General features: G+C 43.4%; 1 protein-coding gene across 1 annotated transcript; it reads left to right on the top strand.

Annotated features, from left to right (window-relative positions):
* The first annotated feature begins 137,859 nt into the window (after positions 1-137,859).
* LOC138672245 (uncharacterized) lies at positions 137,860-140,235 on the top strand. The gene is made up of 2 exons (XM_069760221.1): positions 137,860-138,825; positions 139,309-140,235. Exons 1-2 carry the CDS (start codon positions 138,382-138,384, stop codon positions 140,107-140,109), a joined length of 1,245 nt encoding a protein of 414 aa, XP_069616322.1. The 5' UTR covers positions 137,860-138,381; the 3' UTR covers positions 140,110-140,235.
* The last annotated feature ends 3,944 nt before the right edge of the window (positions 140,236-144,179 follow it).

Consider the following 144,179-nt stretch of genomic DNA (forward strand, 5'->3'; position numbering starts at 1 on the left):
GAATGTAATAAAAAAAAATAGGTAGAAGATGAAGAAGATGAATAAGGTGAAGAAGTTGATGTCAAAGATGCTGATGATGAAGAAGATGAAAGTGTGGGAAAAGTAAAAAAAAAGAAGGGGAAGGGCGTGGAATAGTGAAACATCAATATGTGACAAAATAAAAATAAAAATTACATAGTCAATATCTTTGTCACTCCGAACGTCTTTAAAAAAAAAAAATTATGCTATTCTATTTGATTGGGCTAAACCTCTATGACTTTAATGTCTCCGCCACCTCCCCAAATACATCCTGCATTATTCTTAGTTGTTTTCCTTCATGTAGAATGAACCTACAAGGAAAGAAAGGGTTTATTTTTATTCCGATATTTTGGTACCATTGACTTGCATTGGGATCGGGTATCGGTATCGGCGATATTTGATATTTTTTTAATATCGGCCGATCCAATCCGATTCCGATACTTTCCGATATCGGAAGGTATCGCTCAACACTACTGATGACTGCATGCTGGCACCCCCACCCACCCAGGTACTATCTTATACAGGCTCCAAGCCCAGCACCTAGTGCATGACCAGACACATTTAAAGTGACTGGTGTCACTCCTATTATCACACTGAATGCGATTAATCATTATACTGCAGTCCTTTACTGATGAAGGCCAGTGAGGCCGAAACGTCTATTATTTTCTGGCTGCATTAAAAAATCCCAAAATATTCTAAAAGCTGAGTGCCAAGTTTTCTTTATTATACAGGTATATTACTCACTTTCATTTGGGTTTTGAAAGTCTGGTAATTTAATGGAGATCAAATTGGGTGTCAAACTGTGATCAAACCATTCAACGGAAGCGCTTCTGGAATTCAACGGAAGCGCTTCTGGAATTCTTATGCATATACATAGTAACATAGTAACGTAGTTTTTAAGGTTGAAGGAAGACTTTAAGTCCATCTAGTTCAACCCATAGCCTAACCTAACTTGCCCTAACATGTTGATCCAGAGGAAGGCAAAAAAAACCCATGTGGCAAAGAGTAAGCTCCACATTGGGGAAAAAAATTCCTTCCCAACTCCACATACGGCAATCAGACTAGTTCCCTGGATCAACACCCTAACAAGGAATCTAATATCTATAAAATGTAACATTATACTTTTCCAGAAAGGTATCCAGTCCCCTCTTAAATTTTAGTAATGAATCACTCATTACAACATCATACTGCAGAGAGTTCCATAGTCTCACTGCTCTTACAGTAAAGAATCCGTGTCTGTTATTATGTCTAAACCTTCTTTCCTCCAGATGTAGAGGATGCCCCTTTGTCCCTGTCTCAGGTCTATGATTAAAAAGATCATCAGAGAGGTCTTTATACTACCACTTGGTCCCGTGGCAATGCCAGGATGACCACAGCTCCACACATTATGGATGGGCAGCACACTGCAGTGGAGGATCCCAATCACATGCTAAATACAATTTAATGCTGTCCAAAAGAAAAAAACGGTTTGGACTCACCAAGCCTGATAAAACATACTTGTCTATATTAGGACATGTGCGATACAGACAGGGAGATCATGAGAACCAAAGGATGACAGCTGTTTCGCGCACGCCGCGCTTCCACAGATCCCGATGCCAAAAGGGAAATGAGGTAACTATTTAAACATGTACAACCCCTCCCATCCAATGACATCCTACAGGACAACTCCCCTTACACAAAAAGTGAATAAAACATATATCAAAAACAAAACACAAAACACTAAAGCAAATCTTATAAAATCAACACAGGATAGATCGAAAGGAGGCAAAAATATATCATAACATTTGTGACAAGAAAACTCATAGGAAAACCGACATGTCAATTTTCTCATTAAGACCCATTGGTCCCGTTGCGCTTGTGCACAGTATCCATATCGCCTCTCTCCTCAAAAGGAACCTGTTCAGATCGCTGCCTCGCTGCGGTAAAGATACACTTTCCAAACCCACAAATGAGAGTAACCTTGTATCACTGTTATGAACATGTCTAACATGATTAATAAGGCGGAGAACACCCATCCCAGTGCGGACCGAATTGAAATGTTCCCTTACACGTACAAAAAGAGGAGAAAGGTTTTACCTATATAATAGAAGCCACAAGGGCACATTATGGCGTACACCACATGTGTGGTTTTACAGGAAATAAAGTTACGCACTAAGTGATCAATGGGGCCAATTTTAAAAATTTTTCCAGTCAGATTAAAAGAACAGAAATTGCACTGCCCGCACCTAAAATTGCCTTTAGGAACCCCCTCCGTTAACCAATTATTTCATTTACATCATACACGGTTATGCACCAATAAATCTTTTATATTTTTACCGCGACGGCTAGCAAAAAGGGGAACATTACTAGCCCTGTCCGCTAGATCAGAGGTCCCCAACTCCAGTCCTCAAGGCCCACCAACATGTCATGTTTTCAGGATTTCCTTAGTCTTGCCCAGGTAATAATTGCATCACCTGTGCAATGCAAAGGAAATCCTGAAAACATGACCTGTTGGTGGGCCTTGAGGACTGGAGTTTGGGACCTCTGCGCTAGATCACTGTCCCTACTCAAAATATCCCATTTTTTTCTAATCACTGACCTAATGCAGTCATCCATGGGGCCAAATTTAAAGGAAAAAATAAAACGTTTGTCATCCTCCGTTTTTTTCTCTTTCTTGTATGCAGTACTAGAAGAAGGGTTATTAACACTGTTCTCTGCCCTCTCCAAAGCCGCATTTAAAACAGGAAGTGGATAACCCCGATCTTGAAACCACTTGTACAGTTCTAAAGACAATTTAAAGACAATTTAATGCTGTGCCTACTGCAGTACACTTCCAGGTGAGCACATATATATCACCCACATATCTATCTTTACACATTTTTTATTGTGCTGAGATAGCGCTCCTGTATTTTCTATCTCCAACAGATTCCTGCAAAGAAAAATCCATATCTTTTATTTCTAGCAATGTAATACAAATGACATGTGTCTTGTCATTTCAAATGTGCTATTATAAATTTGTATCCTTCTGTGGTACTGAGTCTGTACAACTCCTTTGTATAGCTTGCTGTGCTGCTTCTTCTAAGAAAGATGCTAGCAGCACAGAGTGTTAGGGCTAGCGGAACGCACCAAAAAATAAGATAGATTAAGGTGCGTTCGCAACCCGGGGTCCACTGTGCAGAGATGGAACCTGCTGCCAAGTAATGACGGACTATATGGCGGTACAATGTGAATACACACACGGGTTACCTTCACCCTGTGTGAAGGAAGCGAACCCTGTTAAGTCACAGGGCCGCGGTACCGCACACAAGAGCGCAAGCAAGGAGTCACCAAGCTCAGTCCCAAGACTTGGGATCCGGGTCCGACTAGACTACTTGCGCTCGACACCGCTAAGAGGGTGTCAGCATAACCTAAGTAATAATAACTGATGCATGAGAGTGCATGCGGTGCCGCACTGGCGGACACCACTAACCACCCAGGCTTGGGTCAGAAAAGCGCTGTGAAAGTGCACGGCGCCGCACTGGCGGTCACAGCAATTAGGCGCTGCATGGAGTAACGTGCTGGTAGCTAAGTCGGGCGCTAGATAGCAATCACCCACCTTCCGCGAACAGTCATACAATAGGGAGGGGATTTTAATGAACGACTTTCACTCACAACACACACACGTTTCCAAATGTACACTAGCGCATGGCCATGTGGTCATGCGCAGCTTATATAGCTGCAGCACATTCAGGACCTTCCAATAAAGGACCAATGGGAACCGCTGCAGCATCTGAGCATGTGACCCTCGATCTCCAATGGGAGATCTCACCCTGGGCATGCTCAGAAGGGAAAAAGCAGGACTTAGATCGCAAAAGCGTCTGCTCGCCGCTGCCCAGCACTGGCTTCAATGGCAGAAGCAGGCAAAGCAGCAGTAGTCCTATGCACAGAGTGAGACTGAGCAAGATGCTGGGAACGATGTCTCCGCTTAGCAGACTCCACTGCGGCTGGAGAAGAATGGGAGACCGCAGCAGAGATGGTTCGAGATTCCCCCTGTGCAGAGGCGGGAACTCGACACCTAACACAGAGTTCCTAAACTAGGAGCAAAGCCACAAAAGAAGACTAAAAATCCTTCAAAAATTAAAAAAACACAGCTGAAAAAGGGGCAGAACCGCTTACCTACCCAGGTCCCTGAAAAAATGCACTACAGGATGCAGCCAGCTCATGTAGCAAAGTGGCAACCCAGGTGCAAACTACCAAATAGACAGCCACTTACAGCCTACCAATTAATGGAGGGGGTGAATGCTTAGTATACGTTAGCACAATTAAGGCCTGTATAGAGCCCTATACAGGCCTTTATTGTGCAAATGTATGCTAAGAAAAAAACACAAAAATTGAGCTTGACTTAAGTTGGCATACATGCAGCACATAAATGCATGTTCACATTGGCCATAAAACATATAAAACCTACAAGAGAAAAAATTAGCAAAAACCCTGTTGTAAATAAATAAAAAGCAAAACGTGCATCTAAATAACACAGAGTTTTTAGTAATACTGCTTTTGATCAAATATAGCATAAAAGATATCCCACCATCACAAGGTAACGCTAATCAGGACAGTCCTACACTGCCTAATATTAAAAACCTTACCATGTGTCAATGTTGTGAAAACATGACAAGATCCAGAATGGAATGAAAGAAACATATTTAGAAAGTACTCTCCATGCAACACTATGAGAGATTGAATGCCTAATTAATAAGTCAAATTCAAAAATTACCATACAAATAAATTACATCACACACAATAGTAATAATGGTTTAAAACCAGAGAATCACAGTGCAACCATGTTGCAACCACACAGGCAAAAGGTAATAATTAGAGGAGGAATAAAAACCATCAAAGTAGCATAATAGCCATATTATATGTCCTGAACTAGAGACCTACGGGAAATGGAGGAGCCAAACAGGGACATACTAATGGATCTGAGCGGCGTAATGTGAAAACTCGTCTCATAACACCACATATCACCAAACGGCTACATGTAAAAGGGTCCCTTAATGCTACCATAAATACAAATTGCAAGACCTCTTACCCATGGTTCAACAATATAGATGCCTGTGCGTCACGCCAAGGCCCTGTCGCACGTTTCGCTGTTGCTTCCTCGGGGGGCTGTCAATGTGTCAATGTTGACCTCAGTCTGAATAAAGGCAGACCACAGGACTGGGCCCAACCAGTAGAACACCGGCCTGGGGTAGGTTTTTAATATTAGACACTGTAGGACAGTCCCGATTAGAGTTACCTTGTCGTGGTGGGAAGGCTTTTATGCCATTTTTGATCAAAAACATCATTACTAAAAACTCTGTTATTTAGATGCACTTTTTACTTATTTACAGCAGGGTTTTTGCTCATTTTTTCTCTTGTAGGCTTTATATGTTTTATGGCCAATATTATTATTATTATTATTTATTATTATAGCGCCATTTATTCCATGGCGCTTTACATGTGAGGAGGGGTATACATAATAAAACAAGTACAATAATCTTGAACAATACAAGTCACAACTGGTACAGGAGGAGAGAGGACCCTGCTCGCGAGGGCTCACAATCTACAAGGGATGGGTGAGGATACAGTAGGTAGGGTAGAGCTGGCCGTGCAGCGGTTTGGTCAATCGGTGGTTACTGCAGGTTGTAGGCTTGTCGGAAGAGGTGGGTCTTCAGGTTCTTTTTGAAGGTTTCGATGGTAGGCGAGAGTCTGATATGTTGTGGTAGAGAATTCCAGAGTAGGGGGGATGCACGAGAGAAATCTTGTATGCAATTGTGGGAAGAGGAGATAATAGGGGAGTAGAGAAGGAGATCTTGTGAGGATCGGAGGTTGCGTGCAGGAGAGTAACCGGGAGACGAAATCGCAGATGTATGGAGGAGACAGGTTGTGGATGGCTTTGTATGTCATGGTTAGGCTTTTGTATTGGAGTCTCTGGGTGATGGGGAGCCAGTGCAGGGATTGACAGAGGGGAGAGGCCAGGGAATAGCGGGGGGACAGGTGGATTAGTCGGGCAGCAGAGTTTAGAATAGATTGGAGGGGTGCAAGAGTGTTAGAAAGGAGGCCACAGAGCAGGAGGTTACAGTAGTCAAGGCGGGAGATGATGAGGACATGGACTAGGGTCTTTGCAGATTCTTGGTTTAGGAATGTGCGGATCCGTGAAATATTTTTGAGTTGGATGCGGCAGGAAGTGGAAAGGGTTTGGATATGTGGTTTAAAAGAGAGATCACTGTCAAGGATTACCCCAAGACAGCGGGCTTGTGGGACTGGGGAGAGAGGGCAGCCGTTTACTGTAATGGATAGGTTCGTTGGGGAGGTCGTGTGAGATGGGGGAAAGATGATGAATTCTGTTTTGTCCAAGTTAAGTTTTAGAAATCTAGTGGAGAAGAAGGATGAAATAGCAGACAGACATTGAGGGATTCTGGTTAGTAGGGTGGTAATATCTGGTCCAGAGATGTAGATCTGTGTCAGCATAGAGATGATACTGAAAGCCGTGAGATTCTATGAGCTGTCCCAGGCCAAAGGTGTAAATGGAGAAGAGCAGGGGTCCTAGAACTGAACCTTGCGGGACTCTGACAGATAGGGGGCGAGGTGAGGAGGTGGTGTGTGAGTGGGAGACGCTGAATGTACGGTCAGTTAGTTATGACAAGATCCAGGATAGGGCCAGGTCTGTGAGAGGGTCTGCAGCAGCAGGGAATGGTCCACTGTGTCAAAGGCAGAGGACAGGTCCAGGAGGAGGAGGATAGAGTAGTGTTGCTTGCTCTTGGCGGTTAATAGGTCATTGGTGACCTTAGTTAGGGCAGTTTCCGTGGAGTGGTGTGACCAGAAGCCTGATTGAAAGCGGTCGAAGAAGGAGCAGGAAGATAGATGAAGATATGAACATTCATATATGTGCTGCATGTGTACCAACTTAAAGTCAAGGTAAATTTTTGTGTTTTTTCTTTGTATTATTGCATTATGTGCAAGCCGGGGTGTGGCCATCCTTTTCTGAGCTGGAGATAGAATATAAAGATCCCCCAGGATGGTATTCTACTGGTTGGGCCCAGTCCTGTTTCTGCCCTTATTCACACTGAGGTCAACATTGACACATGGTAAGATTTTTAATATTAGACAGTGTGGGACTGTCCTGATCAGAGCTACCTTGTCATGGTGGGATGGCTTTTATGCTACTTTTGATCAAAAACAGTATTACTAAAATTGTGTTATTTAGATGCACTTTTAGCTTTTTGCTTATTTACAGCAGGGTTTTTGCTCATTTTTTCTCTTGTAGGTTTAATATGTTTTATGGCCAATGTGAACATGCATTTATGTGCTGCATGTATACCAACTTAAGTCAAGCTCAATTTTTGTGTTTTTTTCTTAGCATACGTTTGCACAATACTCTATACAGGCCTTAATTGTGCTAACGCATACTAAGCATTCACCCCCTCCATTAATTGGTAGGCTGTAAGTGGCTGTCTATTTGGTATTATACACCTGTGTTGCCATCTTTGCTATATGGGCTGGCTGCATCTTTTAGTGCATTTGTTCAGAGACCTGGGAAGGTAAGTAGCACAGAGTTTCTGGTTACGATCAGCTCAGGGCAGACATTGTTTGTCTGGTTTACTAGAAACCTGCCTTCACTAACCTTTTTCTCAGAATAGCAATGTTAGATATCCGAGTAGAGATTATGAGAATCATGTAAAGGTAGGTAGAGATCTGTCTTGTCCTATCAGGGAATGCCCACAAAACATCCTAGAAATACTTAATTGAAAAGTTGCAAGAGCTCTATTCATTTTGTGGTGCAATAAGTGGGACAATAGATTCTAAAACAATTGGGTGATATGCTCATATCCTGCATTACAGTATATACAAAATGAAAATAAAAAAATCACATTGTGGTCGGCAAGAATATAGGGAAATAAGACTGTCTGTTTAACCCCTTTCTGCCATCAGATGTACTATTCCATCCATGTGACCTGGGACTTAGTTCCCATGGATGGAATAGTACGTCCAATGCGATCGGGGGACCGCGTCTGATCACGGCTGGGTGTCAGCTGATTGTCACAGCTGACACCCTGTAATAAGTGCCAGGAGTGTGCATCATAGAAAAATTAGTTGGCGCACCACAATGATATCAAATAAATAAATATATATTGGGGGTGCAAAACAATGGCTAATACACAGAGCAGATAATAAACAAGAAAAGAACAAGAAAAGAAAAGCCACTATAATGTATGCACACCACCAAAAGTTATAATAAGTCAAACAATCTTTATTGGTAACATATAAAAACAATTAAAACCATACACACAAAACTCCCTCCATATACGTGTGCCCAACACTGCCCAATACACAATACTTCCATATAGTAGTGGAAAACATGCATCAAATATGGCAGATAATCAAATAGTATACACATAAACAATTACTGGCAAAGCCACCCTGTCCTGATCAGCAAAAGATATATCTGTCAATAGCAAAACCCTGTCAGGCTGCAGCTTACCCACAGCAAATAGTCCTCCTGGTATGTAATGAGTAGGGCACATGCAAATACGGCCAAATAATTACCCCAAATAGGAAAAAGGAGCACGGCTGTCACCCGTCCTGAGCAAAAGAGGGGAACATGCTGCGGCAGCTAGAAGGTGATCCAGACAGAAGGCTCACAAAATATAGAGACAATATAGCAAGGACTGGGCAGCCAGCAAGTGAAGGGCAACGGAGGGAGAGCCCAACGCGTATTGCTGTTCAAGACAGCTTCGTCAGGGGAAGTTCCCAGCCAATCTCAATTCCAGCCAATTTTGCATTGAAAATTCAAATGGTGCTCCTTCCCTTCCAGTCTCTGCCATGCCCCCTAACAGTGGTTTACCCCCACATATGGGGTATCAACATACTCAGGACAAACTGAACAACTTTTGGGGTCTAATTTCTCCTGCTACCCTTGGGAAAATAAAAGAATTGGGGGAAAAAGATCATTTTTGTGAAAAAAATATCTTTTTTTAATCTTACGGCTCTATATTAAAAACTTCTGTGAAGCACTTGGTGGTTCAAAATGCTCAACACACAACTAGATAAGTTCCTTAGAGGGTCTACTTTCCAAAATGGTGTCAAATGAGGGGGTTTCCACTTTTTAGGCACATCAGGGGCTCTCCAAATGCGACATGGCGTCCGATCTCAATTCCAGCCAATTTTGCATTGAAAAATCAAACGGCGCTCTTTTCCTTCCGAGCTCTGCCATGCACCTAAACAGTAGTTTACCCCCACATATAGGGTATCAGCATACTCAGGACAAATTGTACAACAACTTTTGTGGTCCAAATTCTCCTGTTACCCTTGGTAAAAAAAAGCAAATTGGATCTGAAAAGATTTTTTGTGAAAAAAAGTTAAATGTTAATTTTTTTTAAACATTCCAAAAATTCCTGTGAAGCACCTGAAGGGTTAATAAACTTCTTGAATGCGGTTTTGAGCACCTTGGGGGTGCACTTTTTAGAGTGGTGTAACTTTTTTGGATTTTCTATAATATAGACCCCTCAAAGTGACTTTTAATGTGATGTGGTCCCTAAATAAAATGGTGTTGTAAATATGAGAAATTGCTAGTCAAATTTTAACTCTTATAACTCTTTAACAAAAAAAATTTGGTTCCAAAATTATGGTGATGTAAAGTAGACATGTGGGAAATGTTAATTGTTAAGTATTTTGCGTGACATACAGTATCTGTGTGATTTAAGGACATGAAAATTCAATGTTGGAAAATTGTAAAATTTTCAAAAGTTTTCCCAAATTTCCATTTTTTTCACAAATAAACTCAAGTCATATCAAAGAAATTTTACCACTACCTTGAAGAACAATATGTCACAAGAAAAAATTGTCAGAATCACTGGGATCCATTGAAGGTTCTATAGTTATAACCTCATAAAGGGACAGTGGTCAGAATTTTTAAAAAATGGCCTTGTCATTAACATGCAAACCACCCTTTGGGGTAAAGGGGTTAAGTATTCAAGAAAAAAATCTCAATGCAAATTCTGAGGGGCTGGGGGAATGAAGATAAAACAAGCAGACATTAGGGAAAAAAGATCACACAAGAGATGCCTTCAAGGAAAGCGGTAAAAACAAAGTGTGCTAGTCCTTGATAGATACATAGATGAGAAATTAGCATTCTGGATGTACCGAATACACAGCATTTTTTCGTGGAAGACATACATAAGCCAAGCTCAAAGCTAGAGGCAGGTTGTCAACTGAGTATAACAGGGCTTAACCTCTTATTGACCACTAATACGTCTTTTTACTGACCTGTGTTATACGAGACTATCATTCCCCGATGGTTGACAATCCTGTAGCTGTCAGCTGTACACTATAGCTGACAACTTGCTGCATCTGGGAAGATTTGTGTTGGTACCGACTATAGTTGTTTAACCCCTTAAATGCTGGTGTCAGTAATGATCACAGCATCTAGATAGTTAACAGAGTGTGGGGGCTCCCTCTTCAACCTTATCAGCACCCAGAGATCACGATGGTGTGGCCCTAATGTTTTCCATAGCAATTCATGGACAAATAATGACCTTAAAATCTTCCAGCTATAACAGCCTGTTTAGAAGTCATCAATATTTAGGTGGTAAAAATAATCATTTTCTTCATTCCTGCTTTGACACTTTGCATTAATTCCTGAAAAGCACCTGAAGGGTTAATAAACTACACCTGAAAGCAATTTTGAATATGTTGAGGGTTCCATTTTTAAACTGGTATTACTTTTGGGGGTTTACAACATATATGACCCCCAAGGTCACTTCAAAACTTAAAGGTCCCTAAAAAATAAGTTTTGTACAGTATCTTGAAAAAATGAAAAATTTCTGCTACATTTTTAAACCTTCTAAAACACGAACAAAATAAAACAACACTTTACAAATGATGCTGATATAAAGCAGGCATGAGGTAAATGTTATTTATTAATGTTTTTGTGTAGTATGACTATCTGGATTAAAGGGATAATCACTCAAAGTTTGAAAATTGCTAATGTTTTTAAATTTTTGTAAAGTTTTTGATATTTGTAAACTGTAAATATGCAGAGAAAATATCAACATCAATTTACCATTATCATAAAGTACAATATGTTGTGAAAAAAAGCTCAAAATCAATTAGATATGTTTAAGCATTCCAGAGTTATTACCACTTAAAGTGACACTGTTCAGATTTCAAAAATTTTGCTCGGTCACTAAGCGATTAAAGTGAATGAAGTAATGAAAATTGTATCAGTGTTTTAGACTCAAGATAACAATTAAAGAGGTTGCCCACTACTTTAACCCCTTCATGACCTTGGGATTTTCCATTTTTCCGTGTTCGTTTTTTGCTCCCCTCCTTCCCAGAGCCATAACTTTTTTATTTTTCCGTCAATTTGGCCATGTGAGGGCTTATTCTTTGCAGGACGAGTTGTACTTTTGAACAACATCATTGGTTTTAGCATGTCGTGTACTAGAAAACGGGAAAAAAAATTCCAAGTGCAGTGAAATTGCAAAAAAAATTTCACACTTGTTTTTGTTTGGCTTTTTTGCTAGGTTCACTAAATGCTAAAACTGACCTGACATTATGATTCTCTAGGTCAGTACGAGTTCATAGACACCTAACATGACTAGGTTATTTTTTACATAAGTGGTGAAAAAAAATTCCAAACTTTGCTAAAAAAAATAAATAAATTGCGCCATTTTCCAATACTTGTAGCGTCTCCATTTTTCATGATCTGGGGTCGGTTGAGGGCTTATTTTTTGCGTGCCGAGCTGGCGTTTTTAATGATTCTAATTCGGTGCAGATGCGTTCATTTGATCGCCTGTTATTGCATTTTAATGCAATGTCGCGGCAACAAAAAAAAACATAATTCTGGCGTTTCGATTTTTTTCTCATTACGCCGTTTAGTGATCAGGTTAATGCTTTTTTTATTGATAGATCGGGCAATTCTGAACGCGGAGATACCAAATATGTGTAGGTTTGATTTTTTTATTGATTTATTTTGATTGGGGCGAAAGGGGGGGTGATTTAAACTTTTATATATTTTTTATTTTTTTCACATTTTTTTTTACTTTTTTTTTTACTTTTGCCATGCTTCAATAGCCTCCATGGGAGGCTAGAAGCAGGCACAGCACGATCGCCTCTGCTACATAGCAGCGATCTGATGTTCGCTGCTATGTAGTAGAAAATCAGGTGTGCTGTGAGCGCCGACCACAGGGTGGTGCTCACAGCTACCAGTGATCAGTAACCATAGAGGTCTCAAGGACCTCTATGGTTACAATGGAGAAGCATCGCCGACCTCCGATCATGTGACGGGGGTCAACGATGCGCTCATATCCGGCCGCCCGGCCGGATGCGGTAGTTAAATGCTGCTGTCTGCGTTTGACAGCGGCATTTAGCTAGTTAATAGCGGCGGGTGAATCGTGATTTCACCCGCCGCTATTGCGGGCACATGTCAGCTGTTCAAAACAGCTGACATGTCCCGGCTTTGATGCAGGCTCACCGCGAAGCCCTGCATCAAAGCAGGGGAGCTGACCTTGGACATACTATCCCATCCGAGGTCAGTAAGGGGTTAACATTGATGTCCTATCCGCATGAATGTCTGATCTTTTGAGGTCCAACACCCGGCACCTCATCTAACAGCTCATGTCGGTGATGGCAACAGCCGTTGACTGTAATTGCTCAATTGCGTAGCTACCCCATCTTCTGATAGTGGCCACGATTGATTTGAATCAGGCGGATGTGCAGTAAGTACCCTGCCACAGCCACTATCAGAAGGTAGAGCAGCTCCACAATTGAGAAATTACAGCCGACAGCCACTGCCACCATCAGGAGAAGATGATCCTCGGGGTGCCTTTTGTCAGACCCCGACTGATCAGTTATTGATAGGTTATCAATGAAAAAGTCATGGGCAACTTCGTTAATATGGCAGCTTATTACTTTAATTTCCAAAGTGTCCATAGCCTTTAAAAAAAACCTCAGAATTACTGGATGTGTCTATTCTTCTAGTCTTTAGGTTTTTTCTAGGTTGAGTACATTCTATAAATTCTGGAACAATTTTTTTACATCCCAATGGAAGTAAATCCTAAATTATAAAAAGTTTTGAGACTAATGCGATATTGTGCTAATCATAATTTAATTATATTTTTGTTATCAATCTTAAAGGAAAGCTGACAGCTGATACATGTTGCACAAACCACAGGTAGTATGTATCAGACATTGACTGCATGATATCAGCTAGGTATGTCTGGCTCTAAAACAATCCAGTGTTTCAGAGAAAAATACACACTTTAAAAGTCACATGGGACAGAACTACAGAGAAGATTGTTCGGACAATCTGGTATTCAGCTGTCTCTTCTCACTGGAGACCAGCCTGTCCAACTAGTCTACCATTAGGCTTGGTCTGAGGAGGCTTTTAATATAAAATAAATAAATGAAAGCTTATCTTGTAATTACTCAAAAGTATTTATCTGCATTGTTCAGTTTTTTTTTGTTATGACTGTTGTCATTATCTTTTTGCATGTTTTTTTTTTTTTTTTTTAGATTTAACCCGAATACATACTTTTGGGGGAAAATGTATAACATTTTCTTGCTATTTAATTTATCAGTTTTTTGTTGGAGTATAATATATTAGAATAAAATTGTGAGCGTTATAAATTTGGTGAGTAAAGAGTAATATGCATATGTTTCAATTAGTTTATGATAATGAAGGTAAATTGTTTTTTACTCAGCAGTTTTCATTACTACATATGGGATACCACTGGTACACTTTAACCTCACAGTATGTTCCAATTGCATCAGTTAAACTAGAACATATAAATTAATAGTAAATTATACCCATCTCACTGGAGTTCAGTAGGGGATTTCTTCAGAGAGCCTGGTGCATTCAAGTATATAATGCCTGTTAACATCTCATCTTAGAGAACCTGACCTTAGTTTAGTTCAAATATTCAAGAGAGGTATTAATGTCTTCTCTATTTCAAAGATGTTTATCTGGCTTACAAATTCATTGCTTTACATTGGAACCTTTACATGTCTGGATAAATTCTGTTCCAATTGTTGTTTTGGCCACAAGTCAAAGCTAGCAGCTGTACACTTGTGGGTTCACTGAACTTTACGTGCTTGTTGGCTGCCTCACTGACTATAGGGATTAACCAATAATTAGAACATTTCAGGTCATCTTGAGAAGAACAGAGTTTTCTCATATTTGCAAAGGTCAGATAACCCTTCTTTTCCCAAATGTGAAGTCGTCAAGCAGAGAGCATTGTGCTGCATAAACAAACTAGGAAGCAGAGCAGTGCAATCAGCATAAGAAGCATGATTTAAAGATAGAGGTATTAGAAAAAATAGCATTTCTGTATATTATTTGAAAAAGTCTGAATTGATTTCAAAGATCAGTTTAAGTCAATTTATTTATTAACATGCCTTTTTATCTCTTAGTAATGCACTGTAGAATGGTAGGAATTATTTTTTTTTTAGTTTTGCTAATTGCAACTGGAAAGTGAGAAAACATTCTTGAGGTTAAGTATGTGGCACACACCTTCTTTCTTTGTGCTTTCTCATATGTGATTTTCAGGGGCAATATAAAATGATTTTACCCTTGGGTTGATTGCTTAGGATAATCAATTTTTGTCAGACTGACTATGATAGGATCAGTTGGCGACCCAATACTTGGATTCTCAACAATCTGCTGCAATTTGTTTTAGAATCCATTAGAAAATATTCAGTTTTCTCAGTATCTTTAATGTTTTTTCATTAGGTTTCTAAAGAGGATCTTCCCTAGAAATGGAACCTGCTATAGTTACTGAAGTGAACATCCTTATGTTTGTTTCGATTTAGTTAAAAATTCCAATTTCTCACAAAAAAAAAGAATATACTAACTCAATATGCAAGCAAAAATTTTGACAGATTGTGATCCATTTAACATTCACCAGACAGCACATATAGATATAGCATTTGATCTCAAGACAATCCCAAAATCATGCTTCTTTTCAAAGCTGGAGTGGTCATCTCACGTCATTCATCTCAGGATATGTTGAGTCAAATGTCATCGTGAGGAAGGACACATTGATATTGCAACTTTTGTCAAAGAGATTATATGGAAACCAGGAGCAAAAATTGTCCTTTCAATTGAATGTAAATTGAAAAGACCCCCATTTGCCCCTGTTCCTGACCAGGCAAATTTTTTTTAACATTCTTTTTTTTGTCTTGTTTGACTTTTATAATCTTGAAGGTCCACTAGAAAATATTTTTAAGTTTATTCCCCTTTCTTGTTTTTATTCCCCTTTCAATTGTTTTTATATATATCTAATGTTTTTTGGATTATAAAATTAAATGTATTTATTTGTGTCTGCCATATGTATTTATTTATTTTATTAATATTGATATAATTATAATAATTATTAATATAATAGTAATTAATATTTGTTTTTTTCCCATATTATGCCCCATAATGTGTTAAAAGACCTATTAGTGGAATTTCAACATTTAAATTATGGTTTTTATCTTTTCTTCTGTAAATAAGGTTAGTGTAGTAGACCCAGTTTCAGTGGATATGCAGCATACTGGCTATATAACAGAGCGGACTGGATGTCCCAGGATCCAGGATCTCCCGTTCTTTACCTAGATCAAGTAATCACATGATTGATTCATCAGGATATGTAAGCAATTTCTGCAGTTAGGTCAATAAATATTTGGACAGTATCGCAAGTTTTGAAATTTTCAAACATTTTCAAGATACAGTAATATAATCAATATAGACTTAAGGTGCAGACTATCAGCTTTAATCTGAATTTATTCAGATTCTAACTGGAGTAAAGGTTTAGGAATTATAGCTGTTTAATATGAAGCTGCGTCTTTGTAAAAAGGGACCTGCAATAATTGGACATGTATCTCAAAAGCTCTTTAATGAGCTGTATGGGCTATTCCCTCATTAATCCATTATCACAGGTAAAAGGTCTGGTGCTGATTCCATGTGTGGCATTTACAATTTGAGAGCTCAATGGAAGAGAAACCGACCATCATTAGGCTGAAAAAAAAATGTAAGAGATAGCAGAAATGTTATGATTGGCCAAGTCAACAGTTTGGTACATTTTGCAAAAAAAGAGCAAACTGGTGAGCTTGGGGACTTAAAAAGGCCTGTAAGACAACATGGGTGGATGATCACAGAGTCACTCTCATGATGATGAAAAAACACTTCACAACATCCACTCAAATGAAGAGCACTTTCTAGAAGTAAGAGTTTCAGTATCCAAGTCTACAACAAAGAGAAGACTCCATGAGAGAAAATGCAGAGGGTTCACCACAAGGCCGCAAGTATTACATACACGGACATGGATATTTCCAGTACCAGTTTTTCAGGCACCAGAAATATCAGGAAGTGTGAAAGAGGCCTAGCACGTAGCAATGCACGAGCATTGCTATGCTTTATAAACTGTCAGTTCTGTACTGACATACAAGCTTGTTACAACTCTGTTGACTCAAATGTTGCCATCATGACAACATCAGGTTATCATGGGAATGATCGGCCCCTCGCGATGATGTCGCACATGTACTGATTGGAGGGCAGAGGGAGCCCTCTCCCTCTGCCTGCCTTATAAATTCTGTGATCAATATTGATGGTGCGGTGAGTGCCATCAGTCAACTGTTATATCATGTTCTAACAGCTCCTGTGCTAGAAAAATCGCCAGCACGTACCCATACATCTAAGGTTTTGAAGGGTTTAATATCACATTATTTTCTCTTATCAGACACAGTGCAAATTGTAGCATCTTTCCAGTCAGGTGTTACATTTCTAACCATAACTGCTACAGTGATATCTGCTTTTGTATCAAGGCACTACAGAATTTATCTTCCGAAGGCGACGCTGGTGAGTTGCCATGAATTGCTTGGATTTATCCTTATTATATGATGCTGCTTCCCATTGTATAAACTCTGATATTGACCTTTCCTCTACCTTAACTATGTTTGTCACTGCTATCCTTCCTGATTTTGACCCCGGCTTGAGAGATTCTCATTATTGCCAGTACTGCCTGTGTGAACTTGGGCAAAAATGTCTGGTCACCACAAAAACATAGCTGACTTCTTTTTTCTCACAATCGCAAAATGCTTCTGTGTCCTAATCTTCAAGTGACATGTGTCACTTGAAGATTATGCGTAACCTAGGTTATGTGTAACCTATATTTTAGTCTTTTTATAGAGAAGACAAAAGAAAAAAAGCATGAGAAAGCAGAGAAAGTGGAAGCATGCTGCTCCCGCATCTAAAGTGCTACTATTCAGGAGATTTATCCCTGCCTGTCTGCAGCTTTACTATCTAGCATAGTCATACTGGCCTGTTCTCTGATTGGAGTGAAAATGATCAAGTCAGAGCAAAGACCAGTGTGATAGTTAGAGACAGAGAAGTTTCAGTTAGGCAGAGACAACTGTAATAACATACCGCTGGTAGAGTGGTGGTGATTAGTCTTGTAATAAAGTGGAGATATGTCCTCAGGAGGCACCCAAATGGTTTCTCTTTCCTTGCTAAAAAATGAATTCTCGCAAGTTATCATTGAATCTCACTGCTTAGTGAGGAGGCAGACCAGGAGATGTTCCCATATTTGTGGCTCCTGGGGCCCATAGCGTGCTTCCACTCTCTCTGCTAATGTTAATGTTGTGCATACATTGAAAAGTAGGTATATAAAACAAGGCTTTTTAGATAAATACTTTCAAAACAGCCAGTATTTATCTAAAATAAATATTCATATGTAAGAAGAACCAGGCCATAGGTATCTGTCCTATGCCAGGTCCGGAACTGTCAGGGCTGTCTTCTCTGTTATCTGGGGGAAGGAGTAAGAGACCAGAGAGACCTTTGCACTCAGAAATAGGGATGTGGCTAAGAGGCAAGAGTCACAGCACGCACGGAAGCCGTTAGTCTTGGCGGTAACAGGCAGCATGCAGCACAGAGAGAGAAGTGCTCTAGCCCTTGAGCACCGAGGCTGCGCAGGCCCACGTTCGTGTACTCCCGCCGTGACCAGAGGGTATTGCAGAGAGAAGTGCAGCATGCCCGGTAACTGGTAGTGAGCAAGGTGCCGTGCACTCTGTGACCATGAGTACAGCACCCGTGCCACAAAGAGAGAACCGACTATTGAACAGACATTTGCTGCCCACCTTAGCATCAGTTGCCTTCCAGCTTACAGAGGGCCTTGATCATGCTGCAGCCTTGTTTGCTATGGTCGCCTATGATCATGGACTAGGAGCTCAGCGGAAGGTACCGGAGACTGACAACTGCCACCAGAAGATGGAACGCCATTACCAGCTGAATCTCCTTGGACCAACACTGCACCATCGGTGCTACCAACCAAAATCCAAATGGAACCTGCATTCTGAAGAACTTCTGACACGATAAGTGCACCACAGAACTACTGTCACTTTGTTCATTTAACCCGCATATTTTCCGCAATTTGACTGCTATTCCCCTGTTTAACCCTTCATGTCCCTGCAAGAAGTAAACCCCCTGTTAAAATTAAAACTGTTAAACTTGTTAACCCTTGGTCTGACTTCTTTCTATCACTGCATCCCACAACCTACTTACACATACACATAATGTGTTAGTATAATGTGACGGTGCACTAACTCAAGTGACTATTGCTATGAAGCATTTTTTTCGAACTAATACATGTTTGAAACAAAGCTGTACATATTTTTATGCAATGAATAATATCAATGTTAGGGCTAGCGGAGCGCACCAAGTAATTAGAGAAAAGGAATAAGATGCATTCGCAGCCCGGGGTCCACCATGCAGAGATAGAACCTGCTGCTAAGCAATGACAGACAATATGGTGGTATAATGAGGATGCACACACTGGTTAGCTTCACCCTGTGTGAAAGAAGCAAACCTATTTGCATCACAGGGCCGCAGTACCGCACGTAACAGAAAAAATAATTAAGTAGCACGAGAGTACATGCGGTGCCGCACTGGCGGACGCCACTAACCACCCAGACTTGGGTTTGGAAAGCGCGGTGATAGCGCATGGCACTGCACTGGCAGTCACAGTAATAGACGCTGTTTGTGTACCAGTGTTGGTAACAAGTCGGGAGCTAGATTACAATCATCCTCCTTACGTGAGCATTCAAACACAAGGGAGGGGATGATTAAAAAGCGACTTTCACTCACAGCATACACACATAAACAAGTGTATACTACCGCATGGCCGTGTTGCCATGTGAACCTTTCATTGCTGCAGCAAGTTCAGGACCTTCCTAGGGGACCAATGAGAACTGCTACAGTAACTGAGCAACTTCAGGACCTTCCTAGGGGACCAATAGGAGCCACTGCAGTACATGAGCATGTGACCCCAGACCTCCACTGAGAGGTCTTCCTTTGGGCATGCTCAGAAGGGGAAAAGCAGGACTTAGTCTCAGAGACATTTGCTCACCGCTGATCAGTACAGGCTACAATCGCAGAGCCTGGAAAGGCAGCACTAACCCTTTGCACAGAATCAGACTGTACAAGATGCTGGGACCGACATCTCCGCCGAGCAGGCTCCACTGCAGCTGGTGCAGAATGAGAGACCGCAGCAGACATGGTTTGAGTTTCTCCCTGTGCAGCGGCGGGAACTCGACTCCTAACAATCTGCAACATAAAATTTACCACTAAAGCTAGACCCATTTTTTTAAAATAATAATTCTGTACAATCATTTTAGTTAATATGGCTGAGCTGATTACAGCCCATGGACAAACGTGGTGAAGTTGTTAGGAATATATTAACATGTATTAATAACATAAAATGTGTATCCAGTGAAATGCAAATAATGGTATAAATTTTTTTCTACATTAAACAATAAGAAAGAGTAAAAGTATCAAGTGTTTTATGCCAAATTGCAGAGAACAAGAAATAGCACCACTGCAAAATGTCTTTCTGATTGTCTGTTCCAGTGCTTTAACTGTCAGACTATAAGGATGTAATTTCCTTACAAAAGGAAATCAAAGCAAGTCTCAGAGAAAAGTGTAGGAAATGAAAACACCTTATCTACTCACACAGTGTGATAAGCATTTAGACAAGGTGCTGTAAAATAATAACATTACGTCACTCAAAATAATACTTGTTTTACACAATAAGTTAATCAATCACTCTCCAAAGACTGCAGGGATCTTATTGTAAAACTTAGAGAGTTTACTTTACCGTAGGTATTGCAGCATTCACTGTGAGTTTAATTTAATAATGTATCTTATATTGGCAAAACATCTCCCAGTGTGTGGCACTAAATGCTTATTCTCAGAAATTTAAATGGCGTTGCAAAGAAAATACACTTTTTAAAGAACAGACGAGTCTCTCGATACTGCTGTAAATGATTGACAGGTTTTTCCCCTTAGCAACAGACCTACCAATCACCTAGAGTGGTAATGGGAAAAGGCAGTCCATAGCAATGGTGGAGTAGTCTCATCTCCATCTATGATCTCCGTCAGGATCTTGAAGGTATATTCCTATACTTTCCCATATACCTCTATACAACTGTCTCTCATTTTCATTTTTTCTCCCCTTTTATGAAGATCCAGAACTTTTTTATTTTACTGTCAAAATAGACATATGATGGTTTGATTTTTTTGCTTTAATAATGAGCTTTAGCTTTGAAAAATAAATCTTCATTTCACCCTCTATTATACAGGAAAATTGTAAAAAAATCAAAGTCTGGTAAAGTGGTGATAAAAACACAATTCTGTCATTTTTTGAGGGGATTTCATTTTTACAACGTAAGTCCGGCGTCACACTAGACGTAAGTAAATATGGTCCATTTTTTACGGCCGTAATACGCAGTAATTGTCCCAAAACACTGTTCCATATTCAATGCGAGGATGCAATTTTTACGCATCCGTATGGCTTCCGTACGGCGATTTTTCTCGCAGGCTTGCAAAATGGACATATCATGGATCCATCGGCTCAAATATTCTTAAAAACATATATACAGTCTATATATATATATTCACATATATATATATATATATATATATAGATGTATATATATATATATATGTCAGTGAGACACGTGGGAAAATATTATGAAAAGTTCCCAGGCTCGAGTTCATATGAGTTCATCCAGCAGAGGGCGCATCACCGCCACTCGAGGTAACTACAGTACATTCCCCTGCATTCCATTCATTCAAGTTTACAGGCAGGGGCGGCTGCATTAGCTGGCTCCTGGGTGTAAAATGATTTAACCACTTCAAATGGATTTACAGAGTGGGGCAAGACTGTAACGACGGAAGGTATGGAATATTGTTGTTTGTTTTTTTTAACTTTGTTTCAGGTGACAAGGGTCTTCAGGTGGATTAAGAGTATAATAATATTAAAACACCCTGTGTCTTTATTTCATTAAAATACTTTTTAATAATGTGTGTGTGTGTTTTATTAACATTTCGTACTATTGGATTAATAATGGATAGGTGTCATAATTGACGCCTCTCCATTATTAACCTGGTTTAATGTCACCTTACAATAGCAAGGTGACATTAACCCTTCATTACCCCATATCCCACTGCTACAGGGGAGTGGGAAGAGAGATGCTAAGTGCCAGAATAGGCGCATCTTACAGATGTGCCTTTTCTTGGGTGGCTGGGGCAGATGTTTTTAGCTAGGGGGGTCCAATATCCATGGTCCCTCTCTAGGCTATTAATTTCTGCCCTCAGTCACTGGCTTTCCCTACCTGGCGGAGGAAATTGCGCTGGAGCCCATGCCAATTTTTCCGTGATTTAACCCTTTAATTTAATAGCTAGAGACCCCAAATTTGACACAAAGACACTTCTTACATTACTAAAGAGGAATATGTAATAAAAGAAGGGATATGAGATGGTTTACTGTATGTAAACCATGTCTCATATCCTGTTGGGTTTGTGAAGGAGATAGGAAAAGCCGGCAATTGAATTACCGGATTTTCTGCCATCTAGCGCTGAATTAAATATATATATATATAGAGAGAGAAAAAATTAGAACAGCATCATATTACCAAACTTGCAGTGCAAAGCTCTCCAAACCAATATTCAAATGGCTCTAATAATATAAGAAAAAAAGGAAAACAGCACACAAAAAAATAATAGAAAAAAGTGGGCTTTAATGCCTGGACAGTGTGGCAACGTTTCGGATTTCCAATCCTTTTTCAAGCCTTTTTAAAAGGAACTTAGCCGTATCATATTTACATAATGGTCCGGACATAAGTCCACAAAGGGTCTAAATAGCTCTCCCCAACTAAGTGGGTATTATGAATCAGGACTGAGATACAAAGAGATAGAAAGTCTCCATAGTCCCCGTATGCCCTTAATTAATAAGACCATATTAGGCTTCCATCATGATACTGTAAGACAAATAAACTATAAAGACAAGTGAGTGCCATCCATGTTTTTTTTCTTGAAACATTTAGCAGAGTATTTATTTTGAGACAGAAAAAATGCAGAAGGACATCATTTTCCATGCAAGGTGTATCTTTCCCTTCATAGATTGGGACATCTGAAAGAAATATGTAAAAAATTAAAAACAATTTCCCACATATATATGAAAAGAGAAAATTTACCAAATTCTATAAGACTTGATTAGTTTTGAAATCCACATTCAATCCATATGGTTTTAATGTATTAAGTTTCCCAATCCATTCTAGTTCCCTCCTTTTAAGTAGTCGCACGCGATCTCCCCCTCTTCTCTGAGGAGGAATCATGTCAATGATACGAAATCGTAGTTGATTTTCTGTATGCGATTTCTCTACAAAGTGGTTGGAAACAGGCAAATCCATACGTCCCTTCCTTATGGTATGTCGGTGTTGATTAATACGAGTTTTAAAATCACAAGTTGTTTCACCGACATACCATAAGGAACAAGGGCACTGTAATAGGTACACAACAAATTCAGAATTGCAAGTCAAAAAATGCTGTATTTTAAATTTTTCTTGAGTAATGGGATGAAAAAAACTTGATCCCTTAAGCATCATGGAACAGTTATTATTATTATTATTATTATTATTATTATTATTATTTATTTATATAGCACCATTGATTCCATGGTGCTGTACATGAGAAGGGGTTACATACAAGTTACAAATATCACATACAGTAAACAAACTAACAATGACGGACTGATACAGAGGGGCGAGGACCCTGCCCTTGCGGGCTTACATTCTACAGGATTATGGGGAAGGAGACAGTAGGTTGAGGGTTGCAGGAGCTCCGGTGTTGGTGAGGCGGTAGCTCCGGTGTTGGTGAGGCGGTAGCTTTGATAGTGATGAGGCAGCAGCGGTGTCAGTGCAGGCTGTAGGCTTTCCTGAAGAGATGAGTTTTCAGGTTCCGTCTGAAGGATCCGACTGTGGTTGATAGTCGGACGTGTTGGGACAGAGAGTTCCAGAGGATAGGGGATATTCGGGAGAAGTCTTGGAGGCGATTGGATGAGGAGCGAATAAGTGTGGAGGAGAGAAGGAGGTCTTGGGAGGACCGGAGATCATGTGAGGGAAGATATCGAGAGATTAGTTCAGAGATATATGGAGGAGACAGGTTGTGGATGGCTTTGTAGGTCAGTATTAGTAATTTGAACTGGATACGCTGAGGGAATGGGAGCCAGTGAAGAGATTTGCAGAGGGGGGAAGCAGAGGAGTAGCGAGGAGAGAGATGGATTAGTCGGGCAGCAGAGTTAAGGATGGACTGGAGAGGTGCAAGGGTGTTAGCAGGGAGGCCACAGAAAAGGATGTTGCAGTAGTCAAGGCGGGAAATGATGAGGGCGTGCACAAGCATTTTAGTAGATTGGGGGTTGAGGAAGGGACGGATCCTGGAGATATTTTTGAGCTGGAGGCGACAGGAGGTGGAAAGAGCTTGGATGTGTGGTTTGAAGGACAGGGCAGAGTCGAAGGTTACTCCGAGGCAGCGGACTTCGGGTACAGGGGAAAGCATGATGTCATTGACTGCGATAGATAGGTCAGGTAAGGAAGATTTGTGGGATGGAGGAAAGATGATGAGTTCAGATTTGTCCACATTGAGTTTGAGGAAGTGAGAAGAAGGAGGAGATGGCTGATAGGAACTCTGGGATTCTGGACAGCAGAGTGGTGACGTCTGGGCCAGAGAGGTAGATCTGAGTGTCGTCAGCATAGAGGTGGTACTGGAATCCATGGGACTTTATGAGTTGTCCCAAGTTGACGCATTTGACGCATGATAGACACGGGAAGCATCCCTTTCTATCTTGACCAGATATAGTTGTTTGACTGGACCTTTTAAGGGGTCCAATGTCAGATTTGACCATAGTGGAACCAATAGTGCGGTTACGTTTGTAGGAGAATATTGGAGGATTGGAGAATTCTGTCACATGTGGTAAACATTTGGACAACATTCCCCAATGTTTATATATAATTTTTGAAATTTTGCTACTCTCTTCGCAAAAAGACGTCACAAAAGGTATGCTGTTCAATTCTTTTCTGTAGGGCTTTTTTTTGAAGAAGATCATCTCTTTTCAATAAATCCACTTTACTTTTTTGTGTTCTTAAGAGATTTTTTGGATAACCTCTATCTGAAAATTTTCTTAGGGTATTTTCCATAGATTCTTTTAAAGAATCTTCCCTACTCTCAATTCTTTTGACCCTGATTAGCTGGCTAAAGGGGATCGATTCTTTTGTTTTTTTCGGATGTTGACTATTAAAGAGAAGTAGGTCATTTTTGTCAGTCATTTTAGAATACAGTTGAGTCGTCAATCTATTATTGTCAATTTTCACATTCACATCCAAAAATTGAATATCTGTATTTGAATGTACCAAGGTGAATTTGATTGTGTCGTCAACTGTATTCAAGTAATTATGGAACTCAATCAGTATATCCTCTGGGCCAGTCCAAATCAAAAAGATATCGTCCATGTATCTCCACCATGCAGCAACATAGCTGAAGTGGGGAGATACATAGACAAAATCTTCCTCGAGGGTGCTCATGACAATATTAGCATAAGCTGGCACCATGTTAGCGCCCATGGCGACTCCTCGCAATTGAAAATAATAAACATCTCCAAACAAAAAATAGTTTTTGGTCAATATTAGTTCAAGCAGTTGTAAAATAAACGTTTTAGTACCCTCAGAATATTGGGTGTTCTGCAGCTTCCTACTGACTGCCTCCAAGCCTTTATGTTTTCAATCGACGTATATAAAGATATTACGTCGAATGAAGCCAGTATTACTTCACCCGTCATTTCGATCCCACCAATCTTTTCAAGGAAATCTGTGGTATCCCTCACAAAAGACTCTGTATGATTAGCGATTGGATTCAAGATCCTATCCAAAAAGATCCCAATGTGGGAAAGAATGGAATCGCAGCCTGAAACAATAGGCCTGCCTGGAGGATGTACGAGAGACTTATGTATCTTTGGTAGTATGTACATCACAGGAGTGATGGGAAATGTAACTGTCAAAAAATCAAATACATCTTGGTCAATAATTTGCATGTCCAGGGCACCATCCAAAATGGATTTAATGTCCCTCGCAATGTCAAACTTTGGGTCATGAGTAAGTCTCTCGTACACCTCCGGGTCAGCCAACTGTCTATTGATCTCATCAATATAGTCTTTTTTATTCATGATGACGACTGCGCTACTTTTATCTGCATTTTTGATGATTATTTCATCATCATGTGCCAGTTCATACAGAGCCTCCATTTCACCTGCTGTCATATTAGGATATAAGAATTGGTTAATACATTCTTTTTTTAACTTTTCTATATCATGATTGACAGCCAAAATAAAGGCTTCAATGACAGGTGAATTATCTGGTGGGATAAAATGACTAGTTTTCTTCAAATTTAGTTGTTGTAAACTTAAGCTGCATACTATGAGGGGCCCTGTGCCAGTGATGTCGCCAACGAGTATGCCCCCCCACCTGATGAAGGAACCTGCACTTTCATCTGCACCTTCCTCTTTGTCCCCGTGTAAGGTGGTATAGTATGCGGGAAGGGGAACCTGACTTTCAGCCGGGCAGATTCTGGCTGTGTAGCATGCAAGGGGAATGTAGTGGTGTGGGTCAATGTACCAGCAGACTCATCTAGCACTGGCTGGGCAATGGGCAGGATGAGGAGGAAGCACAGATATAGGCCCACATAAGTAAGTAGGCTAAATGCAGTTCAAAATTGGTAACAGGACTAAACAGGCGGCATTGCTTTGTTCAGTGGAGGACAACTGTAATGAGTGGCGCAGACACAGTTAGTAGGCCCAAAATAAAAAAAGTAGGCTAAAAGCAGTTCAAGGGAAAAATAATCAAATTTAAAAAAATGTATTTATTTCCATTTTCCCATTAGGGTTAGTGTTGGGGCTAAAGTTAGGGTTGGGGTCAGCGTTAGGGTTGGGGTTAGGGCTAAAGTTAGGGTTGGGGGTTAGGGTTGGGGTAAGGGTTGGGGTTAGGGTTAGGGTTGGGGCTAAAGTTAGGGTTAGGGTTGGGGTTAGGGTTGAGGTTAGGGTTGGGGTTAGGGTTAAGGTTAGGGTTGGGGCTAATGTTAGGGTTGGGGTTAGGGTTGGTGTTAGGGTTAGGGGTGGGGCTAAAGTTAGGGTTGGGGGTTAGGGTTGGGGTTAGGGTTGAGGTTATTGTTAGGGTTGGGGTTAGAGTTAAGGTTAGGGTTGGGGCTAATGTTAGCGTTGGGATTAGGGTTGGGATTAGGGCTAGGGGTGTGGTTAGTGTTATGGTTGGGATTAAAGTTAGAGGTGTGTTTGGGTTAGGGTTTCATTTAGAATTAGGGGGTTCCCACTGCTTAGGCACATCAGGGGCTCTCCTAGCGTGACATGGCATCCGATCTCAATTCCAGCCAATTCTGCATTGAAAAACTAAAACAGTGCTCCTTCCCTTCTGACCTATCCTGTGCGCCCAAACATGGGTTTACCTCAACATATGGAGTATCAGCGTACTCAGGACAAATTGGACAACACATTTTGGGGTCCAATTTCTCCTGTTACCCTCGGGAAAATACAAAATCTTTTTGTGGAAAAAAAAAGATTTTTTATTTTCACGGCTCTGCGTTATAAACTGTAGTGAAACACTTGGGCATTCAAAGTTCTCACAACACATCTAGATATGTTCCTTTGGGGATCTAGTTTCCAATATGGGGTCACTTGTGGGGGGTTTCTGCTGTCTAGGTACATCAGGGGCTCTGCAAATGCAACGTAACACCTGCAGACCAATCCATCTAAATCTGCATTCCAAACGGCGCTCCTTTCCATCCGAGCTCTGCCGTGCACCCAAACAGTGGTTCTCCCCATATATGGGGTATCAGCATACTCAGAACAAATTGAAAAACAACTTTTGGGGTCCAATTTCTCCTGTTACCCTTGGGAAAAAAATTGTGGGCTAAAAGATCATTTCGTGGAATGTTGGGAATTCTGTGGCTGAATTCACTCCTGTGGTCACAAGTGGTACTGCAGCTTCTGAGCTTCCTCCCTCAGGTGTTCTGGTGAGCTCGTTAACTGCTTCATTACTTAACTCCGCCTGATGCTGCTATCCTTGCTCCTTGTCAATGTTTCAGTGTTGGATCTGAGCTTCTCCTGATTGTTCCTGTGACCTGCTGCTCTGTATAGCTAAGTGCTTTTTGCTTTTTTGTTGCTTTTTTTCTGTCCAGCTTGTCTTTTGTTTTGCTGGAAGCTCTGAGACGCAAAGGGTGTACCGCCGTGCCGTTAGTTCGGCACGGTGGTTTTTTTTTTGCCCCCTTTGCGTGGTTTTGCTTTAGGGTTTTTTGTAGACTGCAAAGTTCGCTTTACTGTCCTCGCTCTGTCCTAGAATATCGGGCCCCACTTTGCTGAATCTATTTCATCCCTACGTTTTGTCTTTTCATCTTACTCACAGTCATTATATGTGGGGGGCTGCCTTTTCCTTTGGGGAATTTCTCTGGGGCAAGTCAGGCCTATTTTTCTATCTTCAGGCTAGCTAGTTTCTTAGGCTGTGCCGAGTTGCCTAGGTAGTTGTTAGGCGCAATCCACAGCCGCTTTTAGTTGTGTTTAGGATAGGATCAGGTGTGCAGTCTACAGAGTTTCCACGTCTCAGAGCTCGTTCTTGTATTTTTGGGTATTTGTCAGATCACTGTGTGCGCTCTGATCGCTAAGCACACTGTGTTTCTGGATTGCCTTCATAACACCTGTCATTAGCAAACATAACAGTACAAGGAGCCAAACTAATGATTCTCAATAGAGGGAAAGAAAAAGTTCTGACATCCTTTTTTTTTTCTGCTCTGTGTTCACTTTTTTTTTTCCCCTAGACATTTGGGTGATTCTGGACACAGGTGTGGACATGGATATTCAGGGTCTGTGCTCTTCAATGGATAATCTCGTTATAAATGTACAAAAAATTCAAGATACTATTGATCAGAAATCTATGTTAGAACCAAGAATTCCTATTCCTGATTTGTTTTTTGGAGATAGAACTAAGTTTCTAAGTTTCAAAAATAATTGTAAGCTATTTCTGGCCTTGAAACCTCATTCTTCTGGTAATCCTATTCAACAGGTTTTGATTATTATTTCTTTTTTGCGCGGCGACCCTCAAGACTGGGCATTTTCTCTTGCGCCAGGAGACCCTGCATTGAGTAGTGTCGATGCGTTTTTCCTGGCGCTCGGATTGCTGTACTATGAGCCTAATTCAGTGGATCAGGACTATGACTAGAGTTGAACGGCAGGAATACAGACGTCTGAATGGTCTGTGTTTCTACTGTGGTGATTCCACTCATGCTATTTCTGATTGTCCTAAGCGCACTAAGCGGTCCGCTAGGTCTGCCGTCATTGGGCGCTGCCCTGAATCTGATGGATTTGGATTATGCTAAACGTTGTGGGTTTTTCTTGGAGCCTTTGCGGTGTCCTATTCCATTGAGAGGAATTGATGCTACACCTTTGGCCAAGAATAAACCTCAATACTGGGCCCAGCTGACCATGTGCATGGCTCCTGCACATCAGGAAGTTATTCGCTTTCTGGTGTTGCATAATCTGCATGATGTGGTCGTGTTGGGGTTGCCATGGCTACAAACCCATAATCCAGTATTGGATTGGAATTCCATGTCGGTATCCAGCTGGGGTTGTCAGGGGGTACATGGTGATGTTCCATTTTTGTCGATTTCGTCATCCACCCCTTCTGAGGTCCCAGAGTTCTTGTCTGATTATCAGGATGTATTTGAAGAGCCCAAGTTCGATGCTCTACCTCCGCATAGGGATTGTGATTGTGCTATCAATTTGATTCCTGGTAGTAAATTCCCCAAAGGTCGATTATTTAATTTATCCGTGCCCGAACACGCCGCTATGCGCAGTTATGTGAAGGAATCCCTGGAGAAGGGACATATTCGCCCATCGTCATCACCACTGGGAGCAGGGTTCTTCTTTGTAGCCAAGAAGGATGGTTCGCTGAGACCGTGTATTGATTACCGCCTTCTTAATAAGATCACTGTTAAATTTCAGTATCCCTTGCCATTGTTATCTGACTTGTTTGCTCGGATTAAGGGGGCTAGTTGGTTCACTAAGATAGATCTTCGTGGTGCGTATAATCTGGTGAGAATCAGGCAAGGAGATGAATGGAAAACTGCATTCAATACGCCCGAGGGTCATTTTGAGTATCTAGTGATGCCGTTCGGACTTGCCAATGCTCCATCTGTGTTTCAGTCTTTTATGCATGACATCTTCCGTGAGTATCTGGATAAATTCCTGATTGTTTACTTGGATGACATTTTGATCTTCTCAGATGATTGGGAGTCTCATGTGAAGCAGGTCAGAATGGTTTTTCAGGTCCTGCGTGCTAACTCTTTGTTTGTGAAGGGATCAAAGTGTCTCTTCGGTGTGCAGAAAGTTTCATTTTTGGGGTTCATCTTTACCCCTTCTACTATCGAGATGGATCCAGTTAAGGTCCAAGCCATCCAGGATTGGATTCAGCCGACATCTCTGAAAAGTCTGCAAAAGTTCCTGGGCTTTGCTAATTTTTATCGTCGCTTCATCTGTAATTTTTCTAGCATTGCCAAACCATTGACCAATTTGACCAAGAAGGGTGCTGATTTGGTTAATTGGTCTTCTGCTGCTGTGGAAGCTTTTCAGGAGTTGAAGCGTCGTTTTTGTTCTGCCCCTGTGTTGTGTCAGCCAGATGTTTCTCTTCCGTTCCAGGTCGAGGTTGATGCTTCTGAGATTGGAGCAGGGGCGGTTTTGTCACAGAGAGGTTCTGATTGCTCAGTGATGAAACCATGTGCTTTCTTTTCCAGGAAGTTTTCGCCCGCTGAGCGTAATTATGATGTGGGCAATCGAGAGTTGCTGGCCATGAAGTGGGCATTCGAGGAGTGGCGTCATTGGCTTGAAAGAGCTAAGCATCACGTGGTGGTATTGACTGATCATAAGAACTTGACTTATCTCGAGTCTGCCAAGCGCTTGAATCCTAGACAGGCCCGTTGGTCGTTATTTTTTGCCCGCTTCGACTTTGTGATTTCGTACCTTCCGGGCTCTAAAAATGTGAAGGCGGATGCTCTGTCTAGGAGTTTTGTGCCCGACTCTCCGGGTTTATCTGAGCCAGCGGGTATCCTCAAGGAAGGAGTCATTGTGTCTGCCATCTCCCCTGATTTGCGGCGGGTGCTGCAAAAATTTCAGGCGAATAAACCTGATCGTTGTCCAGCAGAGAAACTGTTCGTCCCTGATAGGTGGACTAATAAACTTATCTCTGAACTTCATTGTTCGGTGTTGGCTGGTCATCCTGGAATCTTTGGTACCAGAGAGTTAGTGGCTAGATCCTTCTGGTGGCCATCTCTGTCACGGGATGTACGTACTTTTGTGCAGTCCTGTGGGATTTGTGCTAGGGCTAAGCCCTGCTGTTCTCGTGCCAGTGGGTTGCTTTTGCCCTTGCCGGTCCCAAAGAGGCCTTGGACACATATTTCGATGGATTTCATTTCTGACCTTCCCGTTTCTCAAAAGATGTCAGTCATTTGGGTGGTCTGTGATCGCTTTTCTAAAATGGTCCATCTGGTGCCCTTGGCTAAATTGCCTTCCTCCTCTGATTTGGTACCTTTGTTCTTTCAGCATGTGGTTCGGTTGCATGGCATTCCTGAGAATATTGTTTCTGACAGAGGTTCCCAGTTTGTTTCAAGGTTTTGGCGAGCCTTTTGTGGTAGGATGGGCATTGACCTATCCTTTTCCTCGGCTTTCCATCCTCAGACTAATGGCCAGACCGAACGAACCAATCAGACCTTGGAAACATATCTGAGATGTTTTGTTTCTGCAGACCAGGATGATTGGGTGTCCTTTTTGCCGTTGGCTGAGTTCGCCCTTAATAATCGGGCCAGCTCGGCTACCTTGGTTTCTCCATTTTTTTGCAATTCTGGGTTCCATCCTCGTTTCTCTTCAGGACAGGTTGAGTCTTCGGACTGTCCTGGTGTGGATTCTGTGGTGGATAGGTTGCAGCAGATCTGGACTCAGGTAGTGGACAATTTGATCTTGTCCCAGGAGAAAGCTCAACTTTTCGCTAATCGCAGACGCCGTGTGGGTCCCCGACTTCGTGTTGGGGATCTGGTTTGGTTATCTTCTCGTCATATTCCTATGAAGGTTTCCTCTCCTAAATTTAAACCTCGTTTTATTGGTCCGTATAGGATTTCTGAGGTTCTCAATCCTGTGTCTTTTCGTTTGACCCTCCCAGACTCCTTTTCCATACATAATGTATTCCATAGGTCGTTGTTGCGGAGATACGTGGCACCTATGGTTCCATCTGTTGAGCCTCCTGCCCCGGTTTTGGTGGAGGGGGAATTGGAGTATATTGTGGAGAAGATTTTGGATTCTCGTGTTTCTAGACGGAAACTCCAGTATCTGGTTAAATGGAAGGGTTATGCTCAGGAAGATAATTCCTGGGTTTTTGCCTCTGATGTTCATGCTTCCGATCTTGTTCGTGCCTTTCATGCGGCTCATCCTGGTCGGCCTGGGGGCTCTGGTGAGGGTTCGGTGACCCCTCCTCAAGGGGGGGGGTACTGTTGTGAATTCTGTGGCTGAATTCACTCCTGTGGTCACAAGTGGTACTGCAGCTTCTGAGCTTCCTCCCTCAGGTGTTCTGGTGAGCTCGTTAACTGCTTCATTACTTAACTCCGCCTGATGCTGCTATCCTTGCTCCTTGTCAATGTTTCAGTGTTGGATCTGAGCTTCTCCTGATTGTTCCTGTGACCTGCTGCTCTGTATAGCTAAGTGCTTTTTGCTTTTTTGTTGCTTTTTTTCTGTCCAGCTTGTCTTTTGTTTTGCTGGAAGCTGTGAGACGCAAAGGGTGTACCGCCGTGCCGTTAGTTCGGCACGGTGGGTTTTTTTTTGCCCCCTTTGCGTGGTTTTGCTTTAGGGTTTTTTGTAGACTGCAAAGTTCGCTTTACTGTCCTCGCTCTGTCCTAGAATATCGGGCCCCACTTTGCTGAATCTATTTCATCCCTACGTTTTGTCTTTTCATCTTACTCACAGTCATTATATGTGGGGGGCTGCCTTTTCCTTTGGGGAATTTCTCTGGGGCAAGTCAGGCCTATTTTTCTATCTTCAGGCTAGCTAGTTTCTTAGGCTGTGCCGAGTTGCCTAGGTAGTTGTTAGGCGCAATCCACAGCCGCTTTTAGTTGTGTTTAGGATAGGATCAGGTGTGCAGTCTACAGAGTTTCCACGTCTCAGAGCTCGTTCTTGTATTTTTGGGTATTTGTCAGATCACTGTGTGCGCTCTGATCGCTAAGCACACTGTGTTTCTGGATTGCCTTCATAACACCTGTCATTAGCAAACATAACAGTGGAAAGAAAAAATGATTTTTTTTTTAATTTTAACGGCTCTACATTTTAAACTTTAGTGAAACAATTGGGGGTTAAAAGTGCTCAATACACATCTAGATAGGTTCCTAGGGTCTTCTTTCCAAAATTGGGTCACTTATGGGTTTTTTTCACTGTTTATGCACAACAGGGGCTCTCCAAATGCAACATGGGTTCTGATCTCAATTCCAGCCAATTTTGCATTGAAAAGTCAAATGGCGCTCCTTCCCTTCCGAGCTCTGCTATGCGCTCAAACAGTGGTTTCCCCATATATGGGGTATCAGCATACTCAGGACAAATTGAACAACAATTTTTGGGGTCGAATTTGTCCTGTTACCCTTGGGAAAATAAAAAATTTGGGGCGAAAAAATCATTTTTGTGAAAAAAAAGGTGTCTACTTTCCAAAATGGTGTCACTTGTGTGGGGTTTCCACTGTTTAGGCACATCAGGGGCTCTCCAAACGCGACGTGGTGTCCGATCACAATTCCAGCCAACTTTGCATCGAAAAGTCAAACAGAGATCCTTCTCTTCCAAGCTCTGCCATGCGCTCAAACATTGGTTTACCCCCACACACGGGGTATCAGCGTACTCAGCATAAATTGGACAACAACTTTTGGGGTCCAATTTGTCCTGTTACCATTGGGAAAATACAAAATTTGGGGGGAAAAATCGTTTTTTTATGAAAAAAATATGATTTTTTATGGCTTTACATTATAAACTTCTGTAAAGCACTTGGAGATTCAAAGTGCTCACCACACATCTAGATTAGTTCCTTAGGGGGTCTACTTTCTAAAATGGTGTCACTTGTGGAGGGTTTCCACTGTTTATGCACATCAGAGGCTCTCCAAATGCAACATGGTGTCTGATCTCAATTCCAGCCAATTTTACATTGAAAAGTCAAATGGCACTCCTTCCCTACCGAGCTCTGCCATGCGCCCAAACAGTGGTTTACCCCCACATATTAGGTATTGTCGTATTCAGGACAAATTGTACAACAAATTTTGTGGTCCAATTTTTCCTGTTACCCTTGGTAAAATAAAACAAATTGGATCTGAAGTAAAAATTTTGCGAAAAAAGTTAAATGTTCATTTTTTTAAACATTCCAAAAATTCCTGTGAAGCACCTAAAGGGTTAATAAACTTTTTGAATGTGGTTTTGAGTACCTTGAGGGGTGTAGTTTTTGGAATGGTGTAACTTTTGGGCATTTTCTGTCACATAGACCCCTCAAAGTCTCTTCAAGTGTGAGGTGGTCCCTAAAAAAATGGTTTTGCAAATTTTGTTGTAAAAATGAGAAATCGCTGGTCAATTTTTAACCCTTATAACTTCCTAACAAAAAAATTATGTTTCCAAAATTGTGCTAATGTAAACCAGACATGTGGGTAATGTTATTTATTAACTATTTTGTATGATATGACTCTCTAATTTAAGAGCATAAAAACTAACATTTTCTAAATTTTTGCCAAATTTCCATATTTTTTCACAAAGAAACGCAAGTCAAATCGAAGAAATGTTACCACTATCACAAAGTACAATATGTCATGGGAAAATATTTCTCAGAATCACCAGGATCCGTTGAAGCATTTCAGAGTTATGACCTCATAAATTGACGTGGTCAGAATTGAAAAAAAAATGGCCTGGTCAGGAAGTTGAAAACAGGCTTAGAGGTGAAGGGGTTAATACTAGAGTTAAGACCGTCCTGATTGGGTACACCTTGTTGCAGTGGGATGACTTTTATGATATTTTGATCAAAACAATGCCAACTAAATATGTTATTTATATTGAATACTGCTATGTATTTATTTATTTATTACTGTAAGATATTTGCTCATTTTGTTTTTATCTTATGCTTTGAAAGATTGCCACAGTGTGAACATTTACCTATATATTGCAAATACGGTATATAAACACATATTCTGGCTAATTTCGCTGGTTTCAGTTAATGAAACATAACCTTTCATAAGTTTATATATAATCCTGATTTAGGAGAAAAGTTAAATTGTATGCTTTAGAAAAAACTCTTTCATTTACAATCGCTTTAAATGTTGAGGTCTTGGCAATCGTTGCATGACATGTGTCCTTCCATAATAGGATTGGAAACACTAAATGTGTTTAGCATACAACAATATGCAGGCTTTGCAAAATATCTCTCACAATTAGAGTTTGAATACATTACAACAAAACATTTAAACATTGTAATGATTTTTGTATTAAACTTAGCTGGAAATAAGACTTCTTGGCACATAAGGCAAGGAAAGTAGAGTGAAAACTAATAATAGTAATAATAAAGCAATATGTTATTTTTGAGACTATGTGGACCTTGATAAATAGCCCCCTAAGACTATTTTGAAAGCTTGTTGGCTTACAGCAGGGAGTAGAAAAACTTTGATTATTGTTCTCCTTGTCTGTAGAACCAATTGAATATGATTTAGAAGCACTCAGTGTAAAAGAGATTGCCAGAATTTTATCTGATTCCGACCAAAATCAATTTACTGAATTCTACAGATATAACATATGGCATTCCCTGCAGGATTGGTCCAAGCATCATGACATGTTTCAGCCTGTGTGCTGGCTAAGAATAGAAATTCTAAGGGTATTTGAAATTGCATTACTAATATGCCTGTGTAAACTGGAAAGACATATGAAACAGTTGGTATGACAGGCTTTATTTAACTAGCTTTGTTAAAGTCAAGGGTAAACTAGCGTGTTATGGTTGGAAACAAAATAATTCAAGACAGTCCTCACAGTGATATTTTATATGCAGATAAATACCACAGCCGTTACTGATTGTCTGTTGGGAGCTATAACACATAGATGCATCCAATTCAAGATACATTGTAAATGAATTGATAAATGAATCAGCTTACTGCTTAATTAAGAAGACTTTTCTTAACTCCTTCATGACATCCACCATACATGTACAGTGTGACGATTGCAAGGACTCAGTCACAGCATCGAGTCAATTACTAGTGTGTTTTAGTGCTATGTGATAGCTGACACCCTGCTGAAACACCCATAATTAGTGCTTGCTCTGATCCCAGGCATTTAACCACTTTGATGTCACTATCATTATAGACAGCGACACCTATCGACATAGTAGAGGGAGGGAGTACTCTACTTTGATCTTCACAACACAATTGCGATCACGTTTTGCCGATGGTCTTCATTGTGAACCCAAGCTGAAAGATGGCCATGAGGTGACCCAGCTACCATTGCCTGTAAGTCCTTCCAAAAGTATTACAGAGTATTAGATCAGCGAAAAGAACAGGGAAAGTTAATGTTCCATCCTCTGACAAGATGGAAAGTTGAAAATAAAAGAAAAAACATTATACCAAGAAATAAAAAAATAAAAAAAAATAAAGTACACACATTTAGTATTGACGCGTCTGGAACAACCCAACCAATAAAACTGTCAGACTAGTTAACGCCTTCAGTGAACACTGTTATGAACTGGTGGTTTAGGAGCAACATGGGACGAGCTCTGAAGGAGGTGGTACCTGTACTGACCGCAGTCCCTAAGCTCAACACAACACTAGAAGTAGCCGTGGGATGCTCCTAACTCTCCCTAGGCACCTCGTCACAGCCTTAGAACTAACTACCCCTAAAGATAGAAACAGGAAAACTATCTTGCCTCAGAGAAAATCCCCAAAGGATAGATAGCCCCCCACAAGTAATGACTGTGATGAGTGGAGAGGGAAAAGACATACACAGAATGAAACCAGGATGTAGCACAGGAGGCCAGTCTAGCTAGATAGATAAGACAGGATAGAATACTGTGCGGTCAGTATAAAAACTACAAAAATCCACACAGAGTTTACAAAAATCTCCACACCTGACTAAAGGTGTGGAGGGTAAATCTGCTTCCCAGAGCTTCCAGCTTAACAGAATTAATCCATACTAACAAGCTGGACAAAACATAGAATGCACAGAACGAATAAGTCCACAACATGTGGATAGAAAAGAGTAAATCAAGGACTTAACTTTGCTGAACTGGTCAGGATAACAGGGAAATCCAAGAGAGATGTGAATCCAACCAGGAACCATTGACAAGAGGCACTGGCTGAAGGGAAGAGCCAGGCATAAATAGCCGAGGAGAAAGACAATCAGTGGAAGCAGCTGCAGACTGCTAAATCCAAGGAGCAGCCATACCACTTAAAACCACCGGAGGGAGCCCAAGAGCAGAACTCACAAAAGTGCTACTTACAACCACCGGAGGGAGCCCAAGAGCGGAATTCACAACAGAATACTGTTAAAAAAAAGCAAACAAAAAAATGCTTTCTCATCTTACTGCCGCTGGAGTCCTGGGTTCAAGCCCCACTAAGGACAACATCTGCAAAGCGTTTGCATGTTCTCTCCGTGTTTGCGTGGGTTTCCTCCGGGTACTCTGGTTTCCTCCCACATTCCAAAGACATGCTGATAGGGAATTTAGATTGTGAGCCCCAACGGGGACAGCGATGATAATGTGTGCAAACTCTAAAGCGCTGCGGAATATGTTAGCGCTATATAAAACTAAAGATTATTATTATTAAGATTATTAAAAAACACAGGAATAAAATGTGATCAAAGTGTCCAATGGAAATAAAAATGCTACAGCTGAAAACATCATCTTGTTGAGCAAAACAAAAGCCACCATACTGCTTAATTAGCTGAAAAAAAAAAAAAAAGCTCTCAGAAAAAATAATACTTTTAATAAAGTTGTTTTTATTGTGCAAAAGCATACCTGCATACATGAAATTAATGTGGTATTGCTGTAGTAGTAGTGAAATTAATTATAAAGCTGTCTTATCAATTTTTGCCACACAGTGAATGGCATAAAAATCAATCAAACAACAATAAAAATGAATATGTACCCATACATGGTACCAATGAAAGCGTGATCCCGTCCCGCAAAAAACAAGCCCTCACATAACTCTGTTGGCAGAAATATAGAATAATTATAGATCCCAAAGTATTGTGATAGGGAAATCAGGGACCACCTTAATATATCCTTTTAATTCACATATATATTTCTTAGTCTAACAGAATATGCCCGGACATGCCTAGCTCTGTTAAGTCATTACTATTGATTATCACTTAGGGTTGCTGAGGAAGGTGAGGTTAATCAAGATGAGACTTAGGACCTCTCACACCACATACCTGTCCACAGTTCTCTCCTTACAAGGAATAAACTGATGAATTAAGAATGATCTCATATGTAATAAACAGCTGATTTGAGCACAAGCATAATGTATACGCCTACCCTAAAGTGTATATAACTGACTGTCTGGAATCAGTAAACTTTATGGCATCTGAACAGATTACGTCCGTCTCTGTCCATCATTGCTCGAGCATCCTTATATTTGGCAGCCATCCAATATCCCTGAGGGTCTGACTTGCAGACCAACCTAACATCTTGGTGTCCCTTGGGTGGGTGGCCAAAACGGAAGACTAACAACATCTGAAGCCCGGCAAGCCGCAGACCTGAGACCAAGGACACACAGACACTATCACCGTTGAAGGTAAGAACCTTAGTTTCTTACAAACTCTGTGTCTCCATCTGTCTCATAATCTGCAGCCAAGCTCTAGGTATGTTATAGTCAGGTCTTTCTACAAGGCTGCCCATATTGTTAGGCAAAGAACCATAGAATATCCTAGTGATACTTAAAATGCATATTGGATTGGTCAATTTCATGTGCTGCTCTCCCTGTTATATATTCTGTTAGTGAATGAGTGTGTGATTAACCCTTGAGGAGACGTCCTCTTTGGAAGTGATAGAGGTACGGTGTAAAAAGCCAGTTGATCGGGAAAGGACCTCTGCAGTTCCCTCCGGTGACTCCTTAGGGCACTCTGGGTCAGAAGACAAGTATTACTTAACCATATAACTTAATACTAAAAAGGATAGAGGTATCTAGGTGAGGGGGGTGTTCTCTCCCTAACTCACCCTACCTAACTGCGGAGGTTGGCACCCTAAAGTCGACATGGCTCCCCCACTCGACGACGGCTCTCCCTTAAGACCCTAATGGGGACTACTTAAAGAAAACACCACCACCAACACCACAAATATTTTAAAGTGCTAAAGTGCTAAAGTGGCACCTGCAAGGTATATTCCATATTAATCATATACCAGTAAATCTATCAGGATTCTTTTAATATGAATCCTGCTTCCTAGTAACTGGGGGTGCGAGCTGTGAGTAGAGATATAAATGGATTTTCTACTCTATATTAAACAAGTGCAGGTTAATATATCTTATCTTATCTTAGATATTTCAAGTTGCAAAAAATCTTCAAGAGAAAATGTACACTCTATAGAATGATATTGTTGTAATCACCTGCACAACATGTGGTATTTCACATCCAAAACAAATATATCAGTCTAAACAAAAAGAGGGGAAATGTCCCATTCTGAGATATTTATATCTCAGACTCCCCAATTTCATAGAGGACAATAACCACAATAGAAAAAAATTTTTGCTCACACATATTCAGTAAATGGTGACAGTATAAACCCAGTTACATAGCACATTGCAGGATTTTAGATAATCAAAAAGTTTAAAACATGGTCAGAGAAAAAACAGTACTAGTGGTACTCATCATTTAGCTGCCCGTCCCAACGCGTTTCCCCCCGGGAGATGGACCGGGGTTCATCAGGGGACCAAAAAAGGGGGGCTTGTTTCCCGAGCCGGTGACCGCTGCAATGAGCTACACCCGGCCCTGACTGCTCACTGTGAAGGGTTACCTGTCATTCCTCGCCCTGCTTAAATAACATCTGCCGCCATTTTCGGTGCGTCTTCCTACCGGATGTGGCGTGCTCCCTCTACCGCTCTCAATATCAGCACAGAAAGGAGCGTTCCTACCATAGGGAGGCCATTCAATGTAACACGCTGAAATGGAACGCCATGCGCTCCACCTTGCACAGGCGCAACGTCTGCCGCCATTTTCGGCGCTCCTTCCTACCGGATACGGAGTGCTCCCTCTGCCGCTCTCAATATTGGCATGGAAAGGAGGGTTCCTACCGTAGGGAGGCCATTCAGTGTAACACGCTGACCGGACATATCTTCTATCATTTCTTCTGATACATGTTGGCACCAATGACACGGCAAGGAAAGACCTACCGACAATCTGCAAAGACTTTGAAGAGTTGGGGAAGAAAGTAAAGGAACTGGATGCACAGGTAGTTTTTTCTTCTATCCTTCCAGTAGACGGGCATGGCACCAGGAGATGGAACAGGATCCTTGATGCAAACAACTGGCTAAGACGATGGTGCAGACAACAAGGATTCGGATTCCTGGACCACGGTGTGAATTACTGGTACGATGGACTCCTCGCCAGAGATGGACTACACCTCAACAAACCTGGGAAACACACATTCGCCAGAAGACTCGCTACACTCATCAGGAGGGCGTTAAACTAGAAGAAGAGGGGACGGGAAGAAAAACATTAGACTTGAACAAAGAAGACCCAGGAAAACATACTCAGATGGGAGGTAAGAACATTTCTAAATCAATCCACAGCGAGGAGATTGGAACAAAACAAAATCCTCTAAACTGCATGCTCGCAAACGCCAGAAGCCTGACAAACAAGATGGAAGAACTAGAAGCAGAAATATCTACAGGTAACTTTGACATAGTGGGAATAACCGAGACATGGTTAGATGAAAGCTATGACTGGGCAGTTAACTTACAGGGTTACAGTCTGTTTAGAAAGGATCGTAAAAATCGGAGAGGAGGAGGGGTTTGTCTCTATGTAAAGTCTTGTCTAAAGTCCACTTTAAGGGAGGATATTAGCGAAGGAAATGAGGATGTCGAGTCCATATGGGTCGAAATTCATGGAGGGAAAAATGGTAACAAAATTCTCATTGGGGTCTGTTACAAACCCCCAAATATAACAGAAACCATGGAAAGTCTACTTCTAAAGCAGATAGATGAAGCTGCAACCCATAATGAGGTCCTGGTTATGGGGGACTTTAACTACCCGGATATTAACTGGGAAAGTGAAACCTGTGAAACCCATAAAGGCAACAGGTTTCTGCTAATAACCAAGAAAAATTATCTTTCACAATTGGTGCAGAATCCAACCAGAGGAGCAGCACTTTTAGACCTAATACTATCTAATAGACCTGACAGAATAACAAATCTGCAGGTGGTTGGGCATCTAGGAAATAGCGACCACAATATTGTACAGTTTCACCTGTCTTTCACTAGGGGGACTTGTCAGGGAGTCACAAAAACACTGAACTTTAGGAAGGCAAAGTTTGACCAGCTTAGAGATGCCCTTAATCTGGTAGACTGGGACAATATCCTCAGAAATAAGAATACAGATAATAAATGGGAAATGTTTAAGAACATCCTAAATAGGCCGTGTAAGCGGTTTATACCTTGTGGGAATAAAAGGACTAGAAATAGGAAAAACCCAATGTGGCTAAACAAAGAAGTAAGACAGGCAATTAACAGTAAAAAGAAAGCATTTGCACTACTAAAGCAGGATGGCACCATTGAAGCTCTAAAAAACTATAGGGAGAAAAATACTTTATCTAAAAAACTAATTAAAGCTGCCAAAAAGGAAACAGAGAAGCACATTGCTAAGGAGAGTAAAACTAATCCCAAACTGTTCTTCAACTATATCAATAGTAAAAGAATAAAAACTGAAAATGTAGGCCCCTTAAAAAATAGTGAGGAAAGAATGGTTGTAGATGACGAGGAAAAAGCTAACATATTAAACACCTTCTTCTCCACGGTATTCACGGTGGAAAATGAAATGCTAGGTGAAATCCCAAGAAACAATGAAAACCCTATATTAAGGGTCACCAATCTAACCCAAGAAGAGGTGCGAAATCGGCTAAATAAGATTAAAATAGATAAATCTCCGGGTCCGGATGGCATACACCCACGAGTACTAAGGGAACTAAGTAATGTAATAGATAAACCATTATTTCTTATTTTTAGGGACTCTATAGCGACAGGATCTGTTCCGCAGGACTGGCGCATAGCAAATGTGGTGCCAATATTCAAAAAGGGCTCTAAAAGTGAACCTGGAAATCATAGGCCAGTAAGTCTAACCTCTATTGTTGGTAAAATATTTGAAGGGTTTCTGAGGGATGTTATTCTGGATTATCTCAATGAGAATAACTGTTTAACTCCATATCAGCATGGGTTTATGAGAAATCGCTCCTGTCAAACCAATCTAATCAGTTTTTATGAAGAGGTAAGCTATAGGCTGGACCACGGTGAGTCATTGGACGTGGTATATCTCGATTTTTCCAAAGCGTTTGATACCGTGCCGCACAAGAGGTTGGTACACAAAATGAGAATGCTTGGTCTGGGGGAAAATGTGTGTAAATGGGTTAGTAACTGGCTTAGTGATAGAAAGCAGAGGGTGGTTATAAATGGTATAGTCTCTAACTGGGTCGCTGTGACCAGTGGGGTACCGCAGGGGTCAGTATTGGGACCTGTTCTCTTCAACATATTCATTAATGATCTGGTAGAAGGTTTACACAGTAAAATATCGATATTTGCAGATGATACAAAACTATGTAAAGCAGTTAATACAAGAGAAGATAGTATTCTGCTGCAGATGGATCTGGATAAGTTGGAAACTTGGGCTGAAAGGTGGCAGATGAGGTTTAACAATGATAAATGTAAGGTTATACACATGGGAAGAAGGAATCAATATCACCATTACACACTTAATGGGAAACCACTGGGTAAATCTGACAGGGAGAAGGACTTGGGGATCCTAGTTAATGATAAACTTACCTGGAGCAGCCAGTGCCAGGCAGCAGCTGCCAAGGCAAACAGGATCATGGGGTGCAGTAAAAGAGGTCTGGATACACATGATGAGAGCATTATACTGCCTCTGTACAAATCCCTAGTTAGACCGCACATGGAGTACTGTGTCCAGTTTTGGGCACCGGTGCTCATGAAGGATATAATGGAACTAGAGAGAGTACAAAGGAGGGCAACAAAATTAATAAAGGGGATGGGAGAACTACAATACCCAGATAGATTAGCGAAATTAGGATTATTTAGTCTAGAAAAAAGACGACTGAGGGGCGATCTAATAACCATGTATAAGTATATAAGGGGACAATACAAATATCTCGCTGAGGATCTGTTTATACCAAGGAAGGTGACGGGCACAAGGGGGCATTCTTTGCGTCTGGAGGAGAGAAGGTTTTTCCACCAACATAGAAGAGGATTCTTTACTGTTAGGGCAGCGAGAATCTGGAATTGCTTGCCTGAGGAGGTGGTGATGGCGAACTCAGTCGAGGGGTTCAAGAGAGGCCTGGATGTCTTCCTGGAGCAGAACAATATTGTATCATACAATTATTAGGTTCTGTAGAAGGACGTAGATCTGGGGATTTATTATGATGGAATATAGGCTGAACTGGATGGACAAATGTCTTTTTTCGGCCTTACTAACTATGTTACTATGTTACTATGTTACTTTAAAATATTTGTGGTGTTGGTGGTGGTGTTTTCTTTAAGTAGTCCCCATTAGGGTCTTAAGGGAGAGCCGTCGTCGAGTGGGGGCGCCATGTCGACTTTAGGGTGCCAACCTCCGCGGTTAGGTAGGGTGAGTTAGGGAGAGAACACCCCCCTCACCTAGATACCTCTATCCTTTTTAGTATTAAGTTATATGGTTAAGTAATACTTGTCTCCTGACTCTTTTAGGTCATTTTACCTATTACTAATTAAAAGTTATATTTTAGGGGCATTTTTTGTCTTTTTTGGTTGTTTATGAGTTATATGCTCCGATTCTATTTTTTTGTCGGATTGTCTCACTCTGGGTCAGAGGTTGGTCTGCCTGCGTCTATCTGTCCTGCCTTGTATGTACGCACAAGCTGCCCCCCCCAGATGGTGCTAGTAGATAAGGAGAGAATTTTTATCACATTAATCTGCCTGCTGCTAGGTAGTTTTGTTCTCTGGTTAATATATAGGGTTTCTGTGTATGCCATATTACATCTGAAGGAGGTGCCCTTTGTCAGACTAGGAGGCCTAAGTGGGATTAGTGAGTGACGCTGCGGCAGTCACAAGGGCCAAATCACTAATCATTGTCCCCTGCACACCTATTGGCTGAGTATTTAGCATAGGTTACTAAAGCGAGCAGAGTAGAGGGGACTTACCAGTTAACACACCAAACACTGTGAAATGAGTGTAGGTTACTAAGTTGTTACGAGTTAGAGGCCGTGAGAGGTGGGCATAAAATAAAAGGCTACACATTCATTAGCCAGAGAGAGACCAGAGAAGGCGAAGAGCGAGAGAGAGAGAGCAGGCAGAAATGGGAAATACAGATAGCAAAGAGCACAGGGAGGATTGCAGCACCCATGAGATAGTGAAGAAGAGAAAAAGTCAAGTTGATATAAAGGACTCTAGTAAGTTGTTGAAAGGTTTTGGGATGAAAAATGACCCGCTAGATTCTTTCCTTTTGGACTCAGCTCTAGCAGGGATTATGGGATGGATTACGGATAATAAGTTATTGGAACAGGCAAGGGCTTGGGCAGTTGTAGCAAAGAAGTTAAAAAGAGAAGGAGGATGGGTTGAGGTAGAAACACCGCAAGGAATGAGATTTAGACAGAAAACAAAAATGCCTCTGCCATATCAACTCCATCTCACGGCTCCTGCCCTGCCAAGTCCGGAAGGATGGGTGTGTGTGTGTGGACAGCAAAACCCCGACTGGCATGAACAATGTTCTGCCTGCGGGAGACCAAGGCCCTACGTGGTAACAGGACTTTATCCTGTCATCCACACTCACACTACGACACAAGAACCTGGGTACAACGTGACAGTGAAACCAGAAGAAAGTTCAGTCATACCAGACGATGGAGATGACCGATCTCCCAACTTACAGACTATGGTCACAACTGGTGCTGCAGCAGCAACACCTACCACCAGATGTCCAACTGCACCCATGACTGCGACGGTCTCCCATTACAAACCATGGAGCCCAAAAGACCACATGACACTGGTTAAGGAAGCCCCAGAGCCATATGACTTACCCATTGCCTTCTATAGATGGATGGTAGGACTGAATACTACCTACACATGGACATGGGCAGACTTAGAGTCCATCTTGAGGGGGAAAATTGGGGACGCAAAAATGGAGTCAGTTCTGGAGGCAATAACCAGGGCAGGGAGATCATATCGTTCAGAACAAGAGTTGAGAACACAGTATGTCAGAACTGTAGATTTGGGGGTACACTTGCTACGGGGTCTACATGCATGGTGCCAGGAAAGGGTGGGGGAATACACAATTTCCCTACTGGACATAGCACAAGGTCCCAATGACACAGTAGAACACTTCTGGTGGAATTTGAAACTGAGACATGCAGATTTGGGTTATGAAAACATGGGAGAAGCAGGCAGGAAGCTTTTCCATGGGCATTCATGACAGGGCTTAGACCACAGCTTAGGCAGAAGGTCCAGGCAGCTAAGCCCGACTGGAGAATATGTCGAATAGAAGAATTGGTGCAGGTGGCAAAAGGGGTTGAATTAGATCAGAAGACAAAGCCAATACAGATACATTATGCTTTCAATGACGTTCAGGAGCACGGGACAAATTCTACCAAAAGGGACCGACGAGAGATTGAGTGCTATAACTGTGGGAAGAGGGGGCACATCAGCCGTCAGTGCAGGGCACCGAGGAAAGAGACTCAGCCCAAGATGGATGCTCCAACCCAAAACCCACAATAGGAAACAGGCAACCCTGTAGCCATCTATCCCCTTAGGGCACCTACACACCGAAGCCCACAAGAGGTAGTCCCAGTACATCTCCCAGATTGTAGAAAAATCCCATTCCTGGTGGAGACAGGGGCAGCCAAAACAGTAATCCGCCAGGAACATGTCAAATCATCAGACCTATCAGATGATACCCTCTACACTCAAGGTTTTGAGGGACTGATTGAAGAATGTAAATTGACTAAACCACTGCCCCTCCACTTACTTGACCACACCTGTCTAGCAAGGCTACCGATCAGTGACAAGTCACCTGTTAATTTGCTAGGTTCTGACGTACTACAGGCAATACAAGCACACATCATTTACGAACCTGATGGTACTGTTAAGTTGACAGCTGGTATGCCAGAATCTGCGCTGTGTAAAGTACTGGCATGCCTGTATGTCTCAGACTCCCCCTCCCCTCCTGAAGCAGATGAGTCACTAGCACAGGTCCCAGGTGTGCTATGGGCAAAGTCCAAAACTGATATCGGTCATATGCCAGTTCCTCCGGTAATGATTGACTTGAAGCCAGGAGCAAAGCCACCTCAAATTAGACAGTACCTTTAAGTGCCGCTCCGGAAGAAGCAATAGGGAAGAATATCACAGAACTAATTGCTTCTGGGGCCATAAAATTTACAAAGTCTGTAGCAAACACTCCCCTATTTCCAGTGAAGAAAAAGGGTAGGAAAGGGGAGCTGGTCACGTACAGAATGGTCCATGATCTTAGGGCCATAAATGCAGTCACTGAATTACTCACACCAGTGATACCAAACCCACATACAATAATGTCACAAATCCCGACAACGGCAACTTGCTTCACGTGCATTGACCTTGCAAATGCTTACTTCTCTGTGCCTCTACACCAGGACTGTCAATATCTGTTTGCTTTTCTTTTCAGGGGCCAGCAGTATACTTGGATGGTGATACCGCAGGGGGCTCACAACTCTCCAACCCTGTATACTGCTGCATTGCAACTTATTTTGCAGGATTGGATCATTCCACATGCTGAGGTAGTCCTACTCCAGTATGTGGATGACCTGCTCTTTTGTGCCCCAAACAGAGATGTATGCTGTGAAGCTACAATCTCGCTGCTCCTACATCTTGCTTCCAAAGGGTGTAAAGCTTTGAGAGAAAAGTTACAGTTTTGTCAACTAAAGGTTGTATTTCTGGGACATTGCATATCACAGGGAGCATGCCATCTGACAGAGGACAGGAAAAGGGCAATCCAACTGCTAAAGCCTCCCACAGGGGTTCAACACCTGCGCACTTTCCTGGGGTTAGCATCATACTGTAGGCCTTGGATTCGCTCTGCATCCATTCTCATGCAGCCACTCTATGATTGCCTACCCACACACCCTTTTCACCTCAGTCAGGAAGCGTTAGACAGTTTGTACTCACTCAAACTTGCAATTGTCTCTGCTCCAGCCCTAGGTACCCCAGACTATGCAAAACTTTTCCTTCTGTATTGCACAGAAATGCAGGGACATGCTACAGGTGTCCTAGCCCAGAAACATGGTCAGCAAAACAGGCCTGTTGCATACTACTCTGGTCGGTTGGATCCTGTTGCCAGAGGAGCCCCATCATGTGTTCGAGCAGTAGCAGCCGTCTCACTTCTGCTAGACAAGGCATCAGAAATTGTACTTGATTATCAAATAACTGTCTACACTCCACATTATCTACACAGCATACTCAGCCAGGTCCAACCTAAGCACATTGCTGTAGCCAGACATCTCAGACTTCAATGTGCACTCTTAATGCCTCCCAATGTCACCTTCAAAAGATGCATGACTTTGAACCCAGCTACTCTAATTCCGATTGATGTAGTGGATTCAAAGGGGGGGGGGGAGAGGAGGCAGGCCACAGAAAACCACTGTTTTTGCACAATTTGACAGAAGAAGAGCTATTTGATGCATACCATGAACATGACTGTATAGCCCTTATGCCTCAAGAAACTGCAGGGTTTTCACATGTTTCTGATGTACCTCTCACTAATCCAGATGTTGAGCTTTTTGTAGATGGTTCAAGGAGCATCGGAGAGGATGGCCGGTTCTACACTGGGTATGCAGTGGTCACACAGCATGAGGTAGTAAAAGCAGAACCACTCCCTCCTCATATGTCTGCACAGGAGGCGGAGCTGACGGCACTCATTGAAGCGCTTAAAGGGGCTGAAGGTAAACGGTAAACCATTTACACAGACTCCAGGTACAATTTTGGAGTCGCACATGACTACGGCCCCATATGGAGGGAAAGAGACTTTCTTACATCAACAGGTACTCCTATTAAGCATGGGCACCTCATCAAGCAGCTAATGGACGCACTACTACTTCCAAAAGAGGTTGCCATAGTTAAGGTAAAAGCACACACCAGGCTCGCGACCAACGAATCATGAGGCAATGACAAAGCGGACTGAGCAGCCAAGGAAGCTGCAAGGAAGCCCCGACCACACAGAAACCCCTGAGGTCCTCCCACTGATGATGGTAAGCACTGAGTATAACCAGTTGGACTTGAGTATCTTACAGGCTCTGACTCGGCAAACCACTGGGGAAGAGAAAAAGGTCTGGTCAAAAGCTGGAGCTCAGGAGCATGAAGGTTTGTGGAAGGTGGGACAGCGGGTGTGTCTCTGTATCCTTGGGCAATGGCCCAGGCGGCCCACGGTCCAACGCACCTGTCTAAAAATGCCATGTGTGCTATGGTGGAGAAGCAATGGTTCACGCCTGGTTTCACAATGGTTGCTACTTGGTTTACACAGGCATGTCTCACATGCGCACAACACAATCCAGGTAGTGTAGTGAAAGTACCACAAAAACATACACCTAAGCCCCTCTACCCATTTCAACGACTGCAGATTGACTTCATACAACTTTCCAAGGTAGGAACATATGAATATTGTCTTGTGTGTGTCAACCTCTTCTCAGGGTGGTCGGAAGCTTTCCCGATGCCAAAAGCTACTGCATGAGCCACTGCAAAGAAATTGATGTCAGAATTCTTCTGTAGATTCGGACTGACTGAAACCATATAATTTGACAGAGGTACCCACTTCACTGGAGAGGTAATGCAAAATGTCATGCAAATGTTATGGGTCACACAGGCATTTCATACCCCCTACAGCCCACAAGCTAGTGGCAAGGTAGAACGGCTAAATGGTACACTTAAGCTAAAGATCCAGAGAGCGAGTGAGGAATTGGGGAAGCCATGGACAGAGAGTTTTCCTTTAGCTCTGTTCTCCATCAGGTACATGCCTAATAGAAAGACAAAGGTCTCCTTCTTTGAGGTTTTGTTCGGGTCAGCACCAAGACTAGGCCTGTACTTCCCACATGCACTGCAGCTTCAGTGTGACAGCCTCACCAGCCATGTCCAGGGCCTGCAAAAGAGGCTCTTATTTGTGCATTAACAAGTGTTTGATTCTATTCCAGACCCAGAGAGCTGAGAGGGAACCCATTCTCTCCAGCCTGGAGATTGGGTTGTGGTCAAGAGACACACACGGAAGCCTCTGGAGCCGAGGTTTGACGGACCCTTCCAAGTCCTCCTCACCACAGCCACATCAGTGAAGCTAGAGGGAAAGTCCACCTGGATCCATGCAAGCCACTGCAAAATCCTGGACATGTCAAAACAGCCGAATCCCCCATAAGTAACAATATTTTGGAAACTACAGCTCTTGAGGTACTTATCTAGTGATGTAATGAGAATGTTTAACCCTCAATCGATTCACAGAAGTGCATAACATTGGGCTTAGTCAATGGAAGCTTACTATTTTTTCACTAAAATGTTGCTTTGGCCCCAAATTTTTAATTTTCGAAACAGAAAGAAGAAAATGAAAGAAACAATATGTTTCACAGTTTTTTCTGAGTACGTCAGTGCCCAATATGTGGTCAAAAACTATTTTGGAGCACAGTGCAAACCTCAGAATGGAAAGGGCGCCATTTTGGGGTTCAGAGTTTGCTGGAATAGTTTGAAGGTGCCATGTCACATTGGTAGAGCCTGTGAAGTGCCGGAACCCCCAGTAAATGACTCCAATTTACAATGTAGGAAAAAAACAACTTCTCCCTCAATGGAAGGTAAGTATAAAATGTTGCATTTTTTACTTCCTTTTAAAACAATAGGGATGACAAACCACAGATCATTCAAAAAGAGACAATGCCATGACTAAGATTTAACACGTAGTTATTTTCTTGGTGATCTGTAGTTTGCCTTCTTTATCATTTGAAAAGGAACTAATAATGTTCACCTTTTCTGTGTTGCACAAAAACACGGTGGTTGGAACCAAAGATCTCAAATTTGGACTCATCAGACCAAAGCACAGATTTCCACTGGTCTAATGTCCATTCCTTGAGTTCTTTAGCCCAAACAAGTTTCTTCTGCTTGTTGCCTGTTCTTAGCAGTGGTTTCCTAGCAGCTATTTTACCATGAAGGCCTGCTGCACAAAGTCTCCTCTTAACAGTTGTTGTAGAGATGTGTCTGCTGCTAGAACTCTGTGTGGCATTGGCCTGGTCTCTAATCTGAGCTACTGTTATCCTACAATTTCTGAGGCTGGTGACTCGGATAAACTTATCCTCAGAAGCAGAGGTAACCCTTGGTCTTCCTTTCCTGGGGCAGTCCTCATTTGAGCCAGTTTCTTTGTAGTGCTTGATGGTTTTTGCTACTGCATTTGGGGACACTTTCAAAGTTTGCCCAATTTTTCAGTCTGACTGACCTTCATTTTTTAAAGTAATGATGGTCACTCGTTTTTTTCTTTACGTAGCTGCTGTTTTCTTGCCATAATACAAATTCTAACAGTCTATTCATTAGGACTATCAGCTGTGTATCAACCAGACTTCTGTACAACACAACTGATGGTCCCAACCCCATTTATAAAGCAAGAAATCCCACTTATTAAACCTGAGAGGGCACACCTGTGAATTGAAAACTTATCCCGGTGATTAGCTCTTGATGCTCATCAAGAGTATGCCAAGAGTGTGCAAAGCAGTCATCAAAGCAAAGGGTGGCTACTTTTAAGAACCTAGAATATGAGACAAAATTTCTGTTGTTTCACACTTTTTTGTTAAGTACATAATTCCACGTGTGTTAATTCATAGTTTTGATGCCACCAGTGTGAATGTACAATTTTCATAGTCATGAAAATACAGAAAAATCTTTAAATGGGAAGGTGTGTCCAAACTTTTGCTCTGTACTGTGTGTGTATATATATATAGTCATGGACAAAAATTTTGAGAATGAGACAAATATAAATTTTTCCAAAGTCTACTGCTTCATTTTTTCTAATGGCAATTTGCATATACTCCTGAAAGTCAGAGTGATCAGCTTAACAGCAATTACTGTACTTGCAAAATCAATATTTGCCCAGAAAATGAACTTTAACCCCCAAAACACATTTCAACATCATTGCAGTCCTGCCTTAAAAGAAGCAGCTAACATCGTTTTAGTGATTGATCCATTAACACAGGTGTGGGTGTTGATGAGGACAGGGCTGGCGATCAATCAGTCATGATTAAGTAAGAATGACATCACTGGACATTTTAAAAGGAGGCTGGTGCTTGGTATCATTGTTTCTCTTCAGTTAACCATGGTTATCTCTAAAGAAACACGTGCAGCCATCATTGCACTGCACAAAAATGGCCTAACAGGGAAGAGTATCGCAGCTACAAAGATTGCACCTCAGTCAACAATCTATCGCATCATCAAGAACTTCAAGGAGAGAGCTTCCATTGTTGGCAAAAAGGCTCCAGGGCGCCCAAGAAAGACCAGCAAGCGCCAGGACCGTATCTTAAAACTGCTTCAGCTGCGGGATCGGACTACCAGCAGTGCCGAGCTTGCTCAGGAATGGCAGGAGGCTGGTGTTAGTGCTTCTGCACGCACTGTGAGCCAGAGACTCTTTGAGCAAGGCCTGGTTTCAAGGAGGGCAGCAAGAAGCCACTTCTCTCCAGAAAAAACATCAGGGACCGACTGATATTCTGCAAAAGGTACAGGGAGTGGACTGCTGAGGACTGGGGCAAAGTCATTTTCTCTGATTAATCCACTTTTCGATTGTTTGGGACATCTGGAAAACAGCTTATTCGGAGAAGAAGAGGTGAGCGCTACCACCAGTCTTGTCTCATGCCAACTGTAAAGCATCCTGAAACCATTCATGTGTGGGGTTGCTTCTGAGCCAAGGGAATCGGCTCACTCACAGTCTTGCCTAAAAACACAGCCATGAATAAAGAATGGTACCAGAATGTCCTCCAAGAGCAACTTCTCCCAACCGTCCAAGAGCAGTTTGGCGCCCAACAATGCCTTTTCCAGCATGATGGAGCACCTTGCCATAAAGCAAAGGTGATAACTAAATGGCTCATGGAACAAAACATAGAGATTTTGAGTCCATGGCCTGGAAACTCCCCAGATCTTAATCCCATTGAGAACTTGTGGTCAATCATCAAGAGATGGGTGGACAAACAAAAACCAACAAATTCTGGCAAAATGCAAGCATTGATTATGCAAAAATGGACTGCTATCAGTCAGGATTTGGTCCAGAAGTTGTTTGAGAGCATGCCAGGGAGAATTGCAGAAGTCTTCAAGAAGAAGGGTCAACATTGCAAATATTGACTTGCTGCATTAACTCATTCTAACTGTCAATATACCCTATTGGTACTCATAATATGATTGCAATGATATTTCTGTATGTGATATAAACATCAGACAAACACTAATAAAAACCAGAGGGCAGCAGATCATGTGAAAATATAATTTTGGTGTCATTCTCAAAAATTTTGGCCATGACTGTATATATATATATATATATATATATATATATATATATATGCTTTGAATATTTTTTTAAATACTTTCCACATACTTTAACTTTCTTCAGATTGAGTTTTGCTTCATGTACACATGAAATTCTCCTGTCCTGAATATCGGAATCAAGTACTTTTGCAGTGACTCACAGCCCTATTCCTTGGAACCTAGAACCCGACATTGCTTGTCTACGCCAGTTCGATTCCTAACTGGCATCATTCCCCTTAGACATATTGATCCAATTTTATCTATATTATTTAGGATCATTCTTAAGCTTTCACTGTTTCTTTTTTATTATTTTAATTACTTTTTTAACTTTATTATCTGTATTTTCAAACTAAACTTGTAAGTTTTAAGTATAATGCAGATGTTACAATTGATTAAGGGTTTTATATCAACGTTTTTCCGGATTTACTGTATGAACTTTGACATCTTCATGTATCTGGTGTGGTGTTTAAAAAAAAAAAAAAAAAAAAAACGCTTACGAGACAACGTTTCCTAACAGTCACCAATAGATTTTTGTCCTGATGAAGAGGTCATGTATGACCTTGAAACATGTTGACGTTCTAAACCTATACAATATACTGTTTTAAGTTTATTCTGTTATCGAGCTCCTCCATTCCGTTTCCTGAATATAATATGAAAGCACCAACCACCGTTTTTTAAATTTTGCTGTTTTATGCAGCAACCTAAGGTATGCTGGGCTGTGCAGTTTTTGGACCAATGTTATGTGCTTGCCTCCCAGCACAAATGTAGTCTACTCACAGTCCATATCGGGGAACTAATTACACAAGACCAGCTTCTCTGCAGACATACACATTCCCATATTGGGCAGCAAAGCAAGTTCAAGTCCAAAGATTTTTTCTGGATTGTGCTGTACCGCCCAGTAATTTGTTCATTGCCACATCCTCTATTGCAAGTACCGCCCACAGTGTAAGTACAATGGCACTTGGTAACAAAAGCAGTTGTCTGTGGAGCAAGTCTGTGTAAGAAACACCTTATGAAATAACAAAAAACTCGAAAAGGTTAAAATTGTATGTTGTTTGTCTTACAAAAATATAAGCCATTTCCCCGATAGGAAATACTAAATAATTTAGAGGACTTCAATATTCCATTTTTCTGTTTGTTTACGAGGAAAAATATCACATGAATTTAAGATAAGCACACAAAATCTCCAACATATTTGAATTTTGTTTCTCATAGCTGCTTGAAGAAAGAATTTATCCTTACCACTTACCTTCCCCCACATAGGAGAATTGAGGTGTATATGCCCAAACCCAAAAGTGTGCATGAGCACTTTTAAATGCTGTGAAGTTGAACCACTTCTGTTAATAAATGTTTAAGTGTAAGTTTTACAATTGGTATAAACTTATTCTTAATATGACACTCTATTTACAGTCTGTGAGACACTGATTTTATATGAATAGTAGAAAAAGGCTCTCCCAAATAAAGGTACACAAGTAGGGGCCCAATTAGTAATCCAGTACACTCCCTGACAGAAGTTATGTCACTTATCCATGATATGTAAATAAAAGCTTATCACCTGACGTTAAATTCATCCATAGGTTGTATAAATTATTCTTTTGAAAGCTGAAACCCTCCGAAATGTGGTTTAGGTTAAGAAAATAATTTGGCATCAATCCAGAAACATTGATCAGTTAATGGAAACCGAATGGTCAGATTTTGGAAAGACAAAAGTTTTGCACCTGGTCATATAATGCACCCAATCCTTGTTTACATCCTCACCTGAGCTCAGTAAATGATCGGTTAATTAGTGCGTGTGTATAAAAAGAAACTCTGCATCCCAGACCTTCACTTGAACTGCAACTTGAGCTCTGACGACATGCTATAAATCCACCCTGCGACCAAAGCCTGGATTATCAAGAGGCTGAAGACCAGATCCACTGCAGAGGTGGCTGGCACCTTTAATGTGTCTCAGCGTGAAGTACAAAGAATTAAAAAAAGATTTGAAGAGACTTGAGATGTTTTTGACAAGCCCAGGTCTGGCAGACCCCGCAAGACAACTGCTCAGGAGAAACGTTTGTTGGATAGAAAATCCAAAGCAAGCCCCTCTTCCACTGCAGCAGAGCTCCAACATGCTTGGTCACCTCAAGTCCCTATGTCAACTACAGCAGTTTGTAGGATTCTGTCTCAAAATGGCCTCTATGGTCAAATCAGGTGCCCAGAAGCCAGCACTAATCAAAAAGCAAATAAAAAACCGTGAGACATTTGCAAAGTCCCACAGCCTGCTAAAGAAAAGGACGCTGGAAAAGTGGCAGAAGGTGGATTACTCTGATGAATCTTCAGTAGAATTACACCCACAGCCACCGCTAATACAGCAGGAGACCTACTGGAGCCTGTATAGATCCAAAATACACCCAGAAAACAGTTACATTTGGTGGTGGAAAGATCATGGTCTGGGGTTACATTCAGTAAGGGGGTGTGCAAAAAATTTTCAAGGTGGAAGGCAATATCAATAGCCTAAAATATCAAGAAGTATTAGCTACCTGTTATATTCCAAATCATAAAAGGGGTCAAATTCTGCAGCAGGATGTTAGCTAGATAGGTAGCTACAAGGTGCATTTGCAACCCGGGGTCCACTGTTATAACCTGGTGGTGAGGACAATAATGGACCTGGTGGTTAAGAGCACACGGAATGACCTGATAGTTACTAATAATACAGGACAAGCTCTGAGACGTGGGAACTCTGCTGACCGCAATCCCTAATCCTATCACACACACTAGAAATAGCCGTGGATTGCTCCTAACGCTCCCTATGCAACTCGTCACAGCCTAAGGAACTAGCTAGCCCTAAAGATAGAAAAATAAAGCCTACCTTGCCTCAGAGAAATTCCCCAAAGGAACAGGCAGCCCCCCACATATAATGACTGTGAGTTAAGAAGAAAATTACAAACACAGAGATGAAATAGATTTAGCAAAGTGAGGCCCGACTTACTGAACAGACAGAGGATAGGAAAGGTAACTTTGCGGTCAGCACAAAAAACTACAAAAAGACCACGCAGAGGGCACAAAAAGACCCTCCGCACCGACTCACGGTGCGGAGGCGCTCCCTCTGCGTCCCAGAGCTTCCAGCAAGCAAGACAAAAATCAAAATAGCAAACTGGAGAGAAAAAATAGCAAACAGAGAAAAACAAGCAGGAACTTAGCTTCTGCTGGGAAGACAGGTCACAAGAACGATCCAGGAGCGAACTAGACCAATACTGGAACATTGACAGGTGGCATGGAGCAATGATCTAGATGGAGTTAAATAGAGCAGCCAGCTAACGAATTAACCTGTGAAAGGAACCTCAGAAGCCGCTGCCCCACTCACAACCACCAGAGGACGCCCATGGACAGAACCAGCCGAAGTACCATTCATGACCACAGGAGGGAGCTTAACAACAGAATTCACAACAGTACCCCCCCCTTGAGGAGTGGTCACCGAACCCTCACCAGAGCCCCCAGGCCGACCAGGACGAGCCAAATGAAAGGCACGAACCAGATCGGCAGCATAAACATCAGAGGCAAAAACCCAGGAATTATCTTCCTAACCATAACCCTTCCACTTGACCAGGTACTGGAGTTTCCGTCTCGAAATACGAGAATCCAAAATCTTCTCCACCACATACTCCAACTCCCCCTCAACCAACACCGGGGCAGGAGGAGCAACGGATGGAACCACAGGCGCCACGTATCTCCGCAACAACGACCTATGGAATACATTATGGATGGCAAAAGAAGCTGGAAGGGTCAAACGAAATGACACAGGATTGAGAACCTCAGAAATCTTATACGGACCAATGAAACGAGGCTTAAACTTAGGAGAGGAAACCTTCATAGGAACATAACGAGACGACAACCAAACCAAATTCAACACGAAGTCGGGGACCCACACAGCGCCGGCGGTTAGCGAAACGTTGAGCCTTCTCCTGGGACAATGTCAAATTGTCCACCACATGAGTCCAAATCTGCTGCAACCTATCCACCACAGTATCTACACCAGGACAGTCCGAAGACTCAACCTGCCCTGAAGAGAAACGAGGATGGAAACCAGAATTGTAGAAAAACGGCGAAACCAAAGTAGCCGAGCAGGCCCGATTATTAAGGGCGAACTCACCCAAAGGCAAAAAGGACACCCAATCATCCTGATCAGCAGAAACAAAGCATCTCAGATATGTTTCCAAAGTCTGATTAGTACGTTCGGTTTGGCCATTTGTCTGAGGATAGAAAGCCGAGGAAAAATACAAATCAATGCCATCCTAGCACAAAAGGATCGCCAAAACCTTGAAACAAACTGGGAACCTCTGTCCGAAACGATGTTCTCCGGAATGCCATGTAAACGAACCACATGCTGGAAAAACAACGGCACCAAATCAGAGGAGGAAGGCAATTTAGACAAGGGTACCAAATGGACCATCTTAGAGAAGCGATCACAAACCACCCAAATGACCGACATCTTTTGAGAGACAGGGAGATCCGAAATAAAATCCATAGAAATATGCGTCCAGGGCCTCTTCGGGACTCGCAAGGGCAAAAGCAACCCACTGGCACGAGAACAGCAGGGCTTAGCCCGAGCACAAGTCCCACAGGACTGCACAAAAGAACGCACATCCCGCGACAAAGACGGCCACCAAAAGGATCTAGCCACCAAATCTCTGGTACCAAAGATTCCAGGATGACCAGCCAACACCGAACAATGAACCTCAGAGATAACTCTACTAGTCCATTTATCAGGGACAAACAGTTTCTCCGCTGGGCAACGGTCAGGTCTATCAGCCTGAAGTTTTTGCAGCACCCGCCGCAAATCAGGGGAGATGGCAGACAAAATTACCCCCTCATTGAGAATAAACGCCGGCTCAGGAACACCCGGAGAGTCGGGCACAAAACTCCTTGACAGGGCATCAGCCTTCACATTCTTAGAGCCCGGAAGGTACGAAACCACAAAATCAAAACGGGAGAAAAATAGCGACCAACGAGCCTGTCTAGGATTCAACCTTTTGGCAGACTCGAGATAAGTCAAATTTTTGTGATCCGTCAAGACCACCACGCGATGCTTGGCTCCTTCAAGCCAATGACGCCACTCCTCGAATGCCCACTTCATGGCCAACAACTCTCGATTGCCAACATCATAATTGCGCTCAGCAGGCGAAAACTTTCTAGAAAAGAAGGCACATGGTTTCATCACCGAGCCCTCAGAACTTCTTTGCGACAAAACAGCCCCTGCTCCAATCTCAGAAGCATCAACCTCAACCTGAAACGGGAGCGAAACATCTGGCTGGCACAACACAAGGGCAGAAGAAAAACGACGCTTCAACTCCTGAAAAGCTTCCACAGCCGCAGAAGACCAATTGACCACATCAGCACCCTTCTTGGTCAAATCAGTCAACGGTTTAGCAACACTAGAAAAATTACTGATGAAGCGACGATAAAAATTAGCAAAGCCCAGGAACTTTTGCAGACTCTTCACAGATGTCGGCTGAGTCAAATCATAAATGGCCTGGACTTTAACAGGGTCCATCTCGATAGTAGAAGGGGAAAAAATGAAACCCAAAAATGAAACCTTCTGAACTCCAAAGAGACACTTTGACCCCTTCACAAACAAGGAATTCGCACGAAGGACCTGGAACATCATTCTGACCTGCTTCACGTGAGACTCCCAATCATCCGAGAAGACCAAAATATCATCCAAATATACAATCAGGAATTTATCCAGGTACTCTCGGAAGATGTCATGCATAATGGACTGAAATACTGATGGAGCATTGGAAAGCCCGAATGGCATAACCAGGTACTCAAAATGGCCCTCGGGTGTATTAAATGCTGTTTTCCATTCATCGCCCTGTTTAATACGCACAAGATTATACGCACCACGAAGATCTATCTTGGTGAACCAACTCGCCCCCTTAATCCGAGCAAATAAATCAGACAGCAGCGGCAAAGGGTACTGAAATTTGACTGTGATCTTATTAAGAAGGCGGTAATCAATACAAGGTCTCAAAGAACCATCCTTCTTGGCCACAAAAAAGAACCCTGCTCCCAATGGTGACGATGACGGGCGAATATGACCCTTCTCCAAGGATTCCTTAATATAACTCCGCATAGCGGCGTGTTCTGGCACAGATAAATTGAACAGTCGGCCCTTAGGAAACTTACTACCAGGAATCAAATTGATAGCACAATCGCAATCCCTATGAGGAGGTAGGGCACTGGATTTGGGCTCATCAAATACATCCCGGTAATCCGACAAAAACTCCGGGACTTCGGAAGGGGTGGATGATGAAATAGACAAAAATGGAACATCACCATGTACCCCCTGACAACCCCAGCTGGACACAGACATAGATTTCCAATCCAATACTGGATTATGGACCTGTAGCCATGGCAACCCCAAAACGACCACATCATGCAGATTATGCAACACCAAAAAGCGAATATCCTCCTGATGTGCAGGAGCCATGCACATGGTCAATTGGGTCCAGTACTGAGGCTAATTCTTGGCCAAAGGCGTAGCATCAATTCCTCTCAATGGAATAGGATACTGCAAGAGCTCCAAGAAAAAACCACAGCGCCTAGCAAACTCCAAGTCCATCAAATTCAGGGCAGCACCTGAATCCACAAATGCCATAACAGAATAGGATGACAAAGAGCAAATCAGAGTAATGAACAAAAGAAATTTCGACTGTACTGTACCAATTGTGGCAGACCTAGCAAACCGTTTAGTGCACTTAGGACAATCGGAGATAGCATGAGTGGAATCTCCACAGTAAAAACACAGCCCATTCCGACGTCTGTGTTCTTGCCGTTCAGCTCTGGTCAAAGTCCTATCACATTGCATAGGCTCAGGTCTATGCTCAGATAATACCGCCAAATGGTGCACAGCTTTACGCTCACGCAAGCGTCGATCGATCTGAATGGCCAAAGACATAGACTCATTCAGACCAGCAGGCATGGGAAATCCCACCATGACATCCTTAAGGGCTTCAGAGAGACCCTTTCTGAAAATTGCTGCCTGGGCACATTCATTCCACTGAGTGAGTACAGACCACTTCCTAAACTTCTGACAATATATCTCTACCTTATCCTGACACTGACACAGAGCCAGCAAGATTTTCTCTGCCTGATCCACTGAATTTGGTTCATCATAAAGCAATCCAAGCGCCAGAAAAAACGCATCAACATCACGCAATGCCGGATCTCCTGGCGCAAGGGAAAATGCCCAGTCTTGAGGGTCGCCACGTAACAAAGAAATAATGATTTTCACTTGTTGAACAGGGTCACCTGAGGAGCGAGGTTTCAAAGCAAGAAACAATTTACAATTATTTTTGAAATTCAGAAACTTAGATCTATCCCCAAAAAATAAATCAGGAATTGGAATCCTAGGCTCTAACATCAGATTCTGAACCACAAAATCTTGAATGTTTTGTACCCTTGCAGTGAGATTATCCATACAAGAGAACAGACCTTGAATGTCCATATCTACACCTGTATCCTGAACCACCCAGAGGTAAAGGGGAAAAGAGAGACAAAACACACTGCAAAGAAAAAAAAATGGTCTCAGAACTTCTCTTATCCCTCTATTGAGATGCATTAGTACTTTGGGCCACCTGTACTGTTATGACCTGGTGGTGAGGACAATAATGGACCTGGTGGTTAAGAGCACACGGAATGACCTGATAGTTACTAATAATACAGGACAAGCTCTGAGACGTGGGAACTCTGCTGACCGCAATCCCTAATCCTATCACACACACTAGAAATAGCCGTGGATTGCTCCTAACGCTCCCTATGCAACTCGTCACAGCCTAAGGAACTAGCTAGCCCTAAAGATAGAAAAATAAAGCCTACCTTGCCTCAGAGAAATTCCCCAAAGGAACAGGCAGCCCCCCACATATAATGACTGTGAGTTAAGATGAAAATTACAAACACAGAGATGCAATAGATTTAGCAAAGTGAGGCCCAACTTACTGAACAGACAGAGGATAGGAAAGGTAACTTTGCGGTCAGCACAAAAAACTACAAAAAGACCACGCAGAGGGCGCAAAAAGACCCTCCGCACCGACTCACGGTGCGGAGGCGCTCCCTCTGCGTCCCAGAGCTTCCAGCAAGCAAGACAAAAATCAAAATAGCAAGCTGGACAGAAAAAATAGCAAACAGAGAAAAACAAGCAGGAACTTAGCTTCTGCTGGGAAGACAGGTCACAAGAACGATCCAGGAGCGAACTAGACCAATACTGGAACATTGACAGGTGGCATGGAGCAATGATCTAGGTGGAGTTAAATAGAGCAGCCAGCTAATGAATTATCCTCGTCACCTGTGAAAGGAACCTCAGAAGCCGCTGCCCCACTCACAACCACCAGAGGAAGCCCATGGACAGAACCAACCGAAGTACCATTCATGACCACAGGAGGGAGCTTAACAACAGAATACACAACAGTCCACCATGTAGAGATATCTGCAGCAAAATACCAGCGGATAACCTCTGAGCTCCCCCCCGTGTGAACTGGAAGCGATCTCTATTGACTCACAGAGTCGCGCTGTACACAAACTATTACCCTAACTAAAGGTTGTGCTTGCTCTGGAACTCTTCTGTGCTAACTGCACACATAAAGGAACCAGATGCTAAGCCAAGGCTAATTGCCCCCACTGATGCTAGCTGCGTACCTCACTGTACAGTCCCAAAGCTACAGCCTCACGCCACATAATTATAGAGTGGTATAGAATCCACTGACATAAGACAAACACATTTGATACTAGCGCGGCCATGCAAACCTTTTATAGTTGCAGCTCTACAGGACCTTCCTGGTGGACCAATAGGAGCTGCAACAGGGCCTGAGCATGTGACCCCAACATCCAATGAGATGACCTCCCGTGGGCATGCTCAGTGCATGATAAGCAGTCCCTGAACAGCCTGCTCACCACTGACCAGTGCTGGCTACAAGGGTAGAGCCTGTAAAGACAACAGTAACCATTCGCACAGTATCAGACTGAGCCAGACGCTGCGACCGATGTCTCCGCTGAGCAGGTTCCACTGCAGCTGGAGGAAAATGGGAGACCGCAGCAGACATGGTTCGAGATTCCCCCTGTGCAGTGGCGGGAACTTGACACATATACCGTATATACTCGAGTATAAGCCTACCTGAGTATAAGCCGACCTCCCTAATTTTGCCACAACAAACTGGGAAAACTTAATGACTCGAGTATAAGCCTAGGGTGGGAAATGCAGAAGCTGCCGGTAAATGTCAAAAGTAAAAATAGATACCAATAAAAGTTAAATTAATTGAGACATCAGTAGGTTAAGTGTTTTTAAATATCCATATTGAATCAGGAGCCCCATGTAATGCTCCATAAAGTTTATGGTGGGCCCCATAAGATGCTCCATATTAAAATATGCCCCATATAATCCTGCGTAAAGGTTAATAATGGCCCCATAAGATGCTCCATAGACACATTTGCCCAGTATAATGCTGCACAAATACTGATTATGGCCCCATAAGATGCTCCTTAAAGATATTTGCCCCATATAGTGCTGCACAAACCTTGATTATGGCCCTATAAGATGCCCCATACAGACACTTGCCCCATATAGTGCTGCACAAACGTTATGGCCCCATATAGTGCTGCACAAACGTTATGGCCCCATAGATGCTCCATACAGACACTTGCCCCATTTAGTGCTGCACAAACGTTATGGCCCCATAGATGCTCCATACAGACACTTGCCCCACATAGTGCTGCACAAATGTTATGGCCCCATAGATGCTCCATACAAACACTTGCCCCATAAAGTGCTGCACAAACGTTATGGCCCCATAGATGCTCCATACAAATGCTTACCCCATATAGTGCTGTACAAACGTTATGACCCCATAGATGCTCTATACAAACACTTGCCCCATATAGTGCTGCACAAATGTTTTGGCCCCATGTAGTGCTGCACAAACATTATGGCCCCATATAGTGCTGCACAAACATTATGGTCCCATAGATGCTCCATACAGACACTTGCCCCATTTGCTGTTGCTGCAGTAAAAAAAAAGTATCATACTCACCTCTCCATCACTCAGGCCCCCGGCACTTTCAATAGTCCCCTGCTCCTTGTTCCGGCGCCACTCAATCATCAGCGTCTTCAGTACTGACGTTCAGACAGACGGCGCGCACTAACCATGTCACCGCACCCTCTGACCTGAGCATCACTGCTGAAGATGGAGTGGCACCCGGAATGGGGAGCAGGTGAATATCGCGCAGCACTCCCCTTCCCCGTTATACTCACCTGCTCCTGGCGCTGTGCAGTCCCTGCTTCCCCGACGCCGCAGCTTCATCCTGTACTGAGCTGTCACCTTTACCGCTCATTACAGTAATGAATATGCGGCTCCACCTCTATGGAAGGTGGAGCCGCATATTCATTACTGTAATGAGCGGTACCATGTGATCGATCAGTACAGGAAGAAGCTACCGGTGCCGGGGAAGCCAGGGACCTGCAGGGACCACGCCAGGAGTAGGTGAGTATAATTAGACAGCCCCCGCTCCCCCTCCCCTGCCGACCCCTTGGTATGACTCGAGTATAAGCCGAGAGGGGGACTTTCAGCCTAAAAAAGTGGGCTAAAAATCTCGGCTTATACTCGAGTGTATACGGTATTTGTATTTTAAGTTTTTTGTTTGGATATGACATTACTTTCCGTGAGCGACAAAACTTTGGTCTAGCCAAAATCTGACCATTCTGTGTCCATTAACGGATCAATATTTCTGCATTGATGCCAATTTATTTTCTTAACCCAAACCACATTTCGGAGAGTTTCAGCTTTCAAAGGATTAATTTATACAACCCATGGATGAATTTAATGTCAGGTAATACGCTTTTATTTACATAACATGGATTAGCGACATAACTTCTGTCGGGGAGTGTATATGAAGAACTTGACAATCAAATCAGAGTGGAGAGCAGTGAATATTCATTCTCTTTTATAGTGGGCACACGTGATCAATCGGTGGCTGCAGCTAACACTGTGCCTGCTATTAAAGAAAATTAATATTCAATGCTCTCCTTGCCCATTATCCCATGCATGGAGTGCATTATCCCATGCATGGAGTGCATTGAGTATACTGTAATTTAACCTTGTGCTGTTATATGTGGAAATCAGCTACTGACATCATAACTGGATGCTGCTGTGAGGGAGCAGATGGAAGGTAAGTAGAATTGTTTATTTTTTATGTGTGCAGCGTGATGGGGGTCCATGTACATCAGGATGGGGATTAAGGGGCCATGTATACCAGTATGGTGGATAAGTGCCATGCATACCAGGATGAGGATGATAGCCATATGTAGAAGGATTGGGATGGTGGCCATGTATACAATGATGTGGGGGACCATGTATACCAGGATGGGGAACATGGCCATGTATACCACGATGGTGGATGGTGGCCAAGTATTTCAGCATGGGGATGATGGCTATGAATGCCAGGATTGTGGATAAAGGCCATGTATGTTACGGCTGGCGGAATGCACCGAGTAAATGTGAAGTCGATATTGGTGCGTCCACAGCCCGGGGTCCACCGTGCATGAGAGAGACCTGCTGCTAGTGAAGTGGTGGCCCCATATGGCGATACAATGCCACATTAGATGCAAGTTCTGTCATTCGGTCAGTACAAGGATGAACCCTGTTGCTTCACAGAGTCGTGTAATATTAGTGGGACTAATACCCTAACTAAGAAGGAACCAGAGCCAAGCCAAGCTACTAATTGCCCCCACTGACGCTAGCTGCCTGCCTGAATAATTCCCACGGCTAGACAGACACACTCCACATGTAGCCTGAGTGGCAGAGTATTCACTAGCGACAAGCTCAAACATAAATGATACTTGCACATGGCCGTGCGGCCATGCAAACCTTTTATAGTTGCAGCAACTTCAGGACTTTCCTAGAGTACCAATGGGAGCTGCTACAGGACCTGAGCGTGTGATCCCCGAACTCCAATGAAAGGTCCTCCTTTGGGCATGCTCAGAAGGAGAAAAGTAGGACTTAGTCCCAGAAGCGTCTGCTCGCCACTGACCAGTACTGGTTTCAATGCCTGGAAGGGCAGCAGCAACCAAGTGCACAGTAGAGACGTCTACGCTGAGCAGGCTCCACTGTGGCTGAAGAAGAATGGGAGACCGCAGCGGTGGTGGCTTGAGATTCCCCCTGTGCAGGGGCAGGAACTCGACACCTAACATTACCCCCCTCCTAGGGCCCCCCATTCCTTGAACCTCGCTATACTCGAATGCAGAAATGAGCTGTGGAGCTCGAATGTGCTCTGCAGGCTCCTAGGACCTGTCTTCTGGACCATAACCCCTCCAGTCCACCAAAAAATGTTTGTACCACCATACACCCCAGGATAGCGTTCACCTCGAAATTGTCGGTAGACAAACCCGATGTCTAGGCAGGTGACTCGAAAAACCGGGACATGTGTATGGGCTTTAAGAGGGACACATGGAAGGTGTCGGTGATACCTAGGAGTGGAGGAAGAGCCAGACAGTAGACCACAGGGTTAACCTGTTCCAGGACCTTGAAGGGACCCAAGTAGCGAGGTGAAAACTTAGTGGACTCAATGCGCAGCCTGATATTACGGGCAGAGAGCCACACTAAATTGCCAGGAGCAAAGTTCGAAGCGGGGCACCAATGTGCATCGGCGGAGATCCTCATTCTCTCCTTGGAGGCCCGGATGGCATCCAGAGTGCGGGCCCAAATGTCACGTGCCTACACACCCCAGTCTGCCACCCTGGAGTCGGAGGAAGACAAGGGCATAGACACAGGAACACGCAGATGCTGGCCGTAGTTAAGGAGGAATCGGGTCTGCCCAGTGGAATCGCTACTGAGTTGTTCAGTGCAAACTCCGCCCATGGTAGTAAGGATACCTAGTCATTCTGCCTGTCTGAAACAAAATGTCGCAGATATGTGACCAAGGTCTGGTTGGCCCTTTCTACCAACCCAATCGTCTCGGGAGGATATGTGGAAGAGAGATTCAGCTCAATGCTGAGTAGACGACAAAGCTCTCTCCAGAACCGAGACACAAACTGGGGACCCCAGTCACTGACAATTTTGTCTGGCATACCGTGTAGGTGAAAGATGTGTTTAATAAACAACGCTGCCAGAGCCCATGCAGAAGGTCGCCATGGAAGAGGCACCAAGTGCACCATTTTGGAAAAATGGCCGTTGATCACCCAAATAATGGTGCAGCTAAGGGAATTGGGTAAGCCCACCACAAAGTCCATCCCGACCATCTCCCAGGGCCTGTCCGCCAACAGCAGGGGGTAAAGTAACCCAGCTGGCCATTGTTGAGGAAGCTTATTCTTGGCACAGGAGACACATGTCTGAATATAGTCCCGGACGTCACCGACCACATGCGGCCACCAGTATGTCCTCGCCAGCAGCTCAGATGTCCTCTTGGTTCCAAAATGTCCACCCACCCTGGACTAATGAGCCCAAGATGGAACCTCCCATCACAAATGTGATGGTACAAAAGTCTTGCCTGGGGGCACAGACTCTAGCGAGACCGGAGCCACGGTTCTCAGGCTCTCAGAAGGGGAAATAAACCGAGGCTCATCTTCCTCCTCCTCAGATGACACAACGGAGCGAGAGAGAGCGGCGGCACAAATGTTCTTCTCCAAGTAGAGAAAATGGAGGGTGAAATGGAAGCGGGAGAAGAACAGGGATCATCTAGCCTGGCGAGAGTTTAGCCGCTGGGCAGTCTAAATGTACACCAAATTCTTGCGGTCTGCATAAACTTGGAAGGGAAAGCGAGCCCCCTCCAGGAGTTGTCTCCACTCTGAGAAAGCCAACATCATGACTAGCAACTCCCTTCTTGGAGAAGGAGAAGAAAGGATGCTTCCGACCTTGAGCATTCTTTTGGAAGAGGACTGCTCCAGCACCAACGGATGAGGCTTCCACCACCATTGTAAATGGCTTATCTACATCAGGGAGAAGTAGGATGGGAGCGCTAGTAAAATGAGACATAATAGAGGTGAAGGCCTTGGAGACCTCCTCCAACCACAATTTGGGATTTGCCCCCTTCTTGGTGAGGGCAACCAAGGGAGTTACCAAAGTTGAGAAATGAGGGATGAATTGACGATAATAGTTAATGAACCACATAAAGTGCTGTACCACTTTAAGAGAGTGGGGTTCTTGCCAGTCCATCACAGCCTGTAGCTTGGCAGGATCCATAGCCAATCCCTGGGTGGAGATGATATAGCCAAGGAAAGGTAAGGACTCCTGCTCAAACACACATTTCTCCAACTTAGCGTAGAAGAAGTTTGCCCGTAAGAGGTCGAAGACTTTGCAAACATCTCTCTGGTGGGAGTCAATATCTGGAAAGTGGATGAGAATATCATCCAGATAGACTACGACCGAGGTGGAGAGCATATCCCGGAAGACATCATTTACAAAGTCTTGGAAAACGGCTGGGGCCATACAGAGCCCGAAGGGTATCACTAGGTATTCATAGTGCCCATCACTAGTGTTAAAAGCTGTCTTCCATTTATCCCACTCACGGATGCAAATCAGGTTGTAAGCACCCCGCAGATCTAGTTTAGTAAATACCCTTGCTCCCTGAAGCCTATCAAAGAGCTCAGATATAAGGGGCAGTGGATACTTATTCTTAACGGTGAAGGAGTTAAGACCCCTGTAGTCTATTCATGGACGTAGTTCTCCATTCTTCTTCTTCACGAAGAAGAACCCAGCCCCTGCAGGAGACACTGACTTCCTAATGAATCCTCTTGCTAGATTCTCCTGGATGTACTGAGACATTGCCTCCATCTCCAGGAGAGATAAAGAATAGACTCGACCCTGGGGAGGCACAGCACCAGGCAAGAGGTCAATTGGACAGTCATAGGGGTGGTGAGGCAGAAGGGTCTCTGCAGCCCTCTTGGAGAACACGTTCGCATAGGTCCGATAATGCTTTGGGAGAGAGGAAAGATCTGCGGGTTCCTCTGTAGTAGCAACCTGAACGCACTCCCTCTGACATCTACTCTCACAAGATTTACTCCAACCCAAAATTCTGCCTGTGGATCACTCAATATGAGGGGAGTGATACCAAAGCCAAGTTATCCCTAACAGGACCTCATCAATTCCCTCAGGAATAGTGTTGAGCATTCCGATACCGCAAGTATCGGGTATCGGCCGATACTTGCGGTATCGGAATTCCGATACCGAGATCCGATACTTTTGTGGTATCGGGTATCGGTATCGGATACATAGAGATGTGTAAAATAAAGAATTAAAATAAAAAATATTGATATATTTACCTCTCCGGCGGCCCCTGGACTCAGCGCGGGTAACCGGCAGGCTTCGTTGTTCAAAATCAGCGCTTTTAGGACCTGAGAATCACGTCCCGGCTTCTGATTGGTCGCGGGCCGCCCATGTGACCGCCACGCGACCAATCACAAGCCGCGACGTCAACGCAAGCTATTAACGCGCTCATTTTTAAAAATGAGCGCGTTAATGGCTTTCAAAGACGTAGCGGCTTGTGATTGGTCGCGGCCACGCGACCAATCACAAGTCGCGACGTCTCCGCAAGCTATTAACGCGCTTATTTTTAAAAATGAGCGCGTTAATGGCTTTCAAAGACGTAGCGGCTTGTGATTGGTCGCGGCCACGCGACCAATCACAAGCCGCGACGTCACCGCAAGCTATTAACGCGCTCATTTTTAAAAATGAGCGTGTTAATGGCTTTCAAAGACGTAGCGGCTTGTGATTGGTCGCGGCCACGCGACCAATCACAAGCCGCGACGTCACCGCAAGCTATTAACGCGCTCATTTTTAAAAATGAGCGCGTTAATAGCTTGCGGTGACGTCGCGGCTTGTGATTGGTCGCGTGGCCGCGACCAATCACAAGCCGCTACGTCTTTGAAAGCCATTAACGCGCTCATTTTTAAAAATGAGCGCGTTAATAGCTTGCGGTGACGTCGCGGCTTGTGATTGGTCGCGTGGCGGTCACATGGGCGGCCCGCGACCAATCAGAAGCCGGGACGTGATTCTCAGGTCCTAAAAGCGCTGATTTTGAACAACGAAGCCTGCCGGTTACCCGCGCTGAGTTCAGGGGCCGCTGGAGAGGTAAATATATCAATATTTTTTATTTTAATTCTTTATTTTACACATCCCTATGGATCCCAGGGCCTGAAGGAGAGTTTCCTCTCCTTCAGACCCTGGGAACCATGAGAATACCTTCCGATACTTGATGTCCCATTGACTTGTATTGGTATCGGATATCGCTATCGGCGATATCCGATATTTTTCGGGTATCGGCCGATACTATCCGATACCGATACTTTCAAGTATCGGACGGTATCGCTCAACACTACTCAGGAATGAAAAGTAAGGATATAATCTCCTGATGAGATGGCGACATACAGTAGATAGAGTTAATGGAATGGTCTGGTGAGTAATCTGTGAGGGCAGTGTCGACTAGGGTTGAGCGACTTTTGTTTTTATAGGATCAGGTCGGATTTCACGAAACCCGACTTTTTCAAAAGTTGGGTCGAGTGAAATTGACTATAGAAAAGTCGGGGTTGGCCGAAACACGAAACCCAATGCAGTGCATTGGGTTTCTAATGGTTCCCAGGGTCTGAAGGAGAGGAAACTCTCCTTCAGGCCCTGCGATCCATATTAATGTGTAAAATAAAGAATAAAAATAAAAAATATTGCTATACTCACCCTCGGACGCGCCTTGGTTGTAACCGGAAGCCTTCCTTCCTAAGAATGAGCGCCTGAAGGACCTTTCGATAACGTCACGGCTTGTGATTGGTCGCGTGAGCGGTCACATGGGCGTCACGCGACCAATCACAAGCCGCAACATCATTGAAAGGTCCTTCAAGCGCTGATTCTAGGAAGGAAGGCTGCGGGTTAGAACCAGGGCGCGTCCGAGGGTGAGTATATACCTGTTAGGAATATACTCACCCTCGGACGCGCCCTGGTTCTAACCCGCAGCCTTCCTTCCTAAGAATCAGCGCTTGAAGGACCTTTCGATGACGTCACGGCTTGTGATTGGTCGCGTGACGCCCATGTGACCGCTCACGCGACCAATCACAAGCCGCGACGTCATCGAAAGGTCCTTCAGGCGCTCATTCTTAGGAAGGAAGGCTCCCGGTTACAAACAGGGCGCGTCCGAGGGTGAGTATAGCAATATTTTTTATTTTTATTCTACACTTAAATCTGAATTCCGATACCGATTCCCGGTATCTTAAACATATCGGGAATCGGTATCGGAATTCCGATACCAGATTCAGATCGCCGACCTCATGGCCGACCCCACACAGGGGTCGGGTCGGGTTTCATGAAACCCGACTTTGCCAAAAGTCGACAACTTCTGAATCTGGCCGACCCGTTTCGCTCAACCCTAGTGTCGACCCATTCACCACTCGTACGGTTACTGGCTTGGCGAGCATCACCAGGGGTATTGCGTGGGTTTGGGTGAAGGCAGAAGACATAAAATTGCCCTCCGCCCCAGAATCCACGCAAAGCTCTACCGTAAGAGTGGATGGGCCAATGGTAATTGTCCCCCTAAAGGACAGTTTAGAAGAAAACGCCTCTGTGTCTAGTGAACCTTCCCTACGGTTACTAGACGCGATTGTTTTCCCGACCGCTGGGGACATTTATTGGCATAATGTCCTAGCTGCTCGCAGACATTACAGACCATGGGTATTCGAGTGGCCCAGGACTCAGGTCCCGCTCGAGAAACCTCCATGGCCTCATAGGAGTTGGACGCTTGAACAGGAGATTCCAGAGGACTGGCGAAGGTACCTCTGCCTACATTGGGTCCGCTCCAACCTTTGCTCATTAAAATGAAGGTTGTTGCAGGTGGATATACATATAAGCTCCTCCAGTGTGGCGGGAATCTCCCTGGTGGCCAAGGCGTCCTTCACAGGGTCAGCCAGTCCCCTCCAGAACACCGGAAAAAGGACTTTATCCGGCCACTCCAGCTCTGATGCCAAAGTCCGGAAGTGGATGGCGAAATGGCTGACGATGGATGAGCCCTGTATTAATGACAGCAGTTGGAGTGCCATATCATGGGTGACACGAGGTCCCAAACAGACCTGTTTTAGAGAATCCAGGAAGCGAGGAGCACTCAGCACTAGGGTTGAGCGACCTTTACTTTTATAGGATCGGGTCGGGTTTCACGAAACCCGACTTTTTCAAAAGTCGGGTCGAGTGAAATCGGCCGATCCTATAAAAAAGTCGGGGTCGGCCGAAACTCGAAACCCAATGCAGTGCATTGGGTTTCCATGGTTCCCAGGGTCTGAAGGAGCGGAAACTCTCCTTCAGGCCCTGCGATCCATATTTTAGTGTAAAATAAAGAATTAAAATAAAAAATATCGCAATACTTACCCTCTGACGCGCCCTGGTACTAACCGGGAACCTTCCTTCCTTAGAATCAGCCTTCCAGGACATTGCGGTGACGTCGTGGCTTGTGATTGGCCGCGCGGCCGCCCATGTGACCGCTCGCGCAACCAATCACAAGCCGCGACGTCACCGCGACGTCACCGAAGGTCCTGGAAGGGCTGATTCTTAGGGAGGAAGGCTGCCAGAAAGAAGCAGGGCGCGTCCGAGGGTGAGTATATTCCTATTAGGTATATACTCACCCTCGGACGTGCTCTAATTTGGCACAATATTGACATTGCCTAGATAATAATAATAATCTTTTTTTTTTATATAGCACTAACATATTCTGCAGCGCTTTACAGTTTGCACACTTTATCATCACTCTCCCCAATGGGGCTCACAATCTAGATTCCCTATCAGTATGTCTTTGGAGTGTGGGAGGAAACCGGAGTACCTGGAGGAAACCCACGCAAACACAGGGAGAACATACAAACTCCTTGAAGATGTTGTCCAAGGTGGGAATAGAACTCAGGACTAGTGTTGAGCGATACCTTCCGATATCGGAAAGTATCGGTATCGGTTTGGATCGGCCGATATTCAAAAAATATCGGATATCGCCGATACCGATACCCGATCCCAATGCAAGTCAATGGGACCAAAATATCGGAATTAAAATAAACCCTTTCTTTCCTTGTAGGTTCATTCTACATGAAGGAAAACAACTAAGAATAATGTAGGATGTATGGGGGAGGTGGCGGAGACATTAAAGGCAATGAGGATTAGTCCAATCAAATAGAATAGCATGATTTTTTTTTTTTTAAAGACGTTCGGATTGAAAAAGATATTGACTATGTAAATTTTTTTTTATTTTGTCAGATATTGATGTTTCACTATTCCACGACCTTCCCCTTCTTTTTTTTCCTTTTCCCACACTTTCATCTTCATCATCATCAGCATCTTTGACATCAACTTCTTCACCTTATTCATCTTCTTCTTCATCTTCTACCTATTTTTTTTTTTTATTACATTCTTCATATTCATTTTCTTCAACTATTATTATTCTTCCTATTCTACATATTCTTTTTATTCCACTGTTATTATTCTTCCTATTCTACTTCTTCATCATATTCTCATTTGTGACAGGCATTCCCGTAGTTGTTATCTATAAAAGTTGGAAGATTACACCTTCCGTTCTGCCAGTCACAAAAGTTACATTTGTCCGCGTTCAGTTTGGCCTGCAGCATCAGGCTTTATCCAGGGGCACCACGAGGAGGAACGGACTCACCCCCATACACTGCTTAGTCTTCTTCTGCATATAATTTAGATAATATCTTTTGCTCTGATATTAAGTGTTATGCTTAATGTTCTTCTGCTCTTTGTTCTGCAGCCTCTTGTTCTTCTGCTTCTCGGTCTTCCATGTCGTCGTCTCCAGGGTCGTCGTCTTCAGTGTCGTCATCTCCGCCGTCGTCGTCTCCGCCGTCGTCGTCTCCGTCGTCGTCTCCGCCGTCGTCGTCGTCGTCGTCATCGGGGTGGTCTTCCGGGTCGTCGTCGTCGTCGTCATCAGGGTGGTCTTCCGGGTCGTCGACTTTAGGGTCTTAAACTTGGAAATGTAGCAGAAGGTACAAGAAGGCTGAGAAAATGCCAAGAACCAGCTGATGGAACTGGAACTTGGATGGCTACCCGAAGGTTCAAGAGCCTATGGAACTACCGAGGACCAGCTGATGTTAATGGAACCCGGTTACTAAGCAGGAGGTACCCGTGCTAAAAAGCACTACCAAGGACCGCCTGACGTTGGCGGAACTCGGATACCCAGAAGGAGGCACCTAAGCCAAAGGCTCTGCCCGGAACCAGCTGACGTTACTGGAACCAGGATGGGGAGCAGAAGGTACAAGAGCAAAAGACACTGCCGAGAACCAGCTGACGGTACTGGAACCCGGATGGGTAGCCGAAGGTCCAAGAGCCAATGGAACTACCGAGGACCAGCTGACGTTACTGGAACCCGGTTACTAAGCAGGAGGTACCCGTGCCTGAAAGCACTACCAAGGACCACCTGACATTGGTGGAACTTGGATACCCAGAAGGAGGCACCTAAGCCAAAGGCTCTGCCCGGAACCAGCTGACGTTACTGGAACCAGGATGGGGAGCAGAAGGTACAAGAGCAAAAGACACTGCCTAGAACCAGCTGACGGTGCTGGAACCAGGTGGTGGACCCGAAGGCCCACAGGAGAGGAGAGAACAGCTAGGCCGCGAGGCAGCCGCAGTTACCGAACCCCAACAGTCCTACAGGGGGAGCTGGGCCTACTGGCACTACAGAACCAGCCTTGACTACCAGTTCACGCAGCCCACATAGGAAGCTCCTAAACTGGAGGCACCCTGGAGTTGGCTAACTCGACCGCACCACGACGGGGCAAGCATAGGCGTCTCGGTGAAGTTGACACAACCCGGAAACAGCTGACGGTGCTGAAACCAGGCTTGGCACGAGGGAGTACCTGTGACAAGAACACTGCCGAGAACCAGCTGGCGGTGCTGGAACCCGGATGCGTTGCCCCAGTGTGCAAGAGCCAATGGCACGACCGAGGACCAGCTGACGGTGCTGGAACCCGGTTACTAAGCTGTAGGTGCCCGCGCTTAAAAGCACTACCAAGGACCGCCTGGCGTTGGCGGAACTCGGATACCCAGGAGGAGGCACCTAAGCCAAAGGCTCGGCCCGGAACCAGCTGACGGTGCTGGAACCAGGTGGTGGACCCGAAGGTCCACAGGAGAGGAGAGAACAGCTAGGCCGCGAGGCAGCCGCAGTTACCGAACCCCAACAGTCCTACAGGGGGAGCTGGGCCTACTGGCACTACAGAACCAGCCTTGACTACCAGTTCACGCAGCCCACATAGGAAGCTCCTAAACTGGAGGCACCCTGGAGTTGGCTAACTCGACCGCACCACGACGGGGCAAGCATAGGCGTCTCAGTGAAGTTGACACAACCCGGAAACAGCTGACGGTGCTGAAACCAGGCTTGGCACGAGGGAGTACCTGTGACAAGAACACTGCCGAGAACCAGCTGGCGGTGCTGGAACCCAGATGCGTTGCCCCAGTGTGCAAGAGCCAATGGCACGACCGAGGACCAGCTGACGGTGCTGGAACCCGGTTACTAAGCTGTAGGTGCCCGCGCTTAAAAGCACTACCAAGGACCGCCTGGCGTTGGCGGAACTCGGATACCCAGGAGGAGGCACCTAAGCCAAAGGCTCGGCCCGGAACCAGCTGACGGTGCTGGAACCAGGTGGTGGACCCGAAGGTCCACAGGAGAGGAGAGAACAGCTAGGCCGCGAGGCAGCCGCAGTTACCGAACCCCAACAGTCCTACAGGGGGAGCTGGGCCTACTGGCACTACAGAACCAGCCTTGACTACCAGTTCACGCAGCCCACATAGGAAGCTCCTAAACTGGAGGCACCCTGGAGTTGGCTAACTCGACCGCACCACGACGGGGCAAGCATAGGCGTCTCAGTGAAGTTGACACAACCCGGAAACAGCTGACGGTGCTGAAACCAGGCTTGGCACGAGGGAGTACCTGTGACAAGAACACTGCCGAGAACCAGCTGGCGGTGCTGGAACCCGGATGCGTTGCCTTGCCTATTAAAGATTGTCTTCCTAGAGCCCCAACTAGCGGTGTTGGAGCAAAGGGTAAGCAGGGGGAGATGAGTGTAGGCCGAAGCCTGCACTGGAGGCAGCTTTGTGTCTGCGTTGCGTTTGCAGGACACTTTGCCGGCTACACACTGGGGGAACAGCTGGCGTAGCTGAACCCCACTAACACAATGGCGTGTGTTTTTCTCTGTGCAGCTAGCACTTGCGGGCAAAAACTAGCGATGTTAGAGCCCGTGTTGAAGCAGGAGGAGGAGGAGAGGAGCAGAGTGTAGGCCGAAGCCTAGTTGAACCAATTTCAAAGGAAACCTTTAACCCCCCCCTCAGGTGTTACAAAGTACAAGAGACACACCTTGTGCAGTATTAATGCTGCACAAGTGAAAGGTTGCTCTATTAATTTGTCTACTTGCACACGCTGAATGAAAGACATACACAATTTACCCCATTCTACAGTCAAACTGTAGTGGATGCGTGACTTGGTTTTTTGATGAGACGCAGCACAGGTGTCCAAAATAACGCCTTGGTGCTTGGCGCAGCTTCCTGAGCGTTGTTATTTGCTGTACAGGAGTCTGCGCTCTTGTGTTATCCCTTGGCAATGCCCTGTTAGCGCTGCCCATCTTATGACATCATTTCATGTTGGCCGTTGCGGTTAACGATGGCCATAAATCCCAGACCCACAGTGTCTTTTCATAAAGCCACACTGCGGTGCTGGGATTCGTGGCCTTGAGCTGTAAATATTTTGGCCGCTCACACACGTCCTTACACCTGCTTCAGACTGGGCGGCCTCTGCTGATCCCTTCTCGCATGCCGCGGCCATGAGGCTGCACAGTCTGAAGAAGGCGGAAGGAGATGAGTTAAGACAGGCGAAGATATGCACTGCTCGTGCCCATCAATCACACCCTCGCAGTCAAAATAATTAAGACAACGAGGAGCATTTTATTCAGGCAGGGCGGACGAACAGGCGCAAGTAGCCAACCAATGATGTCAGAAGACGGGAAGCGCTACCAAGGGGGGTGCTGCGTATCATTAGAAAGGAAAGTCACACCTCAGGGACAGTGGAATGGTCTCAAAGAGACACATTTTGTACGTGTTGAGTTCCACGTGGGCAAGGAGAAAACATCAGCCACCTTGTACAAATGCAGCAGTACTGCTGTACAAGGTGGCTGTTATACATAGAAACACCTGGGGGTGGGGGCCAGGCTCCCTTCAATTTCAGTTCATGTGCCTGCGTGGCGTTTGCAGGTCACGTTGCAAGCTACACAGCAGGGGAACAGCTGGCGTTGCTGAACCCCACTGACACATTGACTGTTGTTTTTCTCTGTGCAGATTGCATGTCCGGGCAAAAACTAGCGGTGTTAGAGCCCAGGGTCAGCAGGAGGAGGAGGAGAGGAGCAAAGTGTAGGCCGAAGCCTGCACTGGTGGCAGCTTTTGGTCGGTTGTGCAAGCGTGGCTTGTGCTGGACACGATGCAAGCTACACAGCAGGGAAACAGATGGCGTTGCTGAACCCCACTAACACATTGGCTGGTGTTTTTCTCTGTGCAGCTAGCATTTCCGGGCAAAAACTAGCGGTGTTAGAGCCCAGGGTCAGCAGGAGGAGGAGGAGAGGAGCAAAGTGTAGGCCGAAGCCTGCACTGGTGGCAGCTTTTGGTCGGTTGTGCCAGCGTGGCTTGTGCTGGACACGATGCAAGCTACACAGCAGGGAAACAGCTGGCGTTGCTGAACCCCACTAACACATTGGCTGGCGTTTTTCTCTGTGCAGCTAGCATTTCCGGGCAAAAACTAGCGTTGTTAGAACCCAGGGTCAGCAGGAGGAGGAGAGGAGCAGAGTGTAGGCCGAAGCCTAGTTGAACCAATTTCAAAGGTTACCTTTAACCCCCCCTCAGGTGTTACAAAGTACAAGAGCCACTCCTTCTGCAGCATTAATGCTGCACAAGTAAAAGGTTGCTCTATTAATTTGTTTACTTGCACACGCTGAATGCAACACGTACACTATTTAGCCCATTATACTGTTAAACAGTAGTGGAGGCGTGACTTGTCTTTTTAAAGAAAAGCAGCACAGGTGTCGAAAACAACACCTTTTTGCATGGGCGCAGCTTCCTGAGCGTTGTTAGTTGCTGTACAGGAGTCTGCGCTCTTGTGATCCTTTGGCCATGCGCTGTGAGCGCTTCCTGTCTTATGACCTCATTTCATGTTGGCCGTTGCGGTTAGCGGTGGACATGAATCCCAGACCCACAGTGTGTTTTTAAAAAATCACACTGCGGTGCTGGGATTTGTGCCCTGGTGCACTAAATATGTTTGCCGCTCACACATGTCCTTACACCTGCTTCAGACTGGGCGGCCTCATCTGATCCCTTCTCGCATGCCGCGGCCATGAGGCTGCACAGTCTGAAGAAGGCGGAAGGAGATGAGTTAAGACAGGCGAAGATATGCACTGCTCGTGCCCATCAATCACACCCTCGCAGTCAAAATAATTAAGACAACGAGGAGCATTTTATTCAGGCAGGGCGGACTCACAGGCGCAACTAGCCAACCGATGATGTCAGAAGATGGGAAGCGCTACCAAGGGGGGTGCTGCGTATCATTAGAAAGGAAAGTCACACCTCAGGGACAGTGGAATGGTCTCAAAGAGACACATTTTGTACGTGTTGAGTTCCACGTGGGCAAGGATAAAAAGTCAGCCACCTTGTACAAATGCAGCAGTACTACTGTACAAGGTGGCTGTTATACATAGAAACACCTGGGGGAGAGGGGGCCAGGCTCCCTTCAATTTCAGTTCATGTGCCTGCGTGGCGTTTGCAGGACACGTTGCCAGCTACACAGCAGGGGAACAGCTGGCGTTGCTGAACCCCACTAACACATTGGCTGGTGTTTTTCTCTGTGCAGCTAGCAGTTCCGGGCAAAAACTAGCGGTGTTTGAGCCCAGGGTCAGCAGGAGGAGGAGAGGAGCAAAGTGTAGGCCGAAGCCTGCACTGGTGGAAGCTTTTGGTCGGTTGTGCCAGCGTGGCTTGTGCTGGACACGATGCCGACTACACAGCAGGGGAACAGCTGGCGGTGCTGAACCCCACTAACACATCACCTAGTGTTTTTTCTGTGTAGACAACACTTCCAGGTGTCAACTGACAGTGTTGAAACCCAGGGAATCAAAGAGGAGCAGAGTGTAGGCCGAAGCCTGCAGTGGAGCAAGTTGAAAGGGAACCTTTAACCCCCCCCCCAGGCATTTGTTGCTGAAAGAGCCATCTTGTACAGCAGTAATACTGCACATGGAAAATGGTGGCTCCGAAAATTATGCTCCTTGCAAACGCTGAAGTACACACTCATATAATGTGTCCCCTCACACCGTCAAACCATCCCGGAAGTGGGACTTTCCTTTGTAATGTGACACAGCACAGCCGTCATTCCAACCCCCTTGGTGCCGTGCGCCACCTCCTCAACGTTGTTTGGTTCTGTCACGGAGCCCGCGCTGTAATGTTATCCCTTGGCCATGCACAGTTAGCGGTGCCCGTCTTCTGACATCATTTAGGTGTCAGGCTGGCAGTGCCTGTGCGTCAAAGCTGCCCGAGATCCAACCTTGCAGTGTCATCAAATGTAATCCCACTGCGGGCCAGGGATCCATGGGCATGCGCAGTGCATATCATCGCCTCTCACTCACCTCCTTCATGCTTCTTCAGACTGTGCGGCGTCACGGCCGTGGCATGCTATTAGGGATCAGCTGACGCCGCCTAGTCTGAAGAAGCATGAAGAAGGGGAATGAGAGGCTAGTATATGCACTGCGCATGGCCATGGATACCAGGCCCACTGTGGGATCACATTAGACGACACTGCGAGGTGGGATTTCGGGCAGCGTGGACGCACAGGCGCAGCCAGGACGACAACAAATGATGTCAGAGGACGGGCAGCGCAAACTGTGCATGGCCAAGGGATAACATAACAGTGCAGGGTCCATGACGGAATCAAACAACGCTAAGGAGGCAGCGCACGGTGCCAAGGGGGTAGCAATGACGGCTGTGCTGCGTCACATTACAAAGGAAAGTCCCACCTCTGGGACGGTTGGACGGTGTGAGGGGACACATTACATGAGTGTGTAGTTCAGCGTTTCCAAGGAGCATAATTTCAAGAGCGACCTTTCCCTTGTGCAGTATTAGTGCTGCACATGGTGGCTCTTTCAGTAACAAACGCCTAGGGGGGGGCGGGGGGACAGGTCCCCTTACATTTTAGTTGTTACAGCGTGGCGGTCGCATGACACGTTGCCGGATACACAGCTGGGGATCAGCTGACGTTACTGAACCCCAATAACAGAGGAGCGACTGTTGACTGTGCACACAGCACTTCCAGGCACCAACTGGCGGTGTTAGAGCCCAGGGACAGCAGGAGGAGCAGATTGGAGGTATTACCGCACACACAGCTGGGGATCAGCTGACGTTACTGAACCCCAATAACAGAGGAGCGACTGTTGACTGTGCACACAGCACTTCCAGGCACCAACTGGCGGTGTTAGAGCCCAGGGACAGCAGGAGGAGCAGATTGGAGGTATTACCGCACACACAGCTGGGGATCAGCTGACGTTACTGAACCCCAATAACAGAGGAGCGACTGTTGACTGTGCACACAGCACTTCCAGGCACCAACTGGCGGTGTTAGAGCCCAGGGACAGCAGGAGGAGCAGAGGAACAGAGTGTAGGCCGAAGCCTGATTGGAGCAAGTTGAAAGGGAACCTTTAACCCCCCCCCCCAAGACGTTTGTAGCTGAAAGAGCCATCTTGTGCAGCGCTAAGGATGCAAAAGGAAAAGGTTGCTCTTTTAATTATGCTCCTTGCAAACACAGAAGTAAACACTAAAAATGTGTCCCCTTATACCGTTAAACCGTCACGGAGGTGCGAATTTCCTTCGTAATGGGACACAGCACAGCTGTCATTCCTATCCCCTTGGTGCCATGTGCTGCCTCTTCAGCGTTGTTTTAAACTGTCACGGAGCCTGCGCTGTTCTGTTATCCCTTGGCCATGCCCAATTAGCGCTGCCTGTCTTCTGACATAATTTGGTGTCAGGCTGTCAGTGCCTGTGCGTCCACGCTGCTCCAGATCCCACCTCGCAGTCTCGTCTAACGTAATCCCACTGCGGGCCTTGGATCCATGGGCATGCACAGTGCATATCCTCGACTCTCACTCCCCTCCTTCCCTCTTCTTCAGACTGTGCGTTGTCACGGCCGTGGCATGCTATTAGGGATCAGCTGACGGCGCACAGTCTAAAGAAGGCGGAGGGAAATGAGCGAGAGCCCGAGGGGAAGATATGCACTGCGCATGCCCATGGATCCCAGGCCCGCAGTGTGACTCAATCAGAAGACACTGCGAGGCGGGATCTATGGCAGCGCGGCCGCACAGGCGCAGCCAGCCTGACACCAAATTATGTCAGAAGACAGGCAGCGCAAATAGGGCATGGCCAAGGGATAACAGAACAGCGCAGGCTCCGTGACAGCTTAAAACAACGCTGAGGAGGCAGCGCATGGCACCAAGGGGGTAGGAATGACGGCTGTGCTGCGTCACATTACGAAGGAAAGTCCCAGCTCTGGGACGGTATAACGGTATCAGTGAACACATTTTATAAGTGTTAAGTTCTGCGTGTGCAAGGAGCCCAAAAAAAATAGCTACCTTTTCCTTGTGCAGCATTACTGCTGCACAAGATGGCTCTTTCAGTAACAAACGACGGGGGGGGGGGGGGCAGGTTCCCTTACATTCAGGTTGTTGTGCCAGAGTAGCGGTCGCAGGACACATTGCCGGCTACACAGCTGGGGATCAGCTGACGTTACTGAAACCCAATAACACTGGGTCGTATGTTTTGACTGTGCAGCCTGCACTTCTGAGCCGCAACTGGCGGTGTTGGAGCCCAGGAATAGCATTTCAGGTGGTAGAAAGATGAACACAGCAGAAGACCTGGATGACACCCAATTAATTAATCAGGCAGAGGAGTGGCAAATTCCTGCGAGATCCATGCCTGGTTCATTTTCAGGAAAGTAAGCCGGTCAACGTTATCGGAGGATAGTCGCATGCGACGGTCTGTTAGTACACCACCTGCGGCACTAAAGACACGTTCCGATAAGACACTAGCCGCAGGGCAAGCCAGCACCTCCAATGCATACTGACTTAGCTCTGGCCATGTATCCAGCTTAGAGACCCAAAACTTGAACGGGGAAGAGCCGTCGGGGAGTACAGTAAGAGGGCAAGCCATGTAGTCTGTCACCATCTGACGGAACCGTTGCCTCCTGCTGACTGGAGCCGCCGGTGATGGTGTAGACATTTGGGGCGGGCACACAAAAGTGTGCCAGAGTTGTGCCATACTCGGCTTGCCTTGGGCAGAGGCACTGCTTCTGCTCAATCTTTGGGCAGAGCCTCCCCCACTGCCTCGACGCACTGAGCTGCTTTGTAAAGCACTAGCAGCACTCCTCTCAGTTGGACAGGAGAAGATGATGGAATTCACCAGTGTGTCGTGGTACTCCCGCAATTTACGCTCCCGGGTCAACGCAGGGATGAGGTTTTGGACGTTGTCCCGGTAGCGAGGATCGAGGAGGGTGAACACCCAATAATCAGGCATGTTGAGAATGTGGTCGATGCGGCGGTCATTTCTCAGGCACTGCAGCATAAAATCCACCATGTGCTGCAGAGTGCCAACCGGCCCAGAAACGCTGTCCCCTGCTTGAGACATGATCTCTGCCCGCTCGTCATCACCCCACCCTCGCTGTACACACTGACCACTGGACAATTGTGTCGCTCCCTCCTCTGGACGGAGCTCTTCCTCGTCCATTGACTCCTCCTCATCCTCCTCACAAATTGGCCCCTGCGTACCCCTTTGTGAGGAACCACGTGGCGCTGACTCTCCAGAAGCTGATGGAAAAGGTGACTCCTCATCCTCCACCTCTTCCACCACATCATCCCTTAACCCTTGCAAAGTTTGCTGAAGCAGGCAGATAAGGGGGACAGTCATGCTGACTAGTGCATCATCTGCACTTGCCATCCGCGTGGAATAATCAAAAGGACGCAAAACCTGGCAGACGTCCTTCAGAGTGGCCCACTCTGTGGTTGTGAAGTCTGATCGGCGCTAACTGCGACTTCTTTGCGCCTGATGCAGCTGGTACTCCATAACTGCTTGCTGCTGCTCACACAACCGCTCCAACATATGTAACGTGGAATTCCACCGGGTAGGTAGGTCACATATGATGCGGTGTTCCGGAAGGTGGAATCTGCGCTGCAGAGCAGCAATGCGGGATCTGGCCAAGCTGGAACGCCGCAAGTGAGCACACTCTAGGCGGACCTTGTGCAGCAGGGCATCAAGATCCGGATAGTCCCTCAGAAAACTCTGCACAACCAAATTGAGCACATGTGCCAGACATGGGATGTGAGTGAGGTTGCCAAGGGCCAAAGCTGCCACCAGATTTCGGCCATTGTCACACACTACCATGCCTGGCTGGAGATTCGCTGGCAGTAACCACACATCGCTCTCCTGCTTGATGGCATTCCAGAGCTCCTGCGCTGTGTGGCTTCGATGCCCCAATGAAACTAGTTTCAAGACGGCCTGCTGACGTTTGGCCACGGCTGTGCTCATGTCGGTCATAGGTAAACGTTCACGGGTCCATGTGGGGGTGGACTGTGACGGATCCTGCAGAGAGGAATCAGAGGAACTGGTGTAAGAGGAGGAGTCGATGCGTACAGACTGGATTCCTGCAATCCTTGGAGTGGGCAGGACACGTCCTGCGCCACTCGCACGATCTGTACCTGGCTCAACAACATTAACCCAATGGGCAGTGAGGGAAACATATCGCCCCTGTCCATGCTGACTGGTCCACGCATCGGTGGTGAGGTGGACCTTGCTACTGACGGCGTTCAGTAGCGCATGTTTTATGTTTGCCTCAACATGCCTGTGCATGGCAGGGACAGCCTGCCTGCTGAAGTAAAAGCGGCTGGGCACCTTGTACTGTGGGACTGCCAATGCCATCAAGTCACGGAAGCTGTCAGTCTCCACCAGCCTGAACGAGAGCATTTCCAGGGACAACAGTTTGGCAATGCCTGCATTCAGAGCCTGTGCTCGGGGGTGGTTGGCCGAGAATGCCCGCCTTTTCTCCCATGCCTGTACTACCGATGGCTGTAGAGTAGACTGGGAGTGTGAGGATGACTGGGAAGGTGGTGCTGTGGGTGGAATTACACAAGGTCTCTGGGAGGAAGCCAAACCAGCTGTGCGTGAGCTGGAGGAAGAGGCAACACGAGCTGAAGAGGTGGTAACTGCCGCTGTTGGTTGGCCTCCATCTTCAGTGTGTTTCTGTAACTCCACCGCGTGCCTGGTCCGCACATGTTTCCACATATTTGTGGTATTGAGGTTGCTGACATTTTTCCCTCTTTTTACTTTATGATGAGACAGCTTGCATTTGACAAAACAAATGTCATCTGCAACTGTGTCAAAAAAGGACCAGGCACTGCAAGTCTTGGGAGCGCCCTTTTTGGCTTTGGAAAGAGACAGGCTCCTAACGGGTGCCAAAGTGGAGGCTACAGGCTCCGCAGTCTTCCCCCTCCCTCTCCCTCTTTGGCCCGTAAGAGGAAGCTCTTCCTCTGAGCTGCTCCCACCACCTTCCTGTTCCTCACGCCACGATGGGTCAAGGACCTCATCATCTCCACTACCCTCTGCCACCAACTGCTCCTCCTGGGTAGTCTCAGCAGCACAGTACGCACGAGAAAGCGGCACCTGAGTTTCATCATCAGATGCGTACTGCGCTGTGGTCACCGGAGGCACTGGCCCACCTGCCTCTTCAGAGTCAGAGAGAAAAAGGTGTTGGGCATCACTGCACACTGCCTCTTCTTCCATTTCTCCAATGCTGCTTGGCTGGCCCCCTGTTTCCAAGCCAAGAGATTCAGAGAACAGAAGTAGAGACGGCTCCTGTCCTGGGCTCTCTGACTGCCTGGCCAATTTGGCAGGTGGTGAAGAGACAGATGGCTGCTCTCCAGTGCTCTGTGCCTGAGAGGATGTGGCACTAACTGAAGTCGATGCCGAGGCGTTAGCTGCCATCCACCCGACAACGGCTTCAATTTGGTCTTCACGCAGCAGCGGTGCACGGCGCTCTCCGACAAAGCTGCGCATGAAGGACTGTTCCCTGCTGAAACTGAGTGACGACGAGTCACCGGCGCCCGCAGCAGGCACAGAATCACCACGTCCTCTCCCTGCTCCTCTCCCTGCTCCGCGCCCACGCCCACGTGCCTTACTCCCTGCCCTCTTCATCTTGGTTGACAGATAAAGATAAGCAGAAAAGTACTAAGGCCTTAGTGTGCTTATTCCTGCAATGCTCCTCCTAACAGGTGTAAGAAACACTAATGTTGTAAATTGTGGACTAAACTTTATTATTTTTCAAATGTGGCCTACACAAGTGTTAAGTTGTGTTTGGTGAACTTAACTTTTTTTTTGGTGCAGATCGGGCTACAGAGCTAGTTTAAATCACACGGAGACCGTGCAGACAGCCGTAAAAGGCGCTGCAAGGCCAAAAAACCCTCCTCTAGGTTATCCTATATAGTGTTTTTCCACTATTTAGCTGGATACAAGTGGAAAGACACTAATAGGAATTTTTTTTTTCAAATTTTAAACTGGCTGCACTATTTGAAAAAAAGGAAATTGTTTTTCAAGGTATGAGGCAGTAACGCACCCTGAGCTGAATCCAACCGGCTATGGCTGCACACAGACTACAGGGCGAGCTGCGCTCACACAGAGACCGTGCAGACAGCCGTAAACGGCGCTGCAAGGCCCAAAAAAAACCCTCTAGGTTATCCTATGTAGTGTTTTTCCACAATTGAGCTGGAGACTGGTGGAAAGACACTAATAGGAATTTTTTTTTTTTCAAATTTTAAACAGGCTGCACTATTTGAAAAAAAGGAAAATTTTTCTCAAGGTATGAGCCAGTAACGAACCCTGAGCTGAATCCAACCGGCTATGGCTGCACACAGACTACAGGGCGAGCTGGGCTCACACGGAGACCGTGCAGACAGCCGTAAACGGCGCTGCAAGGCCAAAAAACCCTCCTCTAGGTTATCCTATATAGTGTTTTTCCACTATTTAGCTGGATACGAGTGGAAAGACACTTATAGGATTTTTTTTTTTTCAAATTTTAAACAGGCTGCACTATTTGAAAAAAAAGGAAAATTTTTCTCAAGGTATGAGCCAGTAACGAACCCTGAGCTGAATCCAACCGGCTATGGCTGCACACAGACTACAGGGCGAGCTTGGCTCACACGGAGACCGTGCAGACAGCCGTAAACGGCGCTGCAAGGCCAAAAAACCCTCCTCTAGGTTATCCTATATAGTGTTTTTCCACTATTTAGCTGGATACGAGTGGAAAGACACTAATAGGAATTTTTTTTTTCAAATTTTAAACAGGCTGCACTATTTGAAAAAAAGGAAAATTTTTCTCAAGGTATGAGCCAGTAACGAACCCTGAGCTGAATCCAACCGGCTATGGCTGCACACAGACTGCAGGGCGAGCTGGGCTCACACGGAGACCGTGCAGACAGCCGTAAACGGCGCTGCAAGGCCCTAAAACCCCCCTCTAGGTTATCCTATGTAGTGTTTTTCCACAATAGAGCTGGAGACTGGTGGAAAAACACTAATAGGAAATTTGAGAAAAAATGTGCAGCAGGCTGCATCAAGAGCAAAAAAGAACAACTGTGTGAGGCAGTGTGAACCCCCCCTGAGCTGAATACAACTGGGTATATGGCTGCACACAGACTACAGAGTGAGCTGCACACACACACACACACACACACACACAGAGACCTTGCAGAACGCTGTTAAAACAGCGCTGCAAGGCAAGAGCAAGGTGAACAGTGAAGAACACACAGCGTTTTGCTAAATTAGCCTTTGGAAAGGAAAATAAAGCAATTAGCAAGCTCAACTGGCCCTCAGTTAGAACACAGCGTCCTGTCCCTAACTGAAATCACAGCAGAGTGAGCGCAAAATGGCGGCAGCGCTTTTTTATAGTGCAGAGTGACATCATTTCAGCAGCCAATCCCAGCCTTGCCAGTACTTACATGCCCACCATGCTAAACAGGATGTGCCCACACTTTCATTCATTCCTCATTGGCTGCTGCGTTCAATTTGAATTCTGGGAACTTCCGATTCCGGTATCCGATACGCGGGAAGTATTGGAATTCGGTATCGGAATTCCGATACCGCAAATATCGGCCGATACCCGATACTTGCGGTATCGGAATGCTCAACACTACTCAGGACCACAGCGCTGCAAGGCAGCTGTGCTATCCACTGAGCCACCGTGCTGCCCCTCAAAAATTGATAAAAAGACTAGAAGAAATTTGCTCCAGGAGTCCTGCAGAAACATTAAAGAAGTTGCAGGAATGACCCTAAACATATCTTGAAATAAAAAAACAGGGGCTTGACCAGAAGAAGATCAAATTTTTGGAATATCTAGTCAAAGACCAAACCTGAATACAAATGAAAATCTGTTGGATGACGTGAAGAGGACTGCACACAGGATGTGCCCTTGCAATATGCTCTTTTCAGCTGTATTTTTGGAGGATTTTCAGTCCTCTCTTTTTGCTTTGCTACTAGTTTACTGATAGGACTCGCAAGCGTGAGGATCTTTGATGTTGGGTGGCGAGCTTGCATATCTTGGCCACAATATTAATCAATACCTCAAATGTTTATATGTATTTTGTGCACTTTAGTTTTCAGAGTGCAGCCAAGCCCAGCACATAGGTTCTTGTATGCAGGGGTGTTCATATGGGATTAATTTAGAGAGTGCTGGTGAATAGTATGGGCGTTACTAATAGGCTACGAACCAGACACTATGCATTACCTGCATATGAACAGAGCCCTATACAGGCTTCTATTGTGCAAACATATACTAAGCAGTTACCCCCTCCAATAATTTGTAGGCTGTGAGTGGCTGTCTATTTATTATTTTGCACCTGTGTTGCCAACATCTTTGCTACATGGGCTGGCTGCATCCCGTAGTGCATTTGTTCAGAGACCTAGGCAGGTAAGCGGTGCTGCCCCTTTTTCAGCTGTATTTTTGCCCTTGCAATTAGACAGATTTGGAGCTAACCGAAGGAAAATTGGGCAAAGATTACTAAATCTACATGTGAAATGATAATAGACTCTCACCCGAAAAGAATGAATGCTGTCATAAATTCAGAGCATTTCAACAAAGTGCAAGTTTTAGAGTGTGCATATTTATTCAACAATATTATTTTAGTTTTAAGTGGGAAAAGTTCTGAAACGATTCTTCTTGGTATGAATTTTTACATGACAAATTCTGGCATTTAACAGATGTGTGAAGACGTTTTATATCCATTGCAATTGTTAGTGATGAATGAATCTGCAAAAATTCTAATTTGAAAGTTTGTTCAAATTTGTCTAGGATATTCAATTTGCACTGCAGTAATTTAATGCAAATCAAATGTTACCCACTAAGCTTTTAATCACAGAGCATAATAAACTTATTGAAGAAAAAACAATACTCAACTCACTGCTAAACTGTCCTCCTTCCACAGCCGCCTATAGCATCCTCTCCAAAAATCTCTGTTTCTTTGGTATATAGTGTACTCTTCTGACATGTTGACTCATCACATTTGGCAATGGTGATTAGTATTACTCTGATGTCATGACAATATCTAATAGATTCACAACATGCATGGCATAATGCTTGCATGACACTGTTTCAGTATACTTCTTGACATATAATAATACCTAAAACTGTAATCTTTATTACATAATACAGAATAGACAAAAATACACAAAGGCCCTAAGCCTGCAAAACACATTGATTTGAGGCTCATTAATATAGAAAATACCCCTGCATGGCCCTATCGGACCCTTTTGAACCCTTCCTACTAGCAGAGGTTGGTACCCTAGCTTGTACGCAATATGGCGCCCCCACTCACCGATGGCTAGCCCTAGGGGTAGGTCTCTTAAGGATCGTTTGGGGCACTGCCACTATGTTAGACCAAAATCTGAAGGTACATGGCTTGACAGGAAAATCTGTGGTACTTTCAGATGTGGGAATTGCTCCTTCTGTAAGGTAGTTACACCATGTAAAGATTTTCAAAGTGCCTCAAGAGGACGGAGGTTTTTTATTAGAGACTATGCTAATCGTAAGACAACTGGGCTTATTTATATATATATATATATATATATATATATATTTATATATATATGCTTGTGCCCCATGAACTACATAGGGAAAACAAGGAGGGAGTTTTGTAAGAGGGTGAGCGAGCGTCTGGGTGATGTGAAGAACAAAAGGGACACCCCTGTGGCGAGGCATATCTGGGAATGTCACCAAGGTAATGGTGAAATTCTAAAATTCTGTGTTTTGGAAGTAGTCAGACCTAATGGGAGACAGGGTGACTGGGATAAACTACTACTACAAAAGGAATCTCAGTGGATCTTTAGAATGGAGTCAGTTACCCCTAAAGGGTTAAATGAACAACTTACCTAAAGCTGCTTTATCTGAAATTATTCTATTTGTTTTTCACTGCTATAGTTGGTGAATACTCTACCCATTTATTTGTTGGGATCCGACTATAGAACATGCTGTACACTTATGAGATAGTGTGTGATAATTATTTAGAATCGACCACAATATGGTCCTTGTTTCATTTATCTATATTCTATCTAGGAAAAATGTTTACAAATGGTGTAGAGGTTATAGAAAGTAACCTTTTTGCCTATTTGGGGTACCGTACATCATGCATTGGTTATGTGAGCTGACAATTGGAGACTGAATACCTAATTTCCAACCAGTATGATGTATTGATTTTGACTCAGCTCTTTCAATATTATACATGGGGGCTAGACTGGGGAATATGTTGGCACTAATATAGCTCTTTTACACGTTATTATCCCATCATGCTGCGTCTGTGTGAGAAGGGGACGAAGTATTTCTAATTGTGCATGCGCAAGGAAATATCGGCGCTTACCTATGAGTGATTTGATGGATCTCGGACGTTGGTGGGCGTGCGCATAGAGTGAAGTGCAGCCCACTTGTTTGCTATTGCCTCAAGGTAGATATGCGTGTGCGCTGATAGAAACACCACATGTGCGATCTGTGAATGCGCAGTCATGACTATGTGTCATTGCCTAATATGTGAATGCACATGCACTAAGTGGAACGCAGCATGGAGTTCTGCGCACGCGCTGTTATGGTTCAGACATGCGCGCAACCGTGAGAGATTGATGTTTACTTCTAGTGCCTGTGTGGCGATGAGGCATGTGCTGTTGGGAATGTATGACACGGCTACCAGGTACGATAATGCTGAGTCTATTCTCAAGTGTTTTTACCCACAGTCCTTTGGCTTGATTAAGCGGGCTATTTAAACCCCCATACTTACCTGGCACACCTTGCACCTGCAACTAGGATGTCTTGCCGGCCATTTGTCTTTCTATCTTCTGACATCGTCTTATCCATCTGCCTCCTGATGAACTTACATTATGGAAGGGAAACGTGTTGAGGCACTTGTTCATTATCCGGATTTCAGATAAGATTCCACTCATTTTTGTTTACAACTTTGGGGATAGTGCAATATGTGTTTTGGTGCAATCCTTAAAATTTGTACAGCATTACCAGCGAGCCAGTTATTAAAATAAAGGGACCTTGAAAAAGGACACCCAGATACATTTGGCTCTGTAATGAGTCTAAGGAGTGGCTTTGAGTGGATGTTCTAAGAGTAGACCACTGTTGTTCTGGGGATGACTCTATCCCATACCTGGTAATACAGGGATTCTAAAGGTCTGGTACTGGTTCCTTACTCTGTTGATCTACGTTTTAAATATGCTGCACTTTCTGTTGTTCTGATATACTATGGACACCAATTGAGCTATAACCCTTGAGCACACCATGAGTTAATTGTGGGATCTGGATTGATTATCTGTCCCCATCAGTCACTAACTAATTACATCCCTTGCACATTTGGTTTCCCTTCTCTCTCTTAATATCCTGTTCACACTGTTGGAGAGTAGAGAGGGTGAGTATTAAGGGAAAGTGAGGGTTAGTCGATGAGATCGGGGGTGCCACATTGCATATTAACCTAGGGTGCCAACCTCCGCAGCCAGGTAGGGACAGCTTTATCAGCGTGAACGGAGGGAGGACCAGTTTAGGCTTTATCGTGTCACCCCTCCACCCTTGACTTATTATCAAAAAAATCCGGTCAATTTTAAATTGTTGTTTTTGATTCTTGTTTTTTTTTATTTGATTGTTGTTTTTGTTGTGGGGCTCTGGATGAGGAGCAGGCTGTCAATTATCAGGACATCATCTCATTGGGTTCACCTTCTTTACCCCTTTTTTCCCTCCTATAACCACTATTTTCAGGTTTTAGGTTATTTGGTTAATACTGGTTGCACTCTACACCTGTATAGGGTTTATCAGGGTGCATCTAGGGCTAGCCGTCGGTGAGCGTGGGCGCCATATTGTGTACAAGCTAGGGTGCCAACCTCCGCTGGTAGGAAGGGTTCAAAAGGGTCCGATAGGGCCATGTAGAGGTATTTTCTACATTAACCCCTTAATCCCACATGACGTACTATCCAGTCGAGGTGACCTGGGACTTAATTCCCAGTGACAGGATAGTATGTCATAGTGGATCGGCCAATCGAGGCCGGGTGTCAGTTGACTATCGCAGCTGACATCCGGCACGATGTGATAGGAGTGGTCACGGACTGCTCCTGGCACATTAACCCCCGGAACACTGCGATCAAACATGATCGCAGTGTACCAGTGGCATAGGGAAGCATTGCGCAAAGAGGGGGCTCCCTGCGTGCTTCCCTGAGACCCTCGGAGCATCGCGTTGTGATCGTGTTGCTCTGAAGGTCTCCTATCTCCTCCTCCCTGCAGGCCCCAGATCCAATATGGCTGCGGGGCTACTCCGGGTCCTGCAGGGAGGTGGCTTGCAAGCACCTGCTCAGAGCAAGCACTTGCAAGCATCCCTGCAGTGCCTGTCAGATTGCTGATCTGACATAGTGCTCTCCAAAGTGTCAGATTAGCGATCTGACCCTATAATATGATGCCCCCCTGGGGCAACGTTATAAGGTAAAAAAAATATATATTTACATATGTAAAAAAAAAAATCCTAAATAAATAAAAAAAACAATAAAAGTACACATATTTAGTATCTCCACGTCCGTAACGAACTGACCTATAAAACTGTCAGACTAGTTAACCCCTTCAGTGATCACCGTAAAAAAAACGAGGCAAAAAACAACACTTTATTATCATACCGCCGAACAAAAAGTGGAATAACACGCAATCAAAAATACGGATATAAATAACCATGGTACCGCTGAAAACATCATCTTGTCCCGCAATAAACGACCCACCATACAGCATCATCAGCCAAAAAATAAAAAAGTTATAGTCCTCAGAATAAAGCGATGCAAAAATAATTATTTTTTCTAAAAAATAGTTTTTATCGTATAAAAGCGCCAAACATAAAAAAAGATATAAATGAGGTATCGCTGTAATCGTACTATCCCAAAGAATAAAACTGCTTTATCAATTTTACCAAATGTCAAACGGTATAAACGCCCCCTCCCCCAAAAGAAATTCATGAATAGCTGGTTTTTGGTCATTCTGCCTCACAAAAATCTGAATAAAAAGCGATCAAAAATGTCACATGCAGGAAAATAGTACCAATAAAAATGTCAACAATAGGGTTGAGCGAAACGGATCGGTCATTTTCATAAGTCGCCGACTTTTGGCAAAGTCGGGTTTCATGAAACCCGACCCGATCCCTGTGTGGGGTTGGCCATGCGGTACGCGACCTTCGCGACAAAGTCGCGTTTCATATGACACGTTCAGCGCCATTTCTCAGCCAATGAAGGAGGACGCAGAGTGTGGGCAGCGTGATGATATGGTTCTTGGTCCCCAGCATCTTTGAGAAGGGTATGGCAGTGATTGGCTTGCTTTCTGCGGCATCACAGGGGCTATAAAGGGGCGTGCACACCGACCGCCATCTTACTGCTGCTGATCTGAGTATAGGGAGAGGTTGCTGCCGCTTCGTCAGAAGCAGGGATAGCATTAGGCAGGGTACATTAACCCCCAAACCGCTTGTGCTGTAGCGATTTCCACTGTCCAACACCACCTTTTCTTTGCAGGGACAGTGGAGTTTTTTTTTGGTGCATCAGCTCTGTAGTTTAGGCTGCCTTATAAGGCTCCCTGATAGCTACATTGCTGTTTGTACGCCGCTGTGCAAACCAACTGCTTTTTTCAAAGCACAAATCCTGTTGCTCCTTCCTTTCTGCACAGCTATCTTGTTTGTTTGTCCACACTTTTGTGTGCAGCAGTCCTTTTTATTGCTGCCTGCCATACTTTTCTGAGATTACTGTAGGGAGATAGTAATTGTAGTACAGTCCCTTTTTTTATATATATATATATATATATATATCTTCAAGCCACTTTCTGCCCCTGAAACTGTGTAGTGTGAAACAGTGGGCCTGTATTTTTCAGCACTGTCCCACACCTAAAAAGGGAGATTTATATTGCCAATCAGTGCATCTGTGCCAGTCCAGTCTGTTGTATCCGTCAGTCATTTTCTGCCACAGAAACAATACTGTAAAACAGTGGGCGAGATTTATTCACTAGTCTTCCATATAAAAACAAAAAGGGGAGATTAATATTGGCAAATCTGTGCCAGTCCAGTCTGTGGTATCGGTCTGTCATTCTGTCTGCCACTGAAACACTATTGTTAAACTGTGGGCCAGATTGATTCACTAGTCTCCCATCCCCCCCAAAAAAGAAGGGGAGATTAATATTGGCAAATCTGTGCATCTGCGTCAGTCCTGTTAGTGGCATATCTGTCAGCCACTGTCTGCCACTGAAACACTACTGTAAAACTGTGGGCCAGATTGATTCACTAATCTCCCATCCCCCCAAAAAAAGAAGGGGAGATTAATATTCGCAAATCTGTGCATCTGCGTCAGTCCTGTTAGTGGCATATCTGTCAGTCACTGTCTGCCACTGAAACACTACTGTAAAACTGTGGGCCAGATTGATTCACTAGTCTCCCATCCCCCCAAAAAAGAAGGGGAGATTAATATTGGCAAATCTGTGTATCTGCGTTAGTCCTGTTAGTGGCATATGTGTCAGCCACTGTCTGCCACTGAAACACTAATGTAAAACTGTGGGACAGATTGATTCACTAGTCTCCCATCCCCCCAAAAAAGAAGGGGAGATTAGTATTGGCAAATATGTGCATCTGCGTCAGTCCTGTTAGTGGCATATCTCTCATCCACTGTCTGCCACTGAAATTGCGTACTGTAAGACAGTGGGCCTGATTTTCCCTGCACTCTCACACACCTATAAAGGGAGATTTAAATTTACAACAATTTTGCGTCCACCTTCTAACAGGTTTTACAATACCAAATAATGTTTGTAAGTTTGGTTACATATTTCCAAGAATGAGGAAGTCTGGTGGAAGAGGTCGTGGCCGTGGGCGGTCATTGCCAGCTGGTAATGATGGTAGTGGTGGTGGAGCATCAGGTGGTCATGGGAAAAGCAATATAGCACCAAAGTCTCGAGTTGTTCAGCCACCGTCATCGTCTGGCAACACAAGGCCTCGAACGCTCCCTTTTCTGGGAGTAGGAAAACCTCTTTTAAAGCCGGAGCAGCAGGAACAAGTTTTGGCTTTCCTTGCTGACTCTGCCTCTAACTCTTTCGCCTCCTCTTCAGAAAGTGCAAAATGTAAAAGCAGTGCATCGTCAGTGGATGTTCCCGGTCAGGGACAAGTCGCTTCCTTGTGTTCTTCACCCAGAACAACAGAGAAGGATGCGTCAGGCGACACAACGGGTTACTCCATGGAGCTCTTTACACATACCGTTCCTGGGTTAGAAAGGGAAATTATTAACAGGTCATGCTGACCTCTCTCTAACGCTGTCTTCCTGCTATTAATCTGTTGGTGTTGGTTTAATTTCATTAACCTAAGAAGCTGAGTTTACTATTACCAATACCAATACAAAAGTTGCATCCTTCATTTATTATTAATGAGACTGTATTGATCATTTCCAAATTCTCACAGTCTTTCAATTCTGTTACACAAAGCTTGAATTATTTATTATATCTGTGAATCTTGTATTTTTGTTTTCATTTCTTTTTTTTTACATTTATTCTTGGATTTTTTTATTTCAATCTTTTAAAAAAATCCAATGTACACAATTAACTTTTTATTCTAGTGTTATCTTAATATATACTTACCTTGTAATGTCTTCACACTCTGTTCCGTACAGATGTGTCTGGATCCCAGAATACCAAGCGGTGGAAATTCACCGACCTCCATTTTGGGACACCCAAGTAATGAGTTTCTCAATATGGAAACTGTTGGTGGTACCAGCCTATTGTGCGGTACCAACAGCGGAACACCATCACACCACACACACACACACACACACTGTGTACGCTGTACGCACCACACACGCGCACACACTCTGCATATGCCGTACGCAGCCTCTTGCACGGTACGACCAGCGGAACAACTTCGCAAACACGCCACCGCCGGGATCAGCCAAATGATTCACTGACCGCCGCCATCTTTGTACAGGAGGAGTGCAAGGACAGTTTTAATGTGACCGCCGCTATCTGTCTTCACAAAGATGGTGGCAGGCTGATTTACTCTGAATCTTTCGGCTGATTCCGGTGGCAGATTGTGACGTGTCTACAGGCAGAGGAAGATGGTCACATTAAAGGGTTTTTCCCACTAACAAAAGTTAATTTTAAAAATTGTCTGTGTTTGACCATGTACAGAGCATACCACATGTCCTGGGCATGAAAAGAAGCAATACTGACATTACAGCAGAGGATCACAGAGGATTTCTTTTGTCAGGTAAAATATTTCACTGACTGTTTTTAAACAATATTTTTCCTCACAAAATGTTTCCTCTGCCACCTCCTGATGTAATGTCAGTATTTGTCTTTTGCTTCCTCCCCAGCCCAGGAGCTGTGGTATGTTCTGTACACGGTCAGACACAGACAATTTTTAAAATTACGTTTCATTCATGGGAAAACCCATTTAAAAAGCAAATATCTATGCCAACATGGCTCCCTCTAAAAAGTAGGCCAATGACAATGAAAGAAAAGCAGAAAAGCAACAACGTTGAAGACAAAAATGGGCAAATGACGCTCTTGAAGAGCAACAGCATCGCAAGGACAAAAACAATGCATATGGGGGAGAGATTCTCAATGCTGAAAAGCCTGCCCCCATTGTGACATCATCGCCCTCTCGATGCAACAGCATCGGGCCTCCAGTTACTTTATAATTAAAAAGCGCAGATGCAGACATACTATAAACTCTTTGTCATTTTCATTTTTTCCTGTTTTGAAGGTTTTTAACAGTTAACAAAAACAACATTCACACATAGACCATAAGCTTTAGATGGTAAAATATATTTTTTAAAAACAATGTACTGCATTATAATTATTAAATGTTAAATGCTTCTTTTTCTTTTTGTTAATTTCATATTTTTAAAATTACACAGGTCTGCATCTAAAAAGCTGTTTGATTATTTTCCTATAATTTCCATGTATTTTGGTGTTTTGATAACAAAAACAAATATTCAAAAAAATCGTAAATGTCACAACTTGCCACAAATCTATATTTCCTTCTGCAAACTCTGGTGTAAATCATCGTCAGGCAGCCTATTTTCTGTTCCCATTAGCATCAATAGAAACTGCATAATTGACTGTTGGCAGTCAGATGATTAGCAACATAATGAAAGGTCCTTACTGGTGATGAGCAAGACCTAAAATGCTCGGGTGCTCGTTGCTCGGGTCAAGCAAATTGGAATACTCGGTTCTCGACCCGAGCAACGAGCCTAATGTAAGTCTATGGGAAACCTGAGTATTTTAACAGAGATCCCCCTGGGGGTCCTTTTAAGATCTAAAAACATCTGAAAATGATGGAAACACTGCTGAAATGACATGGGAACATCATGCCCCTGGAAGCATTTCTGACTCCAAGGTCACAGCTTAAAGCAATGTTGTCAGAGTTTCACGCCGTTTTTACAGGTGCACCAACAAACATTGAAAAATGAAACCAAAATGTATTTTGCTGGGTAATATGTTAAGGTACATTCTTTCCAGGGTAATGACTTGTATATAAGGCAAAATAATTAACCCCAGACCAAAATGTCTTTAAGCTACCAGGCAAAAAGGCAGCATTTCCATGGCCAACCGATTGGAGATGGTGGAGTTCAACCTCTTAGCTTTGTCACGCTTAGGAAGAAACAATCTTTTATGCAACCACAACTGCAGAACTGTGGGGTGGCTGCAGTGCTGAGAGAGGGTGGAGTACGGTGAACCGGACAAACTGCAGGACCACAAGAGAGGTGCAGGCAGACATGTTACAGTGGATTGAGAAAGTTGTGGTGTGCCTATTTTCTGAGATTGGTCAAAAACAGCAGGCATGTCCATTTCCATTACAGCTGACGGCAGGCTCTCAGCGTGACTAGAGCGGGTAAAGAACCCAAGGTTCTGCAGTCGAAGACCTGAGTCTCAATAGTTCGCACGATAATAAAGGAGGAGGAAGAAGCAGCAGATTCGATTGATGTGGCAGCTGATAGTTGATAAAGTCCTCTGGTCCACATTTTTGCACAGTGGGATTCCCACAGTAAAACATGTTGATTGCACATGTGAAGGTTCATACATGTAGTAAATTATTGCACTTTTTATCTCGACTCAGTTTTTTTAAAAAGTTGACAGATTATGTGAGTTGGCTCTTCCTTTGCAGTGTCAAAAAAGGCCCAGGCTAGGCAACTCTTTCCACCCCTGCGACACTGCTGGTCACAGGCACAGTTGTGGCTGAGGATGCATTACTCGTCATGGCTACATCACTACGTGTCTGCAATGTATGGTGCAATGTAACCTCCTCATCTTCCTCCTCAGAAGACCTACACAGCTGTGTGCCTCTGTGTTCATGCCTACTGGGATCTAACACCTTAGCATCATCCTTTGTGTTATCACATTCCTAACCCTTGGAGTCACCCTCCTCCTCTTCCTGCAGTGACAGCACAGTACAATCCACGTGAGCCTCAGATATCTGAGTCTCATCAGGATCACCTCCCCCAGGGGTTAATGTCTGATGACGAGGGTCAGAATGCTGTTCGGACCCTACTTTGTATTGCCCATGATCCAAGTTAAAAAAATTTGGGGCATTGGTGCAGACTTCCTCCTGTTGACTCTGTGAGGCTTTTGAGTACACTTCTGATGATCATAGCATAGAATGTGTGAACAGCTCTTCAGACTCAACCATCTGTGGTTCCATTCCGTCAGTTGTACAGTTGGAGGGTTGGGATGCTGGGGGAAGCAAGGGGAATTTGAGTGCCTCCTCTGTGGACAGTTCTGGGTGTGATATTGAGGTGGAGGAAGAGGAGGAGAGGCCACTTGAAGCTAAGCTTGCCATCCACTCAAGCTCTTTCTGGGCAGCATCAACAAGGCACACTGCTGTGCGTCTGCCAAAGAAAGGTAGTGGAGTAACCCGTTCAGTAACAGAGGTTGTCAATTGTCTTTGCATAGCACATGACATTGGTTCACTAGTGCTTTCACAAACATTTTCACCTACCTGAACATCAAGCCTGTTTCCCCTTCCACCATGGCCTCGCTTTTTCCTAGTCATGTTGCTCAGTTCGTGTGGTAGGAGAACAGTTTTAACAGCAAAAAAATTGATTTTAAACTATGCCAAACCTCTGTAAACAGCTAAATTTCAGTGACAGTAAATTCCAAGGTGTAATATGGCATGCTGTATCGTGTTAGTCACAGAGGAAATAATTGTTTGAGTGTGGATGAGGCCTGTATGACAATTATGATATACTACAAACAATTTGAAAGTCAGATGTCCTCTACTAGATGACGTTAGTAACACAATAATTTTTTGGAAGCCTCTGAATAAGGCCTATATAACACACTAGATGCTGCAAACTATTTGAAAGTCAGATCTCCTACTGTATGACACTTGGAACAGAAGGATTTTTTGGCAGTCTCTGGATCAAGCCTCCCTAACACACTAGATGCTACAAACTATTTGAAAGTCAGGTCTCCTACGGTATGACACTAGGAACAGAATAATTTTTTGTGGCCCCTGGATAAGGCCTCTACAGCTTAATTTCAACCCAACAAAATGACAAAGTGTGATATGGCGGGTTGTCTAACTTTTTGCAACTGAAAAATTATAATTGTTTTTTAATGTCCCTTATGTCCGCAGACAGTTTCATATCACCACACCACAAAATGACATGGTGGGATACAGCAGGCATGTGATTTGCTGGCTTTGTCTGTGAACCTCAGAAATGGCCCAAAAAAGTGATGGAAGGTAAGTTTAACAGTCACACTGGACACTAGCTAGCTAAATTATCTGACTGATATACAATCTCCAAGCTAACTAGCTAAAATCTGGGACACAGCAGGCATTTTCACATTTAGCAAGTAAAAAAATATTATTTAGAATGTTATACTTGTGCATGGAGCACAATAGAAGCAATGCACAACATACTTGTAGGACATGTGCCCTGCTGGTTTTGTCTGTGATGATCATTTTGAGATTGATTTCTTTAAACAGATGTGCATGTCAGTCTTGTTTTTTTTTTAAATAAAAGTAGAATTTTTATAAAAAGAGATTATATTATATTTTTAAATGTTATACTTATTGGAATTTTATGAAGAACCAAACTGCATGAAAACATACAGCTCTGGCAAAAATTAAGAGACCACCACATCATGGGCAGCCCAATCTCCAGACCTGAACCCCATAGAAAACCTCTGGAATGTAATCAAGAGGATGATGGATAGTCACAAGCCATCAAACAAAGAAGAACTGCTTACATTTTTGCACAAGAAGCAGTGGGAAAGACAGGTGGAAAACATGCCAAGACGCATGAAAGCTGTGATTAAAAATCATGGTTATAGCACAAAAAATTGATTTCTGAACTCTTCCTGTGTTAGAATGTTAGTATTGTTGTTTCCAAATGATTATAAACTTTTTTTCTTTGCATTGTTTGAGGTCTGAAAGCACTGTTTTTTTTTAATTTTGACCGTGTCTTTTTCAGAAAAAAATATGATTTTTTTTGTTTGGAAATTCAGAGAAATGTTGTCAGAAGTTTATAGAATAAATGAACAATTTCCATTTTACTCAAAAATATACCTATAAAGAGAAAAAGCAGACAAACTGAACATTTTGCAATGGTCTCTTAATTTTTGCCAGAGCTGTAATTCCAACTTTGAATATGCTCTTACTTCATGTTTGCTTTATTTGTTTTCAGCTTCATTTCCAAATCATGAAACATACCCACTCTAAGACCATTTTTAGATTAATCCATTTAGCTTTTATACAATACTAAAAGGCAGCCTTTTGATAAAAGTTCTTGGCAAAAATTACTGTGCCTGTTCATGGATTAGACAGGTAGTGATGGATCATTTGTTGAATATGTAGGCATGAAAAGGTATGCATGCATTTCTGATCAGTGGGGACCTGACCTCTGAGAGCTTTACTGAGCAGTGGGGTATAAACCAACAGGGCTGCCATTAGGAATTTCGGGGCCCCTTTGAAACTCAACCCAGGTTCCACCCCTTGAACCATCCACAGTCCCACCACCCTCTCTTGTAAAAACTCCACTTCTGCACCACATCTTCACCAATCACACATGTTAGGGACTGGCGGAACGCACCAAGTATAGAAGATATGAAACTAGGTGCGTTCGCAGTCCGAGGTCCACCGTGCAGGTATAAACCCTGCTGCTAGTAAGACGGACTATATGGCGGTACTATAAGTATACACGCACGGGTTAACTTCACCCTGCATGAAGGAAGCGATCCTGTTGCGTCACAGGACCGCGGTACCGCACATAGAGCGCGAGCAAGAAGTCAGCGAACACAACCCCAACTAGGATTGAAGTCCGATTAGACACTTGCTGGCACAACACCGCAACTGGGTGTGTAAGGAAACTATTAAATAGTGTATAGAGGCACGAGAGTGCGTGCGGTGCCGCACTGACGGACGCCACTAACCACCCAGGCTTGGGTAAGGAAAGCGCAGAGGAAGCACACGGCGCCGTACTGGCAGACACAGCAACTAGACGCTATGATGTGTGTTACGTGCAGATGGCTAGTCGGGCGCTAGATAGCTACCATCATCCGCGAGCAGTCAACAACACTAGGGAGGGATACTTAGGAGCTTTCATCCATCGACATACATCCATCTACACACACACATTATATCAAGACAATACTAGTGCATGGCCGTGCGGTCATGTGCAGCTTAAATAGTTGCAGCACAGGAAGCAGCTACAGAAGTTTTGCCCTTTCAGGACCTGCCAAGAGGACCAATGGGATGTGCTGCAGTACCTGAGCATGTGACCCTCGATCTCCAACGGGAGATCTTGCCCTGGGCATGCTCAGTGTGTGCAAATAAGGACTTAGTCCCAGAGAAGCCCGCTCGCCGCAGATCAGTGCAGGGTACAACAGGAGAGCCAGAAAAGGCAGCAGTAACCCTTTGCACAGAATCAGTCCCAGCAAGACGCTGGGAGCGACGCCTCCGCTGAGCAGAGCCCACTGCGGCCGAAGCAGAATGGGAGACCGCAGCAGACACGGATCGAGATTCCCCCTGTGCAGCAGAGGAAACTCAACTCCTAACATTACCCCCCCTCCTAGGGCCCCCCTCTCCTTGAGCCTCACTACGCTCAAAAGCTGCAATAAGCAGCGGAGCCCGAATGTGCTCCACAGGCTCCCAGGTTCTATCCTCTGGGCCGTGACCCTTCCAGTCCACCAGATAAAATTTCTTGCCACGTACCACCTTACACCCCACAATAGCATTCACCTCAAACTCATCCATGGATGAACCCGATGTCCCAGCAGATGACTCAGAAAACCGGGACAAATGAACGGGCTTTAAGAGGGAAACGTGAAAAGTATCGGTGATACCAAGGCGTGGAGGAATAGCCAAACGGTAGACCACAGGGTTGACCTGTTCCAGAACCTTAAACGGGCCAATGTAGCGAGGAGCAAACTTAGAGGACTCAAATCGCAGCCTGATGTTACGGGCGGAGAGCCACACTAAGTCGCCAGGAGCAAAGACCGGAGCGGGGCGCCGGTGTGTATCAGCCGAAACCCTCATTCTCTCCTTGGAGGCCCGGATGGCATCCTGTGTGCGGTCCCAGATGTCACGTGCCTCCACCGCCCAGTCTGTGACCCTAGAATCGGTGGATGACACGGGCATGGGCACAGGGACACGCGGATGCTGGCCGTAATTAAGGAGAAAGGGAGTTTGACCAGTGGAATCGGCTACGGCGTTGTTCAAGGCAAATTCCGCCCAAGTTAGCAAAGATGCCCAGTCATCCTGCCTAGCAGAGATGAAATGTCGCAAATATGTCACCAGGGTCTGGTTGGTTCTCTCCACCAACCCATTCGTCTCGGGATGGTATGCAGAGGAGAGGTTTAACTCTATGCTGAGTAAACGGCAGAGCTCTGTCCAAAACCGAGACGCGAACTGGGGACCCCGATCGCTGACAATCTTATCAGGCATACCATGCAATCGGAAAACGTGCTTAATGAACAACACCACCAAGGCCCGTGCTGAGGGTAACCGAGGAAGCGGTACCAAATGCACCATCTTAGAGAAATGGTCGGTGACAACCCAAATAATGGAGCAGCCACGCGACTTGGGTAAGCCCACCACAAAGTCCATCCCGACCATCTCCCAGGGCCTGTCTACCACCGGTAGAGGGTAAAGCAACCCAGCAGGCCGTTGCCGAGGAGACCGATTCTGGGCGCAAGAAACGCACGCCTGAATATAGTCCCTGACATCTTGGGCCATATGCGGCCACCAGTATGTTCTCGCCAAAAGCTCAGATGTCCTCTTGGTCCCAAAATGCCCACCCACTCTGGAGGAGTGAGCCCAAGAGAGAACCTCCGGTCGCAAGTTAGCTGGTACGAAAGTCTTGCCCGGGGGCACAGACTCTAGCGAAACCGGAGCTACAGTTCTCAGGCTCTCAGAAGGGACAATAAGCCGAGGCTCCTCCTCCTCCTCCTCCGATGACACTATGGAACGGGAGAGAGCGTCAGCACGAACGTTCTTCTCCCCGGAGAGGAAATGGAGAGTAAAATGGAACCGGGAGAAGAACAGGGACCATCTAGCCTGGTGAGAATTCAGCCGCTGGGCCGTTTGTAGATATACCAAGTTCTTGTGGTCAGTGAAGACTTGGAAGGGAAAGCGAGCTCCCTCCAAGAGATGTCTCCACTCTGAAAAAGCCAACTTCATGGCTAGCAACTCCCTGTCCCCGATGGAATAATTCCTCTCCGCTGGTGTGAAGGTCTTGGAGAAGAAGAAGCAAGGATGCTTCCGACCTTGAGCATCCTTTTGGAAAAGGACTGCTCCAGCACCAACGGATGAGGCATCCACCTCCAAGATAAATGGTTTATCAACATCGGGGCGATGTAGGATGGGAGTGCTAGCGAAGTGTGACTTGATCGAGAGAAAGGCTTCGGAGACCTCCTCTGACCACAACTTAGGATTTGTTCCCTTCTTGGTGAGGGCAACCAAGGGAGCTACCAAAGTTGAGAAGTGTGGAATGAACTGGCGATAGTAATAATGAACCCCATAAAGCGCTGCACCGCTTTAAGAGAATGGGGTTCCTGCCAGTCCATTACAGCCTGTAGCTTGGCAGGATCCATAGCCAAACCCTGGGCAGAGATGATATAACCAAGGAAAGGCAAGGACTCCTGCTCAAACACACACTTCTCCAACTTGGCGTAGAAGGAGTTTGCCCGTAAGAGGTCGAAGACTTTGCGAACATCTCTCCGATGGGAGTCAATATCTGGAGAGAAGATGAGAATATCATCCAGATAGACTACGACCGAGGTGGTGAGCATATCTCGGAAGATGTCGTTCACAAAGTCTTGGAAAACGGCTGGGGCATTACAGAGCCCGAAGGGCATCACCAGATATTCATAGTGCCCATCCCTGGTGTTAAAAGCCGTCTTCCATTCATCCCCCTCACGGATGCGAATCAGGTTGTAAGCACCCCGCAGATCTAACTTAGTAAATATCCTCGCTCCCCGTAGCCTATCAAACAGCTCAGATATCAGGGGTAATGGGTACTTGTTCTTAACAGTGATGGCGTTAAGACCCCTGTAGTCTATGCACGGACGTAAGTCTCCAGTCTTCTTCTGTACGAAGAAGAACCCAGCCCCTGCCGGTGACACTGACTTCCTAATGAATCCTCTTGCCAGATTCTCTTGGATGTACTGAGACATTGCCTCCGTCTCCGGGAGAGATAACGGATAGACTCGACCCCGGGGAGGCTCAGCACCAGGCAAGAGGTCAATAGAACAGTCATAGGGGCGGTCTGCGCAGATCTTTTGGAGAACACGTCTGCATAGGGCCAATAGTGCTTGGGAAGAGAGGAAAGATCTGCGGGTACCTGTGTAGTAGCAACCTGAACGCACTCCCTCTGACATCTACCCTCGCAGGATTTACTCCATCCCAAAATTCTCCCAGAGGACCACTCAATATGAGGAGAATGGTAGCGAAGCCATGGTATCCCCAACAGGACCTCATCAATTCCCTCAGGAATGACTAATAGGGAGATTATCTACTGATGTGATGGAGACACAGAAAGCGTGAAAGGAATGGTTTGGTGGGTAATCTGTGAGGGTAGTGTTGACCCATTTACCACTCGAACGGTTACAGGCTTGGCGAGCATCACCAAGGGTATTGTGTGACGCTGGGCAAAAGAGGAAGACATAAAATTACCCTCTGCCCCAGAATCCACGCATAGCTCGACCATAAGAGTGGAAGGGCCAATGGTAATTGTCCCCTTGAAGGACAACTTTGAGGCAAACGTCGCCGTGTCTAGTGTACCTCCTCCAACTGCCACTAGACGCTGACGTTTCCCCGACCACTGAGGACCCTTGGAGGCAAGATGTCCTGACTGCTGGCAAACATGACGGACCCTATGTGCACGGGCGGACTGAGATTTGGATCCCGCTCGTGTCACCTCTAAGGCCTCATGTGACTCAGATGCCTGGATTGGAGATTCCAAAGGTTTGGCGAAGGTGGGAGCCAGCCGAAACCTCTGCCTACACTGGGCTCGCTCTAACCTCCGCTCGTTAAAACGGAGGTCAATACGAGTAGAGACAGTTATTAACTCCTCCAGTGTGGCAGGAATCTCCCTAGTGGCCAGAGCGTCCTTAACGTGATCAGCCAGGCCCCTCCAAAATATGGGGATAAGGGCTTTATCCGACCACTCCAGCTCAGAAGCTAAAGTACGGAAGCGGACGGAAAAATGGCTGACTAAGGACTCACCCTGAGTTAATGCCAGTAGTTGGAGCGCTGTGTCATGGGTGACTTGAGGTCCTAAAAAGACCTTTTTCAGAGTGCTCAGAAACATCGGAGCACTCTGCACCACATGATCACCACGCTCCCACAGCGGCGTAGCCCACTCCAATGCCCTGTCCGACAAGAGAGAGACAATAAATCCCACCTTAGCCCGCTCTGTAGGAAAACGTGCAGCCAGGAGCTCGAGGTGGATAGAGCACTGACTCACGAATCCCCTACAAGTTTTGCAATCTCCAGAAAATTTTTCTGGCAACGGGAGGCGAGATAATGTCGGAACAGGGGTGGCAGTGGACAAGGTTGCTGCAGCCACGCTAGCAGCCTGTACAGCAACTGCGGTAACATCCACAGCTGAGGTTGAGCTCTCGAGAGCTGTCAACCTACCCTCCAGCTGCTGGATATACCGCAAAGATTGCTGAATGTCCACCATTTCCTAGCCAGACCTAGGCGCTAGTATTATGTTAGGGACTGGTGGAACGCACCAAGTATAGAAGATATGAAACTAGGTGCGTTCGCAGTCCGAGGTCCACCGTGCAGGTATAAACCCTGCTGCTAGTAAGACGGGCTATATGGCGGTACTATAAGTATACACGCACGGGTTAACTTCACCCAGCGTGAAGGAAGCGATCCTGTTGCGTCACAGGACCGCGGTACCGCACATAGAGCGCGAGCAAGAAGTCAGCGAACACAACCCCAACTAGGGTTGAAGTCCGATTAGACACTTGCTGGCACAACACCGCAACTGGGTGTGTAAGGAAACTATTAAATAGTGTATAGAGGCACGAGAGTGCATGCGGTGCCGCACTGACGGACGCCACTAACCACCCAGGCTTGGGTAAGGAAAGCGCAGAGGAAGCACACGGCGCCGTACTGGCAGACACAGCAACTAGACGCTGTGATGTGTGTTACGTGCAGATGGCTAGTCGGGTGCTAGATAGCTACCATCATCCGCGAGCAGTCAACAACACTAGGGAGGGATACTTAGGAGCTTTCATCCATCGACATACATCCATCTACACACACGCATTATATCAAGACAATACTAGCGCATGGCCGTGCGGTCATGCGCAGCTTAAATAGTTGCAGCACAGGAAGCAGCTACAGAAGTATTGCCCTTTCAGGACCTGCCAAGAGGACCAATGGGATGTGCTGCAGTACCTGAGCATGTGACCCTCGATCTCCAACGGGAGATCTTGCCCTGGGCATGCTCAGTGTGTGCAAATAAGGACTTAGTCCCAGAGAAGCCCGCTCGCCACAGATCAGTGCAGGGTACAACAGGAGAGCCAGAAAAGGCAGCAGTAACCCTTTGCACAGAATCAGTCCCAGCAAGACGCTGGGAGTGACGCCTCCGCTGAGCAGAGCCCACTGCGGCCAAAGCAGAATGGGAGACCGCAGCAGACATGGACCGAGATTCCCCCTGTGCAGCAGAGGAAACTCGACTTCTAACAACACATTAACAGTTCCCATCACTAGATCACATATATAGCCAGCAGATTTTGTTTTGGCCAAAAGATTTTTTAATCCACCACCACGACAAGGTAGACATTTTTGGCCATGCCCTTCTCTACTGTAACTTAGTATACATTTGTTAAAATATCCAATACAGTTTAGGTATATTTTTATTTATTTTTCAATTTTTAAAATGACCAATAGTATCACATACAAGGGACAATACCACCGCACCATGACCAGACCAAATTACAAGGGAACATAAACAGTTCCTGGGACTCTTGATGGTTTGAAGAAGAAGGACCAGGTTGAGGATTCATATGACCAGCCTCTTAGCAAATGAGACTGGACCGTGTGCAAGACTTTGTGGTGCTGCTTGTCAACACAGTGGAGCCTTTGTCTGCCATCCAACCCACATCACACTTGTCTGGGTTAGTTAGTGGTGCAGCACATTGATCAAATTTTACAGGAACCTAGAACGAGATACATTTACCTTTAAAACAGTCACACGGCCTTGGCAGGTACCATCAAATACATGTCCCTTAATGTCACCCTTTTGCATATTGAATGCTTTATGCTTATGAAACCAAAAAATACTGGCTTTATTTTTAACAAGTACCCTTACAAAGGTCTTATGCACAAATTCACTATCTTGCAATGTGTGGCTATTTTTTTTATATCGTCATGCTTACACACTCCAAATGCAGAGTAATAAAGATTATTGCGTCTGATAAATTGTCACCTATGATTATCTCTACCCGGAATGCACCAGTAGCACAAATGCTAGATAAAGATACAGTATTTTTTAGAACAATTGAAAATTAGGATTTATTTTAAATTGGTTGCTGACACACTGCAAATGCGGAGCAATGAAGATTACTGCCCCTAATAAATACCCAGATTGCGCCAGTTGCACAGCTGCTAGATGAAGATACACTATTTTTTTGAACAACAGAACATTTAGATTTTTTTAATAGCCTGTAGCTATTAAATTTAAGGGTTAAATCACGGAAAAAATTGGGCTCCCGCGCAATTTTCTCCGCCAGAGTGGTAAAGCCAGTGACTGAAGGCAGATAATAATAGCCTAGAGAGGGTCCACGGTTATTAAAAGACTTTGTAATAATGTGTGTGTGTTTTTTAACCATTTCATACAATTGGATTAATAATGGATAGGTGTCATAATTGACGCCTCTCCATTATTAATTTGGCTTAATGTCACCTTACAATAGCAAGGTGACATTAACCCTTCATTACCCCATATCCCACCGCTACACGGGAATGGGAAGAGAGTTGCCAAGGGCCAGAATAGGCGCATTTTCCAGATGTGCCTTTTCTGGGGTGGCTGGGGGCAGATGTTTTTAGCCAGGTGGGGCAAGAACCATGGACCCTCTCCAGGCTATTAAAATCTGCCCTCAGACACTGGCTTTACCACTCTGGCGGAGAAAATTGCACGGGAGCCCACGCCAATTTTTTCCATGATTTAACCCTTAAATTTAATAGCTACAGCGCCCAAATTTTGCACATACACACTACTAACATTAGTAGTGTGTAATATGCAAAAAAATTGGGAATATGACATGGTTTACTGTATGTAAACCATGTCTCATATCATGTCAGGTTTAGGAAGGAGAAATGAAAAGCCGGCAATTGAATTACCGGCTTTTCTGCTGTATCGCGCTGAAGTAAATATAAATATATATATATATGTGTCTCAATAACATATATATATATATATATATATATATATATATATATATATATATAGACAGTACATATGTTTTTATGATTTTTTTGAGCACATGGATCCATTGTATGTACGTATGTCGGTTTTGCAAGCCTGCGAGAAAATCTCGCAGTACGGATGCCATACGGATTACATATTTCCCATTGACTTGCATTGGGTTTCATGTTTCGGTCGATCCCCGACCCTGACTTTTTGCAATAATCGGCCGATTTCACTCGACTCGACTTGAGAAATTCGGGTTTCGCGAAACCCGACTCGACCTTAAAAAAGTAAAAGTCGCTCAACCCTAGTCTTCAGCTCTCAAAAGAGCTTTTTGGAATAAGTTATGCTCACTATAGCTTTCTATCACTGTCCCCACGCTCATTTCACTCTCAGTATGCTCACATGACATTCTCACTAAGATGTTTCCAGCTGCAATGTGAGCAAGATGGCGCCGTGCGCAGGTGCCGAGAAAGGTCGGAGAGGCCCAGTGCCCGCGCACTGCAGTACTTTGCTCTGCCCTCAACAGGGCAGGCAAAATACACCTGCGCCAGAGCCACAGCATGAAGACAAGAAGAGGACATCATCGTAAGAAGATGGGAGGCCCCAGACCGGACCGCAACGCCCATTGGAACAGAACCGCAGCGGGACCACCCCTGGGTGAGTATAATTTAACCTCTTTTTCTCATCTTTCAGGATACATCGGCGGCTTATCTACAACATTACAGAATGCTGTAGATAAGCCCCTGATGCCGGTGGGCTTAGCTCACCTTTGATTTTGGGGGTGACAGGATCCATTTAAAGAGGTGTTAAATACATTTGTAATATAAACAATAGATAATTTTTGTGATGAAGCATTCTATTTAAAAATGTGACTTGGTATGTTTGCACAAATATGTATACTAAGGTACTGCTTCTTGATTTGTGTTAGATTGCCTCATTAAAATCTAATTAAATAGACTAAGGTACTGGTTTATTAAAATATCTAAAATGTAAATTGCTTTTGTTGGCCAATACATTCAAATACAAGCAATTTCTTATCTCTATAATTGTACTACAAAAATGAAAGCTATGCTGTGATTGGTTACTTTGAGAAAAATAAGTCAGTTTATCTTTTAGACAGTTTTATAAATCCATCCCTATATCCACATGTTTGAAGTTAAAATTGAAGTTCTATTTGTTGGCACAGTGCTGCTTAGTTTGGAAATCTTAGCGATGGGTTATTCTGTCTATACCAATTTTAAATGCAGATGCAAAATTATAAATATTTTAACTAACAAGCTGTGTATGGATTTAAACAGGTGGATTTTGTCTTCCTCTGGAGATAGCTTAGACAATGTTAGCAATGCAAACTGTTTTATTCTAGTATCTTTAGCAATGGGAATTTCACCATTGTTCAGCAAACCAAATGCAAAAAAGACCTGATATATTTGAATAAGATGCACACAAAATGCACATACTTTTTAATAAAACAGAAGTTAATTAAACTTAACACTTGTAAAGCAAATATCAAGCAAATTGCAACATTGTATTCCACAGAATTCCTTTTGTGCATTCTGTTGCAATGTTTTGATCTTTTTTTGCCATTGCTAACATATTTTCACAAATAATGCTTAATTAAAAGCCATGTCTTTACCTTCTATATCAGAATAGAAAACAGCCGCACTCAATGAGTATTGTAAAGTTGCCAAAAAATATTTTTTTTTTATTTCATGTACAGGAAACGATCACTACAGAAAAAAAGAGACAATAAGTGACATAAAGACCCTTCCCGGGTCTTATTTATATACAGTGCCCTGTGAAAGTATTCCGCCCCTTGGAACTTTTCAAACTTTTCCCACATATCATGCTTCAAACATAAAGATACCAAATGTAAATTTTTGGTGAAGAATCAACAACAAGTGGAACACAATTGTGAAGTTTAACAAAATGTATTGCTTATTTTAAATTTTTGTGGAAATTAAAAACTGAAAAGTGGGGCGTGCAATATTATTCGTCCCCTTTAACGTAATACTTAGATGCGCCACCTTTTGCTGCGATTACAGCTGCAAGTCGCTTGGGGTATGTCTCTATCAGTTTTGTACATCGAGAGACTGAAATTCGTGCCCATTCTTCCTTGGCAAACAGCTCAAGCTCAGTGAGGTTTGATGGAGATCATTTGTGAACAGCAGTTTTCAGCTCTTTCCACAGATTCTCGATTAAATTGAGGTCTGGACTTTGATTTGGTCATTCTAACAGCTAGATATGTTTATTTGTTAACCATTCCATTGTAAATTTTGCTTTATGTTTGGGATCATTGTTTGTTGGAAGACAAATCTCCGTCCCAGTCTCAGGTCTTTTGCAGACTCCAACAGCTTTTCTCAAGAATGGTCCTGTATCTGGCTCCATCCATCTTCCCATCAATTTTAACCATCCTCTCTGTCCCTGTTGAAGAAAAGCAGGCCGAAACCATGATGCTGCCACCACCACTATGTTTAACAGTGGGGATGGTGTGTTCAGGGTTATGAGCTGTGTTGCCTTTACGACAAACTTATCGTTTGGCATTGTTGGCAAAAAGTTCGATTTTGGTTTCATCTGACCAGAGCACCTTCTTCCACATGTTTGTCGTGTCTCCAAAGTGGCCTGTTGCAAACTTTAAACAACACCTTTTATGGATATCTTTGAGAAATTGCTTTCTTCTTGCCACTCTTCCATAAAGGCCAGATTTGTGCAGTGTACGACGGATTGTTGTCCTATGGACAGATTGTCCCACCTCAGCTGTAGATCTCTGCAGTTCATCCAAAGTGATCATGGGCCTCTTGGCTGCATCTCTGATCAGTCTTCTCCTTGTTTGAGATGAATCCTTCCATTTCAATATGATTGCATGCACAGTGCTCCTTGGGATGTTTAAAGTTTTGAAAGTCATTTTGTATCCAAACCCAGCTTTAAACTTCTCCACAACAGTATCACGGACCTGCCTGTTGTGTTCCTTAGTCTTCATGATGCTCTCTGTGCTTCAAACAGAACCCTGAGACTATCACAGAGCAGGTGCAATAATATGGAGACTTGATTATACATAGGTGGATTATATTAATCATCATTAGGCATTTAGGACAACATTGGATCATTCAGAAATCCACAATGAACTTCTGGAGTGAGTTTGCTGCACTGAAAGTAAAGGGGCCGAATAATATTGCAAGCCCCACTTTTCAGTTTTTGAATTTCCACAAAAATGTAAAACAACCAATAAATTTCGTTCAACTTCACAATTGTGTTCAACTTGTTGATTCTTTACCAAAAATGTAAATTTATTTACATTATTTATTTATGTTTTAAGCATGATAAGTGAGAAAAGGTTGAAAAGTTCCATGGGGCCGAATATCTTCGCAAGGCACTGTACCTTCACAATGCACTTCTCACATTGATTTTCAATATTTCTTGTTTCTGCTGTATATTTCATTGTCTTGCCTTATACCTATATAATTATATTACTTATTATTAGTAAGACAATATTTCCTGCACTATGCTTCATTAATGAATTTACATGTTTTAGGTACTTATTTATATACAGCATCTTGTAAAAGTGCTGATTTGCTATCTGATGGTTGTTACTTACAATTTACCAATGGATTTCACATATCCTGCCCTCATCATACAATTGTTTTATGTTTCATTTTTTATCCCCTTTTTGTGATCATGTTTTTTCTTCTATTTTGTTGTGTAATCATGTTTTCAGGGCCGGCGTTAGGGGCAGGCAGACCAGGCAGCTGCCTAGGGGCCCCCAGCTAGCAGCACATCATGCAGCCACTATGGAGCCCCTGTGAGGCAGGGGTGCCCACCTACCACCAATGCCGACTCCCCTGCTGCCACCGCATTGAATTATACCATCTGCCGGTACAGTTCAAAGCAATGATGAAAGAGAAAGTGGCAGTTTATGCTCCCTCTCCCATCATTCCCCGCTCTGCCTCTGACACCACGGATGCGTGATGATGTCATCGCGCACTCACTGTGTGCCAGGCAGTGCAGTCGCTGAGACAGGAGCCAGCTGAGAGCAGGGTGGGCATGAGGAGAGTTGAGGAGTGTGTTTTTTTTTACTCTAACAGTGAATAATGGACTGTGGGCCATTCTCGGTGGAGGCTGTGAACAGTGCTATATACTATGTGGCTGTGCTATATACTATGCGGGCTGTGCTATATACTATGTGGCTGTGCTATATACTATGCGGGCTGTGCTATATACTATGCAGGCTGTGCCATATACTATGCGTGCTGTGCCATATACTATGTGGATTGTGTTATATACTATGGGGGGTACATTATACATTATATTCTATGGGTAGGCTGCGGTATATACTATGAAGGTGCACTATATTCTATGGGGAGGCTGTGTTATAAACTATGGGGAGCTGCATTATGTTCTATGGGGGCTGTATTGAATGCTATAGGGGCTACATTATATACTATGGGGAGGTGGGCTGTATTATATTCTATTCGGGGCTACATTATATTCTATGGGGGCTGTATTATATTTCTATTCTTTGAGGAGTGATTGCATCATACTCTATGAGGGGGCTACATTATACTATATGAGGGGTGCTGCATTATATTCTATGGGGGTTACATTATACTCTGTTTTTGCATTATACTATATGTGGGCTGCATTATACTGTATTGATGACAATGGGGAATACATTATACTATATGAAGAACTATGGGGTGCATTATACTATGGGAAGTGAATTGTACTACATGGATGACTATGGCAGTGCATTATACTATATGTAGCACTATGAGGTGTGTATTATACTTTGTGGAGGACTGAGCAGTGTATTTTAATATATCGAGGACTATAAGGAGTGTATCTTACTATATGGAGGACTATGGGAAGTGTATAATACTATATGTGGGCTGAGTAGTGTATTATACTATATGGAGGACTATGAGGCATATTATACTGTATTATATGGAGGACTATGGGGTGTGCATTTTACAACATGGAGGCCTGTGGTTCACATTATAATATATGGAGGACTATGGGGTGTATTATGCTAAACAAGCAAAATGCTGCATATTCATAAAGTGATTGGATTGTTTATGCCGGAAAAAAAATCATTGTTCCTAGCAGCACATCACCGATGTAAATTGTAGATACCGTGATACTATATGGTGATCTGTTAGTGGTCTATTAGTGATCATTCTGTCCCCATCATTCTTTCTCAGATGGTGGAAAGAGGCCGGGAAAAAAGCATTGAGCAATTTCAATGTTGTCAATCACACTCATTTAGCGGCCTGAACTCAGAGCATGTAAATACAACCGAAATGCTTCTGTGTGATGTGCAATATGTGAGCATTTAGGGCCCCATTTTAAACTTTGCCTGGGGCACCACTTTGCCTAAAACCGGCCCTGCATGTTTTTACATTTACTAAGACAGTATTATATTTGTATATATGTTCTTTGAATACATTCTTTGGTTTATAGCACTGATCTAGATTCTGGAATGGAGTCCTGTGAATCGATCCACTCTTCTATAGTCCATATTGTCCTTGATACAGTGTCCAGTCCCAGATTTGAGTCTACTTCCTGCACTCTCGGCTGACTGCTGAATTTCTCTCACTGCCAGTGCCCCTCTGATATCTCTCCTGCCAAGGTAGAAAGAAATGGTGATTGAACATGGTTTGAGGAGCAGCCAGAGGCATGGCCCTGTGTGCTGCATAATTTTTCTCTGTTTCTGTTCTTCAAAACTTGGAAGGTATGTTACTATATAGAAAGCACTATGGAAGCCATGGACGGGTTTCCATACTTTGCGCGGGATATTAATAAGCTTCAATAAAAGCAATATTTCTGTGTGGGAACATATAAATAAAACTGAGGTTAGGGTACTGGCTTAGTGTGCTTGTATAAGGATGCAAAAGCCTTTTTAGGTTTGTGACTTAAAGGAGATCATGATTTCAATTTATCACACAGTCTAACATACAGGAAAACAGCATTAAGGAATAATATAGTACACCCAATTCATACTATCCACCACAAAATTATCTCATTCATAGAGCTGATATGTTCTAGGAAAAATTTCTTCTCAGAAGAGAGAGTTTTGAAAAGGAATATAAGATAATTTCCAATATAAATGTACATATACAAAGTGGACATTAAATAGGGCTAAAGTGATAGCCGCAAGAAGAAAAATCTCCAAAAACAAAATCTCCAATCATAGTACATATGACAACTCTTAGGCATTTGAACATAACACAAAAGCACATATTTATTTTTGTTGATGTAGGGGATCTTAAAAATATAGAAACAAACAGTGTAAAGTGCCATGAAAATATATTTTTACCCCATTCTGGCTGGGTCCCCTGCATCGCATGTGGAAGAAGATGCTCAGATCAGATGATACCAAAGTTGAACTTTTTGGGCTTAATGGAAAGCACTATGTGTAATGGAAAACACCATCCATGCCATCAAACATGGTGGTGGTAACATTATTCTGGGGGTCAGGTGATGTGAAGATGGATCGAACTAAATATAGGGCAATCCTGGATAAAAACCTATTAGAGGCTGCAAAAGACTTGAGACTGAATATGGTTTAGATCAAAGTATCTTCATGTTTGAATGGTGCTGACAAAGTCCAGAATTAAATCCAATTGACTTTGGCAAGATTTGAAAATGCCTGTTCACAGATGCTCTCCATCCAATCTCACTAAGCTGTATCTAGTTTGCAATGTAGAATGAGCAAACTCTCCAGGCTCTAGGTGCGCAAAACTGGTAGAGACATACCCCATAATATTTTCAGCAGTAAGTTTAGTGAAAGATAATCCTATAAAGTATTGACTCGGGGCAGATGGATACGAATGCAGCCACAGCATTCAATCCGCAGCGGCCAGATGTTACAGCATAGTGGAGGGGAATTTATGAAATCCCATCTCCACTATGCGTTCCAGGATGCAGGCGGCAGACCTGCGTATACGCACATCTGGTGTGTCTGTACAGACAGCAACATGTCTATTTATCTTGCGGAGATGCTTTGTCTCCGCAAGATAAATTGCACTCTATATATAGGATGTGGTGGTTCACCGCAGGTAAATAAGGCAGCACTTTTGGCGGAGTTGCGTTCAAAGCAGTGCATATACGAAATGTGGAAACATACCCTAAGCGTCTTTTGTGATGTATTTTGAAGTGGCTTAGCCACTGTATTATTTTCAATACCTTTTTATATAAAAAATTGATGCTTTCCAAGTGGAAACTACTACAAGAATGGTGAGGTCACTTCATTTAGCCACTTCATGGCTTTCAAAGCCTGAAGTGGTTAAAAGAAGTGACAAACGTCAGAACATATTCACAGGAAATTGTTTTGGAAATTGTTTTAATATTGTAGTCCACATGTTCTTTCATTCTAGACTTGTAATTAGTTTTTTTCAGGAACAATCAAGGTGGAATTGAAATGAACAAGACTTTGTATGCACATACCCTAAGAAGCGGTGTGTTTTCTTTGTTGAAAATCTGTAAATACCTTAGTGTGAAAGTTACCAGTAGTTTATTTGTGCATTTAATCATTGTAAGTTTGAAGAACAGAATTTCAGTGTTTCTGTACGGAAAAGGTTAAAACAACTGTAAACAATTTAAGCGAATTGACAATAAAGTACAACGCGCGCAAGCCAATTGTTGCTCAGAGCACAAAATGTGAAACATCAAGGCTTCAGTTTGAATCCACAGAAGGTGCTTACCTCTGCTTTCGCTACACCCTGTGGGTTTGTATTTTCTCCTTGTTTCACTGAATTAGACTTTCCTCTGGGAAGTTTAAACAAAGAAAAATCTGTTTTTCAAAGTAAAATGTAATGCTCTATGGAGAAAATCTCAGTGGTAGTGTTAAACTTTCTAAATTTTCGTCTGCACGGTTTAGCTGTCTGCATTCATAACTGTAGCAAAATATGTTGAATTGATGGATATTAGCTCTGCATGGCTTTATATGATTGTTTAAATGCAAATGTTATGCATAACTATCAAAACAGAATCAGATTCTATGACAAATGTATGGTTTTTTTTTACAAATGGTTTCTACTTTTGCAAATTAAAAAATAAAATTAAATGAATTAGAGAAAAGAGGATCTCTTAAAATTTTGAATTTGCAAGCTCCACAAAATCTTACCCCAAATTTAAATTCACGGTGAGTAAATTGCCTGTAATTCACACAACTAGAAAACTTCAAATTGCCTGGAAAATATGTTCGGATTAGTATTCACAAACTGAAACTATCACTCTAATTTTGAATCTAGTATATTAACACTGAAGTAGTAAATAATGGTGATAAGAGAACGTTCTCATATAAGGACTTATCAGAGCATATTCGGGGTCCTTACTGAGTGTCTTCATTGTGCTGCTCGAATTATCTGTTCAAGACACTATGGCTGCATATCTTGTGGCTGTTAGACAGCTGCAACACATGCAGGGATTGTCTGTCTAACAGCTGTGAGACAAGCAACCGCAGAGTTTTGAGCATATTATTCAAGCACATCAAATACACTCTGTAAGCACCTGAGCATGCTTGGATAATACCTTATTTGAGCACGTTCGCTCATCACTAGTAAACAACAATTGCATTAGGCCTATTTCTATCTCTATGCTGCATGGTCTGAGCTTCTATCCCAAATCCTATCCCTCCTATCCCTAATCCTATTAATTGGCTGGTATTATGGGGAAGTCAGCATGGCAGCACCCAACTCCATTAGCATGCTCACTGAGTCTTCAGCAGTGTGTTAAATGGCACCAGGCATTTTCTTTCTGATCCTCATGTATTGAGATGTATGATGTTTGAATTTGTGTGGAACCACACATTTTAGGACATTTGACTAGAACTTGATATTACAATGATCAATTTACTCAAACTTAAAAAAAGATTACTGTACATTAGAGTAAAATAAGGTTAAAAACTATCCTAGACTGTAGGTGGTGACATTGTTGTATAGCCGACATCTGAATGTAGCTTTGATCATAACTAGCCATGAAGCAGAATAATGACATAACATGCCTTCTGTTGCATCTGAACTACATAGTTCTATCCCAAAATGGTAACAGTTAGTAAAATAACAATTAGAAACAATTATTAAATGTATCTTTTCTACTGCAAAATGACCCCAATTTCTTTGCATATGTTATGCTATTCCAAAGTGGCCACAACAATCACTAAGTAAAGTTTTTCTGCTCCAAAATGGCTGCGATTACCAAGCATGTATATTTTCTATTCTAAAATGGCTGCAAGCAGTAGGTATAAATTGTATTATTCCAAAATGATCAATTCAACGTAGATTGTACTGCTACAAATTGATGACAATTACTGAGTATATGTCAAAACTTATCCAAAGTGACCAAAATAATTATTAAGCATAGTATGTGTTGCTCTACTTCAAAATGGCTGCAAATATCCAGTATGTTTTTGTACTCCAAAATACCAAATATGTAAAGTTATATAACAAAATGGCCATTATGAGTCATCATAAATTATATTATTATGAAATGACTGTGCTTGGTCAAAATTAATTGTGTTCCTCCATAATGATTACTGAGTAAGTCATGCTTCTAAAACATGCTTGCTTTTTTAAGTTTCTATTGATGTACTCAAAAATGGTCATTATTACAAAGCGTGAGTAGTTCTATAACAAAATGGCAACTATCAGCAGGTAAGAATTGTAATATTACAAAATGGCTGAGCTTAATGGACATACCGGTAGATTGCACTACAGCAAAATTGCCACAATTAATAAGTATATATCATACAACTCAAAAAGGGCCTAATTTATTAAGTGTATATTGTTGTACTCCAAAATGGCTTGAATTACCAAGAATGTTTTCTATTCCAAAATAGCCACTAATAAGCCTAGATAGTAGGAGTCCTAAATGGCCACAACCAGTAGACATATGCTGTTCCACTACAAAGCGATTACCAGGCATGTCTTGATATTTTCCAAAATCAGAATGGTTAGTTTGCATATGTTGTGCTACTCCAAAAAGGACATGATTCACGAACCATAGTGTACTGCTCCAAAAATGTCGTGACTGATATATACATCCTAACCTACTCAATAATAGCCATATTTAATATAAAAAGTGAGAATGGTGATAAGTAGGGTTGAGCGACTTTTGTTTTTTTAGGGTCGGGTCGGGTTTCACGAAACCCGACTTTCTCAAAAGTCGGGTCGAGTGAAATCGGCCGATCCTATTAAAAAGTCAGGGTCGGCCGAAACACGAAACCCAATGCAGTGCAATGGGATACTAATGGTTCCCTGGGCCTGAAGGAGAGGAAACTCTCCCTCAGGCCCTGGGATCCATATTTATGTGTAAAATAAAGAATATAAATAAAAAATAGGGATATACTCACCCTCGGACGCGCCCTGGTACTAACCGGAAGCCTTCCTTCCTAAGAATGAGCACGTGAAGGACCTTCGATGATGTCGTGGCTTGTGATTGGTCGCGTGACCGCTCATGTGACCGCTCACGCGACCAATCACAAGCCATAACGTCATCGAAGGTCCGTCACGCGTTCATTCTTAGGAATGGAAGCTGCCGGTTACAGCGGTTAGTACCAGGGCGCGTCCGATGGTGAGTATATCCCTATTTTTTATTTTTATTCTTTATTTTACACATAAATATGGATTCCGATACCACAAGTATCGGCCAATATCCGATATTTGCGGTATCGGAATGAAACGCGACTTTTGCGCGAAGATCGCCGACCTCATGGCCGACCCCACACAGGGATCGGGTTGGATTTCATGAAACCCGACTTTGCCAAAGGTCGGCGACTTCTAAAAATGGCCAACCCATTTCGCTCAACCCTAGTGATAAGCATCAAAGTTAGGCACAAGTTATCAGTTCTCAGGAGTACACATATGTAGTAATATAACTGAAAAAATAAGCTGGCACACCTGCTGTTCAAATAGGTGAACATTCACACTGTGGCTATTAACAAACAAAACGTAGAATAAAAGCAAGGAGCAAATACCCTGCAGTAAGTGAATGAATAGTAATAGTACGTGTAAATAATATAGGGTAGTTTTAATTTAATTTCAATCCACAGAGCTTTAAAGCCATCTAACTATGGCAAGGTGTACCAAATAAACCTCAAAATAAATGGGGAGCAGACCATCCTGATTAAGTAAACTTTCTCCTGCTCTGCTCCCATCTATTTTGAGGCTTGCTGGCACATAGTGAGGTGAGAGAGTAGAGTTAGAGACCGTCCTGACTTTGTACACTTTGTTGTGATGGAATGCCTTTTACGCTCTTTGCATCAAAAAAGGATCAACTAACTATAAGTACTATTACTATTTATTTATTTACTTACTGCATTATATTTGATCATTGTTTTTTTATTCTGATTTACTTATTTGATAATAGTATAATTAGTGAATGTCCGGCTATATAGTTAATCAAGTGGTAGTAGTATAACAGCTAAAACATGTTTGTGTTACATAAAATAGAGATAAGTTACTCTTCAGACTAAAGGTCTGTCAAGTGACAAGAACAAAATCAGATGCATGTACATCAATAATAGGAAAAATGCATGCAGGTCCCACAGGCCAACCAAATGACTGAAATATGACAGCAATATGAGTCATGCCGGCTAGCAGGATATTAGATCACAATATGAAAAATAAGAACAGTGATGACAATTCCCAACTTGAAAATGGAAATATTACACTGAAGCTATGATCAAGCATATAACAATTGACATACGGACTCGCTTTATAGTGAAAAAAAAGAATAAAATATAATCAGTGCAAAAAATATGCAAATATAAATTTGTGACCATATAAATAATAGTGAGAGTGACAATGCAATTGGTGTTTTATACATAAAATAACTATAGTTTATTTTGGTATCAGATATAGGCTTAAATTATATTGACAAGGATATGTCCAAAAAAGTAGAACCTGGTAACTGTACATGGCTGTCACTCAAGGATATCAAGAGCAAGCTAACAATGAATTAAAAGTGATGCAAAGTCATGGTGACTACATCACAGCAAGGGAGCCTGACAACCTGCACCATGAGCGACGGAGGTCACACTGCCGATTTACCCTGAGTTTCTCTCATAACCTCGCCTCAGTGGTCGGCCACTGTTGAATCCTCTCTAGCATGCTGTCTGAATGATGCCATGCAATTTACTCTGAACAGGATCATTAGTGTATATGTTTGAAAAAGGTCTGTGCTAGACCGAAACGTCACATATTGTACACACAGTTTGAACCACATAATACATCTTTCATCTGGTTTCACAATAACTCACATAATTTATCCAGGAGTGTCGTATTCCTACTGACTTAGAGCACACACACAAATAAAGCACTAGTAAATGCATGTGAATATATCATGGAGATCCTCCTGTACAGGCCTGAAAGTGCGTGCATCAAAAGCACAACCTATATTTTCAAGAAGGTAGCATATCAAGAAAAAATTGTCTCACTTTGGGCTCCATGTAGATATACATCTCTTACGATACAGGACTAAATATCATAATTCTGTATGAGGCATCTGAGGTTGGTTCATACCTCCATTCTAGTCCCAAACCATATAGTGCTAATAGAATAGTAGCATAAGAGTCCTCAATACAGATGTGATGCTGAGTCACAAGTATAGCGCTGAATCATTACTTACAGACATGCATTGAGACAGGGCAGTCAAGAGGTCCAGGGAAAGATACCAAGAAAGCTTGTCATAAGCAGATGAGTAAGACAAAGATGTAGTCTGGGCACAGTCCAAAGTCAAAATTCCGGGAGAGTAGCAGATGTTTTGAAAATATCAAACTTTGGGTACGATATATAGATGATGTCTTTGCCATTTCAAAGGGCACTGTGGGTGAGTTTACCAATTTTGTTGAGAGATTGAATAAGAAAAACTTGGAACTTTTTTTCACATCTGAGCCTAGCCTTACACACCTTGCCTTTCTAGATATGACCATAAATAAGAAAGCTAGTTTAGAATTATTGACAGATATCTTCAGAAAACCCACCTGTACAAACTTCCTGCTCCAGTGGGAAAGTAATCATGCTTACCCTCTCAGACGTAGTATTCCAAAGGGACAATGCCTTAAAGGACTGAGAAATTGCTCAGACAATCTTTGAAAATCAGGCAAGAGAATTGAGGTCTACATACAAAGGAAGGGGATGCCCTGATAAAAGACAACTGCTAACCCCAAAATCAAAGCAAACAAAGGATGGACTTGATAATGGATCTCTTAAGAAATCCTTAAAGGTACCTTCACACTCAGCGACGCTGCAGCGATACCGACAACGATGTTGATCGCTGCAGCGTCGCTGTTTGGTCGCTGGAGAGCTGTCACACAGCTCTCCAGCGACCAACGATGCCGCTAACCAGGGTAAACATCGGGTTACTAAGCGCAGGGCCGTGCTTAGTAACCCGATGTTTACCCTGGTTACCATCGTAAAAGTAAAAAAAACAAACACTACATACTTACCTTCCGCTGTCTGTCCCCGGCGCTGTGCTTTCCTGCACTGACTGTGAGCACAGCGGCCGGAAAGCAGAGCGGTGACGTCACTGCTGTGCTCTGCTTTCCGGCTGGCCGGCGCTTAGCCAGTGCAGAGAAGCACAGCGCCGGGGACAGACAGCGGAATGTAAGTATGTAGTGTTTGTTTTTTTAACTTTTACACTGGTAACCAGGGTAAACATCGGGTTACTAAGCGCGGCCCTGCGCTTAGTAACCCAATGTTTACCCTGGTTACCAGTGAAGACATCGCTGAATCGGCATCACACACGCCGATTCAGCGATATCTGCAGGGAGTCCAGCAATGAAATAAAGTGCTGGACTTTCTGCAGCGACCGACGACATCACAGCAGGATCCTGATCGCTGCTGCGTGTCAAACTGAACGATATCGCTAGCCAGGACGCTGCAATGTCACGGATCGCTAGCGAAATCGTTCAGTGTGACGGTACCTTAAGAAGCACTGGTCTATCTTGCTAATGGATGAAGAATTTAAGGTCAGACTATCAGCAAATCCCCAAATCATATATGAGAGGGGATGATCCTTAAAAGACAGGTTTGTGCATAGCTTTTTCAATCAGCTTGCACTTGTCTAACATTTAACACAAAGGAATGTGTTCATACACAGGGAAAATAGATTCAAACAGTGGCTCCTGAATATCCAGATGAATCTGTCCAATATGGTTACCTTCTACAGATGAAATGGGTGAGATCAACACTTTTTTGCACTTTTGTATGCACTATGACACTTTCTTTGTTTGCTTGTCCTCTATGGTTGTGGTAATTTTTGGAAAGGTGACTCATTCTAAGTGATTTTGATTATTGATTGGACTGGGAGTGTGCATACCTAGCATAATTAGTCCTTACAGGTTTAATAATTATAACTGTGAGTCCCCCCAAAGTACCCACTTATGGACCTAAATTATGAATTCAATTATTCTGTATCCAGGGTTTATGCATTTTAAGTGTAGATGTTATTAAAGATTACATTCTAATGAATCTTTCTATGCTATAATGTATCCTACTCAGAAAGGTATAATCTGCGGTAATTAAGCATATAGCTTAATTACCCAGGGAGGAAAGACTGTGCCAACACTGTGACCAGGAGGCCATAGAGGACGAAACCCTCTTCCTGCTACACTGCTCCAAATACTCAGCAGTGAGGGACACTCACTTCAGGAGACTCTCACATCTCTTCCCAGACTTCATCACCATGAAGGAGGAAGAGAAAACATATATCCTGCTGGGAGAAGAAGAGAGAGCAGTGGAGATAGCAGCGCGGTATGTGAGCGAATGCCATAGACTGCGAGAAAGAGAACTATGATGCCATGGACTATAGCCCCCACAATGGACCTGCCCCATCCACCTCCCCTATGCCATGGACTATAGCCCCTACCCTGGATCTGCCCCATCCACCTCCCCTATGCCATGGACTATAGCCCCCAACCTGGACCTGCCCCATCCACCTCCCCTATGCCATGGACTATAGCCCCCAACCTGGACCTGCCCCATCCACCTCCCCTATGCCATGGACTATAACCCCCACAATGGATCTGCCCCCATCCACCTTCCCTACAGCTCCTACCCAACATCCCCACAGTCCCTATCCCTATTGCCTTTATACACTTGCTTTGGCAAAACTGATGTGTATTTGGTCCTGCCAATAAAGCTTCTTTGAATCTTGAATCTTGAATCTTATAGCAGAGCTATATTGGATATTGCTTTATATAGCATAAGTGATTGGATGATCACAGATTCAAGTTCCCTAAGGGGAATAACAGGTACAATGAAAAGTGAATTAAACAAAGTTTTTTAAACATATGAAAAAAACATAAAAGTTCAAATCACCCCACTTCCCCCCCAATAAATAAATAATAATATTAATAATAAAAATACACATATGCTGCATTACTATGTATCTGTAAGTGTGATCTATCAAGATATAACATTAGTTAACCTAATGGGTAAATGGATTAAAAAAATCTAATGTCAGATTTAATTTTTTTTGCTGCCTCAACACTTCACATAAGTGCATTAACACTAGGACTACTGGACTCGTGACCCCGCCTAGAACTACTGAAAGGAGTCATTTTGACTCCTTGCTTGTTTTCGTTTATTTTTAGAGTTTCATTTGTGGTTATTTATTCATAATTATATTTTTTGTAATGTATTATTATTGTGAGATCCAACAGTAATGCTTTTGATTGTTTTTTTTCTGCTTTTCTTATTTTTCTACAGAAAATAACAATAATTATAATAGACGTTTTTCAAACATTTTTTTTTTATTCAAGTGCACACATATAAACAACAACTGAAGAACAAAGAGCAGAGAAAATGTAGGTGGAGGAGCATAAAAATGAAAATATGGCGCAGAATTCACCTTCTAAACATTTGGTGTTTCGCATTTTAGGCATTGCCTTTGATTTATGGCAGTACATTGCCCACACAAAGACTTACCACAAGTCTTACAATTGCCGACAGATCTATTTTTCTTGCACTTTTCTTTGATCTGGCAAAATTTTGTTTGAACCATCACTTCTGAACATGTAGAAACTTGGGACGTGGAACCCTTTTCCCTATCTGTGACATAAGGACCACTCAACTCTCTCACAAGCGTTTGCAAAAATGCCTTGCGTGACATTTTTTGGTGGGTAATCTCCTTGAATATTATACATGCATTTATACCCGCAAAGTCTAAGGCATTTTCAAATGCATGAACAGGCCATCTCCTTGTGGATGTTCGTGTGGTATATTTTCGTGCCATCTGATCCACTACATCTACTCCATATTTTGTTTCATTGTAAAACTTTACCGTTTCTGGAGTTTTTTTAGCGGAATCAGACGCAACAACATCATCTGGATGGACGGAACTCAAAATGACAACATTTTTGTTGGGCTTTCCATGATATACTGTAAGTGTAAAATTGTCTTCATTTCTAAACACTTTAGTGTTGTACAATTCCTCTTTCATGGATTTTATTTCTTTAGGCACTTCTCGCCTTATCTTATTCAGTGTTCCCACGATGGTTGTTCCTTTGCTTTTTAGCTGTTTAGCTAATTTTAATGAAGTAAAATAATTATCGGTTGTAACATTGCGACCTTTTTTCAAAAACGGGTCCAATAACTTCATTACCACATGGTCAGCTAAACGGTCCTCAGCACGGCGTGTGTCATCTTTGCCTAGATAAGGGAAGCCATTTGCCAGATGTTTGCTCTCCTTATCAACAGCTAGCCAATATTTGTGGCCATATTTATCTGGTTTGGAAGGCATGTACTGCGTGAATGGACACCTAGTTTTGCTTGGGAAAAGTTGCTCATCCACCGTTATGTATGGGCCAGGTTTGTAACACGCAATACAATTTTCAATAAACCTGTCCCACACAGTAGAAAATAGAGCAAACTTGTCCGTTTGCAGTCTCTCCGATCGAGTAGATTTCTCATCAAATCTGAGAAACCTCATAATTTCAACAAAGCGGTCCCTAGACATTGTCGCTTTGCAAAACGGTATTCCCCAGTCATTACACCAAATACTGCTAATCGAGTGATGGTTCGTGCCAGATATTCCACGAGCATAGAATATCGCAATGGATGCATCTAGCTCCTCATCAGATAGAGTAAACTGTAAATTATTGTTCCTGCATGCTTCTGCAAGCGTACAGTTCTTTATATGTGTCAATATATATGAATCAAAAAATAAACGCTATGCGCTCAAAGGACTATCGATAATGATATTTCTTCTGGCGTATCCTGTAGGGCCAGGTGCTTCTCGAAGAATATTTTGGCTGTCACGCCTACCAGGCAAGTGTTGTCCAATTTCAACAGGTTTCCATTGAATACCAGCCGCTGAAACTAGTATTCCTTCAGATTCGCCTTCTCTGGTGTTTGTTGTTGCATTACCTTCGCCGCCATCGTTATCTGTTGTTCTTTCATTTCTGGGACGTTTTGCTGATTTTTTCTGTCCACGACCAGGAGGATGGTCACGAGGCAACATAACTGCATGAGCCCGATCCCCAGTTGATGTGCTTGGAATATCTGGAAAAAAGTTGATGAATATTTAGAATTTTTGTTTTGTAAAGGTCCGTGCACACTGGCTGGATTAGCGGCGGAATATCCGACCGGATATTCTCACCACAATCCGGCCCGTACCTGCCCGCTCAGGTACAGAGCGGAGTTTCATACCTGAAGCTCCGCTCCGAACCCCGGGTTGGAGCCGCTGTCTGGGACGGAGCCGTGCTCACGCGTAAGCAAGCGCTGCTCTGTCCCTGACAGTAGCTCCAGCCCGGGGTTCGGAGCGGAGCTTCAGGCATGAGCGGGCAGGTACGGCCTGTATTGCGGCAAGAATATCCAGATGGCTATTCAGCCAGAATTCTGCTAGTGTGCACAGGCCCTAACTCAGTGTGTGGAAGAACAAATAAATACACATAACTACTTACCTTCTGGATTTGTTCCTTCTGAGTCTTCAGATTCACTTGATATGTTCTGAGGAATGAAATCTTCATCACTGTCAGAATCAAATACATGTTCCTGCAATTTGGATTCCGATTCATCCTCGGGTATGGATTGCAAAGTAGCCAGAATATCCTGAGGCTTTATCAAACGTCTTCTCTCCATATTCCTCACAAATTCCATAATTCTATATAGTTCCCTGCTGAAAAATAGAAATGAAATGAAAACTAAAAGAAATAATAACTGTTCTGCCACCTTCAAAAGTAGGTGGGCTGAATCAGTTGACAGACAGCTAAACTATTTCATAACAATTCATACCTGTATGAGTCTTCAGAGCTCGTATGTCTGCGTCTGTTCTCTTTGTCTCTTCAGCTGAACTGAAAGTAAAATTACTATCCAGAATACTGTCTCCTGCTAGGACCTTAGAAAAACACCACCCTTCATTAGCATAAGATAAGAGCCTAGAGTAAACAAGCTATTTTGTTCAGCATTACACAGTAATACAAGCAGGTAAAACACAAGGAAAATGTGAAAAGTTGACATGTAAATTGAACTACATCTATATGAACATCAGGGTAAATAAGACAGAGTGAAAAAATTATGCACAAAACTTTATAGCAACATTTAGTGACAAAAGGACCTCAAAATATAGTAGGGAGTCAAAATGACTCCCTTCAGTAGTTCTTGGTAAATTTTGAAAAAAACGCGCAAATTTTTTACCAAAATTATTTATTCTCACAAAATCTTTTTTCACATCATATTTGAGGAAAAGTCACCGAGTTTCAAGCCAGAATTCTGAAAAATGTAGTCACAGAAGAGAAATAAAAAACGAAAGGAGTCAAAATGACTCCATCAGTAGTTCTAGTGTTAAGAGGCAATTAAAATATCATATCTACCCCAAAATAGTGCCAGTAAACGTGTTGTCTAAGGGAGCAAAAAATAAGCCTTCCCAAAGCCAGCTCCATTAACCAAAAACAGAAAGTATAATGGGTCTCTGGAAATACCAGCAAAATCAATTTAAAGAAAATTCAATTTTATTTTCACCTTTTAAATGAATAAAAAACATGCATGTTTAATATATCTGTAATCATACTGACCTGGAGAATTTTATTGCCAGGTAATTTGTACTGTATACTGAACACTGCAAATAAAAAAATAATGAATGAAAACACAGGAACAGAAAATAGCCATGTTGGAAAAGGGTTAAACATTCAGCTTTTTTCAGAGTTTTAACTTTTTTAAATATTTAATGGTTTAGTTGACCTAGGAGACTTAAAACTAGAGTTGTTTGATGACTTGCATTATATTCCTCAATAACTTAAGACTGAACGGGAACATGTTGGGAATAGGTGAAAAGAAATGTGTTATCAGAAAACGACCTTGTGCTTAAATCAAGTTTTTGCACACTTATTTTAATTTTTTTACATTAACATATTCTCTAAATTTTCAAAACAAAGTAAAAAACAGTAGCGCCCTAAAGTTACCTATAGCTACGAAACTTTGAACCTAGGGTATACTTAAAACCACATCTAAATCTAAAACAAATGTGACAATAAAATAAAGAAAGAGCATTATAGATAGAATTAAGTTCAAAGTTTCTGGCTAAGCCAGTCTTTACTGTACTCCACATATGAATATATACACCTGGCAGTTCATTTTTTTTCTATAATGACCTTGGAGCCAGTGACCTAAAAAGTAGAACTGTAGTTCAAATAGTCAGCCTACATCTATCATTTTTCCTTCTCCTGCTAGAAAATCTTTGAAGCTGATAATTGCTCAAAGTACAGATAAAAGTAGAGCTTTCATCAGAATAAAGTAATCTACATACATTTTACATGTTTTTACCAGTTCCATCTCTTTCCTCATCTTGGGCCTTTTAAATTCTTGTGCACATCAATAATATTAGCTATCTTGAATTTTAAACAGAATATTCTGGGTCAATTGAAAAAATAGATAAGCCAGTATGAATAAAGTCTACATGAGTTCAGAATGGAAATGAACATTTTAAAATAAAAAATCTCACTAATAAATTATGATAACATGAATTAATTTCAGTAATAAAGACGATGATTGTTTTACCCTTGTGAAGAGATATTATACAGTACACAATTAAATGCACTTATTATTAATTAAATAACATTGTGTGACTCTCAGCTCTCTCTGACTTATCAGATATCTTTGTTATTAGGATGATGATTTTATTTTTTTTATTTTTAGAATTTTTTCTATTTATAAATTGTAATAGTTAGTTACCATATTATTTAAATATTCATAGATTAGTTCAAAAATAAGAGTAAGAACTATAGTCCAATGTCTAACTTTTAAAAATGCTCATAAAATACTGATATTTTAGTTATTTATAAATTGTAATAGTTACTATTTTTTCTAAATATTCATTGATTAGACCAAATGTGTTGGTAAGCACCATGGCCCAATGTCAAACTTTGAAAATTGCTCATAAATTAACAGAACCTAAAAAATTTTTGTTTGGCTTATTCACCACAGTGAATTTAAATTTTTGCTTTTTAATCCCCTTCTCCCAAAAGTCATATCTGTAAAAGGGCTTGTTTTTTCATGATAAATTGTAGTTTTTAGTGCCACTATTCATTTTATCATTCAACGTACTGAAAATGGGAAAAAAATCTTAGTTTGTTAGCAAAAAAGTCCCCGCAATTCTATGATTTTGTTTTTGGCTTTGTTTTCACCGCGTTTATTGTAAGGTAAAAATTACCAAAAACAATAATTATTTACGTCAGTATGATTACGATGATATGAAACTGATATGGTTTTTATTCTATGTTAATGGAGAAAAAAATAAGAAAAGAAAAAAGGTTGTGTCCCCATTATCTAAAAGCTTGTAACTTTTTTTATTCTTCCTTCTATAGATCTGTCTGAAGGCTTGTTTTTGCGGGCTGAGCGAACATTTTTATTGATATTTTAAAATATATAAGGGTACGTTCCCATGGTCAGTAAACCAAGTGTCCAGATGTTACAGCATAGTGGATGGGATTTCAAGAAAGAGACGCTTGCGGATCACCCATGGAGATGGACATGTGGTGTGTCTTTCCAGACCACAGAATGTCAATTTATCTTGCGGAAAACACATGTGGAATCACCTGCGTTCAAAAGCCGGCAGCGCTTTGAACGCAGCAGACATGTGCTGTTTTCAAAGCGCGGCCAATTACTGACCGTGGGCACATACCCTTAGATGTTTTGATATGTTTATATTGCATTTTTGGGGAGATGTGGTGTTAGGTGTCGAGTTCCCGCCTCTGCACAGGGGGAATCTCGAACCATCTCCGCTGCGGTCTCCCATTCTTCTCCAGTCACAGCGGAGACATCATCTGAGCGTCTGGCTCAGGCTGATACTGTGCGACTGGTTACTGCTGCCCTTGTAGCCAGCACTGATCAGCGGCGAGCAGGTCTTTCTGGGACTAAGTCCTGCTTTTCCCATACTGAGAATGCCCACTGGACAACCTCCCATTGAAGGACGGGGGTCACATGCTCAGGTCCTGTTGCAGCTCCTATTGGATCATCTGGAAGGTCTTGTAGCACTGCTGCTATAAAAGGTGCTATAAAAGGTTTGCATGATCACTCGGCCATGCGCTAGTGTGTACTTGAAAACGTGTGTGTTGATGTGTGAAAGTCACTCATTAATCATCCCCTCCCTTGTGTTTGACTGCTCACGTAAGGTGAATGTTTGCTATCTAGCGCCCGACAGAGCCATCAGTACTTTACACATGATACAGCGTCTATTGCTGTGACCGCCAGTGCGGCACAGTACACTAGTAGAGCGCTTTCCTGATCCAAGTCTGGGTGGTTAGTGGCGTCCGCCAGAGCAGCACTGCATGCACTCTTGTGCTTAAAATTATTATTTAAGTTATACTCTGACACCCAGTAGCGGTGTCAAGTGCAAGTGGTTTAGACGAACTCTAATCCTGAGTCTTGGGATTGAGTTCTGTGACTCCTTGCTTGTGCTCTTTGTGCGGTATCACAGCCCTGTGATGCAACAGGGTTTGCTTCTTTCATACGGTGAAGTTAACCCATGTGTATCCTCATTGTACCACCATATAGTCCGACATTACTCACCAGCAGGTTCCATCTCTGCACAGTGGACCCCAGACTGCAAACGCACCTTATACCATCTCTCTTATTATTTGGTGCGTTCCGCTAGCCCTAACATGTGGTGACTGAAAAACAACAGTTCTGGCATTTCAATTTTTTTGTTGTTGCTTTAAGATGCTTACTATGTTGGTAATATTATTTTATATTTTTAGATCACATTTGATATGAATTTAAGGGGCCTATGTGACAAAAAATACCTAAAAAATACCCAAATACCCAATTTTAAAAACTGCCCCCATAAAGTGTTCAATTCTGACCACTGTCCCTTTATGAGGCTATAACTCTGGAACGCTTCAACCGATCCTGGTGATTCTGACACTGTTTTCTCGAGACATATTGTACTTCATGATAGTTGTAAAATTTCTTTGATATTACCTGTGTTTATTTGTGGAAAAAATGGAAAGTTGGTGAAAATTTTGAAAATTTCGCAATTTTCCAACTTTGAATTTTTATGCAATTAAATCACAAAGATATGTCACACAAAATACTTAATAAGTAACATTTCTCACATGTCTACTTTACATCAGCACAATTTTGGAACCAAAAATATTTTTTGTTAGGGAGTTATACAACACCATTTTTTTTAGGGACCACATCTCATTTGAAGTCATTTTGAGGGGTCTATATGATAGAAAATACCCAAGTGTGACACCACTGTAAAAACTGCACCCCTCAAGGTGCTCAAAACCACATTCAATAAGTTTATTAACCCTGCAGGTGCTTTACAGGAACTAAAGTAATGGGAAAGGAAAAAATGAAAATTTTACTTTTTCCCACAAAAATGTTACTTTAGCACTAAATCGTGCATTTTCACAATAGTAAGAAGACAAAATGAACCATACAATTTATTTTCCAATTTCTTCTGAGTACGTTGATCCCCATATGTGGTAGAAAACTGCTACTTGGAAGCACGGCGCAGCTTGGAAGAAAAGGGGCTATATTTGACTTTTGCCTTTAGTAGACCGCATATGTCATGTCACGTTTGCAGAAACCCTGATATGTTTCAATAGTAGAAACCACCCACAAGTGACAACATTTTTCATTTTCATAAGGGTAATAGGAGAAAATGCACCATACATTTTGAGCACACTGATACCCAATTTGTGGTGGAAAACTACTGTTTGGGTACATGGCACGGCTCAGAAGAGAAGGAACTTCATTTTTGTCTGGAATAGATTTTGGACACCATGTCACAATTGAAGAGCCAATGACTTGCCAAAACCACAGAAAACCCCCACAAGTGATAGGATTTTGGAAACTATACCTCTCGAGCAATTTATCTAAGGGTATGTGTCCACGTTCAGGATTGCATCAGGATTTGGTCAGGATTTTATGCAGGTAAAATCCTGATCAAATCTGCACCTGAGGTCACTGGCAGGTCACCTGCGTTGTCCTTGCGTTGTTTCAGCAATGTAAGGACATGCTGCGTTCTTAAAAGACGCGCCGCATGTCCGTTTCCGCGGGTATGCCGCATGCATCTTTTAATGCATAGTGGAGACAGGATTTCATTAAATCCCAGAGCAAAAAAAGGGGAGAAGCCAGCGCAGCCTAAGGTTAAGACGCAATACATGAAGTGCAAATGCACATATTAATTTCTAACTGTATTTTCAAAATGAGACATTTAGCAAACAATTGATCAATTCTTTGAGCCACCCCGCCTCTTCACGGCAATCTCATATTGGGGCAGTCCAACACTACGTTTTTTATATTCGCTGTGCCATAAAGGCCTCCTAAATGAACTAAATGCAAGACCACATTAAAAACATGCTGTACCTGGAGCATATACTGAGTCACCCCCATGGCGCCATAGTAGGCAAGCGAGGATAAAGGTTGACCAGCTCCAGACAGACATTTAGGATCCAACCTCCACACTGCCCATCCAGAGCCACAGATGAAGAGTGAAACAGGCTGAGGCACAGGTGCATAATTAAACAAAGCCTGAGGCAGGGCAGGGCTGCTGTGTGTGGACAGCAGCCTATCAATCACTGAGACACAGAAAGAATGGCGCACATAACCAGGCGTGGCGCACGGCAACAGTGGTGGTCAGCCACTTACCAATAACAGAGCAAAAAAAGGGGAGAAGCCAGCGCAGCCTAAGGTTAAGACACAATACATGAAGTGCAAATGCACATATTAATTTCTAACTGTATTTTCAAAATGAGACATTTAGCAAACAATTGATCAATTCTTTGAGCCACCCCGCCTCTTCACGGCAATCTCATATTGGGGCAGTCCTACACTACGTTTTTTATATTCGCTGTGCCATAAAGGCCTCCTAAATGAACTAAATGCAAGACCACATTAAAAACATGCTGTACCTGGAGCATATACTGAGTCACCCCCATGGCGCCAGAGTAGGCAAGCGAGGATAAAGGTTGACCAGGTCCAGACAGACATTTCGGATCCAACCTCCACACTGCCCATCCAGAGCCACAGATGTCTCATTTTGAAAACGACCAATCAGCGACTTCGGATTTCCATGACAGACAGAAAGACAGACAGAAAGATGGAGTGACCCTAAGACAATTATATAGTAGATTGAGAACATTGTGAAGCCGTTACAATATATGAAGGACTATGTGACGCCTTTATAATGTATGGAGGACTATGTGAGGCCCTTATACTGTATGGACTATATGGGGCCCATTATTCTGTATGAAGGACTATGTAAAGCCCATTTTACTATATAGAGGACTATGTCGAACCCATTATACTGTGTGGAGTGTTATGTGGGATAACAGTTGTCGCATCATACTGTATTGGTGTCACCATACTTTGCTGGAGGGATACAGTAGGGTAATCCTACCATGCATGTGTAGAGTCTTCTGGAGGAATTGACTGTGGGTAAATTATACTTTTGTTGACATGATACTTTATTGTCTGTATTATTTATTCATTTAAGGGGTTTTATCCTTTGGTATTGCTTATTTAAATTGGGCCATATGCATTTTACTGCTCTTACATAATATATTAAATTAGTCCAGTATACCCCATTTGTGATTATGTGTTAATTTTATTCCAAGATCTAATAATTAAAATGTACTTTGCGGGACAACCACTTTCAGTTTGTTTCCATATGAAAAGGTTCATCATTATATCTGATGATAAGGAAAAACTTCCTCAATTGTAGACAATTTCTTAAATAAATATCAAGGTTGGCTCGTCACTTTGTCCACATTTTTAATTTTGTATTTCTGTGTAGTACTGCTCAGCCATACAGCGAGACTCAGGAGGGAAAGAGTGATATTTGACTTTTGGAGAACTAGTTTTTATAGAATAGTTTGTGGACCCTATACACAACGCCCCTAGGTGCCAGAAGAGCAGAATCCCCCTCAAGTGACCCCATTTTTCAAATTTCACCCTTTTTGGAATTTTTCTACAGATGTAGTGATGATTTTAACTCCATGGGTGTTTTACTGTTCTACAGAAGCAAAATAAGTGTTGCTGAGTAAAAATTGCAAATCTACCATTGTAGTAACAATACATTGCCTAGCTCTTGCTACTAGACATACACACCCCACAAATTAAGTGGGCTCTCATCACTACAGAATTGCTAAATATATGAATGCTAAATGTGGGGCTCAGAAGAGAAGACATTTCTATTTGTGAGCACAGATTTTGCTAGATTTCTTTTTTGGGGGGATGAGGGGAAATCCATAGATCCATTTTCCAGAGACTTTGAGCATTTATGTTTGGCTGCTTTCATGCTAAAAACAATTTGTACACAAAAAAAAGATTTTGCATTGCCATATTTTGAGTGCTATAAGTTTTCAATATTCCTACCCACAGAGTAATGTTAGGGTTTTTTTTTTTTGCTAGAACAGTTAATGCTTTTATTTATACTATTTTTGGGCCCTTGACATTTTATCCCTTTCTGTTACAATTTTTGGGAGGCAGAATGAACAAAAATCAGCAATTCAGTAGTTTTCTTTATATATACATTTCCCTGAGAGGGACAGCTTTATTCTTCGGGTCAATACGATCACAGCTATACCACATTTATATCATTTTTTATGTTTTGGAACTTTAAAAAAAAACTATTTTATAGAGAAACAAATTATTTTTTCATCCTTACATTCTGAGAGCTGCTGTTTGGGGTCTTGTGTTCTTGCAGGGACAAGATGAAGTTTTCAGCTGGTGATGCCAAACGTGTACTTTTTTGTTTATTTAAATTTCGCAATTTTCCAACTTTGAATTTTTATGCAATTAAATCACAGAGATATGTCACACAAAATACTTAATAAGTAACATTTCCCACATGTCTACTTTACATCAGCACAATTTTGGAACCAAAATTTTTATTTGTTAGGGAGTTATAAGGGTTAAAATTTGACCAGCAATTTCTCGTTTTTACAACACCATTTTATTTTAGGGACCACATCTCATTTGAAGTCATTTTGAGGGGTCTATATGATAGAAAATACCCAAGTGTGACACCATTCTAAAAGCTGCACCCCTCAAGGTTCTCAAAACCACATTCAAGAAGTTTATTAACCCTTCAGGTGTTTCACAGGAATTTTTGGAATGTTTAAATAAAAACTAACATTTAACTTTTTTTCACAAAAAATTTACTTCAGCTCCAATTTGTTTTATTTTACCCAGGGTTACAGGAGAAAATGGACCCCAAACCTTGTTGTACAATTTGTCCTGAGTACGCTGATACCCCATTTGTGGGGGTAAACCACTGTTTGGGCGCATGGGAGAGCTCGGAAGGGAAGGAGCGCCGTTTGACTTTTCAATGCAAAATTCACAGGAATTGAGATGAGACGCCATGTTGCATTTGGAGAGCCACTGATGTGCCTAAACATTGAAACCCCCCACAAGTGACACCATTTTGGAAAGTAGACCCCCTAAGGAACTTATCTAGATGTGTGGTGAGCACTTTGACCCACCAAGAGCTTCACAGAAGTTTATAATGCAGAGCCGTAAAAATAAAACAAACATTTTTTCCCACAAAAATTATTTTTTAGTCCCCAGTTTTGTATTTTCCCGAGGGTAACAGGAGAAATTGGACCCCAAAAGTTGTTGTGCAATTTGTCCTGAGTGCGCTGATACCCCATATGTGGGGGGGAACCACCGTTTGGGCGCATGGGAGGGCTCGGAAGGGAAGGAGCGCCATTTGGAATACAGACTTAGATGGAATGGTCTGCAGGCATCACATTGCGTTTGCAGAGCCCCTAATGTACCTAAACAGAAGAAACCCCCCACAAGTGACCCCATATTGGAAACTAGACCCCCAAGGAACTTATCTAGATGTGTTGTGAGAACTTTGAGCCCCCAAGTGTTTCACTACAGTTTATAACGCAGAGCCGTGAAAATAAAAAATCTTTTTTTTCCCACAAAAATTATTTTTTAGCCCCCAGTTTTGTATTTTCCCAAGGGTAACAGGAGAAATTGGACCCCAAAAGTTGTTGTCCAATTTGTCCTGAGTACGCTGATACCCCATATGTTGGGGTAAACTCCTGTTTGGACACACGGGAGAGCTCGGAAGGGAAGGAGCACTGTTTTACTTTTTCAACGCAGAATTTGCTGGAATTGAGATCGGACGCCATGTCGCGTTTGGAGAGCCACTGATGTGTCTAAACAGTGGAAACCTCCCAATTATAACTGAAACCCTAATCCAAACACACCCCTAACCCTAATCCCAACGGTAACCCTAACCACACCTCTAACCCAGACACACCCCTAACCCTAATCCCAACCCTATTCCCAACCGCTAATGTAATCCAAACCCTACCCCTAACTTTAGCCCCAACCCTAACTGTAGCCTTAACCCTAACTGTAGCCCTAACCCTATCCCTAACTATAACCCTAGCCCTAACCCTAGCCCTAACCCTAACCCTAGCCCTAACCCTAACCCTAGCCCTAACCCTAGCCCTAACCCTAGCCCTAACCCTAACCCTAGCCCTAACCCTAACCCTAGCCCTAACCCTAGCCCTAACCCTAGCCCTAGCCCTAACCCTAACCCTAGCCCTAACCCTAACCCTAGCCCTAACCCTAGCCCTAACCCTAACCCTAGCCCTAACCCTAATGGGAAAATGGAAATAAATACATTTTTTTAATTTTTTTATTTTTCTCTAACTAAAGGGGTGATGAAGGGGGGTTTGATTTACTTTTATAGCGGGTTTTTTAGCGGATTTTTATGATTGGCAGCCGTCACACACTGAAAGACGCTTTTTATTGCAAAAAAAATTTTTTGCGTTACCACATTTTGAGAGCTATAATTTTTCCATATTTTGGTCCACAGAGTCATCTGAGGTCTTGTTTTTTGCGGGACAAGTTGACGTTTTTATTGGTAACATTTTCGGGCACGTGACATTTTTTGATCGCTTTTTATTCCGATTTTTGTGAGGCAGAATTACCAAAAACCAGGTATTCATGAATTTCTTTTGGGGAAGGCGTTTATACCGTTCCGCGTTTGGTAAAATTGATAAATCAGTTTTATTCTTCGGGTCAGTACGATTACAGTGATACCTCATTTATATCTTTTTTTATGTTTTGGCGCTTTTATACGATAAAAACTATTTTCTAGAAAAAATAATTATTTTTGCATCGCTTTATTCTCAGGACTATAACTATTTTATTTTTTCGCTGATGATGCTGTATGGTGGCTCGTTTTTTGCGGGACAAGATGACGCTTTCAGCGGTACCATGGATATTTATATCCGTCTTTTTGATCGCGTGTTATTCCACTTTTTGTTCGGCGGTATGATAATAAAGCGTTGTTTTTGTCTCGTTTTTTTTTTTTTTCTTACGGTGTTTACTGAAGGGGTTAACTAGTGGGACAGTTTTATAGGTCGGGTCATTACGGACGCGGCGATACTAAATATGTGTACTTTTATTGTTTTTTTTTTTATTTAGATAAAGAAATGTATTTATGGGAATAATATATATATATTTTTTTCATTATTTAGGATTTTTTTTTTTTTTTACACATTTGTAAAAATTTTTTTTAACTTTTTTACTTTGTCCCAGGGGGGGACAATACAGATCGGTGATCTGCCAGTTTGCACAGCACTCTGGCAGATCACCGATCTGTCTGAGAGCAGTGCAGCGTTACCAAGTGCCTGCTCTGAGCAGGCACTTGGTAAGCCACCACCCTCCCTGCAGGACCCGGATCCGCGGCCATTTTGGATCTGGGACTTGCTGCAGGAAGGAGGTGGGAGACCCCCAGAGCAACGCGATCACATCGCGTTGCTGCGGGGGTCTCAGGGAAGCCCGCAGGGAGCCCCCTCCCTGCACGATGCTTCCCTGCACCGCCGGGACATCGCGATCATGTTTGATCGCGGTGTGCCGGGGGTTAATGTGCCGGGGGCGGTCCGTGACCGCTCCTGGCACATAATGCCGGATGTCAGCTGCGATAAGCAGCTGACACCCGGCCGCGATCGGCCGCGCTCCCCCTGTGAGCGCGGCCGATCGCCTATGACGTACTATTCCGTCCTTGGGAAGTAAAGCCCACCCCACATGGACGGAATAGTACGTCTAATGGCAGAAAGGGGTTCAAATTCTAACTTTTATACATTGTGCCTCTCTAGGACTTCATCCTTTATTTCAGTGATCACTGGTCTCATGCATTGTAATACACATTTATTGCAATGTATGAGACCTGTCAGTTTTGCACTGGCATATCACCTGTTAGCACCTTCTGCTGGCTAGGTATTGTAGGTCACCATAGCTGGCAGACCCGAAAGCTATCATTTGACCTGTGTTTGACAGGACAACCCTCTGTTTCCCGTGATCCCTCAGGGGGTGTGTCAGAGAGGTGAGAGATGGAACCCACTTCCCCTCACAATCTTCTATTAATTGCCAAATCTAGACAACAACACAGGGTTAAAATCATCAAGATCAGAGCTATCATTTCCAATAAATAGAGTTGTGAAAGGGTCCTGAGCGCTGCAAGATGGGAAGCGGTTAAACAATGTATTTCACAGTGCTCTGATTTCTGTATTTTGTTTTGCATTATTTTTTTTCCATTTATAGTTAATTAATAAATGATCAATTTAACATTAATTAAATTTGAACTGAATGTTATGGAATTCACAAGTCCCAGCGAATTTGAACAATTTACATTTCAGTTGCGTGAAGCATAAAAAATGTGCCTGTTTTATACATCGCAAGAGATTTCATCAGTCACAGAAGTGCACATGACCTTAGGCATGACCACTCCAGCTTCCCCATAATGCCTTATAGCTCTCCATACTGTGGAGCATAATATTCATAAGATGCAAACAATACTTATTGTTCAACTCTCCAGTTCCTTCACCCATCCCATCATCAACGCATCTTCTTATTGCATCCAAGCAAAAAATACCCAGGTCTCTTCAGGCTAGGCTGAGACTTCCAGCTCTGCTGAGGCCTGAGATATTTCTGTGATGCTGGAGGCGAGAGGATGACCAGCTTGTGGCACAGCATGAGAGGAACACCAGGGAAGATGTTCAAGGAAGGCCATGGCAATAGGGAGAAGGAAGAGTGGTCCCCTTCTAACATAAATCTGAGTTAAATTCCTGCTGTCCCTATCCTTATTATTTCTAGATGGGTACTTCAGCCCATGTGCAATTACGTGCCATTTTTGGAAAATGTAATTGACAAACTATTGAAAAACAGGTGAAGGCATTAGTCAGAGCAAAAGGCATGACAAGGTTTACATAATGCTCTTCTGGAGTGTCAACGGCTGTTTTCCCCTCCCTGATTCTAATCAGATTATAGGCTCCCATGAGATCCAACTTGGAGAACTATTTAGCCCCAACAAGCTGATTAAATAAGTCAAGGGTGAGTGGGCAAAACAAGAGAGAAAGATCTGAGAAGATATATAAGAAAGGCCCCGGCGATAGGGAGAAGGAAGAGGGGTTACCTCCTAACATAAATCTGAGTCAGATCCCTGCACTCCCTATCATCCACAGACAGGTCCATGACTGAGCTTTGATGGCCCTGACCTTAGAGTACCGTCACACAGTGCAATTTTGATCGCTACGATGGCACGATTTGTGACGTTCGAGCGATATAGGTACGATATCGCAGCGTGTGACACGCTCCTGCGATCAGGGACCCCGATGTGAATCGTACGTCGTAGCACATCGTTTGAAACTTTCTTTCGTCGTCTAGTGTCCCGCTGTGGCGGCATGATCGCATGGTGTAACAAAGGTGTGCACGATATTGTATACGATGTAAAGGGCGGAGGAGCTGGCTACGTAGGAGCGCTAAATTCTCCACCTCCTGTGTGCCGATTGGGCGGTACAATACTGTGCGCTCATTCGACAGACAAAGGACTATTGTTCCCAGCGGATAAAACCGGAGCTGTCGAGCGCTCTCTTCATTTCTCTCTGGAGCACGTGCTGGAAACAGAACTCCTAAATTCGCTGGATTCCCTGGACTTTGATAACTACTATACAGACTTTTACGGCAAGAGGTATGTATAACGCTACAGCGTAGCAGATGTTGCGCTTCAACGGGGATAAACGCTGGAGCGTGGTCGATTGTTCCTTTATGGAGAGTAGGGTAGAAGGCCAGAGAGCCTCAGGTACACAGCTGTAGCGTGGCCCAATTAATTAATCCTTTTTCAGATCGAGCTGTAGCATGGTTCACTGCCCCGTTTATGCCAGTAGTAATATAGTTATTAGATCAATGGTCAAAACATTGTTTTGTAAGCACGTGTATTTATTGTACGTTTGTTTTCTTTTTAGGAACTATGCTCACTTCCGATGAGAGTTCTGTTGTTGCTGCTGCCCTGGTGTTTGAGGCAGCACGTCTCCAAGAGGAGAGACGTCCTAAACGAAAACGTCGCATGTGGACCCGGAGCTGGCTGCAGAAAAGATCCACATTGTCACACATGGGTCTCATAAGAGAGTTACGTGATAATAATCCACATGATTTCCGAAACTACCTTAGGATGTCAGAGGAATCATTCAAGATAATACTGTCTGCTGTTACGCCACTCATACAAAGGAGTGATACGCCGATGCGTGCAGCCGTGCCCGTGGATGAAAGGTTGGCGGTGACACTGCGGTTCCTGGCTACAGGAAGGTCTCTTCAGGATTTGCAGTTTTCCGCAGCTGTTTCCAGACCTTTCCTCAGCGTTGTGATTCCGGAGACATGCGCGGCCATTGTGCAGAGCTTAAGGCATTATATGGAGGTACTACTATTTAATTTGGGCTGCTGTGTTATGTCGATATATTATACTAGCTATGTAACCCGTTCTACGGCCTGGCGGCGCACATTTCTATTGGTATCTGTTCTCCATCCTATCATGAGCTGCTCCCATCCTGTGCCCCCATTCTGACATGTGCTGCTGCGATCCTGCGCCTCCATTCTGACATGTGCTGCTCACATTTTGCGGCTCCATTCTGATATGTGCTGCTCCAATCCTGCGCCACCCTTCTTTTATTTGCTGCTCCCAACGTAATTTAATAGGCTATATTATTTCGATATATTGTTTTGCACCCCCTCTCAGTCAGTGAAGCCGTTTCCTAAATTGGCTGCCTGCATATTCAGGATTGTTGACTTTGTTATACTAATCAAAACTATGCGTCAATCTCTCTAGGATGTCCACATGAGAGTGTATGTGCACAACAATATATTTGACCTAATTTGTACATGTTTCCTTCTCATCCTGCAGTTTCCCAAGTCGGCGGAGGACTGGAAGAAGATTGCTTCCGATTTTGATCAGCTGTGGCAGTTTCCAAACTGCGGTGGTGCATTAGATGGAAAGCATGTGCGCATCACACAACCAGCCAACTCTGGATCCTTTTTTTTCAACTACAAAGGATATTTCAGTGTGATCCTCATGGCCCTTGTCAATGCAAACTATGAGTTCGTAGATGTGGATGTTGGCATGAATGGTCGAGTCTCCGACGGTGGAGTTTTTGATCACACTTCATTTGGGGAAAGCTTGAGGAACAATCAACTGCAGTTGCCAATAAATGAAGACACAAAAGCAAACCTCAATTTTGTTTTCATCGCTGATGAAGCTTTCCCTCTTCATCCACATTTGCTGAAGCCATTTGCGCAGAGAACACTCACACCGGAGCGCCGAATCTATAATTACCGGTTGTCGAGGGCCCGTCGTGTAGTTGAAAATGCCTTTGGGATTATGGCTAATCGGTTTAGAGTGTTCCACACAGCTATCAACTTGAAGCTGCCGTCTATAGACTTTGTGGTTTTGGCATGCTGTGTGCTCCATAATTTCCTGAGACGTCATGATACGAGCTCCTATTCTCCTCCTTCGTTTATTGATGCAGTGGACCCAAGAACCGGAGATATTGTGCCCGGGGAATGGCGTACACAACCTGATAATTTAACAGCTCTTCAAGCACTCGGATCTGGCAGACAGGCAGACGATGCAAGGGACTGTCGAGAAAAATACTGTCAGTACTTTAATGGTTCTGGAGCTGTACCCTGGCAGGATCACGCCGTATAAAAAAAAAATTTTTTTTTGCTTTGCTGTTTACTCAACAATATGTATGTTATGCTTTCGTGTCCACAATGTAAATTTGCGAGTAGGTCACTGTCTTTTGTGTAATAAAATTAAATTGTATTTATTTCTCCCATTATTGTTGATTGTTCATTTTAGATAGTACGTTATAGCGGTCGGTCTATATTGCATTCCAAAGTCAAATGGCGACTTCCTTCCATTCCAAGCTCTGCCATGCACACAAACAATGGTGTACCCACACAGAATCGTGTTTTCAATCATATAAACCTCTGTAAATTACTTAAATGTGATGAGATGCCTAAAAAATGGTGTTGTAAACCCTTATAGCTCCATAAATATTAAATAATGAGAAATTTTTTTTTTCTAAGGTAAGGTAACTATTTCTTTATATGTAATAATCTAACTCCAAAACATAACATAACAAAAAAAAAACAATAAAAAACAAATTATCTTCTGCCACGGTCTAACAGGTGTCGCAGCGTCACACCCTGCTGCTCTACTTGAGCCTGGAGGAGCGCTGCTGTCTGCTGCAGGAGCGCTGCTGTACGCTCCAGGCGTAGTTGTCTGGCCAGGAGCTCTGTCACGGTGGGCAGTTCTGTGGATAGAAGAGGTTGGAGAACTGATGGTGATTCCGCTGAAAATACATATTGACCTCTGTTGCTGGACCAAATTGAGTGTGTTGTAAATTTCTATTTGGTCCGGGCACACAGGGCATTTTGTTTTTAAATTAAATTTTACAGTTTCAGTTGTCAATTGTGACATTCCACCGAGATATCCACTCGTATTATCTTAATACTTACGGAGAAGGGACGCCGGTTCTTCGTTGCCAGAACCACTACTGCTTATTTCCCATCCATGACATCTGGCCACTGCTGCAACAGCTAAAAGGAAATAATAACAGATCTGGTTAACTATGGAACACGCCGTTGCAAAGCGCTCGCTGTTTTGGTCTCTTACGTATGGTAGCTTCTGGGGAGAAGACCGCCGACCCGGGGGTGGAAAATGAGGGCCGGAAGGGAGGTGTTGAGGGTGGTGTTGGGGTGCGAGGCTGCATGGTCAATAAAGATGTAGAGGTCCCGGGCTCTGGGCTGCCGCTGGTGGCGGATGAAGGAGAGCTTGTCTCAATGAGAGGTGCCTGTTGCCGACGCCTTCTCTCTACACATAAATGAAACAAACAAAATGTTTAGACATTCCTATACTGTATGTTCTAAACCAAGTGCAGAGCAAAGGGAATCATTGCAACCAATACGGTTCCTGCTTTAATTAGTCAAAAAAGTCTAAGGGAATGAACGCTGTGTTCTGATCGTGTTTTCCAGCAGCATTTGGAGAAGTTGTAACAGAGAAGCTTGTCTTTTATATGTGTAGTACTGTGTGTGCCCCATATTGTGTGCTCCGTACGATGTGTACGTGGTACTGTGTGCGGCACGGTGTGTACGTCGTTGTGTGCGCGTCGCGCTGTGTGTGCTACATATTATGTGCGGCACAGTGTGTATGCCGCAGTACTAGAAGAGCATCACGGCTGTGCGCGTCTACTGATTAGCTGCCATTATTTCCCCTCCGGGCACTGTTCGCGCAGGATAATGTATGCAATATGTACGCTACACTGTTATGTCACCTATGCTATAATTACATTTCTATGAGTGATGGTACACTTACGTGAGGTCCCGGGCTGTGGCCTGAGGCCGCCGTCACACATGCGAGTTTTACGGACGTAAGAGCGCAGAATCTACGTCCGTAAAACTCGCAAAAAATACGGCACAATTATTCTCTATGCCCCTGCTCCTATTTGCCGTATTTTACTGATCAGTATTATACGGCTTTCTACGGCCGTACAAAATCGCAGCATGCTGCGTTTGTCACCGTACTGCGCAAGAAATACGCCAATGAAAGTCTATGGAAGCGTGAAAAATACGGATTACACACGGACAAGCAGTGTGACTTGCGAGAAATACGCAGCGCTGTTAGAGAGAAAAGCCGGTAATTCAGTGCGGTGTACAGTAAAATCACACTGACAGCTTACAGTAGAATAGGTAGAATAAATGTGTACACATAGAATAGGTATATATATATATATATGTCATTAGACACATATATGTATATATATTAATATTTATTCCAGCGCTAGACAGCTTGAAAGCCGGAAATTCAATTACCGGCTTTTTCCTTCTCCTTCCTAAAACCCGACATGATTTGAGACATGGTTTACATACAGTAAACCATGTCTTCTCTCCATTTTTTTTGCAGATTCCACACTACTAATGTCAGTAGTGTGTATCTGCAAAATTTGGCCGTTCTAGCTCTTAAAATAAAGGGTTAAATGGCGGAAAAAATTGGCGTGGGCTCCCGCGCAATTTTCTCCGCCAGAGTAGTAAAGCCAGTGACTGAGGGCAGATATTAATAGCCTGAAGAGGGTCCATGGTTATTGGCCCCCCCCTGGCTAAAAATATCTGCCCCCAGCCACCCCAGAAAAGGCACATCTGGAAGATGCGCCTATTCTGGCACTTGGCCACTCTCTTCCCATTCCCGTGTAGCGGTGGGATATGGGGTAATGAAGGGTTAATGCCACCTTGCTATTGTAAGGTGACATTAAGCCTAATTAATAATGGAGAGGCGTCAATTATGACACCTATCCATTATTAATCCAATACTAGTAAAGGGTTAAATAAAACACAAACACATTATTTAAAATTATTTTAATGAAATAAAAACAATGGTTGTTGCAGTATTTTATTCAACGCCCAATCCAGTCACTGAAGACCCTCGTTCTGTGAGTAAAAAAACATAATAAACCAACAATATACTTACCCTCCGCAGATCTGTAACGTCCAACGATGTAAATCCTTCTGAAGGGGTTAAAACATTTTGCAGCAAGGACCTGTGCTAATGCAGGCTGCTCCTCGCTGCAAAACCCCAGGGAATGAGGCTAAAAATAGATCAATGATCTATATTTAGCTTTATTTGCGGTGAGGCGCCCTCTGCTGGCTGTTCATAGATCGTGGGAAATTACCTAGAAAGCCAGGGAGCTTTCTAGGTAATTTCCCACGATCTATGAACAGCCAGCAGAGGGCGCCTCACCGCAAATAAAGCTAAATATAGATCATTGATCTATTTTTAGCCTCATTCCCTGGGGTTTTGCAGCGAGGAGCAGCCTGCATTAGCACAGCTCCTTGCTGCAAAATGTTTTAACCCCTTCAGAAGGATTTACATCGTTGGACGTTACAGATCTGCGGAGGGTAAGTATATTGTTGGTTTATTATGTTTTTTTACTCACAGAACGAGGGTCTTCAGTGACTGGATTGGGCGTTGAATAAAATACTGCAACAACCATTGTTTTTATTTCATTAAAATAATTTTAAATAATGTGTTTGTGTTTTATTTAACCCTTCACTACAATTGGATTAATAATGGATAGGTGTCATAATTGACGCCTCTCCATTATTAATCTGGCTTAATGTCACCTTACAATAGCAAGGTGGCATTAACCCTTCATTACCCCATATCCCACCGCTACACGGGAATGGGAAGAGAGTGGCCAAGTGCCAGAATAGGCGCATCTTCCAGATGTGCCTGTTCTGGGGTGGCTGGGGGCAGAAATTTTTAGCCAGGGGGGGCCAATAACCGTGGACCCTCTCCAGGCTATTAATATCTGCCCTCAGTCACTGGCTTTACTACTCTGGCGGAGAAAATTGCGCGGGAGCCCACGCCAATTTTTTCCGCCATTTAACCCTTTATTTTAAGAGCTAGAACGGCCAAATTTTGCAGATACACACTACTGACATTAGTAGTGTGGAATCTGCAAAAAAAATGGAGAGAAGACATGGTTTACTGTATGTAAACCATGTCTCAAATCATGTCGGGTTTTAGGAAGGAGAAAGAAAAAGCCGGTAATTGAATTACCGGCTTTCAAGCTGTATAGCGCTGGAAAAAATATTAATATATATACATATATGTGTCTCACTGACATATATATATATATATACCTATTCTACGTGTACACATTTATTCTACCTATTCTACTGTAAGCTGTCAGTGTGATTTTACTGTACACCGCACTG

This window comes from Ranitomeya imitator, chromosome 3 (genome assembly GCF_032444005.1).
Source record: "Ranitomeya imitator isolate aRanImi1 chromosome 3, aRanImi1.pri, whole genome shotgun sequence".
NCBI lineage: Eukaryota > Metazoa > Chordata > Amphibia > Anura > Dendrobatidae > Ranitomeya > Ranitomeya imitator.

What these genes read in the sequence shown, in the direction of transcription:
- LOC138672245 (XM_069760221.1), top strand. Translation starts at nt 138,382, where the DNA reads ATGCTCACTTCCGATGAGAGTTCTGTTGTTGCTGCTGCCCTGGTGTTT. An exon ending in GCTTAAGGCATTATATGGAG is followed by an intron (nt 138,826 to 139,308) that starts GTACTACTATTT and finishes CTCATCCTGCAG; the next exon opens with TTTCCCAAGTCGGCGGAGGA.